The 144,179-nt window shown below is 38.4% G+C and overlaps 1 protein-coding gene across 3 annotated transcripts; it reads right to left on the bottom strand.

Annotated features, from left to right (window-relative positions):
- Nucleotides 1-37,474: 37,474 nt before the first annotated feature.
- spop (speckle type BTB/POZ protein) lies at nucleotides 37,475-127,351 on the bottom strand. 3 transcript variants are annotated; one of them, XM_052038558.1, is made up of 10 exons: nucleotides 127,171-127,351; nucleotides 83,484-83,633; nucleotides 79,953-80,074; nucleotides 71,920-72,071; nucleotides 68,705-68,832; nucleotides 56,828-57,005; nucleotides 54,876-54,931; nucleotides 53,995-54,117; nucleotides 48,060-48,202; nucleotides 37,475-39,522 (listed from the first exon to the last, which is right to left on the bottom strand). In XM_052038558.1, the coding sequence occupies exons 2-10, from the start codon at nucleotides 83,559-83,561 to the stop codon at nucleotides 39,378-39,380; spliced, it is 1,125 nt and encodes a 374-aa protein (XP_051894518.1). In that variant the 5' UTR covers nucleotides 83,562-83,633; nucleotides 127,171-127,351; the 3' UTR covers nucleotides 37,475-39,377. The 3 variants fall into 3 exon arrangements, with proteins under 3 accessions (XP_051894518.1, XP_051894519.1, XP_051894520.1); XM_052038559.1 differs by lacking the exon at nucleotides 127,171-127,351 and adding an exon at nucleotides 126,677-126,747; XM_052038560.1 differs by lacking the exon at nucleotides 127,171-127,351 and adding an exon at nucleotides 114,461-114,477.
- Nucleotides 127,352-144,179: the final 16,828 nt, after the last annotated feature.

The following is a 144,179-nucleotide window of genomic DNA, read 5'->3' as shown; positions in this document are numbered from 1 at the left end:
AAGTTGAAGTGGTGGTTCTGGTGAGAACTGGTAAAGGAGAAATAGTAGCTTTCAGGACCCAAGATGTTGGCCTGGGGTCAATATAATTTGTGGATATTTGCATAGATACAATAAAGGGCAAATTTTGAATTACTTGAGATTCATGTCATGATTTATCTAACCCAAGTTGTTAGCCAAGTTACAAGATCATTTCAATCCTAAAGCAGTGGAAAGCTACAAATCTGAAAGCAGGAATCAGAGGTTGGGCAAGGTTGTTAGAGTATATTGGACTCAGTGGATGACCTGTTGTAGCACTGAAACTTTGGACTTGTTTGGGCTATGTGCTCCAAGAAAGTTTCTTTGTGATTTAATAAACGAATGAGCAACTTCAATCCAAGTTACTAACCACACAGAATTTTACATTAAGTTTGCCTGCAAAATTATATCTACTGGGATGGCATCAAGGAATACGAAAGAATTATGCACAGCCAAAGTACAAACATGATAGCAGTTTGGTGATATAGCATCAGCAAAGGCTACAATTCCAAAGCAGAATCTTGACCACATGGGCATAAATTACCGTCATAGATATAACGAGACATCCATGTATGTGTGCAAATTCTAATGCAATAATTGCATTACTGTCAGAATAAAGGACACATATTTTTGGTGTTCAAGTCTAGAGCCAAGGTAATTTAACAAAGCAACTCCAGTTGTAGGATTTCTTGACAGAATGGCCAGTTTCAAAGCAAAAGACTGCAAGAAAAGTGTCTAGACAATATGAAGCTGGTGTGAACAATGGAGAATTTGGTGTACACTTACACTACCTGGACAAGTGGGGGGGGGTGGGGGGGGGGAAGCATAACAACTTCAAGACCAAAGTATGGTGAAATTGTCAGTGCCTCAACACAAGTAGGGATACAGTAGCAGAAAGCATATCTATGCACAGGTGATATATTGAGTAAGTTCAGCCAAGTACTGCTAGTGAAGGTTGCAGTGAACTTGGGAAACTATTCAGGAAAATTATTGAAGACTTTATGCCATATGAAGCATTTAATGAGCCACAAAGGTCAGTGAATAGAACTACCAGTGATTGGAACTGATGGCACAAATGGGCCTGCGATCTAGCTTACAGACTTGAATCTAGACTGGAAAGAGGTGTTTAACACAAATGCTTCAAAATCACAGCAACAGCTATTGGGAAAGTATGCAGAAATATTCAAGGACATCTGTGCAAATATCACAGGTTACAATCTTTTTTTCAAGCCAAGCATGAAACCAGAGTTGTACTGCAAGCCTCAATTTGTCCCAAATGCATTGGAGTGGAGGAAAAGTTTGGTAAATTACAATGAAACGGAGGTTTAGCAAAGAAAAGCCAGAGGGACTGTTCAACACCAGCTGGAGTTGTGCCTAAAGCAGAGAAGACTGTTTGACCATACAGTGATCACAAGGTGACACCAAACCAGTTTGACCAATTTATAGGAATTCTTTGAAGAAAGTGGATAAAAAGGGAAGTATTGAATCACTAAGATTTCCAAAAGACGTTTGATAAAGTCTCACAAAGGTTATGGTAAAAAGTAAAAGTTCATTGTGTAGGAGGTAACACTTGATGTGGATGGTAGATTGACCGGACAACAGGAAACAGTTGACAGAAATGGGTCTTCTTGCGGTTGGCTCGATGTATTGAACAGTGTGCTACGGGGATCAGTGATGGACCTTCTGTTTTTTTTTTTACAGCTTATATAAATGACTTGGATGAAAGCACTGGAGATATGGTTGCTCAGTTTTCTGTTGCAAAGAGAGTGGGAAGTAAACTGTGAAGAGGGCATAAGGGATTTGGATAGGTGAGTGAGTGGCAAAGATCTGACAATGGAGAATAATGGAAAAATGTGAAGTTGTCCATTCCAGCAGGATAAAAAAAAAGAAAACATTATCTGAATGGTGAGAGGTTGTGGTGCTCTGAGATGCAGAGGGATCTGAGTGATTCACTGAAGGCTAATTATTCGGGTGTAGCAACTAATAAGGAAAGCTAACAGAATGTTATTTATTGCTTGTAGAATACAATACAAACATAGCGAGATTATGTTTCAATATATTGTACAACAGTGAGACCATATCTGGAGTACTCTGTATAGTATTTGTTCTCCTTATTTAAGAGGGATGTTAATGCTTTGAAAGCAGTTCAGAGGTGGTTTACCGGACTATCACCTGGAATGGAAGGTTGTCTTATCGGAAGGGTTAGATAGACTTGGCCTGTATTCCCTGTATTTTAGAAGACAGAGTTGATTTCATGAAACGCAAGATTTGGAACGGTCTTGACAGGGTGGATGAGGGAATAATGTTTCCTTTTGTGAGAGAATTGAGAATAAAAGGATTACTATTTGAGAATAAGGGTTCATTTACTTAAGAGGGAGAGGAGGCAAAAAAAAAATTCCCCTACAGTGAATTGTCTTCCTCAAAGGGCAACAGAAGGTCATTGAATATTTTTAATGCAGAAGTAGATTGCTTCTTGATAAGAGGGTGGAATGTTACTACACAAAATGGGAATGGAGAGCTGAGGTTACGACCAGATCAGCTATGACTTTATCAAATGGTGGAGCACGCTGAAGGACCCTGCACCTAACTCTTATATTTGTGCTCCACAGGATGTGGAGTTGGCAGGAGCCAAAAATCACCAAACATGCATTGATCAGCTGATGTAGATGAGGAAATTCAACAATATTTGGCAATCATTGTTCCCACACATTTCATTATGGCATCAAATCAAAGTTCTTTCAAGATACAATGGATACAACACTAGAAGGTATAGCCATATATACCAAAGGAAATCTCATTATACAAATTCAGGTTCATGAACACAATATTAAAATTGAGAGAAACAAACACGCAATTGCATTCTTCCCAAAAATGGTAGCTTTATTGGATTAAAAGTAAATTTAAATGATTGCAACTGCTCAAAGTAGTAGTAGAAGGAATTGTAGAAGCAGAGAAACCCAAACACATTCCAGGACTTAGATCATTTCTGGGCATTGTGCAGTGCTATGCAAAATTTTTTGCCAGGTCTTTCAGCAATACTGTTGCTATCACTTCAGTTATTAAAGACAAAAATATAACTGGGTGGTAGAGAACTACATATGCCTGGAGTCTGTCTGCTCAGTGGATTTTTATTGGTTCACTATGATATAACACATGCTTTGCACATGATGCAGGTGGAAGACTTTTAATTAGACACATATTGATGATGGTTATGAAAAGCCAATGACTTTCACATCACAAACATTAACAAAGAATGAGAGAAACTCTGCTCAAGTTAAGAAACACATCAGGAAGTTTCTTTGGAGTGAAAAGTTTCATCAATTCTTTCTGTTGGATCATTTATTTTTATCAAAGCCTAAAATGCTCTTAGTAATCCTTGGTCAGCACCCTGAAAATGACTGTGTTGAGAATGCATTCATTTATTTCAATATGATTACATGCTCGAATATAGAATTTCAAACAAAAATGCAATCGCAGATGTGTTGCTGTATTGTCAGTGTTACCATTTGAGAATTCAGAGACAGAGTGAAAGCATGTCCTCACATTGAAACCAGATGATGATTTTTGGGTTACCTCAATAGAAGTAGCCAAGAAAACACAAAAAGTTGTCAAAAAAGAACTTTCGAAGAACGGTCTGAATAAAACAATGTCCGAATGAACCCAAAACTATTCCGATGAAACAAATGGCTGAGAAGGCAAAAATTAAATGGAACACAGAGTCATTTTGCTCATCTGGTGTGGGCAAGGAGATCACGCAAAAGGTCTTTAGTCTTACGCACCTCGTGTTGTGAAATCACCACTAAAGATCTTTCAAGCTATAAGGAATAAAATTCCAGATTCACACCAATCATTCTGATGTTGTGCACATGAAAGCAAGAGTTTTGTTTATTGACCATATTTGGACAAATCTATTGAAGAGTTTGTAAACAAGTGCCTGATCGATCAAGAATGCAGAGCCAGTCCAGTGAAGACACTATTACAAAGTTGGAATTGCCCAAAACCTTTCCAAGATGTACTCATTGAGAAGGGGATTAAGAACTTCTTAGTACTCATGGGCAATCACTCAAAATGGATTGAAGCAAAACATATTGGGTTCCTTACCACAAAAGAATGCATTATCAAAGGATCAAAATCTTGGAGTTTATCAGAATATTTTGTCTTGTATGATAGCCTCATGTTTTGTTCACTTCCATTTGAGTGTTTTATGAAACAAAATAGTTTGAGCACACATCTATTTCACCACATCATCCAACATCAGATAATCAGGCAGAGTGGTCAATGAGAATTGAAGAAAAAAATATTACCAGGGAGCTCAAGTTTAACAATGTGATGTTGATTAATAACATATTTGGTACAGAACACCATATTCCACAACAGTTTATACTTCTGCTGACTTACTACAATATGGAAGATTCAGAACACGATTGAGCTTCACTCAGCCAATTTTTATGGGAAGAGTCATCAACGAGCAGCCGAGACAGAAAAAAGTTCAAACGTGTGTGGAGTCTGCCAGCTAATGAATCTAACTCAGGGAAGCTGGTGTAGCAGCTGAAGTCTGTGGTATATCTTGTAAGATGAGACTAACAAGCATAAATTACTTGATTCTAGTGAGGGGCAGACAAGAGAACATTGAAGAGTTGCATAATCATGTATATTCCTGGAGTTGATCCATTGAAGGATCAACCCATGACATCTTTGAGTTGACAAGTGGATACAAGACCAACTCATTCCTTTCAGATCAAAGATTTACAAAATCAGTGAATAGATCGAATTGTAAATAATGTGAATGTGTGAATCACTGCTGCCACTTCACCCCCAAGCTAAAGGGGAGTGTGTAGTGTATGTAATCTTGTGATGCATGACATATTCATGTGCAGTGTAGTTGGAGTGGAATAAGATGTATATATTCCAGCAGCTCTCCTGGATTCTCAATATTACCGGCACAATTCACAGTTAGAATAAGTGTGTGCAAATGCACGTAGCCAAACCGAACCAGAATCACTAAGGGAAAAGCAAGAAAATGTATTTAATCCATCGGCATGTTTGTGTGACAGCTCCACTTCTCCATGGATGCTGTCTGACCTGCTGAGTGTTGCTGGCATTTTCTGAATTTGTTTCCTAATTTCAGCATCTGCCATTTTTTGCTTCAATTGCAGTTTTGCTTTTGTTTCGTTCTCCTGGTCCAAGACTTCCGAGGTCCATCTTTCTTTTGAATTAGCCATTAAAACTAAGGCCCTGCACACTCTGTTGGGTGAACATAAATACCATGAAGTCATTTAAGTGCAGGGCAGTTATCCAATATTAATTCCACTAAAGCAGATGATCTGATTGTTATCACATGGTTTTCGTGCAGGTTTTGTGTGCTCACATTGGTTGTCACACTTTCCACATTACAACAGGGGCCACACTTCATTATGGAAGCAAAATGCAAAATTTTGGGCCATAAAAGGTGCTATAGAAATGCAAGTGTCTTTCCAAATTGTGGTGCAAGAGTCAAGTTCAAATTTATTCCATTTCCTTTTGTCTCAGTCCCTTTTGGGATTAGCTGTTCTGATCTAGTTCAACTGAAACCAGATGATCAGCCTGACACAAACATCAACTCTCTTTGTACAACGTGGCAGAAAATTTAACATCAAAAGTTTATGTCAACATGATCCAGAAGCTCTCCCCCTGGAACCCAGCCAACTTCAATGTCAAGGCAATAGCAGCAAACAATTTCATACCATTTACAGGACACATTAGCTAACTTCTGACAGTTCTGTACAATTCACCTCCATGTCATACAGAAGTATGCTGGAAACTAAGACATATGGACACCAGGACTGAGAAACAGATATCGGATAACAAGACAAATTGCACTGGTGATCGCAAAGCTGCAATTTATTTGTCTTGGCTTTCAGATGTGTGTAGTATTCTCTCATGCAAATAGTGTGCCCATTAAGATCCACACATAGAGGAACAGGATTTGCATACGAGTATTTCCTCAAATTCATCATGCGCACACTCAATTTCAAATGTATTGCAATTCACATTAAAATTGAATAATTTAAGATAAGATTTCTTTATTCGTCACATGTACATCGAAACACACAGTGAAATGCATCTTTTGCGTAGAGTGTTCTGGGGGCAGCCTGCAAGTGTCGCCACGCTTCCGGCGCCAACGTAGCATGCCCACAACTTCCTAACCCCTATGTCTTTGGAATGTGGGAGGAAACCGGAGCACCCAGAGGAAATCCACGCAGTCACAGGGAGAACGTACAAACTCCTTACAGGCAGTGGCCGGAATTGAACTTGGGTCGCTGGTGCTGTAATAGTGTTACGCTAACCGCTACACTACTGTGCTTGCAATAAAATGATTGAGAAAACTAGCGCCCAACATGGGGCTCGAACCTACAACCCTGGGATTAAGAGTCCCATGCTTTACCGACAATTTGCAAAGTCAAAAGGGTTAAGAGTCACAAACATTGAATTTTGCAATAACATTCACCTGGTTTTATGAAGTTAAACAGAAACTAAATAACTTCTGGCAATACAATTTTAGTTTTCTTAAAGACCCTGGGATTGAACAGATCTTTACATAAATATCAGTTGTTTGAAATCAACCTCAGGCTAATGATAAAGGTAACACTGGGTCACCTGACTTTAATACTTTAATTTAAATTCAACAGATAAATCTGAACCAAAGCCAGTTAATTTGGCTCCTGTACAGATGCTCCACACAGGAACACTGAACTTTGCTCTATATGTTTCATCAAATCGTGCTCACCACTGCCCTGTGGACCTGAAGTGGATTGCTAGAAACATCTTCCTCATGGGTTAGTTTTCCCTATGCATTGAAATAAGACTGGCAGAACAGAGATTGTGGTCCGATGTCAACGCATTCGCTCATTCCGCCCCTGGGCTCAGCACAAACAAACATCCTGAGGTGAGGGGCAGGGAGCATAACCAAGGAATGCAGAAATTTCTTCTTGCAGAGTATGGAGAATCTCTGGTGTCATCTACCCAGAGGGTTGTGGAGGCAAGAACAACAGATGTATTTAAAGTGGAGGTAGAGACATCAGGGGATTGAGGGCTATGGGGATCTGGCGCAGGAGCTCAAAGGTCCTTGGCAGTTGACGAATGGCTATTTAAAGTGGAGGTAGAGACATCAGGGGATTGAGGGCTATGGGGATCTGGCGCAGGAGCTCAAAGGTCCTTGGCAGTTGACGAATGGCTATCAGGGTGGTCCAGGGGCACAGCCTCAGGATCTGTCACCTGAGGCCTGGCCCTGCTTTGCTTCATGGGACTGTTGCAGTTGTCAAGACTTAAGGATGATTGCTACTGCAAAATTAGAGAAATACCACTTTTCCAGCTTTCTGAGAAGTGACCCAAACTAGGAATGAGATTAGATTTTTTGGTAAAGTCTGTTACTTTTACACACCAACTTCTTTCCTACATATACTTTGGAGCATCTGTGACAAAAATAACAATTCTAACATTATTGGATGTCTTGCTAGTGGAGCAGTGAATTTTAAATAGCATTACATACTCACACTATGGATTGTTTTTCAAATCACTTATAAGAAATTACTGATCTCCTCAAACTTGCTGATGGATCCATCCTCCAATGAAAATGAATGAGATTAGAGACACAGCTGAAAGAGATGAAACAACAAACACAGAAAGCTTCATTGAACAGGATCACAGGTTGCATTGCCCATTCACTGATTGGAATTCAACTCTGAATAATGATGTAATAATCTCCTCTTTCTAATACCTGGAAGAATATTAAATAAAATGAGTTTGAATAGTTTCATTACAGTTCTTATTGGATACATATCATCATTTTAGTGGATCTAATTGTTATTTAGCTAATGTTTTATTACAGAGAAGGTGGAACTTGGTGTAATGTGGAAAACTGAAAAGCTAAACATAGGGACAGAATGGAGAATTCTTCAATGAATAAAATGAATTAATAGGGTTGAGTAGAAGGCAAGACAAGCAGGAGCGTCAATGTCTGCTCTGCTAAATTGCTTTCCGCATTGCCTGGACATACGAGTGTTTCAAACATCTGAAAACTGAGCTCAAAAGACACATCATTACTTAAAGAAACCAGTAAAAAAAAGATAGCTGAAAATGAAGCCGTTGTTACAATGAAGCATGTTGAAGTGGTATTATTTGTTAAGTCCTGCTGCTGATGTCAACTAACTGTATATTTTACTCATGAAGTACGCTCAGAATAATCTAACACAGAGCCAATTTTTTTAACGTGTAGGGCAATGGGAGAACATTCTACACAACAAGTAGTGCAAGGTAACCTTCAACTTTTATCTGAACAGGTCCAATGTCTGATAAGTTGGTGACAGAAATAATGCAAGACTATTATTATGCCAAGCTGTGTCAACTGTGAACATCAGTGGTTGTAATAGTGTTCTAATGACTGATTAAAAAAATAAATACATCTCTTTACATTTTACTACATTTAAATTAAAAGAACAGATTTTCTTTTAAAGCTGAATTGAATAAGTCACAATTGCCCAGAAATCCATCCATGATCAGTGATACTAAGCATCCACATAGTCATGTTGTAATCTGAAATTCATTCCATTGAGACAGAATACAAGGCACTAGTGCAGGTAGTACATTGAGTGCTACTGCCCAAGGTTGAATGTAATTAACTTCTTAACTAAAATTAATTATCTAACTTAAATTGTTTCTAAGAGTTTTCTAAAGCAGCCATTTAACCCATTGTATTCTCATCACCCTGAACAAATTTTATTGCAGATATTTATTGAAAGTTTTAACAGTTAACTTCTAAGGAAGTTCTTCTAGGTTTGCATTGGGAATCCATTCAATTGCATTTCTTTTGTAACCACAACACACCAGCATTCAATGTAGAATGCCTTGGGAAAGGTTGCTTTTGTGTCGGCAGTAACTGGCAGGTTTGAATCATTCACTTAGCGGAACTAAGAGATCTCAAGCAATGGTCCTCAAGCACAGAGAAAAGAGACTTGCTCCTAAAAACTATGTGGCAATAATGTCAGCTAAACCCTGCAAGGCTCTTACAATTTTGATTCACCAGCCTCCTGTTAATCTCTATGTAACTATTAGGCATTTAACTGAAAAGTCAGTAAAGTATTTCAAAGTAAGATGAGTCAGAAGCAAACAAATGATTATTGGAGTTAAATTTCATTTCAACGTGGTACTTTCAATTCTGAAAACCACATCATTTTAAACACACCTTTGTGTATGTCTAATATTTTAAACCTAATCTTAAATAACTTTAATCAGGTGCACAGGCAAGTGATTTGCAATATTTCTATTTTAACCTGTGTAAACTTGATACAATGATTAGTGTAGGATGATTAATAATACTGACGCAGGACTGCAAGTACAAAAGCTCTGATCTTGTGAAAGTATCAACACCTCATCCCACAAGCAACTCAAAATCTTTGGCATTGACCTCAGCCTTTCTCCTCAATTTTTCCTCCAAAGTTTTGGCAGAAAACATTAGCATGCACCCTTTTACCCATTCATGTCACACACCAGATACATTTTTCAAAGAGCCACTTCTTGCCAACAAAGTCCAATGCTCTTTGGAAAGCTACTGGCTGCCTTTAAGCAGCATTAGTTGCTCAGAATGCTGGTTGCCCACTGAGGCACAGAGCCAATAAACAATACAGTCAAAAGTGTCTCGTTCAAATATCCATAGTCTGAAAATAGTTGAAATCCAAATGCTTGTGGATTTACAATTTCTGCTGAAATGAATCCCGAGTTTATAGATTATTAGTTTTCAAACACTGCCATTCTCAGATTACCACAATAAGTAATTTTTTATATATTAGATGTTTTATATACTATATATTTACATATAAACCACAGTATTATATAACCATGTTTAATTTTTATAACCTGTTACAGGTTGGTTTCTGTTAGCTGAATATATCCATACTTCAAAAGGTACTAGATCCCAAGGAGTTTGAACTGCAGTTCTTCAGCTGTACCAGAGGCACTGGCTACATTCAGAAGTTATTTAAAATCAACAGGAAGCCTCAATTTAACTTTGCTCCTCTAGTGTAGTGAGTGGTGAGGGTTAAAAATACACTAAGATTCAAAATGCACTATTGTTGTTAAATAATTAAACCCTCAGAGTATCCAGCCATTCATTAATGACTGTATATAGAAACAATCATTAAAATTAGTTAGTGAACAGAACTACCTGCATCTAGATTGAATCCACAGAACACACACAATATCTTATAGCTTATAGACACATGTAACAGAACAACATAACATGATGCAGAATTTTCAAATAATACTGTAATAATCTACAATTGCATCTCATTTCAAACTATTATAGCTTAGAAGAGGTTACCTTATTTGTAATGCAAGATCAGGGCCATTTTCATCACAGACTAGGTAGATCCACACCATTATTTACACTCCAGGCAGTACAGTGTTTTAGTCCTTCTGAATAATTTATAGCATCAATAGTTGATTTCCTCAGCATCCCATCATGACTTTTCCACAAAATAATATGCATAATTTTAAAAGAAATTCTTGGAAGCTACCTTACATTGTCACAAGATCCCAGCCAATAACAAACTTTCATACTCTGTTAACACTGACGTTAGACAACAGAGATGCCTTCAGTCATGATTACATTAACTGTATGAAACACTGAAATATTCCCAGTCTGGCTGCTTGTTAGGGCACCTAAGATCATTTAAAATAAGGATATGGCTTGAAAGCGTTAGATACAAGCATGGTATTAAATATATTACAATTTTCAGGAATTGGAAATACATTTGAGACATGTCTGTTATGCATTTGTTCACTCCTGATTCACTTCATTCTGAAATACTTCATTCCTCTTTCAGTTAAGCACTTACAAGTTACATAGAGAATAACAGATGGCTGATGAATTCGAAGGCTGTAAATGACTCACGGGATTTGAATGACATCATAAAACTTCTGGAATGAAGCTTCAATATTTTATGAATACCACAGGAGCCCTCGGGAATATATCACTGCTTCTATGTGTGCAGTTTCCACTTACCCCTTGCCTTTATTTCATATCAGGTTCACATTAACAGCAACTGTTGCAACCAGCTACCATTATGCTATTCAAATTCCCATATATCTTGGCAGTGAGGATACAAAGATTATGAGGGCAGTTGAGCATTTGGTAGGAAGAAAGTGATGTGCCTGAAAGCAGTGACCGAGAAGATGTGGTGCATCAAACAAGCACACTGTACGGCCATTGCATGGCACCCCAATGATTGTTTTGATCATGCGACAGCTGCTGCAAGCTATTGTACCAGTAACACACTTTTCCCTGTGGGTGCTGTAAAGCACACAAAGGAACATACATTGTCTGGCACAGTGGTCAAGACAGGGGGTCAGAGGGGAGGGGGGCTAGCACTCGGATGCTGGACTTGAGGGGGTAGGAGGAGGGATGTGGTTCTGGTTAACAGGACAATTGGTATCTCGAGGGAAGGGAGTGAAGGGAGGGATGAATGCAGAGTCAAGACCTCAAGGGATGGGATGATCCATCCAGTGCCACAGAGGTAGAAAGTGGGGTCCATGGGACCAGAAGGCAAGTGATGGTCCCAGTCCAGCACAGCCCTAGTAACATATTGTTCTGGGAGTGGCCCCTCCCTAGAATGATGTGGTCAAATTTCCTCAAGTGCTACCAAATGCACAGGAGATGGAATCACAGTCTGCGTCCGATATGGGATTCAGACTAACACTGGGAAACACTCCACTGAATTTCTGGACTAATGCAAAATGAGCCTAAAATGGTTATCATCAGGTATCATTCAAAGATAAGTACATTTTTAACCATGCTGCTCTGAAATCTCGCTACGTTATAACCCAGCAAGAGATTTTCAGTCACAGTCTCTTACTGGGTTATAACATTGCTACATTTAAAATCATAAGGGGAAAGATCACTTTTGGAGATTTGTGGACAGAAATCATAGATGGTTTTGCTACATAAAGCAGCAGATTCTGTTCTTCCCCCATATTCATTATTTGTTTCTCACACTAACATTGGGATTGCTTAAATTATAATGGATCGCACATGATGCTGGAATACAAGAGTAAAGTAACAAAGAAAAAAGACAGGAATATTGACAGGAGTATGAAAAAAAATAAAAAAAACTAAGGTAAATGTTGGTCCCTTGGGGTATGAGACTTGGGAATTAATAATGGGAAATGGAGAATTAGCAGATACTGTAATTATCTTGGATCAGTCTTCATGGTAGAAGACATTAAAAACATCCCATAGTAATAGAGAAAAGGACTTACGGAAGGGGGAAATTTAAAACAATTTCTATCACGAGAGAAAAATTACCATGCAAAGTAAGAGGGCTAAAGACCGACAAGTCTCCTGGACCTGATGGCCTACAACTCAGGGCCTTTACACAAGTGGCTGCAGAAATCATGGATGTGTTGGTTGTAATCTACATAAATCCCCTGGATTCTGGAGAGAAGCCAGAGAATTGAAGATCCACAAATATAACAAGAGGTGGAAGAAGCAGGGAACTATAGGCCAGTAAGCCTAATGTCTATCATTAGGAAAATGCTGGAATCCATTAATAAGGATTTAATTGGAGGACTTTTGCAAAATCATAAGGCAATCAATCAGGGACAGCACGGTGGCACAAGAAGAGCTGCAACCTCACAGCTACCTCAACCCAAGGGCAATCCTGACCTCCGCTGCTGTGTGGAGTTTGCGCTTTTATCCTGTAACATGGATTTCCCCACATGCTCCAGTTTTCTCCCATATCCCAAATGTAGTTGGGGTGGTAGGTTAATTGGCCACTAAAATACCCCCAGTGTTGGTGAGTGGCAGAATCTTGGGGGGGGGGGGGGCAAGCACCTGCACTTTTTTGCTTTTCAACTCCTGCTTGTTCACACGGCAACTCATCTCACTTCCTGTCAGCAGCTTGTCCCATTTGCCCAACATCCTTGTTCTCACCAACATCCTTTGCACCCTAATTCAAAATGTTCCACCTTATCCAGGACTATAAATAATGTTTTATCGAAGCTTGCGGATGTCCTTGGCCCTCCCGTACTTCCTACCCTCTTGGTGTTCTTCACCTACAAACATTAAAATGGACGAGAACAGCAGCTCAGAAAAGACTAGCTGGTGTGTGGTGACCAGAGCATCAGGACTAATCCCCATACCATTAACCTTCCAGATGGGCAGAAACAGCCAAAACAAGATCAATTAGTGCCTGAAAATCACTTCTATCTTCTTCTCTCAAACTCCCGACAAAAACTTCAACCTTCCAAATTTCTCACCCACTTTTAGGAACTTCTTTAGTATCTATCGTATGAACCATGCCTGCAGTCAAATTCCTGCTGCTGCACATTATGAAATATCTCAAGGCACTTCTTATACAGGGACACAATTTAGTTCCTTGATATTGATATCAAGACAGATCATTTTTTGCTCCACAACCCCAGCGTGCCGTGCCGTGCCTAAGATTATGCTTATACAACGTTCAGGATGCCAAGAGTGAATGACATTGGTTCTTTGGAAGTGGAAATATTCAAGTACTAAACTTTAATCAGCTTAATCAAACATTGACTGAATCAGAATCGACAGAAGTGCTGAATGTTGACAATAACAGGAGGGATTTAGAAACAGAAGATGACTGATTACTCTGGCCATCAAGCTATCAAAGCAGTGGCAAGAAGAATAGTTTTGGTAAGAGTACAGGACTGTTAGTGTGAGAGATTCACATGCTCAACATCCAGATGATTATTGTTGGTCACATCAATGGAAATCTCAACAAGGTGAAATGGATAAACAAATGCAGTTAAACTCAAGTTAATTAGGAAGAGTTAGGTAGGCACGAGGCCAAACATTGCCAAGAGCCGATGGCTCGAGGGGGAAACATCTGCTACTCAGCATACTTTTCACTTCTGAGCATGCTTGGCTAAACACAGCAGTGTGAAACAAGCTGGGGATCAGAGACCTCCCAGTCCACTAGTGGACTCACCAATGGTAGATCACCACTGTGCTGTGGGGAGTGGGCGCAGGGCGAGTCACGGGACCAATACAGGAATGAACAGGTTTGGCAATCCTGTGGAGAAAGATTAGTACTCCTTTTAAAAACTTTCTTTCAATTGGCTGTCAGTATTTAATGTTTGAGACATTTAAAAACAGTTCAAATGCCCTGGAAAGCATCAGAGCATTTTGGGAGTGGGTCTCTGTGGCCGATTCCTACCCTGCCCTGTGGGTCACCTCTTTGGTGCAGTGGGGTCAGGTCATTCTGCCCTTCACATCCGGAAAATGCAAGGGAATATGGGCACCATTTGTGGCAGCGAGCATGTTGTAAAGGAAGTGGCTTTTGACCTATCTTGGACTAATTCACCAGTCCCATTTCTCCAACTTATTTCTCTGCAACTTGTTCTCTCTCATATGCCCACCAACTCCCCCACTAATTCTCCTACTATCCACATACACCAGCGAATTACCCTACCAACCAGAACATCTTTGGGATGCGGGAGGGAACTGAAACATTCGGAGGAAACTCACGCAGTCACAGGGAGAACGTGCAAACTCCACGTAGACAGCACCGGAGGTCAGGATCAAACCAGGTCAAGGGAGCTGCAAGGCTACTGATGTTTGAAATTTGATAAACGTTGTTGGAGACAAAATGACACAGGATTTGCTGCAAACTTTAATTTCTCCAAATATCACAGGGACTTCAAGACAAGCAGCAAAGGTGGGTGACTTACATATTGGATATAAAGAAAGCATTGCTTCAGGTGGTTCATTTGTTTTATTTATGTGAGGGTTCCTCCCAGTGACCCAACCTAATTCTGAAGGTCTGCCCATTTAAACTCTGCCATCTAGAGAGATTGCAATATGCGCTTAAACTACCAACAAAATTCAAATCAAAAACAAGAAATTAAGTGGATACAATCTTCAATTACAGCTGCATCCTGGGAAGAACTGGCATGTTTTCAACTCCTGGGATTAAACATCTGATCGATTGCAGTACTTGGCAGGCATTGTACAATGCTTGATTATATTCTTGACTCCAGCTGCTGAAAATAGACTAGCTGATGAAGAATGTATAGTTCAGTGTTGGAAAAAACTGTCAGTTCACCTCTGGGGTCTGCAATATAATCCATCTCAAAAGGATGGGTTAAAGATGTGGAGGACAGCACAGTAGTGCTGCCATACAGCTCCAGTAATGGTGGCTCAATCCTGACCTCAGGTGCTGTCTGTGTGGAGTTTGGGTTTTCCCAGGTGCACCAGATTGTTCCCATATTTCAAAGATACGCTAGTTGGTGGGTTAATTGGCTGCTGTAAATTGTCCCTAATATAGGTAGATGTCAGGGGAATCCAGATGGAGCAGCCTGGGGAGGTGAGACAAAGTTACCAGGATGAACAGGAGCGACAAGAATGCTTTGAGAGCCTCAACAACTCAATGGGCCACCTCCTGCGTATGAGAAGATCTGAGAAAAGGTTCCCCTCAAAATTAAAATGCATTTGGAAAATACGAACTCAGTTGCTTATGGGCACAAGATCATAAAAATACCATTCATTGGCCGTGACTCTGTAACTTCATTCAATTAAGAAAACAGAACTGTCATGTTATTGCCTGGAGGAGATACTGCAGTCAAATCACATTGGGCAGCTTGCGCCTGATCCAGGAGCATCTGACGTGGACAGGGAGTGAAAAAAAATACTTAAGTAGCACCTCACAGGTAGCTTTCGACTAAGAGCAACAGCTCAAAACATTGTATTTTTCATAATGCAACTATATTATTTGTTTAAAACTGCACCATAAATTCGCTTTTTTAAATAAAATGAGGCTAGACTAGCTTTGCACAGTCAGACCTTGAAAGTGTCAGAAAATCTGAAAATGGATGATTTTTAATAGGCTTCAAACATTTCCCAAGTAAGTAAATAACTTCACAAACCTATGGATTTCATTTACTCTGTACGTGGGTACGTTTAGAGTAAATACATCCTAACTACATGAACCAAATAAAGTACGACATGAAACAGCACTTCCCACCTCAGGGAGCCGCTGACATTTTCATTTGTCATCCATCTTGGTTCGCAGTGAGGATGCTGTAAGGGGAACAAAGGCAGCAGTGTCTTTGTCATTTTAATTGTTTTTTTCCCTCCCTATACAAGAACAGCACAAGCTCTACACAACCAAGTCTGGCCATAAATAATGCATTTAGATTAGGTGCTATAGAAGTATATTATACTAATATCTTTTAAGAAGTGTTTTTACTAAACACCACTCCCCTCCCATCCTATTCAGGTGCTATCCCTTGTTGCAGTGAATTCCATAGCTTCCCATGACTCTTTGGTATCCATTTCCAGTCAATCTTCATATTACCTGCATCAGTTCAAGGACATCAATACACAACCATACATACTCTACCACTGCAAACTATGCACCAGTGGGGACTAGAAACAGTCCTATTTGATGTATTGATATAGAAGTGAATGATATAATGGTGAATGCATCAGTAAGACTCCCAAATCAGCCTCAGTACTCCAGCTACCTTTGATGCCCCATATCATTGCCCCATTCATTCACTGCAAGGCAGCAACCCTGAGGATTAAGAGCAAATGTTGCCCCAGTCAGCAAGACATCAGCAGTGCCTCTCATCACCGAATATGAAAGCCCTTGTGAGCTTGCACTTTACCTTCATCAACCCTAAAGCAGCTTGGGGCTCCAGTTTTCCAAGAAATCACAACAAATTGTGATAGATCCTACACAGCAGGCTTCTGACTTTGATCTTCAGTAACACACAGCAAATCTAAACTGTATCCACACAAACTATGAGAGATGAAAATGCTTGAGGTAAAAAGAGAAAATCAAACAGTCCCTGGTGCATGACTGTGGTCATCCAGGACAAACCACAGATCATAAAACATAATGCATGATCCACAAAGGTAGAGGCATCACACTGATACACACTGTTACTGATATGATAATTGGCTGGCTCAACCAGCTAGCTATAAAACTGTGGCTGCCATTCTACATAAGCCACATGAATAGATACATAAATGTAAGCTGTGAACATACGTACATGGAGAGTATTGTAAATGAGCCTCAACCCATCTGTAAGCATGCACATCACAGCAAAGGTGCAAAGAATTACTGCAACACAATAAGCTAGCATCGTTAGTTGCCACTGTGTGGCTGCTTAGCTTTGGGGCTCAGCTTGACTTGAGTACATTTACTTTTCCCATGGAGTCAGACATCACAGGTTCAAGCTGCACTCTTTAGCTTGTGCACTCATAAACATAGGATTACACAAAAGTATTGAAGGAGCCATAGGATTCACATTCAGGTGAGTGTTAAAGCAAGAGGTTAAGCAGGATTGTGAAGATATCTTAACATGATGCAAAGAAATGTAGAGAGTCCTCTGGGTATCCTATGATTCTCAAAAAAAATTCAAAGCAGGTCAACAGGTCACTCATCTCTCATTACCTGGTACAAAACAGCTTCTGCATTTGCATGAAAAATCTAATTACATTTCAAAAGTACTCACCCAAAACTGAAATGCATTGGGACATCTCCAAAAGGCAGTGAAATGCCAATAAATGCAAGTCTTTTGCCCTGACCCAGGAATCTAACTGAACTATTCTTTCTCAGCATAACAAGAGGGTTCTATATGCCTCGAATACTTTGTGCCTTAACCTTCTGGACCAACCTATCATGTGGGACCTTGTCAAAAGACTTACTAAAGTCTATGTAGACAACATCTACTGCCCTGCCTTCATCAATCTCCTTGGTTACCTCCTCAAGAAACTCAAATTTTTTAGACATGATCTCCCCTCACAAAACCTTGTGGACTCCTTCTAATCAGTCCCTGCCTTTCCAAGTGAATGCAAATTCTGTCCCTCAGAACCTTTTCCAACAAGTTCCCTACCATTTCTCACTGGTCTGTAGTTTCCACACTCTTCCCTACTGCCCTTTTTGAACAAGGGGACAACATTAGCTATCCTCCAGTCTTCTGGTACCTCACCTGTGGCCAATGAAGACACAAAAATCTCCAGAGGTCCAGCAATCTCCTCCCTTGCTTCTCTTAGCATCCTGGGATAGATTCCATCTGGCCTGGGATTTATCCACCCTAATGTGCTCCAATATTTTTAGCACTTCCTCCTTCCTGATGCAGATGTGTTCCAGAACATCAACATACCCCTCCTCAACTCTCCAGCCTCCACATCCTTTTCCCTGGTGAATACCGATGAGAAGCATTCATTTAGGATCTCACTCATATCTCCTGACTCCATGCATATATTGTCCCTTTGTTCCATGAGGGGATCTTTTACTTCCTTAGCTACCCTCTTGCTTCTACTATACTTATAAAAGGTTAATCCAACTTGGCAAGGTTAGTTCATGGCCCATTTTACCCTTCTAATTTCTTTAAGTGTTCTCCTACAAACTTTGTGGCTTATTTGATAACAATTCCCTACACCGGCTATACGCCTTCTTCTTTTCCCCGATTAAACCTTCAATATCCTTTATTAACCGAGGTTCCTCAAACTTACCATCTTTGCCTCTTACCCTTGCTGACTCTGAACTCTTACTATCTTGCGTTTAAATGCCTCCAGCTCATGAGATGTTGTTTCCCCCTAGCCACTGCTCCCAATCCACCTCTCCCAGGTTCTGTCTTACACCATTGAAATCCATCTTTCCCTAACTCGAGGACCAACTTTAACTTTTTCCATGACCACCTTGAAGTTGACTGAACAGTGGTCACTGTTTCCAAAGGGCTTCTCGTTCCTCCAAGATCAAGTACAGCCCCCTCTTTAGTTGAGCTTTCTACATACTGCTTCAGAAATCACTCTTGAATGCATTTTACAAATCCCTCCCCATTTAAACCCCTTGCACCAAGCAACCCCAGTGAATATTGGGAAAGCTAAACTCCCCTATTGCGACTGCCCTATTGCTTTTACACCCTTCTACAATCTGCCTCCATATCTGTTTTTCCAATTCCTGCTGACTATTGGGAGGCCTACAGTATTACCCCATCAAAAGAACCACCCCTCTCTTATTCCTAAGTTCTGCCCATATAGCCTCATTGACCGATCCCTCCGGGATATCCTCCTAAATACTGTCATAATGCTCTTCCTGATCAGCAGTGCAACATCCCCTCCTCCTCTTACAGCTGAAACTTCTGTATCCAAGAACAAAGGTCCTGCCTTTCCCTCAACTACTTTTCTGTCAGTGCAACAATATCACAATCTGATTAGCTGATTCCTGTTCTCAGATCTTACCTTACCTGAGGCTCCTTGCATTAAAGTCAATGCAGTTAAGTCTACCGGCCCTCTCATGCTTCCCATTCCATCTCTGCCTCCTCTTCCCACTGGACTTGCCTCTTCTATATTCTACATAGAAGTCATCCTCTCTCCCTGCTGCACTGTCATTCTGGGTCCCACCCTCTGCCTCTTGTTTAAGCTCTCTTGCAAGGATATTGGTCCCCCTCGAGTTCTGGTGCAACTAGTCCTCCTTGTACAGGTCACCCCTGCTCCAGAAGAGATCCAGGATATCTAAAGACCTGACCCCACCACCACCACCCACCTCCCCAGCTCTTTAGGGACACATTCATCCTATTTCTACACTCACTAGCACATGAAGTAATCCTGAGATTACAAGCCGAGAAGTGCTGCTTTTCAACTTTCTACCCAACTCCCTAGATTTAGAAGTTATATAGTAGGGAAGGACAACAGAGGAGGCCATGGTGCCACGGATTTGGCTGCTGTTGCTTTCCTGAGGCTATCTCCTCAAACAACATTTAAAACAGTTATACACATTAGAGAGGAAATAGCCATAGGAAACTTGTGCACCCACCTAAACTGTGGCTGAACCTGTAGTGTTACCACCTCCCTGAAGCTCCTGACTATGACACCTTCTGCTTCCTGTATGCCCCTCAGTGAGTCCACTCCAATCCAATCCATCCATGTGATCTGAGAGAAGCTGCAGCTGGACTCACTTCTGCAAACATGGTCGTCAGGGACACTTGACCTCTCACATTTTATAGGAGCAGCATACCACATTTTTACCCCAGTTACTACTGGCTTAAAACAAAAGACCTTGCATCAACTCACGTTGTCACCACTCAGCCTTCTCACCGAAGCCTCCCTCATCAAAGCCTCTGTACTTAGATGTCAAGCCCAACACTCTGACCTCAAAACAGCCACTCGCAAGGAGAATCCACAAATCTACTGGTGGATTTGTATGGCTAAGCATTCAGCACAGGGTTATTAGTCTGACCCTCATCTTTAAACTTTGTTTCAATGATAGTGGTGCAGTGGCCAAAAAATATTCCACAATGGGGAGTGAGTGCATATATATATATACTCAGGTTGCACAGCTCGAAGTTTCTGATCTCTGTCACAATATTGTCAGGAGCACAGGCCGCAATACTGGTCAGCAGCTCTCACCATCCTCTTAGTAACTGGTCAAATACTCATCCTCTTGGTCACACACAGCAACCATCGAGATCCATGAGGAGATCAATGGGACAAAGTTTAGAAAGTTATAAAAACATACAATGTGATTGGACTTCAAATATTGATTACAAATTTGAATCCTGAGCCAAATTCCTCCGCATTAAGATGGAAACAATCCTGATTACAGGGAGGATGTTGGCTGTGAACCATCCTTTAGGCTTCTTCACACATCTTGGTATGCTGCCGGCATTGAAAACACTGCCTAGAAATTTGGTATCAACTATGAAAAGCACTTTAAACTGTCCCTACAATGAGGTTTATATCAATCCTTTGACAGAAGCATACGAGACAAAGGTTACTTGATAAAAAGTATTGTTATTGCAGAGGCTATGAGGGAAGTCAGGTAGAGCATGGTTAATGGAAGGAGGGAGGAAGTTGAGAGGGATAAAGATGGGATACACAAGAAAGGGAGGAGACAACCATCCAACCCTTTAAGCCTGCTCCACCATCCATCCAGATCATGACTGATCTTCCACCTCCACACCATTTTCCAGCACTATCCCTATACTCCTTGATTTCTTTAATGGCTGGAAATCTTTCAGTCTCCGTTTTGAATGAACACAATGACTGATCTTCCACATCCATGAGGTACCGAATTCCAGAGGTTCACCATCCTTTGAGGGAAGAAATTTCTCCTCATCTCAGTCCTAAACTGGCCATCCCTTATTCTCAAACTGTGTTGCTGGTCCAAGATTCCTCAATCAGAAGAGACTTCCTCCTGCATCTGACCTGTCAGACCCCTTAAGAATTTTGTTTTGATGATCTCTCTTATTCTTTTAAACCTTAGGGAATACAGTCCCAATCTACTCAGTCTCTCATCCAACAGAAAATCTGACATTCCTGGAACCAGCCGAGTGAATCTTTGCTGCATTCCCTCTGTAGCAAGCGTATCACCAAATGCTCCAAGTGCATTCTCACAAAAGCCCCCTGTAACTGCAATAAGGCTTCCTTACTCCTGTAATCTTCTAATAAAGACCAAGATACCATTTGCCTTCATAATTATTTTCTGTATCTGCAAATTGACCTTCAGTGATGTATGTACAAGCACACCTCAATTCATTTGAACTGTTCGATCTTTCCTTTAACAAATATCTGCTTTTCTGTAATGTGAGCAACATATTTTTCCACATCAGTCATGCTCTCATCCATTCACTCAGTTTGTCCCTGTTCTCTTCAAGCCTCTTTACACCCTCCTCTACTAACAATCCCACTTTGTTTAGGATCGAGAAGGAAGAGATGGACCCAGAGTCACATGAGGGGGTATAGTCATCAAGAAAAAGACAACTTTGAGGGAGAGGGACTTTAAGGGTTGGACAAGTAATTGGGAGCCTGAAAATAAGGAGAGAACACCTGCTTCCCAGTAAGTCAATAATTAGGACTGCCAAACTAGAATAGAGGTAAGTATGGTCCCCTTTAGCCAATGCAGTAGAAGCCCCAAAATCTCCAGTTAAAGATCTGTTCCTGTACAACTGACCTGCACTGTTCTTAGGTCGCAAGTGCACAAATTAATGTTCCAAAAGTGACAAAGTCAACATTGCATCTTATTTGATGACACTGTGCATTGGTAGTATTTAGCAATCAGCTTTTACATGGCATAACAAATTGTCAAAAGAACTTTAAGCCCAATATATTAATGCAAATTTTTTTTCTGGCTGTGCACCTATCAGTCCAGGGAAGTGATGAGTTTAGAATGTAGTGAGCCAAGGACAAATTGCTGACAAAATCCGATCACACAGCCCAGATGGTTTGACCGCTGTTGCAGTTGCTAGCTTTTGGCAAATCTAAGAGTGCATAAAACCATGGTACAAGTTCTATTGTTTCTATGCTTGGCAAAAGGAAGCTTTTAATGGTTGCCATTTGCGCATAGAGCTGCTAACTATGCATTTCACACCAGCAGACCTGCCAGTGATAGGGCTCAGAAATCAGCATTTTACACCTCTGCCTTGGAGTTTTGTTAACATGCAAATGTTGACTTGTGCCAAACTCAGCACACATATTGATTTGTTGCCATTGGGATATACAGTCTCTATGGATTTATAAATCAACTAAGTTTTAACAGTTAGGAGCACTGATAATAACGGGTTGCCTTCTTTTGTGAATTAATTTTGTATTTTTGCTTAAAGTTATTTGTTAACAGGAGTGAGAGGTTTAGAAAGGGAGAATTGAGCAACAATACAAGATGATGTAGCACATAACCCTTTTAACAAAAATCCATTTTTTACACTTCATTGATGCTGGCCTTGCTTTAATGCAGTAAACTTGAGGTAAGTTGCCAACTCAAGTCAATTGCAATCTGCATAGTCATATCAATTTTTTAAATATCACTCTACCATTAAACATGCAAGTTCCAAAAGACATCCAATTGTTTAAAAAGTTTAATTTGTGCCATTTCGTTCTTGTGAAGTGTGCTTGTGCCAAAACATTTGCTTTAGTTTTTTTTTAAAATGTAAACCCAGTACTGTTGCAATCCATTAAACAGAAACATTTCTCAATTTTTTTCACAAATCATATTTTTTTTTGAAAATTTAGTCAAATCTATATTCAAAACTTCCACAAGGATGGCAGAGAGCAAATTTTGAAGGACGAGCAAGTGTGATAGAGCCTAGGCTATTTGAAAACTGGATATATTAGCATCTTGTGTTTTTGCACTGGCTTGTTGATAAGACCATAAGATATAGGAGCAAAATTAGGCTACTTGGCACATCAAGCTTGCTCCATCATTCAATTATGACTAATTTTTTTCTCACCCCCATTCTCCCACCTTGTCCCCATAACCCTTAACCCCCTTACCAATCAACAACCTATCAATCTCTGTCTCAAGTACACCCAATGGCTTGGCCTCCACAGCCGTCTGTGACAACAAATTCCACAGATTCACCATCCTTTGGCTGAAGAAATTCCTCATCTCAGTTCTAAAGGGACGTCCCTTTCTTCCAAAGCTGTGTCCTTGGGATCCTCGACTTTCGTACTAATGGAAACATCCTCTCCATGTCCATTCCATCCAGGCCTTTCAGTATTTGATAGATTTCAGTGAGACCCCCCCCCCCCTCATCCTTCTGAACTCCATTGAGTACAGGCCTGGAGGATTGATGGTGCAGAGGATCCAGAGGTAATTTTTGGATAATTGATAGTTTGGCAAGTTGGATAAAAAGGGTAGTGCCACTTTTATTAATCTATTAATGTGAGCTGTAAAAATAGAAGGCACCGCACTTAAAGCAAGTCTATTCTGGGTTTATATCTTTGAAATTCAGGATTATATCATCAGCAGTTTGATTTCTAGTATTCAACCTTTCATATTAGTTTTATTTTTAAACAGTTAAAGGAATATATACATTCAATGACTTCACTTAGAGCTCATGTAACTATTCATTTTCACATTAGACCTATTTTCTATTGTATAGACACTTTAGAGTTTGTGTTTCCTTAAGTTTTTGTTCACTTTCATGATCAGCACCCATCTTGCACATCATGTGGCACACATACAATATAAAGAATTTCTCTATTTAAAATGTAATTGTTGAGCTCTAAATTTTCATTCAGAAGTTGCTGGACAGTATGCTCAGTAAACATCGTGGCATCCCATTCCAGACAGATGATGAGTCTACTTACTGCTGGGAAAATTAGTGTGTACAGCAAAGGAAGACCAGGAAACCAATACAAAATAAACTTGCTCGAGAAACAAAGACTGCAAGGGAACCAATTGCACTAACCTTGACTTTCATATTTCCTAAGGGAAATCAACTGTCTCACCATTCACAGATGAAACAAAGGTGACATCCTCTCCTTCCTCAGGTGGCTAAAGAAATTTGGCATGTCCTCTTTGACCCTCACCAATTTTTATTGATGCACCACAGAAAGCATCTTATCCAGATGCATCACAGCTTGGTATTGCAACTGCTCTGCCTGTGACCGCAAGAAATTGCAGAGAGTTGTGGACACAGCTCAGCACATCATGGAAACCAGCCTCCCCTCCATGGACTCTGTCTACACTTCTCCTTACCTTGATAAAGCAGCCAGCAAAATCAAAGACCCCACCCATCCCAGACATTCTCTCTTCTCATCCTCCTATAGGGCAGAAGATACAAAAGCCTGAAAGCATACGCCACCAGTGTCAAGGACAGCTTCTATCCTGCTGTTATAAGACTATTGAATGGTCCTTTAGTACAATAAACTGGACTCTTTACCTCACAATCTACCTCGTTATAGCCTTGCACCTAATTATCTACCTGCACTGCACTCTCTAACTGTGATGCTTTATTCTGCATTCTGTTATTGTTTTCCCTTGTACTACCTCAGTGCACTGTTGTCATAGAGCATAGAGCACGGATACAGGCCCTTCAGCCCAATGAGTCCATGTCTACCATGGTACCCACCCAGCTAGTCCCAATTTCCTATGTTCGGCCCGTATTACTCTAAGCCCCGTCCCTCCGTGTACCTATCTAAGTGTTTCTTAAATGATACTATTGTACCTGCCTCAACCGCTTCCTCTGGCAGCTCGTTCCATATACTCACCACCCTCTGTGTGAAAAAGTTGCCCCTCAGGTCCCTTTTAAATCTTTCCCCTCTCACTTAATACATCATAGTTTTGGACTCCCCTACCCTGGGGAAAAGACTGTTACTGTCCACCTTATCTATGCCTCTCATAATTTTAAACATTTCTATTAGGTCACCCCTCATTCCCCTACATTCCAAGGAATAAAGACCTAGCCTGGTCAACCTCTCCCTATAACTAAGGTCCTCTAGTCCTGGCAACATCCTCGTAAATCTTTTCTGCACTTTCTCCATTTTAACCACGTCTTTCCTGTAACAGGGTGACAAAACTGTCCACAGTACTGCAAGTGCAGCCTCACCAACATCTTATACAGCTGCAACATTATGTCCCAACTCCTATACTCAATGCCCTGACTGAAGGCCAGCATGCTAAATACCTTTTTCACCACCTTGCTTACCCGTGACGCTGCTTTCAATGGACAATGCACTTGTACTCGAGTCCTTCTGTTGAATTACACTCCCTGGTGCCATACCATTCATAGTAATGTCCTACGCAAACACCTACAGACATCTAGCTATTGAACCATGACAGGCATAACATACAGACATTGCAACACTCCTTCCTCCCTCTTGCTGGAGAAGGTTACACTCAACACTTATCCTCATTAGCAGACTGGCACAGGCCCTTCAGTGCCCAGAAGTTATTTAACTGCAGGAAGAGGCATTGGCACTCATGATGAAGCCAAGAACCACTTCTGTTAAGGAAGTCTTACACAAAGACGACATTTGGCCAACCTACAGATGAAGGCTAAAAGACATGCATACTGAGATACTTGGGGAGTTGTTCAACCTGCCAGAAAGCTTCTGTGGGATGTTTATAAGCAAGGGAAAGTCCAGTTTCTTCTCTCAGAAGATTATGAATCTTTGTAATTAATGATCCCTATGGACAGCAAGCAAAACAAGGTTCTTCACTGTACCTCAGTATATGTGACAATAATAAACCAATTTACCAATTTGTCCAAAATCTAAAATTGGATGTCTCAGCTGAATTCAGATTCTGGGCAATAAAGAGTCCAACTAGTTTCTGCCCTTTCAAAACAAAGGGAATGGAATGTCACATCAGAATATAGCAATGTGGTTGAGCTTAGGTACAGGCTGCAGGAAGGCATCCATGGGCAGGTTAAGTGGCCATAGAAGTAGCAGATGATATTCAATCCAAGGAAGTGTTAGGTAATGCAAGCCAAGTGCAAACACAATAAAAGATAGATGCTAAGTGGTGAACAGAAACATGGGAATCTTGGAGTCCATTTCCACAGAGACCTGAAAGCAGCACCAACATTAGACAAGGTAATTTACATGGTATACAAAAGTCAAGGCACAGAATTAGGTCAGACTAGAACTGCATAAGACTCCAGTTGTGCTATGCTGAGAGTAAAGTACACAGTTCTGGAGGCCATTCTACAAGGATATTATGACACTTGAAGGTGCAGAGATTTATGAGAAGCTTGCTCCAACAACAGAATTTTATTACAAGAGATTAGCTGAACTGGGTGTTTGCTTTTGAACATGAGAATTACTAAGGATTTAATTGAGATGTTAAAGAAAAGCCAGGGTGAATAGAGTGGATCCATTTTCCTAGAGTGAGAGAGAGAAAGAGAGAGAGAGAGAGAGAGAGAGAGAGAGAGAGAGAGAGAGAGAGAGAGAGAGAGAGAGAGAGAGAGAGAGAGAGAGAGAGAGAGAGAGAGAGAGAGAGAGAGAGAGAGAGAGAGAGAGAGAGAGAGAGAGAGAGAGAGAGAGAGAGAGAGAGAGAGAGAGAGAGATCAATCATTGGAGAGCATACTTTAAGTTAATTGGGTGAATTAAAGGGTACTTGAGCAAAGAGGATAGTGGTGTTGTAGGATGAGGGAGGCAGAACCACTCAATATTTAAAAATAAAAGATCTGATCACTTTAAACTGTAATCTTCATGTGTATACATAGAGATGGGATGTAGGATTAATCTAACTAACTCTTTAATTGTCCAACCTGGGTATCATAGGCTAAGTGGCCTCCGTTCTGTACTGCTAATTTCTTTGATTTTCTGGTACAAGCCTGGAAGCCAGAAGCCATACAGACTCAGGCTTTCAGTACTTTTAATGATGGGAGGATGTCAAGAACACAAGGGGAGAAAGGGCTTTACATGAAGAGAAAATGGATCCCACTAGATCACTCTGCAAAGCACACTGCATCATCTCAGTTGTCTCAGTGTTCACAGCAGCCTCGGGACTGACCAGCTTTAAGTTCCAAGCTCTGCTCACATAATCATAAACCACAATGCAAGAACAATGAAGTTGTGTTAATGTACTTCAAAACTATTGGCTGATGGTACTGTAGTGACAATCCCAAAATTTTGAATTCAAATCCTGCAACAATAAATCACGAAAGAGTTATATAAATCTGGCAATGCTAGGGAGAACGTCGAGCATGAACTATGAAAGCTCTAGAGAGTCTTTGACAATAAACATTGTTTAACCTGTTTGTGCCTCCATCCCTTTTTAGCATTTATGGATTTTAATGCCCTCTGAAGTGCCTAGCAAGTGACCCAGCTGCAACCTTTTACTGCAAACGAAGGTCCATTGGAAGTGCAGGAAAGAACTGAAACAATTTCAGGTCTGTCAATCTGAGTGCTGACGTCCAGGGTCAGAGAGCTGTTGTTTCTCAGATTAGACCAGCAGCACCATGATGCATTTATACTCTTTGAATCGCATTAAACCATCAAAATCCTATCACAAACTTCCACAATGAATATACATTCTGGATTTACTGATCCAGTTTCATAGGATCAAAGACTGCAGCAATTCAAGACAACCTTCCACTTGTTTTTTTCAGGATTAGCAAAGATGGATGATAAATTCAGCCCTATATTGCCCCAAATCCAAAGAACAAAAAGAAAAAAGTTGTCTTAATATACCCTTAATACAACTTAATATACTAAAATTAAGTGGTCTTAATTTTAGTATACATCTATCAACGTGAATGAAATCTCCAGTATCTATAAATCTCTGACGATAATTCTAATAAATGTCTCTATTCAGTATGCCTCACTTTCATTCAATTCTCCCCACCTAATGCTGTTTTCATATCCATGCAACTTTAAGAGGTATTGAAATAAACCAAAGATCGGCTATCCATCAGGTGCATCCAAGACCTTACAGAAAACCAGAGCCAAACTATTATTCCTGAACTAAAGTAAACCTTGTATTAAATTTTTCCAGTAGGATTTGCTGCTGTACTGAACACCCATGTTACTCTCACAGCTGTACTTATGGCCCCAAGTCAAGCTCAAGGTATTGTTGGTCCAATCATTCTGCAAGGTTCTGTCTGTGAATGGTTACTGGGCCTCAGGCAGTAGATTCCAAGGCCATACATCCCCACCACCCTGATGGCTTTTTGACATCTATTTGGCAATATTTGTTGACCACACCTTTGAATTGCTGTTGAACGTCTATGATCACAGATTTGAACATTCATTAAAGATATCTAGAAATAAATTAAAAATATTAAAAACCATACTCAAAAATACCCGCAAGTGCCAAATATTAATACAAAAATATCAGAGTGAAAATTAAACTGCTTTTCAAATGATTGGGGTCACATTACACACCCAACAACTTTGGTGTAAAACTGAAGTGCTGGATGTAAAGTACATCATTTGTGCTCCATCCTTGATCTGTACGGAGACCAGTGGTGGAGGGCGAACTCAGATGGGCCTAAAGTTTGTTCGACTTCTGTCTTGCAATGTCAGAGACAAGCTGACCTGAGTACTGCAGCTAGTTGTCATTTCTATATGGAACTGCTGGTTGAAGAGCCACACAACCCAGCCCATTATCTTTCATAAAGGAACAGTGATAAAACACCTTACGTACTGGCAACATCTTATTTCTACAACCATTGCATTCCACAGCCAGTGCTTCACTTTTTGAATTCTTAGGTTATTAAAAGGTTGAGTTTTATGTAACAGGATTCAAATATTAACAACAAACTTTTAGTGACAACCACCAACTCAATTAAGTTTATAAAAATAACCAGTGGCTATGCATAATGAGATATCAGAGTGTACAAAGATTATGACCCTGATAAGGATAGTTAAATATAATCATCAACCACAATCAAAAGATGTGGAAATCTTATTAGTCTGTCATAGAAATAATACATACTTTAGTGACACCTTAACTCCAGACAGAGACATAACATGGGGCCAGATACTGTTTATAATAAAATCTGTATCCATGGACCACATGATAAACCAGGTTATAAAATCTGCAGAAGAGCAAGGCATCCTGGTTTCACATTCAGCCTGTAGCTATATTGACACTGTTAACTTTGGCGCAAATGGGCAGGGAATTAAAATAACAAATAGTAATTATTGCTTGCTATTCAGCCTCTGATGGAAAGCACAAGCTTGAGCCTATCCCAGGGCAGGAGCAGTCCTGATAGAAAGGCAGCTGACTCAAATGTCTCATATTGGAGGAACAGCCAATCAGCTGGAACCTGTAAAAAAAAATTATCTTAGCAAGTCTGGATCCACAAATTAGGGGCAAACCATGGGGGAAAAGATAATGTTATTCAGTAGAACCTACCAAATTAAATTAAGATTTAATATAATTTTTACCTTGTTTATGAGAACTTGTAATTGTATGGCTCTGGCAGATTTCTGTACCGTTCTGCACCTGACTAACCAACAGTTTTGATTTATTTCAGTCCTCTTAAATAATTTTAAGTTATTGAAATGAAAACAGTATTAAATGGAGGCAATAACATGACATGAATGAGCCAGGCATATGAAATAGGGACATGTATTGGCATTATAGCCATGTGAGGTTTATAGGCACTGGAGGTTTAATTAATTTGAGTTGATTAATATATTCTAAACTATTCATACAAGTCTTATCTTTTTTCCAGCACAGACTAATCCCTTGAACTTAAATTTAAATAGTGCTAATTATATTCAAATTAATTCTACAATCCTACTGAATTTTTTCATAAAAATGAACAGGAATTTCAATAAGATCACCATGGACTTCAGCACCACTGATAATGTTTTCATTTGCCAGCCTTTTTTAAAAATTTATTCTTTTCAAAATGTGTCCCTAAATGAGAGGAGTTGTAAATGTACTGATTACAGAGTTTGCTTCTCAGCACTTTGGTTCGCTTACCACTTTAAATACTCCCAAGGAACTAAGCATGCAAACTAAATGACATTAGGGCTCTTCTAAAGATAATGGGCTGTAATTTGATGTAGAAATAGGCATAATTCAGACAGCAACCTCTGGTGACTGCAGATGTGCAATTAAACATGGGAGCTTGCTGTCAGAGTTGCTCTCCTTCTCCAGAAGTTGTGCATTGCCAGAACAGATTCCAAGAAACTCGCTGTTCAAATACATGCGGCACCATGAAATATCTACACTTAAACATTTAAAGTCCTACTAAACTCAGTAGTAAATGTTGGAGCTGGTCCATTCTGGTGAAAATAAAATTTCAAATAATGTCTTAAGTCTTAATTACCACGAAACAACACTGCTGGCATAAAAAATCTTTACCAAGCATGGAGCTTCATTACTTCAGAGTTTAATTATTATTGGGCATTTTATGAGTGCCTGTTACCACTCTTGCTTAATCCACATGTACTTCAGATGACAGTGCATTTACAGCTGCTTAATCCTTGGTTTGGAGTGGCTCACATGCAGTGAATCATTCATCTACCATGAAAACTATTAGCCCAATATAGACTCAAATCCCCTCTCACAGTTTGAAAAGATCCAATTGTAACCCGAAATTAGTATCACAAATCATCATGCTTAACAAAGTGACTGCAATACTTTGCTGGCCATTAAGGGCCCTATGCAAATAGAAGAAATGGCAGAAATAAGTTGGCACAGGTGTTGGTCATAGCACTCTTTGTAATTTGGTGCTAATTAGCAACCCTACTTGAAGGCAAACAGCTAGGTACAGAATAAAGTTTAGCTCTAATGATGCCAAACTTGGCCTGAGAGTATGATGTTAACACTAGAGAAGAAATTCTGTCCTTGTCACTTTTTTTTATCCTTGTTGCCTAGCTCAAGAATGAGAATACAAGAGCCAAAGAAATTGTAGCATCAATAGGCATTTGGCCTCACACATCTGCTCCACCATTCAAGATCATGGCTGATCACCAACCTTAGCACAGCTTTCCTGGAATAATCTCATTTCCCTTAACATGTGTCTTGAATATATACTCAGCTGAGCCTCCATAGCCCTCTTAAGTAGCGAAGTCCAAAGATATGCCAATTTTCCTCCCATCTCAGTTCTGAATGGCTGACACCATATTTTAAGACTGTGACTCACCGTTTTTGACAACTTAGCTGGTAGAAACATAATCCTTGCAACTACTGTCAAGCCTGGTAAGAATATTTTATGCTTCAAGATATCACATCTCATTCTTTGAAATGTGTAACACAACATAGCCAGTCTGCTTAATTTCTGCTCGAAGGACTACTTCCCCATCTAGGAATTTATCTGATCAACGTTCTTTGGATTGCAAGCATATCCTTCCTTTGTTGGGGAGACCAGATCTGCATACAGTATTCCAGGTGCAGCTTCATCAGGCTCTATATATCTGTAATAAGACATGTTTACTCTTGTACTCAAATCCTCTTGCAATGAAGGGCAAGATACCATTTGCCTGCCTGCTTGTTTGCTGTGCCTACGTCAACTTTCAATGATTTGTGGCAAGGGCACCAGTTATCTGTGAAAACCAACACTTTAGTCTCTTGACATCTATAATAATATTCAACTTTACTCTTTTTGTCTACCAAGTGGATGATTTCACATTTTTCCACATTACGTTCCATCCGCCGTGTCCTCGTGTCTTCTTCCATTCACTTAGAGGCTTCAAGGGAATAAAAGCAAGCTAAATCCCCTCTGTAGTCTTGTCGTGACTCTCACTGCAACCAGATTGCATGATGGATCCTTTGCTATTGAGAAGAAATATGAAATTGGAGAAGAGACAGGGTGGTATTGCAAGGTTGGCTATTAGCAGAGTAAAGCATTCACAATACTGCTCAAAGTTGTGAAATTTGCATATTTGCTGTGGTGGATAAAGGACTATGAATTACAAAGGCACTCTTCTGAACTGAGCTGCTGGCCTTGCCTTACCAACTTTCATGGCTTTTCCTGGACCATGAAGAGCCAAAGCATGGCCCCTTCCTTCCCTGGTCAATGCTCTATATCTAGAGTGTGACAAAGGCTAAATACTGGAGATGCCAAAATTCTAATATGAAAATAGGAGTTGCTAGAAATATTTTATTCCTCTTTCCAGAGATGCTGAATAAACAAAGATGACAGTTGAGATCACTAAATTTTCACAGGAATTGGGACAAGTTGCAGAGAAAGGGCAGAGAGACGGGAGAGAGAACAAAAGAAAAGGTCTAAGATAGGATGGCCACCAGGAGAAATTGAATGATAGGTGGTGGTGGTGAAGGCATAATCTTGGAGAGGGTGCAGAGCTTTGTTTGGAAAAAGGGAGGTAGAGACGTGGCTAATGATGCAAGAGATTTGAAACACGAGGGGGGAGAAACCCTGAATGCTGGAGATGTGGAATGGCAGATCTAAAACTGTTCAGTGTCATGTTGAGTTGTTAATGTGCCAAGTCAGATGAGGTACTGTTCGTCAAGCTTGCATTGACCCTCATTGGAACAGCCAAAGAGGGATCAGATGAGAGTTGGGTAATTAAAGTGACCAGCAACTTGCTCAGCTTCATCCCTGGAGGTGACTGTGTTTAGTTTTGCCAATATAAAGTCAATCACACTGTGAGCACTAAATGCAGAACACTAGATTAGAACTGTAAGTCGTTGCTTCAGCTGGAAGTATTCAAGCCCCTTGACAATAAGATAGAAGGACAGCTGTTGCATCTCCTCTGGTCCCTAGGGAAGTTACCATGCAAAAGGAAGTGAAAATTGGTGGAGACGTGTGAACCAGAGTATCGCAAAGGTAATGGCCCCACTGGAATACTGAACGGGAAAGTATGTCTGGTGGTGCAATCTGATTGGAGAGGTCAGAAATTACATGAGGTTACCCATTGAACATAAAGGCTAGTATAGAGAAGGGCATGGACAAGAGTAATTTTATCATTGCGCTGAGTGGGGAGAAGAGGGAGGAACATTGACTTTGAACCATATCTGTCCATTTCAGCTATGAAGAAAGAGAACCATGACTGAGGAGGAAGACTGATGTGAACGTTGGCACTGTCGGAATGGATACATTAGAGGAAGATGTGGCGAAATGGATGGAGCTGTCAGGGTTACTGGTTGGTAACCTGTCCCTTTGAATGGACAGAAAAGTTGAGGAAGGCAGTGTCATGATGAAAGTCAGAAGTGTAAAGTATTGGCAAATGCAACCTTAATGCACAAGAGCAGGAGGCACAGTTGATAATACCAGAAAAACTGAGGAAAGGGGCCAAGTAGGACTGAAACAGGAATACTCCATGTATACTTAAAGGGACAGATGCAGCTTGGATCCATACAGGTTCCCATAGCTACACCTTTTACATTGAAAATGGGTGGAATTAAAAGTGAAATACTATAGTGCAGAAAGTTCAGCCATGCAAACAGTGCTAGTGACAGGGGTGGGACAGGAAGCTGGCTAGGTCCCTATTCAAGGAAGCAGCAATGGGCTTGTGAGGGATGGAGTTGTGGAGAGACTGGATATCCATAGTGAAAATAAGGCAGTTGGGACCAGAAAACTTAAGCTGGCAAAAGGATCCTGAGGGCCATGATCTAAGCAAGAGATCAAGACAGGGGAGAAAGAGTACAGTTAGGATGGGAATAACATGTGGCATAAGAACATGCTGAGACAATGGGTCTACTGGGCAGTCTTTACGAAGAGTATAGTAGGGAGACTATGGCTTTGAAGATCCAGAGTCTCAGTGACTTCCTGAGAAACAATGGCCTGATGTGCTGTGGTGGGATCATGGTCCAGAATGAGGTACGAAGTCATACCAGAAAGCCGGCATTCCTAAATGTTCATTTTCTTGGCCAAGTCTTTGCCCCAGAATGAGGGCGCTTTTGCCTCCACTTCAGAGTTCTCAATCCACCTTCCTCTGGCCTCTTACCCTCTCCATATTCATTACAAACTGCTGGCGTGGCACCACTTATTGGCTCTAACCCAGCCACCCTGCTGAATGTGCAGCATGCCACCTACTGGCCATGCAGTATAGATGTCTGGCAAACTGACTTCTACCTTGCAGAGGCTGAATGGCAGCTCTCTACCACCACCTCTTGCCTTCCTCTGGACCATGACCCCATCACAGAACATCAGCATGGACAGGTGATGAATGTAAAGACACAAACAGAATCTGAAGGAGTGCTGAAAAGGAACAACTGATAGGATATTATAATTCTGGTGTGAAGAGTCAATTGGAATGTCTATGTGGTGTGTTTGCAATTGAATGAAGAATGTGATGGGAGAAAATTATGGAGTGGTAGAGAGACAGTGAAAGGAACAGTGGCAGATGTTGCATGATAAAGAGCTATACTCCCCTTTCAAGCTTGTAAGATGTTTGAACCTTTCAGGAAACCTGGGACTAATAATGTTGTTGCTAACAGTAACCCCTTCAGTAACCTGTACACAAACTTGTTGGATTCAGACCCTGATTATGTTCACATTGGTCCTTTACAAGCTTCCCTTTGCTGTAACCTTCACAATATGCTTCAAGGAGGCATCAACAACTCTCTAAGTACTTGGTTTTCTCAGGGCAAGGCTAGAACATTTATCTTAAGGGACCAATGATAAATTCCACCAGTGCCTCTGGGGCACCAGCACAACCTTTGATTATCTGAGAAAAAGAGCACTCGATCAGGAAGTGAAAGCCAACACCAGGACCTGGTCTACTAAACAGTAATTCCTACCCTGCTTACATGCTGTGGAAAAGTGGAAAACCTACACTAGGCACCTCAAAACACAAATACCAATCCTGACTCCTCAAAATCCTCCAAATTCTCTCCCATTTAAACTGTCCCAGCATCATGGCTCTGATCACATAACCAGCTGTCAGGTAGGCTACGTGGTCAACACACTTGATATCAGATACACAAAACAGGCATGCTGCTCCAAGCTTCTTCACAGCAGAGTTTCCGGAAGGACAAAGTGAATGCTTCAATGACATTCTCAAAACCTCCTTGAAAACAAATAAATATCCTCACTGTCATGAAACCTCTGGCCTGAGACTGCTTAGATTGCTGGGAAAGCTTTCTGAAGGCACCAAGTCGTCCAAGTCTCTCTGGCATGAGTACTTGGAGCCCAAATGCAAGCAGCAGACATATCACATAAGAATCCAAGGAACTATCTTAGAAGCAAATCTTTCACAACCTTTAAGAACAGCTCAATATTTTAAAGGAATGGCGTGTTACACCACCAATGGTCCCCTGAAATCTGCAATTCCAGCTTACTATTTGTGAATGCAACTCAACAAACCAGACTGCAGGTTACAACTCAGCACAAAGCTAAGCAAAATTGCCTATTTTCTTCCTCTCCAATTCTCCTTTGGATTGGCCCTTGGGAAAGGGTGCTACACCTTTCAGTATCTGCTCCAAGGGGTTTCACTTCAGGAGTGGGCCAAGTAAACCTTGGGAAATTATGTGATGTGTAATTAATCCACCCAAATCAATCCCATATTTGACATCTGAAATCCTAGTAGGGGCAAATGGATGCTAATCAAAGGCTGATTTACTACATCTATCCTATCTTGGGTACAGACAGCAACATACCAAGTAAACATGTAACTGAATTCAGGAACCTAACTGCTTTCCAATTGTTTGCTTGCTGAGCAAAATTTCACTGGTACTCCCATCCTCACACCTGCTAACAGTGCAAACCTTGGTGCAATGTAATGCTGTAGATGGCAGCTAACTTCCATTACCTGGCCAATAAGGTCATGCTTTGAAAGGTGAGATTTCTTGGTTGCAGGCTACATATATTTAATTACACGGAAAGTAAAAGTATTAATATACAAAAAAAATTGCAGAGGAATCATAACTATATCAGTTGCTCCAGTTATTAACCAATGGCACATGAGCTTTAACTGTACACTTCCATTCATATCTTACATGGTTTAATAATGTCTGCAAGCTTCTTTAACAAGGTCAGTCATCAGTGTGCCGATCTTGAACAATACCTTTCACATCAAAGATAAAATCCCACAAGATAAAATAAAAAGAATGTTGACGTTTCAACTTTAAAAACTACCCGAAACTTGCTTTATAAAACTGAATGTGACATTTATATCTGCAGTAAACAAATGTGATAATCGTGTATGGTCTTAACACCACTGTGCATCAAGGAATAAACCCAACAGCCTTTTATTACAGCATGGAATTCAGCTTGACATTTAGCTGTGGATTGAAGTTTGATTCAGTTTCCTTAGGCAAACTATGTGCAATAAGTGGATTTGTGGTTTCATTCCTTTGAAAATATTTTGATAAAACAGGCTCAATACCATTCCAAAGTTATAAAAAGGACTGCTCCTGCCAAGAATGTTGCGAATAAATTTTGAAGTGCTAGCCCTTATAATTGCAAAAGTGACATTGCCCTCTTAGGCCTACTGGATATGCAAATGCCCATATCAACTTCCATCCTGTGTCTTTTAATACCCAGAACACGAGTGCAATAATTGCAACTGTAATATTTTTAACAGCAGTATACAAATTTGGTTAACATGTTAAAATGCCATACACCTTTTAACAATTCAGTTCTTTGCAGAATTTCATTTTTAAAGATGGAAATTGTGAGAAAAAAAACAAAAGCTGCAGAATTATGACTAATGTGAGAATATCAATAAAATATGGGCGAGCCAGAACAAAATCACTAAGAGTGGATGAAGTAGAAAACGAGTACCTCCTCGGCCTAAATTTGAAAAAAACTTGCCAATTAATTTTATTCTGAGCATTTTTCTAAATTTTTCTGTTCTCTGCATAAAAGTTCTTTTAAATCCATATATGGCTGAGAACTGATTGCCAATTGGATGTTATAAATATTTAGCTACCTGAAGAATATAAGGTTTGTGTTTTAATCAAAACCTATTAATGAGACAAAAGTTAAATATCCTTCCTTTGATAATTTTTCACGGTTATACTATAATATTTCAGAAATAAAGACTTCCTGTCCAGGCCTGCTTTTAGATTCTAAGTGCCTACTAGAAGTATCTTCAGGTTATAACTCAAATGTATCTAAAAAATTCACAGTAAGAGACCAATTTAATCCAGCAATTTCCTGGATAGAGTTTTTGTTTATGACTATTGAATGAGATGCTCCACAGTCTAAACAATTCTAGTTCACATTGTACTGCAGACTAAAGCTCTATCAAGTGTTTGAGACAGATGGAAAGTTCTAAAGAAGCAATAATGGAAATGCACCAGTGTGGTATGATGGAATGGAGAATAAGCTGGTAGATAGAAGGACAAAATACACAGGTGGCATTCTTTAATACATAAGCCTATCATTTCATTTTTTTTTCTTATGTTCACATGAGCAATGAAAGCAGACCACACAGTTTATAGTTTCAGGAATGTAAAGCTACGCTGCCATCAGCTGTGGTATACAGAGTACAGCTGAACTTTAAAACAAAGTAATAAAGTACCACAATGCAAACTCAACCATAAGTTCCCAGTCCGATCTGTATTTTTGTTTAAACTTTGCACCACCCAGGCTTACTTTGGAGGGGAAAAAAGAGACAAAGAGCAGGACTGGTAGAGAACTGCTCAAACTCTTTGAAAGGGATAACATAAACCGAGCAGTATTCAAGCAGAGAAAATGAAAACAGGTAAAAAGAAAACTAACTATTGATAGCTTAGCCATGTTTCACTGAAACTATGCCTGAATTCCATAACCAATGAATGCAAGGATTGTTTGTTGAATCAATACTCAAAAGCATTTGCAAAATTAGGACATCAACCTTAATAAGAGGACAAAACAAGAACGATTTTAATCACTACCTTAAAGGATCAGCCTTTTCAAATAAGTTTGAGGTGTTCTCAAAGCATAACATTACAAACTCTACCAAACCAAATCAAAATAGCATACTTCGCTCTAATAAATAAGTTTGGAAAACAGATTCAAAACAAATTATTTTTAAGCAAGTAACTCTTCAGAAATGATACCTGCACAAAATTTATTCACTAAATAAAAGTTGAACTTACTGTCAAATCCATACAATATTACACAATATTATTTCTGGGGAAAGGATTTCCTCAGTAGAGGAAATACACAAAAGGCATTTCAATACAAAATAGTATTTTATTTATATCTTCCAAAGAAAGACTGGAGATTAAATTTTGTTTTTGTTCCCCCACTTCTGAACAGCAGTGAATCAAAGGAGACAATACAACCTTGGGACAGGTTGTTGCAAATTAACCATTTCCTTCTAGGACAGAAACAGTTGAGACGGAAGCTTAACTTCTAGGTCTGAAGTAGAACTGTTTTGTTTCCACTGAACAAGAAAACATGTTCATTAACTCTTGTTTCATTTGCTAAGCCATCTGAGAAAAATGCCAATACATTTTTCCACACATTCTACACATGTAACCTCTGTAATCTTTAGAAAACACATTTACACAGCCATAGCTCTTTTTTTTATCTAAACACTGTTTAGCTTAGAATGCTAGGAGCACAAGGGTAAAATCTAAACTGAACGGTTTCTTCCCACTTTTTTAAAACTTGATCCAAATCTGTGTGGCTTTAATTTCCTCATAAAAATGTTTTTTTTTATTATTATAATGATAATGCAAGTGCTAATTAGACAGTTCTCTTTTGACTTGTTGCAAATGTACACACTTTGGGTCAGATGTGGCTAAAGACACCAAGATAGTTACGTTTTCACTGAAAGGACAAAAGAAGCCCAGTCGTATCAATCCACAGCCTGGGTGCTCTTCACCCCCTTCATGTTGAGGCTGTCCTTTTGACTCTAGATGGCCCATCCATTTTCTTGTGCTGACAGAAGCTGGCTTCAAGTTCAAGAAATGAAGTAGATAAAGTAGTGCAAGTTAAACGGCTACTCTTTTCTCTCCCCTCCCAATCCATTCCCTCCCCATACTGAAAGCTTCTGGGCCAACATCTAAAAACCTGTATCTGTGTAAAAAAAAACAGCAGGAATCCGTTCAGCCAAGTCTAGGGGACACAAGACAATGCAGCAAAAGTTTTTGTGTTTTGTTTTTCTCCCCAAAGTGCTTAGTGCAGAAAGGTCATTAGCACACCAAGCACGGTCTTTCCCACGGCAGGAAGCACGTCAGAAAGCTTCATACATTGCATTGTGCAACATTGTGATCGGGTCAGTGCTGTTAAAATGATTTGCTCCATTTTCAAATGTCACTTTAGGACTGCTTAAGCCGCTTGCGGGGAGGACCAAGGAAAGGGCATTGTGCTGATGCTAGTGACCGGTAAGCTTCAGCCACCAGATGAGGGTGGGACAAGACCATAGACTTCCAACCAGATGTTTCCATTACGTCAGATGCATGGCTATAAAAGTGAAAGAGAAATAAATCAATTGTATGCATGCACACATTCATAACAGTTCAATATATTCATTTCTATTATACACTATTTTACTCCAACTTTGCAAGTTTTTATTTTAACCTCAACTTATTCATAGGGATGAAAAACTTACCAAGCATGCACATTTGTGTAAAATAATTATAATTAAGTAGTACTTTTGGGTTACAGCATTTTCACTTTCAAAATGGAACTATTTAGTAGTTTGGTCAAATGCAATTACCTCTCATATTGAAAGAGGGAAAACAGATACATACCCGCAAAGAGGGTGGCAACTATTCTATTCTACAAGAACAAGCTTAAGAGATCACATAATTGATTACTGGCTTATAAACAAGAATCCTAGAACATCCTTCATGTGATTAAGAGGAAAAGAAATAGGAATATAGTAAGAGTTTATAAGCATTTATGACAAACACCGCAAAATAAATTTCTTCATTTGTAGTATTTTGGAAGTGACAAATCCCTTTTGTTTGGTTACAGCTATAACCAGAGAGAGGTTGGGGTGTGCATGTGTATGAATGTTTGAAAGTGGCATGGCATGTTTAGATGGCAATTAGTAAAGCTTAAGGATGTTTGGGCTTAGAAATATAGCAAGAAGCATAAAAGCAGTGAAGTTACATTGAACCTATATAAAACCTATACCCCAGTTAGGCTATATCTGGAGTATTGGGTCCAATTTCAGGCATCATGCTTCAGGAAGGATACAAAGGTTAGTAGAGGGTGCAGCAGAAATTTACTAGAAAGAGTTACAAAGTTAAACTAGAGGTGCTGGTGGATATTCTCCTTGAAAGAAGAAAGATTGAAAAGAGATTTGATAGAGGTGTACAAGATCATGATGGATTTGGAAGGCTCCAGGAATTAAAGTGAAGGGCAGAAGATACAGGGAGAAGGGGGCTGAGGGCAATTTTTAAAAGGTGCAAGGTAACAATGATGGGGAGCTCAGTACCTACAAGATTGTGGAAGTATGGCTTAAAAAGGAGACTGGACAGTCATTTGAGGGAAAATAAACCAGGGCAGAGAGAAACAGGGTATTGGAATGGATTAGATTGCTTGACAGGGAGCGGACTTGGCTTTTGGGCTGAATAGCCTCCTTTTGTGCTGTAATTTTATAATTCCGAGGCTACAATTCGTTAAAATGATCGATTATAAAGTTTTATGAAAAAGTGTAAAACCCTACTGACCACAAATCTGCTCTAGTTGACTTGACAGATTTAGAAAACGCAGTAAGGTGCAGGATTTCATCTTTCATTTTAAAAAACTAGAGCACAGAAGGTGACTATTTGTCCCATCGAGTCTGTCTGCTCTGTAATAAGCAATCACCTTGGCCTCACTATCCCACATTTCTGTTTTAACAGCCCTGCAAATGTGTTGCATTCAAAAACTTATCCAATTTCCTTCTGAAAGCCATAAATAATTCTGGAATTTAGCACAATTACCACAAGGCTATGCTGCAAAAATTACCATATTATCCTGAAAACATCCACTGACGTGAATATCTAATGACGTTCCATTGGAAATTCAGAGATCAATAAACAAGGCGAATAACAGTCATCAAATTCATCATGAGATATCAATTTGACTCGGTTGCTTCCATATGTCACTAAACCAAGCCTCAACCCATTTGAGTTGGTCATTCTAATAGACATTAAAAGTTCTATCACTCTGTTGGTAGAACATATAGTCCTAGATATCTTTATTAGTCACATGTACATCGAAACACACAGTGAAATACATCTTTTGCGTAGAGTGTTCTGGGGGCAGCCCGCAAGTGTTGCCACACTCCCGATGCCAACATAGCATGCCCGCAACTTCCTAACCCGTATGTCTTTGGAATGTGGGAGGAAACCCATGCAGACACGGGGAGAAAGTACAAACTCCTTACAGACGGCAGCTGGAGTTGAACCCGGGTCGCTGGCGCTGTAATAGCGTTACGCTAACCGCTACACTACCGTGCCTGCCAGTAAGCATTCCAATTTCAAGCAAAACCGATAGCCTAACTATTCATCTCGTTGCTTCTGTGGGATCCTGGAGTGAGTCAAACAAAATAATGTGTGTGGGGTATTTCGAACACTAACTTGCATGGGTTTCTCTTACAGAGGACATTGTTTTGTGGCTCAATCTGGTTTCATAGATTTATTCTTTTTTTTTATTTTTCCATATTTACAGGTCTCTGACCTTATGAGACCAGCAGTAACTGAAGATTTTTAGCAGAATATGCATATTTTAAAAAGTTGCTTGCTAATTATCCAACATTATTACTCAGTATTTAAATAGGGCAACTTATAACATTTAAAAATACCAAAGAACTGATGTTGAGGTGTGGAAGGGATTCAGGTAGAAAGGATACCATCTGCACATATTCTGCTCAGCTAACCTATATAGTAACCCATAAAATCAGTTTTGCAATAGCAATAGCCAGTTCTGCAATCCTAGATTGTTGCTCACTGCCTATTGGAAAAGACTTCTTACAACGTACTTCAACCCCAAACTAGATGAATATCAAGGAATTTGAGGAATGTTTGAAGATTCACTCAAAATAAATTGTATCCCCAAAGCAGAATAACTCACCTACTTAGTCAGTATGAGAGTCAATAACTTCAATCAACATGACCAAGAATATGTAAGCTCTTCTTAGCTGTCCAAAGTGTCATCAATTCCCAGAAATTAAGACCATAGGGGCTGCCTTAGACACAAAACCGACACTGCTCCCAGCACAAGAGATTTGGATAAATTGATGCACTTTTGGACATGCATGTGAAATCAAACTGTACAAAAGCTTCTAAAAATATGAATGCATTTTTTATTTGCATCACATTCTCAGAAAGGTCAGAATTATAACCACTTCAATACTTCACAAATATGCTATATACTTTCATGCAAATCACTTAACGATTATTTAACAAAAACGACTCACTTACAGTGAGCTCCTGACTACCATTCTATTTAAAATTCAAAGAAAATTCCACATTGTACATTCAGTCTGGTCAGCCTCGGGCAGAATCCTGTGTGGGATATTGTGTTGAGTAGGCAGACTATCTTTTAACATCTTGTAATTTTGAAGTATAGATACCAACTGGCTATTTGAAGAGGGAGGATACAACAGAAACCTAAATGATATCCTCCCCACCTCCCTTCCACAGGAGCTATAGGGACTAGCAGCCTTGAACATCTTGCCTGGATCATTGTTTTTTTTAATAAGAGCCTTTGCAGTGAGCATCATTAGATTCATTCATGAAAGTATTATATGAAAGCCAATTATTTTAATTGTCCATACATTTGTAGAAGGAATGACTGGAAATGATTAGGAAGTCAGAACCTTGTCTATTTTCTTTCCTTCCCAGTAGATAGAAGTAAAGAGTCCACAATGGCATTCTGGTTGAAATCAAATACACCAGGAAAGAAACTGCCAGCATGGCTTAATATTCAACCAGATTACATCTACCATCAGTCCAATGGGTGGCAATACAAATAAATGCTCATTTTAAAATATTCGGAACTAAATGCTATATTTGAAAACTAAAAATATCAATAATCTTTCAGAAGCTCTCCATAAACCATTCAACAAAAAGATATCTATTCTAGCTAACAAGAAAAAAAATCATAAATTTCAGTTAGAAGAACATTCAATTCTTAATTTGTTGAAAAAGTAAAAGCAGCACTCAGGTTCTTCTGAGGGGCCTCTGCAGTGTTCCTCAAATAGTAGAAGGAAAGAGAGAGCAAAAAGAACAGAACACATGTACAAAGCCTACCCTGGGCAGGTTAGTGGTAGGGATTTAAAGATTAATGCATTCAAAATCTTAAATTTTTACTTCCCATTTTCATTCAATCCTTCGAGACATTAAAATTGAATTTCTAGGTTTTTCATTTTCTGCAGCTTGCTTGCACTTGGATTTACAACCTAGGATCTCTTTCCAAAGGGGAAACCTTACAAAATACCAATCAGAAAAGCAAAAGTAGTTTTCTTAAATCTTTTACCCCAATGTACTTCGTAGTTTTCTTTGAGCTGAAAGTTCTCTTTTGAAAACTAGGATGGAACTTGGCCTAACGTTGCTGCTGCAGAGTGCAGACATATCATGGATTAAAGACATGATCTGGAACAACGTTAATCCAGAATTGGGATATCAATAATGTAGCACACTATAAACAGCTTCAGAAGTCAGTTCTCTCACTTTTTGGTTAAAATACCTATAACCATTGTTCATCAGTAAACTTAACAGCCTTGATTAGAAAGCTTTGCAAGTGAAGTAAAGTCATCAATAGTCACACAGCCCTTTCCCATACTCAAAAAGGCTTTCTTTGGAAAGACCATACGGTGCAGAGCTGAATGCAAGGTGGATTTGGTTGCTTATTTCACTGAAACCAGGGCAGTTTTTTTTGGAGGAGTTGGGGAAAACAAAAGAGGGAAATTTAAAAGCCATAACTAAGAACTCAATACCAAAATCATCATCACAGTCCTTCCAGGAAACTACAGAGCATCATCATTAATCTGCAGAAGGGAACAAATCACATACAATAGGTTCCTTTCCCAACAGTTTACACTTCTTCAAAACAAAAGGGCCATTTTATCATTTCCCATATGAAAATTATCTCAAGTCTGGAAATAATGTGAATTTGCAGATCTGACACAATTCATAAAGGACATTAAAAATGTTTTAATTATTTCTCTCCATTACTCAAATGCTAAGTTTCCCTTAGAACCAATTTGCTAGAAGATCAAAATAGCTGGTATATTTATGTTCTCCATGCTGTACACTAAATGTCAATTCTACAATCAAATTTCTAGAAAAACATAAAAAGGTATCAAAGTATTATCTCCATGCTAAGCCCCTTATCAGGCCACAGTTGCATGACTCGCTTTTAAATTTCCCATTTGTGCATCGCAAGTAATGTCATTTTACTGAAAAAAAACATGGGAATCATAATTTAAATCATTTCTTGTTTTTTTTTCGTTAATACCAGGCACCAAACACTCGGCAATGCAATTTTTGAATATACAAAGTACCTTAATTTTATGATGCACAAGATGAAAAACCAAATAACATGAGGACCAAATAATTAGAAAGGCGATAAGTTTATAACTGAAATTAAGAACAATCCCTTGAACTAAGCAAAGCAAAGTTTCAGATTGTATTTTATACCAACCCAATAGTGGTGAAATTCATCTAATTTTTGGCTCAAAAGTTTATGTGCAAGAAAGCATTGTATGAAAAAGAAATGTACACAGGAATTTAAATAAGTTTATCTACATTTTAATTGTGGATAAATTTTTAGTTTCTATTTTTAGTCAGAGATGCTGCACGTGCTGCAAATTCACCTGGTAAGTTGCAGTATGCCCACAGATAATTGGAGCAACACTGCCTGTCTGGAGATGCCAAGTCAAGGCTGGTGCAGTCACTGCAGAGAACGCGGGCCTGCAGATCAGCCAGGAAGCAAATGTTCCAACTCCATTTAGTGTTGAGTTGCCACGATGGAAAGGTTTGCCATCCATGCACTGCCCAACACCATGAAATGAATTATTTTATTGCAATTCTTATCTGTCAAGGTGTTGCATAGTCGTCCTCCCCATTTCATTTAATGCATTCTCACCCTCATCTACCTTTGTTATTAGCAATAAACATCACACTCAATCCCATTAGACGAAGAACTCCCCTTTTTCCATTCACAATTTGTCATGATCAACAAATAGAAACAAATACAGGGGCTCCCCGGGTTATGACTAACCTAACTTTACACAAATTCTCCCATAAAATTCTTAAAGCACTATTCAAGTAATGATAATAAAGTGCTTTATGGTATTCATTAATGACTGAATATGGTGTATATTCCATTAGTTTAATTAAGGGGAATGTTAGGGTGATTATTCAATAAAGTGAAAGAACTATAGCAAGAGTATGTAGAGTAAAATGATATGGTAACTCTTGAAAATAGGCATTTCTGACTGAGAGAAATAGGCTTCCAGACAGTTCTCAGGAACAGAACCTCTACATAATCTGGGGACTGCATGTGTACATTTATCAATGAAGGTCATGTAGTTTGCTGCTTAAATCATTTTTAAAATAACTGCAAATGGCATTATTTAACACAGAAAACTCCTTTTAAAAAGTCCTTGACAATTTTCATTATATGGGATTTTTACTGAATATAATAAGCGCATTGCTGATAGTGATGAGGCTGCATTATTGGGAACCATTTTAAGATGTTCAGCAGTAAAGGGTCAGTGTGCAATGTAAGTGAACGCAAAATAAGAAAGTTAATTATAAACAGAAATAAAGTAGTTAAAAACAAAAATGAGTGCATATTTTTCAGGGACCGACAGTCATTCCTTCTTAACACCTTATTGGATTTTAGAATATTGTTATAAATATTTGGGAAAATAGCAAAATGCATTAGGATCCTTAATGCATTAGGATTCCTAATGCTCTAAATAAAGTTGTCTAAATAAACTGATTTATAATGCTCTTAATCAGTTTTATCCAATCAAAGCAACACATAATGCTGGAGGAACTCAGTAGGTCAGGCAGCATCTATGGAGGGAAATGGACAGTCAACGTTTCCAGTTGAGACCACTTAGGGTCTGTTCACTTATCCAATCACAGCTCTCTATAGTTGATGGACAGTCATCAGGCAAGCTAACAAAAAAGCTACTGCACTTACAAATTCTTCATCCAAGTGGCAAATTGCCTAACCAATCCCTTGTACCGTGTAAGGCTGTTCCCAAACTAAACCAAGAATCTACTCTTTCTTTTCCTTCATATTTGTCAACAACAGTGCTGCTACATCGCAACATCACCCAAATAGGCAGCATCAGTTTCCAACCCAACAGTGGTTGTAGGCAGTTCCAACTCACCACCACCTCTCAACGGCTCCATGATCTCTAAGTTGTCATGGTGCTTGTTCAGCATCCAGCACTGGTAAAGCCGAAGTTTCTTAGAACTAAACACTGTAAAAACTAGAGCTATCACCTTTCATCCCTTCCAAAACTTCCATTCCCTGGACACCAGTTCCATTCAGTCTCCAGCAACCAGAGGTAATATTGGTGCCATTCTTAACAGCAAGATGAGCTTCTGCCCACATATCCATGGCATTCCCAAGACCACCTATGTACAACTGCCCCACTTTGCTCCTCCCTCAGTTACTTACTGCTGAATCATTTGAATGTCCCTTTGTTTAGAATTTGATTCCAATCATCTAAAACAGGTCATTCGTAGTGCACGTCCAAAACTCCACTGTGCATCTTAATTTCCACCACTAAATTGAAAGAGCATCTATGTGGAATGCTTTCCTTTAAATAAAAGGTTTTCAACCCATGTCACTCTCAAGCAGTTAACTAATAGTGGTATATTTAAAAAAAACTCTCCAGAGTTTACCAGCTTCTTTTGTAAACCATCCAGTCAGTCAAAGACATTTCTCAGGATGTGGTAAACTGGAATTGAAATTTTAGTGGAATTACCAATCCTGAAATTGCAACTGAGACCAGTTAATGAAGGTTATAGTGCAAAACATTGTATTGAATTTGATCTAAGCAAACAGCAGATACATCATTCAATATGCTTGTTGAGCATCCATTTAAGCTACATGTTCTGGAGAAGAGGAAATAAATATATCTAAAGGGTTTTATAGGAAGTATTTACTACAAATTTATAATTCAGTTTACTTTGCATCAAATCTTTATGATCAAAGTTCGACATTTAGAATTGCAAAGCCAGCTGCCATGATTAAAAAGCTTTCAGAATAAAAAACTGGTGTTTTTAAATCTGCATTTTGTAATGTATAACCCTTCTTGGCTGTCAAATTTTGCAATAAAAATTTTCACTTTATGCCAACCCAAAAATGTATTGATACATTTTAGATACTGCAGCTTTCTCCCCTGTACTTACACATTTAAAAGTCACTCTAATAAAACAAGAGATTGGGGAGCTACCTACTTTATATACCTGGTGCTCCAATATAATTGCATTCCCATTTATGCACAAAATTGAAACTCAAGTATCTTACAAGCCACATGAGGCTTAAGACTTTCAACTCAAATCTTAAAAATCACAACTAAGATTCAAATTAGAAAATTTTCTAATAAACTGGAAAAGAATCAAAAACAGGAAAACATACAAAGTTAGTTGCGATAGGACAGTGAGAGTTAATGTACATTTTATAGGTATTTTGGGATCATGAAGATAGAAGGGTGGCAAAGGAGAACAAAGCTCTTCTATTTTGGAGATTCAGCATCAAGTATTCTTGTGCAGGATAAAGCTCTATCTTAAGCTTTATTTCAGAACAGTATCCCAAGCTGAAATACCAGATTTCATAGCAATTACAAGAAGACTTTCAAATAGTGAGCAGCTTGGTACCATTTGCCTCTAGGATTAATTCCATTTAAATCTCAAGAACATCAGATTAAAGTTGAACCAAGTTGCAGAGATACAAAGACAAAGTACTGATTCACTGGCAACCAACATGTACAATCTGATTATAGCTTTGTCATGGCATTGAACTTCAGTACTCACTAGTTTATGAAGTCTACTGCTTGAGTTTTGAGTTGATCTGCACTGTGTAGATCTGCCAGGATTAAAATTTCCGCCGCATTTTCCACAGACAAATTGCTGCAAAGAGCATCCTCACACATTACCTTCAAGCGTTCCAGAGCATACTGAAACAATAAAAGTTTGGATCATTAAAAAATACAGATAATAGGCAAATATTACATACCCAAGGTTCAATTATCGTCATTGAAACTAATTAAAATAATACTGTCTTTTCAAAAATGCAGTTATATTTGTGGGGAGGAAAGAACGCATTCACTCATGTCCATTTTTAACTCACAAACTGCATTTTTAGAAAAATCGCAGTAAATTTCTGACACAAGAGCCCATTCAGCCAGATGTCTGTGTTGATGGGGAAAGAGCTACCCAACTGAATCTGACCTTCCAGTGCTGAATCTCTGCGAGTCATGGCTCTTCATGCACATATAACAGGCATTTTTTTAAATGTAGAAAGGGTTTCTGCCTCTACAACTCTTTCAAGCAAGAACTTGCTGATGCCTACCACATGCTGGGTGAAAAAATGCTCTTTAATCCTGCTACTAATTACTTTAAATTCATGCACTTCTGACCACACCACTTTCCCCTCCACCACCTTCAGATTTTGACCACTTATCTAAGGGAAATATGCCCTTCCTATTTACTCCATTTGAGCCTCTTAAATTTAATTCTTCAATTGAGTATCCTCTCAACCAAAGAAAACACATCCAGCTCATTTAATCTTTTGTCTTGGCAAAAGTATTCCAAATCTGGCAGCATCCCTGTAAATCTCCTCTGCACTTTTCTCTAGTGCTAACACATACTTCCTGTAATGTTATGACCAAACTGTACGATATACTCAGGCCACAGCTGTATACAATTCTAGCAATAGCATCCCAGTTCTTAGAGTATATGCCTTGGCTAATAGGGGAAAGTACCCAACCTTTTCAAAAATCTACCCACTCTGCTATCTTAAATTTAATTGTTTAATTTCTGTACAGTATCATGCATGTATTCAAACCGGCATCTGCATCTTAGGACCTGGTGTTAAAAGATAAATACAATATCCAAATGCTTTGATGACTATTCAACTGCAAAATAGCTAACAACGGCCTCCAAAATGATGGGCAGAGAACCAATATAAATTAACAAAAGCAAACATTTATGAAATCAGCATTTCACAAAGAAATCTAATTATGAAGCACTAATAATATTTGAAAAATGCAATTAGACTTCATATCAGCTAATAACTCCAGTATACGTGCAATCACTCCGCATCATTTATAAAGTGCAATTTGAAGTGAATGGTCATCAATCAGCTGATGGCCGTGCATATTCTCCATGACAAGTCTGAGCCGAGTAATATTTTTTGTTAGATTGGTGACTAGCTATTTCTAAGGGACCTTGTACTTGTGCTGGTATTTTTCCAATGGGTCTTGTTATAGAATATCAGTGGGATGATGGTGACAAGTCAGTTCTATTATGGCTTCCTAGATTAACATTAAGGTGGGTTGTTGAGTGTTTTGTGAATTCTAAATCTGGGTTCACACAAACTAATTCCATTGTTTGGACAGAAGAGACCCAAGGCCACACAAGTTCAGTAACAACAATCAAGGTCAATTCCAGCACTCCCAAAAACTCTCAGTATTAAGCTTATGGGATGTGGGCAGCGGCCTTTACATGGGTATCCCCTGAACATACTGAAGCTTGAATATTGAATTGACTATTTCAAAGCCTTCAGTCTTAAGAACCTTGCCTCCTGCCTGGTTGCAAGGTTGCGGATTATACTGTTTTGCATCTTCATCTTTTCTCACTCCACAGGATTCCAAAGTAGGTGTTGAAAGTCAGGAAACAATAAAGGGTCATGCTAAGATCCTTGGGATGAATATAGTTCTGCTATCTGTAGAAGCCAATCTTGAGGTTTTGTTGGTTGTTCAATGGTTAAATAGAATGTTGAGACACTCAATGTGCTGATAGTGCAATATATTCTTAAAGTATTCTCAGACTATCAACTGATCCCAGATTACAAATGGTAGCAGCCAATTCCATTAATGGAAAATCAAATTCACCTCTGCATGTCATTATGGGTTCTAAAACCAGACTGTGGACTGCATCATAAACTTAAAATAGAAGCTTGCCAGCACTTTCATAAACACTACCAGGTAAAACCCAAGTTATAAGCTGGCTTCATAATTTGGCTTCAAAACACAGACACCTCACTTTAACAATTTCTTTGGCAGTCCCTCAGGATCAAGGATGAATTGTTTCCACTCAGGTTCTATGGCTTGAGGGGTAAATGTGGGAACTGCAAACTCTGCCACAAACAGGACAAGAAACACCCAAAAGGGCGAGTAGGGATAAAGTTAATGAAAGATACCAATGGGTTACCAAATTGGAAAAAGCTACAGTAAAAACAAAATGTACACACAATTTCCAGTATTCATTACAACAGACTAGGAACAATTGTAACTCTTCACTCTCAGTTAGTTCCTGAAAATTTCATATTGATCTTTGTACCGTCACTGTCAAAAACAGGCTTCTTGGTTCAGCTAAGGCACTGCACAAAAATTATTTAAACTGGATTAACTATTACTGTAACATTATTCGAAGATTTCTGAATACATACAAAAATGTTCTTATCATCTGTACTTACCTTCTTATTTCTGTTTTCTCCTCCTTCTCAATCAATACAACTTGTATTTCTAATAATTAACATTCCCCCACCAACAAGTAACATGAACATTTTACGTAATATAAACATTCAAGTGTCAAGACCAGAAGAGGGCAATGTGCAGTTTAATTAGTATCTTCCACAATGTAACCACAATATCCAAATTTACCCGACAGCCATAGTTAAACTCTGTTAGTATCTATGGTGATTATTGTCCATACAACAAATTAAAATTAAGATCACAAATCGTGAATCCAACATGTGGGTTTTATTTGAATTCCAAAGAGTTTCACATGATCTTGGATTCCTTAAAACTGTATCACTGAAGTGACTTGCATTATTTCACTAGATGTGATCAATAAAAACATCCATATTTTAATTGGATCTACTTTTGATTGAAGTTGCATATCTTAGTAGTAATACTAGGGCATACCATTAACATCAAGCTCAACAAAAATGGCTAAAGTAATTTTAAACTTAAAATGAAACTAATTCGCAATAATGCAATATATTTTGTTTCCATCAGAAGTCTCTTCATCTACCCATTGCCAAATTTCAGGTAAATAATATGCACTAGTCTATTAATTTTATTAAGAACTGTGGAGTACTTGTACAGTTATGGTCACCCTGTTTTAGGAAAGACGTGGTTAAACTGGAAAAGTGCAGAAAAGATTTACTAGGATGTTGCCAGGACTAAAGGGCCTGAGTGATAGGGAGAGGTTGGCCAGGCTAGGTCTTTATTCCTTGGAACAGAGGAGAATGAGGGGTGACCTAATAGAAATGTTTAAAATTATGAGAGGCATAGATAAGGTGGACAGTAACAGTCTTTTCCCCAGGGTAGGGGAGTTCAAAACTAGGAGGGCATAGATTTAAGGTGAGGGGAAAGATTTAAAAGGGACCTGAGGGGCAACTTTTTCCACACAGAGGGTGGTGAGTATATGGAACAAGCTGCCAAAGGAAGTGGTTGAGGCAGGTACAATAGTATCATTTAAGAAGCACTTGGATAGGTACATGGAGGGGCAGGGCTTAGAGGGATATGGGCTGAATGAAGGAAATTGGGACTAGCTGGGTGGGCACCGTGGTTGGCATGGACTTGTTGGGCTGAAGAGCTGGTATCCATGTGGTATTGCTCTGACTCTATAACTGCTCAACTTTAAAATAAAAAAGCTACAATACAGAAACAGAACATTGTCTCTACCAGTAAGCACCTTCCTTTATTCTCTTTGCAAGCAAAGCCTTTATCATATTTACTTCTACTTCCATTTCTTTATCTATCTAATTTAATCATTAGTACTGACATTCTCCCATCCCCCAAATTACTCACCACAAATACAAGCTAACACCCTTAAATCTGCACTGTTGTCAACGACCTACCTCCAGTCTATTTGTTAAAATGCCTCCTCTTTCCACAAATGTCCATTCTATCATGTTTCCCTAAGATTTGCTCCAGTGATCCCATTTTTCTAGTCCCTCCTTATATTTATTTCCTATCTGTCCAGTAGCATAAAACCCAAAAACTGACTGGATTAACTGTGCCTTCCTTTATAAGGACAAATACCCTGGTCTCCAGCAGGCAGCCACATACAAGATGGCCATAAGATTCTTATTTTCAGGGCCCCTGGAATTTTGTCCCTCTGGATGCTTGGATGTATTCTGTTAGGCCTTGATGCTTTTTATTTTTTATGTATACTAACATCTTTTTAACAGAAAACATTTTCTAACTGCTCATCCCTGTTCAATCCTTTGGCTTTCTGATATCCTGTTTACTGAAGACTGATGCAAGTAGTTAATCTTCAAAGTACTTGTCAATTATTTTCTATTACTAACATTTAAAATTGCTATAAAGCTTTACGTTATTAGTTTAATCACAGACAATAGCCATAAATAAAAGTAAGGATGACCTTAAACTGAACCATGGAATAGTGAATCCTTTTATGAACTGCACTTTTGCCTTACAATGGCATACTGCAATCAGCCATTGAATGCTCAATTACTAAAGCAAAGCTGAGAAAACAGCAGTGCTGAATTACACAAGTAATTGAGCACTTAAAATCAGCTGTTGTGCATAACAGATGAATTCTAGTCATGTCCAAAAATACCACAGAGAGTTAAGGACCAATCCCCATTTCTGACTGAATCTTCATTTCAGATACTGATAAAAATGATGGATAACAAAGTTATCTTCCTTTATAATATCAAAAAGAAAACTAAGCCCAAGAATGAAAATCTACCTGACCAACATGGTCCCATGAAAAAAGCTAGAAGGTATAGGATTTAATCCAGGTGAAACACAACACTACCACAATGCTGATGGACAAAAATATCTCAGAGCAAGTTAATAAGGAAATAATTAGCCTTGGGGAAAAGGTCATGCAGAAGCAGAAGCAAAAACCAAAGGCTTTAAAAGGTTTTTTTTGAAGGAAACAAGGAAGTCAAAGCAGGTACTCTGTTCCATAGCAAGGGAACCAGATGATCGAGAAAGCAGACACAAATAGCAAATGAAAGAAATGCATTCCTCAAGTTTGACAACTGAGGAACGTGTGCATGGTTTCAGAATTGAAAAGATTAAAGTAGTAAAAAAAAGGGGGGGGGGGGTGGTGGTGAGGGGTTTACTGGTGACAGCAAACATAAAAGTCTACTCTCCAGGACAACAAAAAAGGCTAAGAGATTGCTGAAGACCAGGGTGACAATGATACTTCAGATGAGGACCTGCCTCTTGCTATTTGGATGACTTACAAATAATCTATGTGGAACCCGGCAGGTAAGGGAAGCCTTAAAGTTCAAACGGTGTGAAATATGAGAAATTGAAGGTCATATATCATACTATTTAAATGTACTTTAATCAGGTTTTACACGTCGAGTTATTGCAACTATTAAGCAAATCATTCAGTAATATAATACTGGGTGAGGTACAAATCATGGAAATGGTGTGAACAAATAATTCTACTAGTATTGTAACTGGAATACTGAGAATCATGAACTGACACTAAAGTGTAAGCTGCTCCAGCAGATGCTGGACACACACCAAACAAGTTTTTGCTGGATTTGAAAACTCTGGAGCTCCAATTCCATGTCTGGTAATGTGATTAACAACTCCAAATCCATCTCCAATGATAAATAAAGTTAGAACTATAAACTCTACATTTGTTTGGGGACTAGTGGCATGTAACTAGCCCAACTTCAACAACATTTAAAACCATTTTGTTCACTTGTACAAGCCAGCTATTTACTCTTCCCATTCTCCTGTCTCACCTTATCAGCAGCTGCAAGCAAATCATCTGCCATTTTGTCAAGATTTGGCGCCTTCCCCGTATAAATAAAGCACATCATCTCCTTAAATACTTCAGGCTCCACGTCATTAATTTCCACTCGGTTCTATAACAAAATTAGTGGAAAAGAGGAATTTTGAATTAAATCCATCGTCAACTGCCCAGTGTCCACATTTCATGCAAAAGAAATAAAAAAATTAAATACTGTATCAACTCAGATTTTATAATTACACAATTGCAGCTTTTATATGACAATTACTGTACAAAAATATTTTGCTGTTCCATAACTTTTCCTAATTGCACTTTATTACACCAACACATGAAAATATGCTGGATAAAATATTTTTTTCCACATAAAAAACTGGTAAGGCCAATAAGTGTTACTAATTCCTCTCAACCTAACTCTGCATTCCAGAAGTTCTTAAAGGGATAGAAGGAGAAATACTTTGAATGCGTTCTTGTATAATCTTGGATACATGAGGATATTCAGCAAACTAGTTCCACTGTATATATCCTGGGTCTTTATAGCTTTGGATCATGTATAGGCTGATCTGATGTATCCAGATAAATCAAAGGAGTCACTCTATGGCAAAATTGTCTCTGTCACTGATGTTACTAGAGAAGCTCGGAGAGAAGACCTCTCAAATTAATCAAATCATCCTTGGGTGGGCAATCTGACATTTTCACTGGTGTCATACTTAAAAAAGGGAAACTTGGAGAGGTATTTGGAGCATTCCATCTAGATTTTCTTTCCATTGAGGTGGGGGGGGGTGGGGGGCACACAATTCATATAAAAATATTGAGTAGGTCAGAGACAAAGTACTGCCCATATTATTTCTGATTATGCATCATGTTATGCATTACCTTTTTGCTTTCTTCCATTTCATGTTCAAACATAGCACTGAAGACCGGGGAACGAGCTAAAAATAAAGAGAATTTTGCTTAAATTCTATTTAGGCTTTCATGTTCCAATTAACTACCCTAGATTTGTTCCATTAAATGTTACATTAATAAGTTAAACAATGAATGAAAGTAACAGGCAAAACACATCACTATGTAAACAAATTCATACATGCTTGTTCTGTGCAAATTTTAATTTCAGAAAACTGAAAACAGACTCAAACTGCCACCTGATATTAAATAATTCAGAATATATGCATTTCAATACAATTTTTTTAAAATCATACAGTCAATGATCAAATCATAGTGCAGCGCTGGGTCAAATTGTTAGCTTTTAGCATTAGCTCAGTCTGAAGGAAGAGTAACAGGTAAAAATCAGAGCACAGCTTTTAAGAGACTCAAGTCTTTGGCTTTCAAGGATTATAATGGATGAAAAACTTCAACCTACAAATGAAGTCACTTTGGTCGGAAATAACCAGAGCAAATTTGTTGTAATGATGTGTACCAATAACTTATCACATACACAAAAATATTTCATTTATTCACTGGTCAATTCTAGAGTAAAGGAAAAAATCCAAGTAATTTACGTAAAAAGCGTCAGTGTCTGTGCCTAACTGCAAATTCATCCATTACCAGTTTTCTCACAAAAACAGTGTGGAAATTAATGTTTTCTGGATACTAAAGTCCCCAATCAGGCTGGTAGATTTGTTACTAGATATATTAGTGCTTCCTACTGACTCCAATTCATTGAAAACTAGAATCACGCAGCTTTAAATTGCTTTTTCTTCTTCTACAGTGCAGAACGACAATCAACCTACCCAGCGTTTAAATTACTAATAAGCCAAGCACCCAGCAATAAAAAAAACACACCGAGGAACCTAGTTTAAAAAAGTGAGATTTTCTCCACAGTAGCCAAAAAAAAGGGAGAAAAAACCTGAAGGAATCTTTCAATGTATGTGTCTAAGAAAAATTTCATATAAACCAAATATCCAAAAGATGTAAAATATGCAACTTGAAAAAGAGGTGGAATAGAACACAACTGTAACTTTCCTCTTTTGCTGCCTGCATTATAAGCAACAACATTACATCCCCAATTTGTGAGAATAAGGCTAGTGGGTACATCTTATTGCATGTTCTCAACTGTTCCACTTATAACAGCCTGCAAAACCACTTCAGACGGTTTACAGACTTCAGGTATATTTCCACTTCTAACAATTCTTTCATTTGCAAGAGCAAGTTTCATGGTCAAGTTGAGGTGCTGCTTATTACCACCACCATAATCCAACACGAATGAAAATCTGTTTAAAACTCAAAAACAATACCAGCCAGAGAAATAAATTAAGCTCCATCAAATTACTACATCCAGAGGCTGAGACTCATCAAAACCATCTAGAAAACAATAAGCGTAGCTTCATTTACATGCATAAAAGATTTAATGTTCCTTGATTTACGCAATGTTATTCTAAATATTATCAAGTACCTCTCCTGCAATAAAGAAAATATTTGGCAACAACAGACTGAATATGACATTTACTCACGAGTTAAGACCCCTCAACTCATTTGTAACTTTAGCACTTCATTACAGTTTCTGGATCCCAGCTCATCAAGTATGAAACTCCAATAAATGGTAACGTTACTCCAAAAAGGAGATGTGACAAACTGCCACACCTGAAATAGTAACTCATCTTGTCCGATATTGACCAATGCTCTGAAAATGATGACACGGAGCTTCTTTTATTTTTGACTTCTTTTTTTGCTTTACCTAGTGGAAAACCATGAGAATGGTTGCAGACAGAAACATATTCTACGTTGGTAGATTCTGTCTTTTAAAAAAAAATCAATGTTAACATGAAACCATACAATCTTGAGATGCACACGTAGGATAATATTGATGCAGGCGTAAGAATGTTCCAAACCTGCGAGAATTGCTTTATGTGCTTGAAATTCTTGGCCTGCTACACAAAGGCAACAGTCTGTAAACCTAGAGTTTTCCCATAATCCTCCAAGCTCGTCTGCTAACCGACATTCAGGAACTTTCACCATATTCATGGTGTTCTGGCCTGAGATATTCACCGAATCCTGGACCACACTAACCTAGAGTGCAAAAGAAACACATAATAGTTTAACACCATTATTGCACTTAATTCCTAATGTTCCAATCAGCATTATTTAAAATAAATGCAACATCACCAATATTAAAATAATGCCACTTGGAAATCCAGGCTTAAAGTCTTTTTGTGCATAAACTTTGTACAAAACTATTGTAGTCAGGTTGCATAAGCATAATACAGGTTAAAAGGTCACAGGGAAAATCATTACAGTGCATTTTCTACTTTGATAATCTATTGATTTGTTGAAATGCCACTTTCCTTATAAAATTAAATGTCAATAAATGAGTATGCCTCAAAGCACAACAAACAGTCTAAAACGTATTCAACTTTGGAAGGAAGTGAAACAACAATTTGTGAATTAAAATAACTGTATAATTTTTCAAAGTCAGTTCCAATTAACATCTTTGTAGTAGCTTTTATTGCCTTTACTAAAATATTTGTCTCTTTCACAATTGTCTACAGCAGTTTCTGGCAGATTTCCTAATGCTTAATACAAGTTTAAACATCCGGTGAATAAGTAATGGCAACTTTAACAGAACAATGAACACAAAATATACAAAATAAACAAAATAACTTGGGAATACAGAGCAATGAATTTTATTCTGGCCTTCCTCACCTACTAATGGGAATTGCATGATATACACTAATATACACCAATATATGCTGCTACAAAACAACAAATTTCACAACATACAAGTCAGTGATAATAAACCTAATTCTGATCTTTAGATTCTATACACATTTATTTGCCAATCCATAAGACTTAAAGTATCGAGTTCCAAATATGTTAAGCAATCCAACTGTATAAAAATAAATTTTTGCCTTAATGACACCCATGAACACTTAGACACATACATTATAAAATGTTAATCACATTGTTTAATGAATATATAAAGCTTAATTCAACAGAGCCCTTGAGAGATATAAATTTTACATTGTAAACTAATATTGTTGAAAACTCAGTGGGCAAATAACCAACAATGAATTTGAAGTCACAAGCCAAGTTGCAGAATTTAGAAAAGCATGGCCACAGTAATACAGTGAAACTTATTCCACTTCAATATAACCATAGTGCTGGACTTTTGTTTCTTTGAATGCGGAAGAATATAGTCTTGGTTACATCCCCAAATCTAGTTCAATCTGATCCCACACAGAAGTGTGAATGTTATAACTTACTCTTAAAAATGAATGGAGATTATTTTGTTGCTTTATAACTGGCTTACAAAAACAAAAATAAAATAAATGCAAGAATGAACCCGTATCAGTATTAACAGGTCACTAGATTGTGAAAGAGGCTATTTTGAAGAATATTAATTATTGAGAACTTCAGTGACCATTTATACATTTATAACTGCCATGTCAAAAGTGGTTAATCATGATAAGTTCAAGTGATCAACGAGAAAGCAGGTAAAAATATTGAAATATGGATTTCATTGCACATTTTTTCTAACAAAGTTCAAAACTCATTATTCACCTGGGCCTGTGCTTTTGTTCACCTAATATCAGCAGTTTTTATATGCATACCCACAGGTGGCAATAATGAGTAAAGATTTCCATTGAGTGACATATACTGTAAAATGCTAATATAAGAATTTAACTAAGTTGCCAACATCTCTTCCCAATCCACATTGTCAAGTCATCTGCCAACCATCCAGATCGCTCAACTAAACATTCCAAAGCCTGAAACTAATTCTGTATATCTAAGAACTCGAATTCAAAAATGCAATTCATCTGACTAAATCAAAAACATTGTTCACACACACATGGGATTGCTGAAGCAATATTTTACAAAGCCAAGTTTTAAACTGAGTAGCTCGTCACCATTTTTCCCCCAAGTACCGATGAAACAATGCCCACTATTTAAAACAAAATCCTGATCAGGATCAGCTGTCTTCATATCTGCCTTACATTTTTATCAACCACATTTGGAGTACACTCAAGGAAATCAGGAGGGGAAAAAAAAAGGACATGAAAGAGATTCTAAAAGTATAAGAGTAGAATAGGTCCCCATAAGGATCAGTATGGTCATCTACATGTGAAGCCACAGGAGATGGGCAAGGTCTTAAATGAATACCCATCTGTATTTAATGTGGAGAAGCTCATGGAAGCTAGGGAATTCAGGGAAGAGAACAGTGATCTCCTAAAACATATCGCTATTACAAAAGAGGTGTTGTTGACAGTCTCTAGGTGCATAAATCTCCGAAGCCTAACCAAGTGTACCCTAGGACATTGTGGGAAGCATGGAAAGAAATTGCTGGGGCCCCAGCTGAGATTTTTTGTACCTTCCTTAGTCACGGGAGAGGTACCAGAAGATTGGAAGATGGCTAATATTGTGCATTTAAGAGGGGCTGTAAGGACAAGCCAGGGAACTACAGGCCAGTGAGACTAACATCAGTGGTGGACAATTTACTGGAGAGGATTCTGAGAAACAGGATCTATCTTCATTTGGAAAGGCAAGGACTGATTATGGATAGTCAGTATGGCTGTATGTATGGGAAATAGTTTCTCACAAATTTAACCAAGTTTGTTAAAGAGGTAAACAAAAGAAATGATGAGGGCAGGGCGATAGATTTTGTCTATGTGGACTTTAGCAAGGCTTTTGACAAGGTCCCACATGGTAGACTTGTTCGGAAGATCACAGAGTCAGAGTTATACAGCACAGAAACAAGCCTTCCCTACCCTGGGAAAAAGACTGACCATTCGCCTTATCCATGCCCTCCATGAAAATGTCCCAGCCTATCCAGCCTCTCCTTATAACTCAAGCCCTCCAGTCAAGGCAACATCTTTGTGAATCTTTCCTGCACCCTTTCCAGCCTAATGACATCCATTCTAGAGCAGGGCAACAAGAACTACGCACAATATTCCAAGTGTGGTCTCAGTTGTAACACGGTATCCCAAATCTTGTATTCATTTTCCTGCCCGAAGGCGGCAAGCATGCCAAACACCTTCACTGCCCTGTCAATCTGCATCTCCACTCTCAAGGAACAATGTACCTGTGCTTCTAGGTCTCTCTGTTCTACAACATTCTCCAGAGCCCTATCATTTACTGTGCAAGTCCTGCCCTGGTTTAACTTACCAAAGTGCAATACCTGGCACTTGTCAGAGTTATATTTCATGTGCTACTCTTTGATCTGCAAACTTACTAACCATATTCTCATCCAAATTTTTAATATAGATGACAAATAATCCCTGCTGGTCACAGGCCTCCAATCTGAAAAACAACCCTCCACCACCACCCTCTGACACCTTCCACCAAGCCAATTATATAGCCAATTGGCTAGTTCACCCTGCATCCCATGTGATCTAATCTTCAAGACTAACCTACCATGCGGGACCTTGTCAAAAGACTTGCAAAAGTCCATGTAGACAACATCCACCAGCCTGTCCTCGTCAATCCTCTTGGTCACCTCTTCAAAAAGCTATCACATTTGTGAGAGACAATTTCACATGCACAAATCTATGCTTTCCCTAATCAGTTCTTACCATTCCAAATGCTGGTAGATCCTGCCCCTCAGCATCCCAAGTAACTTTCCCACCATTGATATGAGGCTCACCGGCCTATGGTTCCCTGCTTGTCCTTGCAGCCCTTTTTAAATAAGGGCACATTTGCCACTTTCCAGTCTTGAGGTACCTCGCCCATGGCTAATGATGCAAATAGTTCTGCCAGACCCCTGCAATTTCTTTCCTAGCTTTCCATACTGTCCTAGGATGCACTTGGTCAAGCTCCATTTATCCATCTTAATATGCTGGAGAGGGTGCAGGAAAGATTCACAAGGATGGTGCTGGGACTGGAGGGCTTGAGTTAGGTGGTTTCCGGACCCTATGGCTCGTTCCTTTGAACTATTAAAAGATTTGTATCTCAGCTTCTTGATGCTCCTTTACAACAGCCCACAAATGCTTTGGTCCAGTCAAGGCAGTATAATAAATGACCTGTTCATCGCACTTTCCTGTAACACTTTTTGAAAGGACAGTCTTAATTTGATTTTGATAATTGGCATTAATGACTTGACTAGCCTCTAGGAATAGTGATATTTGAAAAATGGCTACTAATAGATATGTCATAACCATCATTTCCATTAAACATTTTCTGAAGGTCTCAAAACTCATTCAAGCTTTCCATACAGATTTTCAAAGGCCTCAGTTACACAAGTACTACTTCTAATACATGATACAATATACAGCAAGGATTAAAAAGAAATCCAGTTTTGTCTGACTTGCAATCAGATGATCCTTTTGGGAATAATACTTGGGTCACTGCCCTTTTGAAACATATCATGCCATTGACAATGGCATAATCCTCCACTTTGCATAATCACAAGATTAATGATACAGACTTAAAAATCATCAATTGGCTAAACTCCTAAAATGGACTGCATTAAATCTTTCGACAACTGGACTAAAAGCAAAGTAACATTGTTTGAAATGAATTGTCAGTCAAGGAGACCAGGCTCCCCCATCCCCATTATCACTCCTCCTGGTGTCGACCAAAGATAGGTAGAGGGAGGAACTAGACTCAAGTCACTCATTCATCAGCATGACAATTGAAAAAGAACCACCATACCCCTGTAGGTCACAATAATGACAATGACATACCCATTTATTATGTCACGAAATTGCTGGCCTTTCTGGCAGACCAATTCTGTCATTACTGCCAATTGTTGTAGTCAAGTCGTTTTTAGGCTGTTCTTTAAAAAAGCTCAAAAGTAATACGGTTGAAAGATCATCCATAATATCACTTTAAGACCGGACCAGAATAACAGCAGCCTGTTTAAAACCTTAGTAATGCCATCATCAATGTTTTCAAATGATAATTGCCCAAAATCTGTCCAAAATAAAATTCTCCTACTCATCTAATTACGAAATAATCTGAATCGAATGTTCCATTGAGTTCAGTTCGCAAAAGCTTTAGATCTGATGTGTTAAAGCACAAGATTGACTAAATTCTGGTTTATATACCACACCAGTGCAATAATCCTCCCTCATGCTATAATGCATTTTATTCCTGAAACATTCCTAAATCTTCTACAAAGCTGTTTACATCTTATACATCAGAAATCTCTCTAATTTTCTGGCCCTGATGGGTTTTGCATCCTCAGTAATATCTGACTGAGAGGAAAAGATACCTTATCCTCATTTCCAGCTCATCCTCTACATGCAAAAACAAACTGCTGGAGGAACTCAGCTGGTCAAGCAGCATCTGTGGAGGCAAAGGCGTTGAGACCCTGCATCAGGACTGGTCATTTTAAACACCTTCTGTTCAGCCTGAACACAATTGTATGCACCCAGCTGAGATAAGTGGTAGTATTAATCTATGGGATCATTGATTACATAATATTTATGGAATGGTCTGGTGCCGACATGCCAATGAGTTGATAGGTATGTGGCATTAATATGAAACAGTATGTTCCCTCACAGGAATACAATGTTTTTACCCCCTCTGTTGAAGGCATTGACTCCTTGCTGTTGTAGTTTTACAGGCATTAGTTCCTCTATAGCACCTGAATTCCCATGGCCCTAGCAGTCAATTTTCATGAGGACATCTAATTAAGTGCTAAAAAACTATTTAACTACAAGGATCATCAAAATTAAACATACTGCTCTCATCCAACATATACATTGATACAACTAATTACCTATTGCAACACCAGAAGCCATTGTCCCATTGGGTCCGTAATGATGATCAGCAGAGCAACTCCATCAGTCCGATTTCCCCCACTCCTCGTTTTCCTGCAGCCATGCAACTCTCTCTCTTATGCTCATCAACTCCTCTTTGATTCTCTAGCCACTTGCCTGCACTAAGTGGTAAATTTACAGTAGCCAATTAACCTACAGTACAACTTCGGGATGGGGAGGAAACTGGAGTAGTGGAAATGCAGGTGGTCACATGGAGAATGTGCAACCCCCACACAGACAGTACCAGAAACCCAGGTTCCTGAAGCTGCAAAGCAGCAGTAACTGCTGCACCACCATACAACCCTCCAGGCCTTCACATAATATCAAGCAAAATGTCAGCTTTCGTCCCCCAAACTAGGGTTTCAAAGCAGAACTGTCACAATCCAAAAAGCAGTTATTAGCCAGGCACCTGGGGTTGTCTATGTGTCTTGCAGCTGAAAAAACAGCTTACAATAAGGTACTTAGCATAATTAAACACAACTAATCATGCAACTGGCAGCAAAAAAATAGGTGAAATAAAGGATCTGAAAGAAATATGTAAAAAAATATGTAGAAGCAGACTGAAGTTTCATACCAAAGTTGTTTGGATGTAACATTCAGAATCAGGTTTATTATTATTGACATGTCGTGAAATTTGTTGTATTGTGACAGCAGTACAGTACAGGACAAAGACCTAAAAATTACTACAAATTACAAAAAATAAATAAATAGTGCAAAAGAGGAATAATGAGGTAGTGTTCATGGACCATTCAGAAATCTGATGGCAGAGGGGAAGAAGCTGTTCCTGAAACATTGAGTGTGGGTCTTCAGGCTCCAGTACCTCCTCCCCAGTGGTAGTAATGTGAAGAGGACATTCTAGCAGGAGTCTGCTCTAACATGTTAACTCTATGCAAGAGGTATCTATTGAGTATAAATAGTGAAGAATTTTAACAACTGACAGTTGCAAGCTCCAATCAATACTCCAGGAGGCTAAATTTAACTGTGGTTCTTTAAATTTACAAAAAGAGATCATGAGGGTTTTAGAGAACTTTTCACTAGTTCTATGCCAGAAGACTGCTGCAGACAACAGTGCATGGTTAGAACCATGTAAAAGATGAGCAATTTCAACAATAAATCACCTGCAACTTCACAAGGAAGAGCATAATATACTTAACCGTTAATGCCAATGGTCACATTACGATCAAGTTATGGTTAATGAAGCAGTTCAAGTTTAAACAAATCTTTTAAATAGCATAACAGGTTTCTGAAACAGTTACTTATATAATTGATGCCTCCTTATTGCCACATCACATCTCAAAGCTATTTCTTTCTTTTACTCATCTGTGCTCAGATTGAGAGATGAAACAGTTGATGCTAGAATGGCAGATGTTCTGAACTGCTGGATATTACCACACAAATACATCTGAATGCACTTTTTTAAAAATATGTTATACAGTAGCACAATAGACTTTTCAGTGAACCAGGTGGGTTCAAAGGGAGTGTCGGAACAGGGCCCTGGGATTATACTCGGATTAATTCTGAAAGATCAAAGGACAAAGAGACGAAAGAACTACCAAACTCATGGTCATACCACAGTTATCATCAAGATTGGGCAAAGTGACTAGCAGAGCACTGACCACTTGGTCAAACCACAGAACAGTACACCACAGGAACAGGCCCTTTGGCCCACAATGCAACCATGCTAATCTAACTAATCTCATCTGCCTGCACAAGGTCAGTATCCCTCTACACCCATGACAATTGGTTTTAAATATATTATTGGACTGCATTTCAGGTTTTTTTTAATTTACTGATCTGTCAACAATTTCACCAAATATTTAACATGATCATTTTAATTGTTTAAATCACATTTTCAGAACTGCTCATTTTTGCAATTATTTGCAATACAAGCCAAACAGGGTGATGTTGCATTCCAGTTCACGAATCAAAAGGAAAAACTGAGTCAGAACCATCAATTGAAAAAAGGATTAAAATGGCCTGTATCAGTGATCCTGAATAAACCTGTGCATCAACCCAATTCATTACACTTATTGATCACTGTTTATTCACAAGTGACCCAACAAAGGCATGTAAGCATCAAACTCAATAGTCCCCTTTTTCAAGACATTTTTGGTTAAGAATAATCAAGTATTCAACCCTTGAGTGAGAATGCAAAAAGACAGGCAGGTGAGCAGAGGGGGTGGGGTGGCTCTGTTGGTAAAAAAAAAATGAAATCAAATCCTTATCCAGAAGTGAAACTGGATCAAAAGATGTAGAATCCTTGTGGGTAGAGTTAAGAAACTGCAAGGATAAAAAGACCCTGATGGGAGTTACATAGAGACCTCCAAATAGTAGCCAGGATGTGGGGTACAAATTAAAAAAGGAGATAGAAAAGACATGTAAGAAAGGCAATGTTATAGTGGTCATAGGGGACTTCAATGTGTAGGTACATTGGGAAAAATCAGGTTAGCACGGGATCCCAAGAGAAGGAATTTGTAGAATGCCTACAGCTTTTTAGAGCTGCTTGTGGTTGAGCCCACTAGGGAAAAGGCAATTCCAGATTTGGTGTTGTGCAATGAACCAGATTTGATTAGGGAGCTTAAGGTAAAGGAACCCTTAGGATGCAATAATCATAATATGATAGAATTCACCCTGCACTTTGAGAGGGAGAAGCTAAAATTGGATGGATCAGTATTACAGTTGAGTAAAGGTAACTGCAGAGGCACGAGAGAGGATCTGGCCAGAGTTGATTGGAAGGGGACCCTAGCAGGGATGACGGCAGAGCAGCAATGGCAGGAGTTTCTGGGAGTAATTCGGAAGATGTAGGATCAGTTCATCCCAAAGAATTGGAGCATTCTAAAGGGAGGGTGAGGCAACTGTGGCTGACAAGGGAAGTCAAATACAGCATAAAAGCAAAAGAGAGGGCATACAATATTCCAAAAATTAGTGGAAAGCTGGAGGATTAGGACACTTTTAAAAGCAAACACAAGGCAACTAAAAAAGCAATGAGGGGAGAAAAGATGAAATCTGAAGGTAAGCTAGCTAATAATATAAAAGAGGATACTAAAAGATTTTTCAGATATATAAAGAGTAAAAGAGAGGCAAGAATGGACATCAGACAGCTGGAAAATGATGCTGGAGAAGTAGTAATGGGGAATAAAGAAATGGCAGATGAATTGAATTAGTATTTTGCGTCAATCTTCACTGTGGAAGACACCAGCAACATGCCAGAGATTTAAGAGAATTGGGGACAGAAGTGAGTATAGTCACTACTACAAGGGAGAACGTGCTTGGGAAGCTGAAAAGTCTGAAGATGGATAAGTCACCTGGACTGGATGGACTACACCCCAGGATTCTGAAAGAGGTAGCTGAAGAGATTGTGGAGGCATTAATAGTGACCTTTCAAGAATCATTAGAGTCAGGAAAGGTTCCAGAGGACTGGAAAATCACAAATGTCACTCCATTCTAAGAAGGGAGGGAGGCAAAAGACAGGAAATTTCAAGCTGGTTAGCCTTACTTCAGTGGTTGGTAAGATTTTAAAGTCCATTATTAAGGATAAGGTTTTGGGGTACTTGGAAGCACATGATAAAATAGGTCAAAGTCAGCATGGTTTCCCTTCAGGGGAGATCTTACCTGATAAAACTGTTGGAATTATTTGAAGTAGTAACAAGCAGAATAGACAAAGAAGAGTCAGTGGATGTTGTTTACTTGGATCTTAAGAAGGTTTTTGACAAGGTGCCGCACATGAGGCTGCTAATCCAAGTAGGAGCCTGTGATATTACAGGAAAGGTACCAGCATGGATAGAAAATTGGCTGACTGGCAGAAGGCAAAGAGGGAATAAAGGGGGCCTTTTCTGGTTGGCTGCCGGTGACTAGTGGTGTTCCGCAGGGGTCCACTACTTTTCATGATACATGTTAATGATCTGGATGATGGAATTGATGGCAATGTGGCCAAGTTTGCAGATGATACAAGGATAGGTAAGATGAGCAGATAGTGTTGAGGAAGCAGGGAGTCTGGTCATGCACTTTGGTAGAAGGAATAAAGGCAGAGACTATTTTCTAAATGGGGAGAGAATTCAGAAATCGGAGGTGCAAAGGGACTTGGGAGTCCTAGTGCAGGATTCCCTAAAGATTAACTTTCAGGTTGAGTCAGTAGTAAGGAAGGCAAATGCAATGTAATGTTAGCATTAATTTCGAGAGGACTAGAATATAAAATCAAGGATGTAATGCTGAGGCTTTATAAGGTGTTGGTCAGACCCCATTTGGATTATTGAAAGCAGTTTTGGGCCCCACATCTAAGGAAGGATGTGCTGGCGTTGGAGAGGGTCCAGAGGAGGTTTATGAGAATGATCCCAGGGATGAAAGAGGAGTGCTTGATGGCTCTGGGCCTGTACTCGCTGGAGTTTAGAAAGATGAAAGGGGATCTCATTGAAACCTACCGAATATTGAAAGGCCTGGATAGAGTGGATGTGGAGACTCTAGGAAGAGGGCACAGCCTCAGAATAAAAGGGCATCCCTTTAGAACAGAGATGAGGAGGAATTTCTTTAGCCACAGGGTGGCGAATCTGTGGAATTCATTGCCAGAGGCGGCTGTAGAGGCCAAGTCATTAGGTAGATTTAAAGCACAGGTTGATAGGTTCTTGATTAGTAAGGGCATCAAATGTTATGGGGGAAAAGGCAGGAGAATCGGGTGAGGGAAAAAAAATCAGCCATGATCGAATGACAGAGCAGACTCGATAGGCCGAATGGCCTAATTCTGCTCCTATGTCTTACGGTCTAATGCACAACCCAATTATTTTGTCAGCCACTGAACCCAGGAAAAGTTTAGCAGCCTATCAATGATATTAATACTTATAACAATACAAGTTTGTTTTATCATACCTTAACAGCATCAGGCTAAAGGTACCTAAATTTTAGAATGCAACAGAAAGCCGACACGTGACAAACACAAATGCAGATTAAAAGATAAAACTCAGTAGTTCCTGTGAAATCTTTGAGCTCCACCAGTTGTAAAATTTAACGCTGGTTAAAAATCAAGGGTTAATTGCAACAGCTACAGATGCACCTGTTAGCTAACCAGAAAGCAATTAATATATAAAGAACAAAAATAATCTCAATTTAATTGTGCAAATCAATAAAAAGTCAGCATATCTAGCTGGTAATTGGGCTCGGTAGTTTAGATTTATATAGACCAGCATCTTAATATTGTTTTAAGTTTGTGCTACAATTCCAAATTAGATTACTTAACATAGCACTGTGTGGAAATCATGAGATTGTTATTCTTCTGCAATGAAGTCAAGAGTTTCTGAAATACTGAATCCAGAGTCCAGATGCAGTATAAATTCAGGTTTACAATATTCCGTAACATAATTACAGGAGTTTAATATTGTAATTTAATTTTAGCCAAACAGATTTTCTCCAAACTGCATGAGGTAACCTTATGATTTACAACATCTACACTTTGCTAATTGATGATAATGCAGCTCAAAACTATTGAATGTTCTGCAGTGTACACTATTTAGTTAGGTCCATCCAAGGCACATGGTTGCTTTATTCAGCGTAATACATGAGGATTTTGTTTTGGAGAAATTACTGAAATTTTGATCAATTTTCCATGACTGATCATTTTGTAACAATATACTGAAGAGACAGGTGTATGTTCTGTATAGAATTTAACCGAACAACTTTTTAGCAGCTCAAACTGTCTGAAAAAAGTCATGGGCTCCAATGCAGCATGGTTCCAACAATCATAGACTGATTTCAACCAGATGAATGAGAACAGTGCAATTGTTAACATATAAACAAGGAGTAATCAGATAGTAGTTGAAAATATTTAAGATATTTACCATTATTATGCACAGTAATTCACAGAATACTTTGTAATTCTCAAAGTACATTGTCTGGAGACCAGTACCACATTCACCCTTCAGTACCAACACTTTGTTATCAGCCTATTACTTTGTGGGACAAATTTCTGCTAGTTACAGAAAAGATAGCATGATAAGGCATTTCTGCATCTTAAGAACTTACTTCACAGAACAATGTGAGCTTGTCATCAGGAAGGAGTCCATTAGCCTCATCCAAAAGGAAATCTCTTCGAATAAATTTCTTAAAACCCCAGTCTTTTCCTTGCACAAATCGATATGCCCTTTGGCTTTCTGCAAAACAAAATTGGATCCATTCTACTTAGGCCAAAGTGTAGCATTGTAAGGTTACAACCGTAGATAGAGATAGTGAACTTTCTACTATTCACATCAACTTGCATTTCAACAGAATAGTTTTAGCTATCCATATAAATATCCTGTATATGGATTTTAGCTGATGACTAGATGGATAGACTCCAAAGACATCAATGAATTACACTTAAGCCGACAAAACTTAAATGTTTTAACATTAAAGATTTAATTCTAATGTCTTGGGCATCAGTAAACCTAACTATGCAAGACCTTAGTGGATGGCTGTTCCAGATTTCTGGAAAGATAATTTCAGCTGAAGTTGAACATACTGTAACTTGTTAACAAAGCAATGCAAATCTAATGCTATAAATACCAAACTTAAATTTTTAATGTCCACAGCTTTTAAAATTGCAGTATTTAACAGCTTGTTAAGTTATAACTTCAACTTCCAATTAAGAGTTTAACTTCTGAGCTGGCCTCCTCAAAGTATTCAAATTAAATATTAAACCAATCCTGCAATTTGAATAATTAAATCTGTGGGATAATCAAAGTAATTATTTTACTTATCAAGTGATTGAATATGATTCACAGTCAATGATGATCTATAGAGTTTGTTAATTGTAGCAAAATAATGAATATTGCTTTCCTAAAGAATCAGGAATGGAGTGACATCAAAAGTTAACAAAAAAGCCTTCCACTTCTGGAATCTAATTTCAAGTTCACACTCAAGTTACAGAAAGCCACTGTTACTACTGGTCATAAAATCCAATGTGAAATGAATCAAGGTAGTCTCAATCCAATCCTCAGTGCCAGTGCAAAATTGTCATACTTTAGTATTAGCATTGCCTGAAATAATATAGCTGGTGTAAGTCTCAAAGGCGGGTGACATCTTCTAAAGCAAAAATGAGGTATACTGTATGTTTAAAAACAAACTTAAGTGGATTCTTTCTATCTACTGTCAGAGCTGGGAGTGCTTGACAGCAATATTAAATGTCCCAAATCGTTCAGTATTCCACTTCTTAGTCCAAATATATTTATCCTTAATGTAAAAAATGCATTCATTTTCTTCAAAATCTGAGATTTCTAGGGGAGAGAAATGAAGGCTCTTCAAGTTTTCTTAAAATATTGATCAACATGCATTGTGTAAATTATTGTGCAAAAAAAACAATGAATTCTATTCCACAAGCCTCAAAGAAGCATTTAGACTTGTATTGCAGTATTATAGAAATGAAGTTCATGCAAACTTTGCAGAGTGTAAAAAGCAACTTCAAGGGTGAATGTTTGCAGAGTATTTAAACTGCAGAAATAGCATGCAAAATAAAATTGACTGTTGAATGCATCAGTAATTTATGTATGCACACAAATCAATCTATATAGAATCGCAAAATCTCTGTGGATGAATACAAGTTTAAGACTTCATACAAGAATGGCACTTCACCCAACATTAAATCTCTTTTAAAATGTCAGTTTCATAGTGCAACTGCCCTATAGCTAAAATGCCAACCGCCCCCTTTCAGATACAAAAGTGATTGAAGTCAAATAAAACATGTTGAAAATTTATAAGCCCTTCAATATCTGAGGAAAAATAATGTCTAATGAAGCATTTTTGTTAGTTCTCAACCTAAAATGCTAATTCACCTTCTCTTTATTCATGTAGTTATAATTCCACCATATATTTTTACAGCATTATCTATTAAAAGGTTAGAGCCGCTTAACTTTGAGGATTGCCAATCAAAGTGAACAAATGTGCAATTTTTATTGGGCTCTTGTCTCATACAAACCAAATCATCTTGTGAAAATTAGGTGTTCTAAAATGAAACTATTCATTTCAATCCTGCAGCCTGCAAGCCAACTGCAAATCCAGTATGAATCAAATTGAGATTTCTCCTGCTCTTCTGGGTTGACTACCTTTTTAACTTCTTACTCAAAAGTAAACTTCAAAAGATGAGTAATACCCATATTTACTGCCTCCTCAAAATCAATGGCTAGCTCTAAAACTATTTTTAATCTCATTCAAAATGTAAAGCACAACCCCACTACATTTCTTTTACCTTAGTTTCCATTTCCCACAACAGGTGAAAATCCTTCTCTAATGTCCCTCCCTTCTAATCTCTACATTTGGTTGAAGTATTCTGCCTTCAGCTTGACTGGCCAAGCAGCATTGCAGACATGTAATTGACCAAATGTTTTGCTGTGTCACACACAATACAAAATTCAGATGTGGCTCCAAGTACCACCAAACTTGCAGCTACATCTGCAATATCAGAGCTGAAGCTGGAGGTTTAGTCAGACAGTGATAGCTCCTTTCTTCATTTTTTTTTGGTTTAAAGAGCCTACAGTACATACTACCAGTAGTAATTCATTATTCAGTTGGTGATTTCTTCTCCTAATGACCAAATCTATGTAGGAATCCTCATTAATATGTCCTTCAGCTAAGGCCACATTTCCTGGCTCAGCAATTTTTATACTGTTACAGAGCGAAGGTTAATGGAGTGTTGCGGCTTGTCTTTTTATTGCAGTTGTGAGCTCTGTGTGTTTGCTATACCTTCCATTACTCAAGTATTTTCACTTGCATACAAATGTATAATTCCTGTAAATCTAATTTAAAATAGGAAGTATTTCAGATGACTGAAAGCAATTTCTCAAATTTTGGTGGTGGGTGGGAGAAAGGGGAGAGAGTGTTGGTATTGGGGTGCATATTTTTCCATTGGCAGCAAATGCACACACAGAAAACATCTTTGAATGAGGTATTATTTAAAGTAATTACGTCCGATCAGAATAAGCAAATTCCAAATTGTTATGCTTTTTGTTTTAAACAAATTGTAGACCAATGATTTGGCAAACCTTCTTTGTCCAAGGACTCTGGTCTCAAACAGAAGATAATTAGACAATCTATAAATTCTGGAAAATAGTTCTTTTATTTAAAGAAAGGACTGGCCAGTGAGCCAGGAAAACACAAGGCAGGGGACACGTCATTAATTGTTGTTACCTTAGACCAGCTTGCACAAATAAATAGAACCGCATTTAAATGCTAAACCTGTATCTGAAGCATACTGTCACTTCACTTACCCATTGCCTTAGTTTCTTCACCTTTTGCGTTCAGAATGGAGAATTTAAATTTTGCTCTGACTTCACTTTTTGGACAGCTGACTAGCAGCAGGTAGAGTGATAGGTAATCTTTACTTTCCTCATCTAAACCCTTAGGGTTCACTCGGAGGCACCTTAAATATACATAAAAAATGAAATATGTTAAAAAGAAAATGAATGAATCACATACAGGCTAAAAAAAATTGAAAAAGCATTTAGATGCAGGTTTGGCCTGCCTCAATTTTCCTCTTCAGCTTGTCTTCACCATAACTATACCTAACTGGTATATAAGAAATTACAGCTCATTTTGAAAAATGATCTCTCTGTCTAAATAATTCTATTGTTCAACAATTCTGTCTTGTACTTTAGGCCATAACTTGGGTACCACCTTTTAACTACACTTTCAAATCAATTGTAATGCAGCAATTGTCCCCTGCAAAGTTACTAAAATAGGACAGGTCAACAAATACTATGTCTAAACTCATATTTAAATATATTTCGCATCTCCAGTTTTTTTCTCTCCTCAACTTATACAATACCTTGAAATGAACTTGCTGCACTTACCATTTCCCTCTGTAATTATTGTGCAGCACTTGGAGATGTGGAACACTGTATCAATTTGGATGAGGCAAGATGCTTTTCAGCTCTGATGAACTGAGAAGCATGCCAACTCTTCCTTGGAGAGCATTTTTATCCAATTTGACCCTGAAGCTCTGCAGCTAAACTCCAATTACATTTTCCTTCCTAATACCAATCACTTCATTTTCTTTCTGACACTGTTCCAGTTCAATATTACAAAGCAGATTATGCTGTGGTTAAATATTCAGATGCTATTCTTAGTTGCACGTGAAAAGCTTAATGAGTGAATTCAAAGAAAAAAAATGTTTGCCAGGTGCAAACTTTAAATAAAAAAAATTGGTAAGCACTTTAATGCCATGAAAACAGAACTAGTCACAATACTGATCTTTGTGCCTCTAGTAGCCTTAATTATGGTCACTTGAATTACCAGAAAGTATGAATACTTAAATATATACAGTAAGCAAAGTTAAGAATATCCACATCACTATTTTGCAAACATCTCAAAGTGAAATACTTTAAAGCAATTATGGAATACAGCTCATTCTCAAAAATATACCAGTCGCAGTGCTGTTGTAGAACATGTAAAGCTTTACAACATCTCAAGTGAGTTCTCATAGTTTCATTGAACAGTTAATATGTTGAATAGAACAGTTGGAAATTCTTAAGTAGCGAGTATAGGGTCTGAGTATAATATTTGTGTCAATTTATGTTTTCACTTGACAGGTTTCACACAGACAATGAATAACCTGTTATGGTCCAGTTTCTTCCAATTAGCCACCGGTCCATTTTATTAGAACCTTCGACTGTTTTGAATTAAAACATTAATTGTCGCAACTATGTTACATGAAGCAACAAACCGTCAGTGCTGGAAATCTGAAACAACAGAAATGCCACAAGCTCTCAGTAGGTCGGGCAGCATCTGCAGAAAGAGAAGCGGACTCAACATTTCACCTCAATAGCCCTTTATAAAAACTGGCGAGTGTTTCTGGCATATTCTGTTTTTAATTAAAGTGCACCACTGGAGGTCACTTTAGTAGCATCTTCTGAATGAATAATCTCCAACTCCAAATATCACAAAACTGGTCAAACTGGACAATACGTTTCTTGCCAGCTATCTTCAGCTGTTTCTTTGATGACATCATAGGATCAGAAGTGGGGATATCCACAAATGATTGTACCACTTAGTTCCATTCACAACATTCCAATAATGCCTGCATGCAACAAACCATGTATAATAATCAAGCCAATAATTGTTGACTGACACATTTATGGCATACAAATGATAGTGTGCGGACTAATAGTCTCCAGTAATTTTAACCGCCTCCCCTTGTACACAACAACATTTTCATCATGGAAACCAGCATGGTCCATCTCTTGTGGATCACTACTGATCAGAAACTGAATACAATTACATAACTTTCAAAGCTACATGAACAAACTCAAAGGTTGGACATGCTCTGGCAAATCCATGCCCTAATTTGCTCAGAACATTTCCACAATCTACAGGGCATATCAGAGGCATTGTGAAGTAATCTCCATCAGCCTGGGTGAGTGCAGGTCCAAAAGCATGCAAGAAGCTTGACACACTCTCCATTCACTTCCCTGTACATTCATTCCCCTCAACACCAGCATCACTAATGCACTGCGAACCAAGTGCTTCTTCAAAGACACCTCTCAAACCTGCAGCAGATGACAGAAATGGGAGATCACCTCTCCAAGCTACTTGGCATCCTGACACAGAAGTATGCCATTGTTCCTTCATCCTCACCTGGTTAAAATTTCAGAACTTGTTGGCCAACAACAGTGGGAGTATCACAATGACTCTACAAGTTCAAGCAGGTAGTTCACCACCACTTTCTCAACATTAGTGATGGGTTAAAGTACAGAACTTGTTAGTAAACATCCTGCGAAAGGATGACGACAGCTTGGTCCTAAACTGCACAGAAACAATATTCATGTACCTGGACCTTCAATGTGTCAATTATTGGTAAAAGCTTACAAAGATAGCTATTTTAATGCACTTCAGATTAAAGGTAACAGACTATGCCTATTCATTCACTTGCACTTCATCTCTCTTTTGTATGTAGCACACGGAAAGTGGTTAATTTGAACACAGTATCAGGCCTGATGCAAAAAATGGATTAAGCCAAAAATATAGTTCAGGGATATACTGGACTAATTCCTGTATCATAACTGAAAAAATTTAACAGGTGAGAATTCATTTGCCTTGTTCAACAAGGGCACAACACTCCATCCCATTATGATTTTACTGAAAAAATTGCTGGACAAAACCTCATGCGGTTGGGGGGGGGGGGGCAAGAAAATTAGGGGCGGAATTGATGGGCATGAGAATGAGTAGAGGTTACGGGAAACCGGACTGCTGAGAATGCTCAGAGCTCACATAAACACGATTGACTGAGCAACCTCCTTTGTCAGGAGGAAACTTGAAAAATATGAGAAAACAAATGTGATATTTTCAAAAACATGTTGACAGAAACAAAAGGGGGAATAAAGATAATGCCTAATTTATTAAATGACCTCAACGCCAGCAAGAGATCACATTTCATGAGTAGAATTTTGTTTAAAAAAAAAATCAAACAAAGTTGCAGATGTTCTTCACAATTCTTTATAATTTTTATATGCAGGCCATGGTATAATTTATGGTGTAAATTTAAAAGAATAAGTAATAAGTATGATTCATATTTATTCTATTATCTCACAGGATTTAGTAACCTCTCCATCTAAAATCTACACCAACTTTCTTAAATAGAGCCAAATTGACAAAGCTAAATTAACTCCCTGTAGCCATTCCTTTGCAAGTGCAGGAAAAATGCTATTTCCAAATTCTGAAAATACACTGCAAGGATCAAGTACAGATGTTGCAATTAATTTTTGAACTCAATACATGCAAATCCAAAATCAGCAAAATTCTATTCTTTTATACTCAAAACTTTTCATAATTTGAGCACCCAGAATTATTACACTCTAGTATAAAATGTAGCAATTTCATCAAATTATTACTTTGCACTTTAAATATAAGAGATTACCACATGAAAGCATTCTCAATAAAAGAAGTGCTCTCATTATATTAAAAGGAAGGAAAAAAACTTTTATGATGTGGCACGGTAGCGTAGCGATTAGCACGACGCTATTACAGCGCCAACGATCGGGGTTCGATTCCCGTCGCTGTCTGTAAGAAGCTTGTACGGTCTCCCGTGTCTGCGTGGGTTTCCTCTGGGTGCTCCGGTTTCCTTCCACATTGCAAAGACATACGGGTAGGTTAATTTGGGTTTAAAATGGGCGGCGCGGACTCGTTGGGCTGGAAGGGCCTGTTACCACGCTGCATTTAAAATTTAAAATTTAAATTTATTCCCATGGCCTGGGAATCCCAGCTGTAAATGTCAAAAAGAGTTAAAATGGAGACTCATGGCCTCAAAGACTTTAATAACCAACTAACTAGCTTTAAATTCATCACTCCAACCAACGCTGTTAAAAACTGATATGGGAGAGTTAAACTGAATTTCCTATTTTTAAAAAACATCATCTCCTACCGCCCCACCCAAAGCACACAAACAAACCTGTAACTGGCCAAGGTTGAAATTAACCTTGCAGAATTTGTTATGATGGTGATGACGTACTACAATTGCTCTAAATGTCCTTTAACTAGAAAACGGAAACAGAACCCTTCCCACTTTGATCATAATCTAACAGCTCCAAAGAGCATATGAAAACCAGATCATTGTGCCAACGCATCAAAATGGATACACCAAAACTGTTTTTCAGCCAGGATACAATCTGACATCTTTATCACATATGTTGTCTGCCTTACTCCAGGAATATATTGTAAAAATATAATTTTAGTAACTATCCATTTGCAGAGGAAATAATGTTTTGACACCTTAAAGCTTCAGAATTATTAAGCAATCAAAGGGTTGCATTTCTGTAATCTAGCAGGAAGTTCTGAGTATCTTTTTCCAAAGTGTTACTATTTTCAAATGGATAGTTGAATAAAATAATTAAAATCTAAACCACCTTCTGCTTTCTTAGATAAAAACTTCTGATGAACTGTCATCAATGTGAAACATTAACTTTGCTTCTCTCTTCACAAAGGCTGTCTGACCTACTAAGCACCTTCAGCCTAGCGTTTTCTAACTTCAGATTTTCAGCATCTGCAGACTTTTGCTTTTTGGTGCCTCACCAGGTCCCTGGAACAGCTCCAAGACTGCTCTTGTCTGTTAGCTCAGTACCAGACTTTGCCAACTTGAACCAGTTTTACTAAAAGAATTTGCCCATGGGCTGATCATCAATGTCCTTTAAGTGATTTCCAGCTATACTTAATGTACAATACCATAAACCACTAATCTTAAAGATTGGGAAGAGAAAGAATAAGTAGAATCAATTAATTTACCTCCAGCAATATTTTCCCTACACAAGATGGAGAACAAGAGAAAAATATATTAAGAGCACCAGAACTTCCTGCTAGATTACAGAAATGCAACCCTGATTGCTTAATTATTCTTAAGCTTTAAGGTGTCAAAACATTATTTCCTCTGCAAATGGATAGTTACTAAAATCATATTTTTACAATATATTCCTGGAGTAAGGCAGACAACATATGTGATAAAGAAGTTAGGATCAATTCCCAGGATTGTTTTTTTTTACATACAACCAGACTGTAAATGATGGACAGAACACGGAAAAAAATTGTGTGAAAACTAATGCGAAAAGAGAACAGAGAAAACAAGAAAAAAATCAATGCAGACTCTTATTAGACAGGCTTGCCTTCTACAAAGACAAGGTTAACAGTCTTCCCACTGTTGTTAGATTATCCAAACACAAAAAGTTATCTTCCAGGAATGTATAATAAATAAACAGAAGTAGTTTCTTTACCCTATTTCCAGGTTTCACTAAAACAAAAGTATAAATATTGAAAAGAATTCTTGTTTCATGTGAAGAGGTTAACATTGAAGCCTAGTCTAAATCACAACATGTTTTCTTATGCAGCAAGTCTTCTGAATCATATTGATGAGGCAGGACATAGTATACTTTACTGCACATTTAACAGTACCGTCATCTGAACCAGCTGTGTTAGATTCCAACACTGGGAGAACAATAATGAAAAATCTTAATGTCAATATCCATTCTTATCAAAAATTTTTTTGAAATACATGTTTTAAAAAAAGGATGCTGGTTTAGACTAAATTCCATCATTTTTAGAGAAAGAGCAAACATTACAAAATCTCACAAATTAGGTATACTCCATATGCATTACATTTATATTTCACTCACAGATACTTGGACAGTTCAGTAACTTAGATTATATTCTTTATAGTATATATTGCAATACTATAGCTTGGTAAATTAATGCACAATATTATTTGAATTTATAGTAAAATGTATACTAATAAAAGCATTGCAACATCTGCTGATGCTGTTTCTATAACATGAGAGCTAACTAAGTTCAGCTTTCTAACATCATAGTTCAAGACTGCATAAACTTCAAGAATTCTCAAAATTGTAATTAAAGATTCTGGACAAACAAACACAAGCACAAAGCTGCGCTGAAGATTTTTGATAATGGAAAATGCCAAATTAGCAACTTCTCTCTTGAACCCATCATCCACTTTTCATCACCACAACCCCTCTTATTACCTCACATTTAAACTAAATCCAATGTGCTTATCAATAGAAACCTAACTGATCAGAAATATTTAGTGCTTCTGAATTGTCCAGATCATTTACCAATTTATTAACTATTTGGTGATCTGGACATCTCAAGTGAAATACTTCCATTAAATATTTCCAAAAACTGGAGTCTAAGCACCTATTGTTTACTTTCAATGATGTTACCACTGCCAAATCATCCATTATCAACACTGAGAATGACCACTGAGCAAAAACCAACTGCATCAGTTGCAAATACTGCAGCTGTATCAACAGGATAATGTCTGGCTTTTCTACAGTGAGTACCTCTCCTCCACAATTCACAAAGTCTGCCCCCCCCCTCCCGTTTACAAGATGCAAGTCATGAGTGTAACTATTCCCCACTTCTCCAAATGATTGCACCTCCAATTCTCAAACAGCTCGAGAAAAAAGCAACTTTTTGATCAGCACTGCATCCACCATCCTAACATTCATTCTTCCCCACTGACTGCACAGCACAACCCATGATCAATAAAATGCATGGAATCAAGTTGCCGACCTTTACCACTATCGCCAGCACCTAGATGTATAAGTGCAGCAGTGGCCTTTCAGTTCTCCCTCCTCCCTGCCAAGTCATAAACAAAACAATTTAAAAATGACTGTCTCTTCATTGTTGCTGAATCAAAGTTTCAGATTTCTTACTAAACAATATTTGGGAGTCCTTCACAACGACTACATCGGTTCTGGTAGGATTCACCATTACCTTTTCCAAGAGCAACTCACATAGACATTATATGATGGCCTTCCCAATGATATACATCGCAAGAGAAATTAAAGATCTATAGTCAATCTTGGAACCAAATTCATTCCTCTCTTATTGCAGAGCTGCAGAATGAGGGAAAGCAATGAATAACTGCTTCTACAAATCTCAAAGTTCTGAACAAACGGCAAGAAGAGGGGAAGAAAACAAATACCAACAGCATCTTTATACCTAAACTGACATTGGAAAGAAAAATAAATGAAACATTTACAGAACTTAGACATTGGATATTTTAGATGTTTGATCTAAACAAGAGGACCTGTCCACCATTTCATGCACTCTTACTGTCAGGCAGCTGAATTCCAATTAATATTCCGTCAGAAACTTTTCATTAGAGACCTTTAAAAACATTCCCAGTATATGTGGGCTACATTTTTAGCACAAATTACAAGGGGAAAATACCAGTGTTTTAACACTCAGTTTCAATGTTGCATCCTAGGTAATTAACTGCGCACAGTCAGTCATCGAACACAAATCTTGAGGATAGCACAAATGCTATCCTTATTGCATAAAGAATTGAGTGGCCAGCTTGAAGCCACAAGACAGCAGAAACATGCTTGCAGATATGTAGCAAACCAGTCTAATACTGAGCCACTTTGTTGTGTGTCTGACCTCAATTCTAATTCCAAAACAAAAATATTAATTTGCTTTAAAGAGTTGCAGGATATGCAGGGTTGTTAGGAGATTATGCACAAGGGTTCAAAGAAGATTATAAAATATGGGTTAAGCAGTGCACCTGAACTATTGCACAGAATTTTAAATTAAGGACTGAGGCTTCCATGGCCTTGGAAAGGTATTTCTGGTTCTTGGGCAATATGATGCCCAAATTTATCAGATGACAACATAAATCAATATCACTGTGCACTTCAAGAATTTCCAATAATTATTTTGTCTTTTGCCAAAGTACTCTTAAGCAATTACTTATTTGAACCCCTGCTTATAATTAAAAGATATTACTGAGTTCTACACTTACCATTTCAATTTATCATTTGCTCCAGATGAGAAAGTTGAGCTCTTGATAACTTCTCCCATTTCCTCCCGGCAAAAACTGAAATTGTTGATCGTCCACATATAGGAGAACTTCACGACTTTTATCTAGCAAAAGGAAAAAGAAATTGGAAAGGCAAATATTACAAGAAAAAGCTGCAATTATAAAACAAAAAATAGTTGATCCTCGCTGAATTACAAACATGTATACCTAATAATGTAAAGACCAGCTTGTCCTTCAAGCTAAATTTCTTAATGACAATGTACCTCTGAAAAGGTTAACAAATTAGCATACTATTCATAAATTCCAACATAATGGCAAAATATACTTAAACAATGAGCTCCTTCATGAAATAACAATTCAATAAATCTAGATCAAAGTTGTTGTTTACTTCTGAGCTCGCTAGCGAACACAATTTCATGGCTTTGCATCCCGAATTGAGCTAAACTCCAAAGCAAGCTATTTCAAATAAATCTAGAGGCAACAGTTTGTATCAGTCGACAGCTCCAACTACTGATTGCAGTGATTTGAGATTTCTACATTATCGGAAATGCTGAGCTTCAGGCCTGCTAGCTTCAATGATTCAATTGAAGGTTAATGACTTCTTTTGTAATCCAAGCTAACATTCATTTCTCAATCAACACCATCAAAAGCAAACTAAAAGGTCATCTACCATCTCACTGTCTTGAATAATGCTGCTGATGCGCAAAGGGTAATACAACTGTTTCTATAAGTTACTGCACTTAAATGCATGAAACATCTAGAAATACAATGTCATGTTACTCAACAGTACAAGGTGTTTGCTTCAGGTGCCTCTTAGCTGTTCAGCAAATTGGAGTTCTAAATTGTAAATACCTTCAATGAATATGCAATTTCTCATTTTTCTCAGGAAGCACACTGAAAATATTGTTGTCACTGGGTCCCTCACACAGAACATGCTACACTTGGTAATTCACCAATATTGCAGTATATTCCTGTTTTAGTTGTATGACTTATACTCCTCAGAAATTCTGCAGACTGAAAAAGCCTTGAGGAAATTCAATTGATACAAGGTCAAATTTCAAAAATAAAAGCGAATGAAATTTAGCTCAACTATATATTTTTTTGTAAATCTGCAAATATTGAAAAACTAGGTTATCTGGTCAATGAGTGAATGGGAGCATGTAGTCCACTTTCAGAGAGAAAAAAAATAAGCTGAGCCATTATCACAGATGGACAGCAGATACAGACAGAGAAATCAAGTTAGCATTTCCCATGCCACTGCTCTCATCCCTCTCCTCCAGGACAGAACAAGATTAAAGTTCCCCTAGTTCTCACCTTCCACCCCACCAGCGTCCATATTCAACAGATCATTCTCCACAATTTCTACCACCTTCAAAGAGATTCCAGACTCATCTTCCCTTCTCTTCCCCTTTCACAGGTACCATTCCTTTTGGAACTTCTTGATCTACTCTTCCATTCCCACAAACCACCCCTCTTCTTACAGCACATTCCCTTGCAGCAGCAGGCAATGCAACACTTGTCCTTTCATCTCTTCCCTTCCCACCATCCAGGGATGCAAACAATCTCTCCTGATGAAGCAGTGATTCACTTGCACTCCTTCCAATCTGGTGTTCACAATGTCATCTCCTCTACACTGGAGAAACCAAACGCAGATTGGATGACTGCTTTGCAAATGCTACATTCAGTCCACGGGGCAATCCTGTGTAAACTGCAGCTTCCTGTATTGTTACAATGAGGCCCAATGCAAGCTTGAGCAACAGCACCTCATTTTCTGTCTGGGCACAGTCCAGCCTTTTGAACTCATTACTAAATACTCCAACTTCAGGTAACTTGATTTCTCTGTCTGTATCTGTGACATTGGCACAGTTTTGCTTTCCCCCTTTTGGAAGTGCAGGATGTGCCCAGCCTGTGCTGTTGGACAGGTTTTCCTGCTCTGCATCACACAACTCCAATATTCTTCTATGTTCTCACTCTCTTCTTGCTTCCACTCACTCCAACCATATAAAGACACAAAGTGTCTTTGAGCTGCGTTGTTAACTGTCTCGTCTCACAGATGCACTCTGACCTGCTGAGCACTTCCAGCATTTTGTGATTTTATTTTATATATGTGTGTGTGACCAAAGCTGCTTGAGAAATAGCAAAATTTACATTTGAGGTTGTTTTGGCATTAACATTGCCTGTATACACAATCCATCCCCTGAAAGCTGCAGGGCATTCCCACAGAAGGAATAACACTGTTGTTTGACAGCAAGCTACTGAGTCGGATATTACAGGTTTGAGATTGCATTTTGGGCTGGATTATCAATATAATGATTAAAGATTTGTGTCGTTATCAGAAAAACTGAGCTCAAGATCAGGATTTGTCCAAGGGGAGTTCTAATTTATAGATAATGTAACAATGCTCAAATTCTACAATTACTAAATATTATACCATCAGCAACTTTCTTTGAATATCACCACTATGTAATTTAGTTGATTCAATCATTTTCTGAGGGAAAATTCTGATCAAAGGGAACTTTAGATATTGGCTTCACAAAGTTGACTCTGCCTCTGCCTCTCGACTTCAATTGAATTTTTTTTAAACCTCTTCAATAAACCACCTGGCTCAGAAATGACATGATCACCTGAACAGGGGCAATAGCTCCGAGCCCTAAAGATGCAGTCAAATAAGCTGACGCAGTTTGCAGCTATTAGCCCTTCTTTCTAATTTTCTGTTCTATAAATTTTTTAATGCTCAATATTTTTAAAGGGATGTAAGGATCATGCTTGGCTAAGCGGTAATTCTAAATTAGCAACTAAAGACATCAAAAATAGCATAGTTTTACACTTCAAATCTATCCTTCATGGGTCTGTGATTATACAGTTAACAAAAACAAAATGTTTGAAAAATCTGCAGTAGATTAAAATTTGGATCCCTTTCACCAACTGCCATGGCTATATTATCAAAAATGATCAACCTCCGAACTTCAGAGTGCTTGTCTGGGCACAACACAAGCAGAAATTGAAATGCTGTCTCTAGGATGATACAATACAGTTTAAAGAGTCAAAGAACTAAAGTGCAAATGTACATTATATGATAGGAAATGTCACGCAGAGCAGAAGATCCTAGATAAAGTCTTTAATTAGCTATATTATCTAAACCATATCTATCAACTTGTTACTCAAGTCAGCTAGGCTCAAACAATGATTATACTACTTGCGTTCACAATGCTTACAAGCCATGCATTCATTTGTCGACTCATGAAGAATAATAACCTAATAACCTCCTGCATGGTTGCTAGTGATGAACCTATCCACCATGCACAAATCAACCCAAGAACCAAGTGAGAGATAGGAAAAAAGACTGCTCAACATTAAGAAGTAATTTGCTAAACAGCACAATCACATTCAATTTACAGATCAAACAAGCATGTCCAAAAATGGCCATAGGAAACTGAGTGGCTAAGTGTATGTTGGAACTATCTTTCACACCCAAAAAACACGGGAATGGACTGTTCAAAAGTACCAGCGTACCTGGGTATAGCACCAGCTCTCTGCCACAGGCCCACTTGACATTTCAGCCGGAGGTGGAGGACTCGGTACCCTTGACATCGCCAGTTTGACTATTCTGCAGGTATTCACAAGGCAGATGAAAGTAATCTCAGTAGAAATCTTTTTCTGTTACTGTGGAAAGGTTAACACAAATTAGTTGAAAGAGTATTTTTTTGGCTATTTTGCAAATTATAATCAAAATAGTTTTAAATTCAATTTAGATGAAAAAATGTATTGCCTAACTCTCTGCAATATTAACCACTTAATCACAAAATTCCAGTAATTGCATCTTGCAAGAAAAAAAAGATACTTGGTCCCTTAGACCAACTGAGAAATCACATGATATTCTATAATCCACTACAGGTTAACAGGCAACAAGAATTAGACCAACCCATTGGAAGTGAGCTCAAATTACCTTTTATACCAAACTAGTCCACTTATTTTCCATAAGTGGATTTGAACCAGAGCTTTTAACTATTGGATGCTTAAGCCAGAGCAGGCATAGTTAGAGCTAAGAGCAGACCTAAACAGGATTTACCAATATAACTTTGGAATTGTAATGGAAGGATAAGCAGGATAAAATTACAAACCCATAACTGCACTGGTCATTTAAGTAGTAAATAAATCATTTAATTAGAACACATCCACAGACTTTCAACGTTCTTTTGAAATTAGCAATCAATATTTACTTTTTCTTTTGCAATGTTTGCTGTTCAGAAAAACTACTTTATACCAACAATTTTAATAGTAAAACACATTTGGCAATAAAGTACAAGAAAGTACACTCCTGAGGCACCATTAGGCAAGGGGAGGAGTGCAGGAGAGGAGAAAGGGTCACTGAGCTGGGGAGAAAAATGAAGAAACCACCACTGGGGTGAGACAGGCTGGGGAAAGTCAGAAAAGAGTAAAGAATTTCTTTCTTGTTGCTGGTTTCTCAAAGCATCTGGTGCTTTGTAGCTGGAACCCTGCTGAAACAATCCCTCTGGTGGAGAAGACTAGAACTTCCAATAGCTTTATGAAAATTATGTCAAAACTTTTAGGATACAGTTCTTGATTGTTCAATTCTGAGGCACATGTTTTAGGAATGAGCAGCTTAGACAAGGCTCAAGAAGGTTGATTAGAATGGTTCCAAGAATGAGGAAATAGAGGGAGGAAGAATTGAGAGGTGTTCTCACCAGAGATGTTGAAGTATTCAAAATAGTATAGGATCTAGCCAAAGTAAATAACTAGCCTAGGCAAAGTAGTTAAAGAGAAATAGTTCATATAGTCATAAAGGTTGAAAACTAAAGACACACAGATTTCAAAATTTTAGCAACAGATGCCAAGGAGATCATAACCACTCATGACACTTTCACATGTTATGAGTGGTTATGATCAAGAAAGAAATGCTCATGTTTGGAAGCAAATTCAATGCTAGCTTTCAAACAAAAGAGGATCTGAATGTCTAAAGAAAGAAACTTTGCAGGATCACAGGAAAGTGAGCCAAGGAATTCGACTAACTGCTTAGTGCTTACAAAACAATGGTCTGAATGGCCTTTTATAGCTGAGCTCTGCCTCCAAGTGCCTAGCACTAACAGGTTTTATTGGGCTATACAGAACATATTGAATACATCAAATCTATTACCTCTTCAGCCAATATAAAGCTACCTGATGTGTTACTGCACAAACACCTGTCATTAAATGCCTGGAGAGGTACACTGAACCAGAACATACTGTGTAAATGGAGGCATCCCAGCTGGTGCAAGTGGAGCAATTTTATTTAATCTGTTGGAATATAATATTTAATCACAAATAAATGCATAATTAGTGTGTGAAATCTGGACTGGTATTTCAGTTCGAATATGATACTAAAATTGCACTGATTGCTTTCTCCTATCCCCAATTCCTTGTGGCAATGATATCACCAACAACAGGAATTCTGGACATCTTTGTTTCTCACCCTATTATCCACACAAAGGCCTCAACAACATTGGCAGATTAAAGAACATCATAAGCCCACTTCTGTCACTGGGTTACAATAGTAGGATACAGATCATGTTTGAGGCTTAAACATTCTGATTGTGCAGGGTTCAGGCACTCAAAAGTTAAACTTCCAGGTATTGCTTGGGAGTGCCTCTTTACAAGTTCAGGCAGGAAAAACCAGTTCTGACGGCTCTATTGCAAATCACCATGTTAGTTACATAGCATTATGATAGCTGCAATCAATCGTGCAGCATGAATATTTGCTATATGGTTTTAGAACATTTAAGTTTCAGATAGAACACCACTCTTTATTAGGCTTACTAGTGTTAATAAAGATGGCTGTTTTGGAAGAAGTTTAAACACCAGTGCCTTTTAAAATAAATTTTCTTGTGGCTACATAAGGTGCTAAGTAATATTGGAAGAGTGCACGGAAATCAAGAATTTCTAAAGGATGCTTCAAAAGTGGCAAAAAATAAGGTTATGACCAGGAGGGTGTTCTAAGTTTGACAGTTTTAAACTACACATGCTGTAGTAATGCAGAATTTGATGTAATGACACAAGGTTTCATTAGCTCAAATTCTGCACAACTACAGCTTGGTATTTCAGACAATTCTTGGTACATCCTGTTTACTATAAATTTCTTGTAAATCTTGAAAAGTGGCAAAATACCAAAATGCTGTAGACTGTTACGTAGCAAGAGCAAGAAAAATATGAATCAAAGTTGACTGCAGAAATCTGTCTTATATTCACAGAAACTGAGGAACCAAAATACATGATAATCTAAGCTGTAGAATTCATTCTCTGGAACCTTGCATTAAACTAAGCTTTAACATTTGAAGAGACTTCTAAACCAAGTCAGTTCATGGCTGCTTAAAAGATATCTCATAATGATCACAGTGGGTAGCATATGGCACATTCATGAAAACCCTCCAAATCAAATGCAAAATGTTAAAAGGAACAAACATGAAAATATATGGACATTAAAGCACAAAATTGGTAATTGGTTTATTATTGTCACATGTACCAAGATACAGTGAAATGCTTTTGCTTGCATGCTCTCTGATACATTTTAAAGCACCTTACAGGGTGTGGTGACCAATTCAACTGCCATAAACTAACCAAATCTTTTTAAATGCGCATTCAATGCTAATTTAGAGTACCAGCTAACAGTTATCAGAAAGTTTGATTTCTAAACTGGCAGACTGCTGCAAAGGATTTTTTTTACAAACTACAAGACCAAGGACCTTTACTAAATGTAATCCTCCAAAACATTTCCAGTAAATAGGAAAATAACAAGGCTATCAAGGTTTATATGTTCAAAAAATAGTCAGTTAACACAACAATGCCAACAACTGTGGAACTTTACTCAAGAACACATTACCGCCTGCAAAGTAGGTGAGATTAAAATGTCAGATGTAACATTTGAGTCAGAATGCTCATACCCAAAATGGCAGTCAACATCCATTTAAAAAAATATATAAACACCCTTACACAATAAGTGATCACAAAGTAACCAACTTAAGAATTATAAACATTTCATGTTTTAGATAAGAACAGTATGGAGAAAAACAGGTTACAAATTATTAGAATTCAAAAAAAAATCACTGCCAATTAGAAAATACATCTATCTATAAAGTTTGGCAAATCTAAACATTTTACAAAGGAATGGAGTGCACACTCTCAAGCACAGGAACAACAGTCCCTCGAGCCTGTTCCATTATTCTTGACTCATCAGTAGCAGGTACAGATCGCCTGCTTTATCACATATTCCCAAATCCCCTCACCCAATATATCCAACTACAAATATAACAACTCATCCAAGAGTCAACTGCTATTTCCAGAGAGTGTTTGAAATTTACACTACTTTCTTTGTGGAAATCCATTTCCCAACTTCACTCCCAAAAACTAGGATAGTTCTGATGATCAAGGATAACATTAAGTCCAGATCATGGATCAGAAGATCAGAATGTAGACTTATTTTGGGTAGATGAAAAGAACAAGGTGCAGAAAGCACAAGTGGAGATATTCTGTTCTGGAAATCAATTAAGGGAGCTTACAACAATGGCAATGCAATAATCAACGGAAATTTTAATCTTCATATAGACAACCTTTGCCAGTTTGATTCACCTAGTCTTCAGTACGAGTTCATGGAATCCATTCAAGATAAGTTCTTTCAATAGTACAATGTGGACCCAACTAGGGAACTTGCTTTCTCTTCCACAGATACTGCTTGACCTGTTGCATATTTCCACTTTGGTTTCATTTCAGTTTCAGAATTACATTAGGGCATCTACTATGTCCTCACCTACTTCTCTTTAGTACCACTATTTAACATGTTAGTTTTAATGAGTCCTAGATTCAATAGTTATATTCTTGCTCTACCCTGAATTTCTAAGCAATTCTTCAACATGTCTACTATTTTCTCCATCAGACTTACAACAATATCTATTCTTAAGGGATGAACTTTGCTTCATTGCATGTAATTCAACCTGACAAAGTTAGATCTTAGTAGCTTATTCTTATTTCTCCCTTTCTTTGACTGCTGTTAACCAACACCAGCTTGTTGCTCAATACAAAATCTGATATGGCGTGCTCCATTGTTGGTTCTAGGACATATTGCTGCAGAATGCTATTCTGTACACGTTCCAAAAGTTTATAACTTTTCATACAAACTATTCTATTTATTACAATCTATATAGTTAAAATCCTTCATTAAAACCACTCTCTCTTCACTACATGCTATTATCTGCACCAGCTTTTTCCACACCTGCATGAGCCAACTGCCACTGAAGAAGCAACATACCCCTAATAGACTCCTAGCTCTTCTTTTAATGTATCCATGGGTTTCACTGCCTGCTTAGTTTTCTCTCTTCCATGACCTAGATTTATTATATCTGTTGGATAGGATCAGTTTCTACAAATGCACACTCCCTTTTTCATTTTGGTTTCCTTAACTCTGTACATTATTGGTCTCATCAACCTCATGCAAATCTCTGCGATAGGTGACCAGGGTTTAGAGCAAAGTGCCCTGGTGCTATATTTATCCCATGAGTTTCAACTCACTCTAGCTCAATGACTCTGAGCAGGAGATATACAAGCAGTTACGTATCCACTCAGGACAGTCTGCTCACAAACTCCCACATTCTGCAGTTCACACATAAACTTGCACTGCAAAGCTCAATGTATAATTTATAAACTATTTGAATCTATTATGGAAGATTTCTTTAAATTAAATACAATTGTCACTATTCTTAAAACAACACAGCATTTTAAATACTTGCCACCCAGTTAACCAAAGCACTGCAAATCTACAAATGGCAGTATCGCCTATGTTCTGCATCCGATTTTCATTTAAAATGAATTCCCAGTCTCTCACCCATTTAATAAGCATTTCAACTAAGACTATGCGGCATCCTCAATAATATCTCCGTGAAGGGAATGAACTCCACAGTACGTTGAGAACCAGACAAATTGTGTCCTTTCCATGAAAAAAAGCACTTCCACACCAAAGATCACAAATAGTGCTATGTAAAAGATGTGGTCATGAATTAATATGCACCTCAGATCCTGCTGCTTTACAATACGTTACTATTTCCACAACCACTTAGTTATTCCAATGGAAAGAAGTCTTTATCAGTCAAAAACCCCCAAACAGAACAAAACAAAGCAGTATAATCAGGATAATCTTGAGGTAGAATCAGTTAAAACTACAAAATACAAGTCAACAATAGGAGTGTTTAAATTCTCCAAAAAAAACAGTATGGGTAGTATTCCAAATATGGAGTAATCATCTAAAATTTAACTCAGAAATTTAGAAAGTGACAAGTTGCATTAGAATTAGAAATTTCAATTAAATGAACTGCATTCAGTTTTCTCTTCGGCCAATTGGCTCCATCAACTGTTTTCCAATGGAGCACCTAATCTTGAACAAGTAAGTGATTTAGGTCATGAAATTTCTTTGAACAACCTTGAAGTACCGGCCATTCAAAGGAAGTGCACAAATGCAATAAAAGCTTCATTCCTAAATATTTTGACTGTGATTGAATGATAAGATTACGTTATCACTTGTAGCTGTGTACACTCAGACTGTTGGACCCCATTTGCAGATAAAGTCTTTGACTGATCACATGGCACCATGTCACATTTGGAAATTTAAAGGAAAACATGATTATCAAAACAAAATGCTTTGGAAGGATTACAGCACTAAGGATGTGCTGCATATAGGCCAATGCCTCCCCTGGAGCAAATCAAATATGACGTGGTAGTGTAGCGGTTAACGTGACGCTACTTCAGCGCCAGCGATCAGGATTCAATTCTTGCTGCTGGCTTGTATGTTCTCTCCATGTCTGCGTGGGTTTCCTCCGGGTGCTCTGGTTTCCTCCCACATTCCAAAGACATATGGATAGGTTAACATGGGTTTAAATAGGGCAGCACAGACTCATTGGGCCACAAGGGCCTGTTACCGTGCTGTATAAATGAAGTTTTAAAAAAATCTCACTTTCCTGTTATTTAATAACCAATTGCCATTTCCAAGAATTTAGCAAATTAATCTAACTGAATGCAGTTCTATCATTCGGATATGAAATAGAAAGCACAGGAAATGTTTAGGAGAGGCAACATCTGTGCAGTTAAAACAAAGTTAATGTTTCATCAGAACAACTGAAATTTAAAAATTAACATTGCTGAGAGGCAGTAGAGAGAACAAAAAGGGAAGGTCTGCCAAAAAGAACCTATTCAAAGGACAGACAAAAAGGATAATCAATAAAATTCTTGGGGAGGTGGAAATAGGAGACAACAAATTAAATCAGAAGTTACCAAGGGAAGATAAAACCAATGCTGGATGGACTGTTTATTTGAAATCATTGAGCCTTGGGTTTGAAAATTCAGATGAGTAGGCACCAAGCCCCTTAAGCCTGCCCTGCCATTCACTACTATGACTGATCTATGCTAGCCTCAACTCCTCTTCTGTGCCCATTCCCCATACTGATCACTAACTCATCATCTGAAATAGAGGTTGAAAAGGGGAAGCATGAGTACTGCAAGCCTAAAGATTTCCACAGCTACGTTGACTATCCTTCATCCCAATCAGTTTCTCATACAGACTATTCCACACTCTTCTCTCACATCTATGCTGCCTTAAACACAAGTGCTTCTGATCCATTTCTTTCCTCAATCATGATTCTTCCTCCACCATGGATAACAAGGCTCTCAGCTGTGTCTCTTCCACATCATATTTCTCATTCTCTCACCTCCCACTCAAAACTGCCCTTGTCCTCACCTTTCACCCACTTGCATCCACACTTAATACATTAATCTCTCATCATTTTCAACATCTCCAAAGTGATGCCACTGCCACCACCATCTCCTCCCCTTCGCACTGACCACTCACTCTGGAACACCCCACTTCAATATCTTCACTAAAATCCATTCCCCTTCTTACTGCACCTCCCCATGAAATCGCAGAAGGAACACCTGCCCTTCTCTGTCCAGGACCCCAAACACGCATCCCTGGTGAAGTAGCGATTTAGAGAGACACAAGCGACTGCAGATGCTGGAAATCTGGAGCAACACACAAAGGGGCTGGAGGAACTCAACGGGTCAGGCAGCATCTATTGGGGGTTGGGGGGCACCAAATGCAGATCGAGGACTGTTTTGCAGTCCTCCCTTCAATCTGAAAATCAAACCAAGCTTCCAGGTGCTTGCCACTCAAATTCTCCATTCCACTTTGACCCCCACTTTCAAAATTCAATACTATTCCATTGAACTTGACAGAAGCACAAAGAATAGCGCCTCATCCTCTGCCCTGGCACCACGCAGCTTTCCAGAATCAACAACAAATTCACAATTTCAGAAAATCAGCCATTCCAGCTCTGTATCACATATTTTAGGTTTTTTCCCCTCCTCTAGCAATTTTACATTTCAGATCTCATTTACCTCTTCCCATTCACAATTCCATCAGACATACATTGTATTATTCACGATTCTACACCACCTTCATTCATCCAGCTTCTTCACTACTCATCATTCAATCTCTCTTGTATTCCATAGGTCTTCTCTTTTGTTCTCTCTGCCTCTCCTTCCTTTCTCTGCAACTTAAAGCTTGTCTGACCTTAACTTTTCCCCGTTCTGATGAAAGACCATTGATTTGAAACATTAACTCTGTTTCTCTATCAACGAATGCTGCCTGACCCGAGAATTACCAGCACTGTTTTATTTCAGATTTGCAGCAAGTGCATTATTTTACTTTTGTTCTATTATACTGTTCAACCACTTCCTCTATTCAGGCCTGCTTCAACATTTCAGACTATATTTAAATAAACTCGAGGGCAAAAAGCATCTTTCATTGTGCCATGTACAGCAAGGCCAATTCCTGCAAAATGACAATCAACAATTTAATGAAATTTGCATACTACATATTAATCTACTTGTTTTATCTCAAAATTCAATTATCAACTCATCTTGAGTAACCATCAGTACCTGTCCTCTACCAAATGACTCTGGGATTGTGTTTGTCCCATGATTTATCATCACTGGTAAACTCCCAAAAAAAAGCTCACGGTTAACCTTGTGCAGTTCTCCCATTCAAAGTTGCAGTCTTGAACAGGCTCCTTCAGCTTTGGCAGGACCTCGAGGGTTAGCAGGACCTTGCACCATCTAACTCCATAGTGCACACCCAACCCACAAACATTGAAAAAAAAATTACAAATACTAGTAAGGGTAAGAGCAAGTGAAGCAGGCTTTTGAAGTTATTTTATAACAGAAAACATTAAGTTCCTTTTAATTAAATCCGTACTAATCATTGAACTTCTGTGGAAGGGCTTAAACCCAGCATAATCACTTCTTGAATCTATACTGATTATGCACAAATGCAACATCAAAACAATGTTGCCGCAAAACATAAGCAAATAAATACATGTTTGTCCAGAGACTTGCTTATCCCATCTAAAGTGGAACCATGTATTAATTGATCCTGTTATGGAAACTGTTGACTTTGAAAGGCGACACAGAGGGCAATAAAATTATTCATCCCAATGACCAAGGATCAATGAATATTTTCACTGCAGCAACAGGTAGTTTACACAACTCTTGCTAAAGACATGTACAGCTAGTAAAGTCCTAAAACATCTGCTTGAGGTCACCACACGAAGCAGCAGTTGTTTGTGGATTCAAGCTCATAAAATAAAGGTTGAATGTATAATTTAACATAGAATTCTGATCTTTCGTAATTTAAGTAAAAGAAATCAAAGAATGGTATTTTAGAAATGGCTAGATCAGGGATAGGCAAATGCCAGTGTGTGCCAGCCAACTCTTGGTATGGCACCACCATTAAAGGAGAAGCTCATCATCTTCAACACAAAGGCCCAGGAAGAGATGAGCACAAGGTGCAGTTTGAAGGCTTTGACCGGTGGGGAGAGGAGGACAGGTTGGGGGAGGAGTCTTCGAGTGTGCTCCACATGCATGGTAAAATTTTGTGCAATTGAAATGAAGCAAGTGTTGTCTTCTGACTGATATCACTACCCAAGTCCAGCAGTATCACAGGAAGTCAGGCTGGAAATGAAATTATTACTTGGGAGATTATGATGCCGTGGAGGGATGATCTCCAGGGGAAGGAAGTTCAGTAGTTATTTGGAAAATAATTGTCTGATGCTGTGACAGGGCATGGCCCAGAGAGAGGTGTGGCATCACAGAGACGTGGCATCAGAGAGAAGGCACAAGTTAGTCAAAAATTTCAGTCCCAGTCTTCTGCTCTGACCAGACAAATGGACCACTTCCTATCCCAAAGGTTTAGGCACCCGTGAACAAAATGGACTGTGATTACTATAAAAACTTGAAATTTTATTTTGATCATAATTAGCAACAAAATTAGCCATCAAGTGTTTCAACTTTATTCTACCATTCAATTAAACCAAGGTTGACCCATCACTAAGATAATTACCTTCACACCTTTTGACTTCCTCACCTTTCAATCCAACTTGAAAGTTCCCATTTTCTAAAATTCACTGCCTTCTGGGAAAGAATTTGGTTTACTTTTACCACCTTTTTAAATGGAAAAAAAATCTTCCCAATTTCATTTTAAAATTGTAAACGCTATAAATTTAAGGTTATATTCAGTACCTAATTCAATATTTCACAAATGCTAAAAATCAGAAAAATAAAAAAGATTGCTGGAAATACTCAGCATCCATGGAGTGAAAAAGACAGCATTTCAAGTTAATGACCCTTCAGAACTTCTTTTTCTACTTCAGGGCAAGAACAGAAAAGCAGCACCATTATAGTCAGCAATATACCAGAAAAAGCAAAGTTAGCAAGGGAACCCACCAGGTCAATAACAAAGAATGTTCCTCAAAGCCCGCAAAAAGTACAAGGGGGTAAAAAAAAATAGGGTCAAAACAGGAAAAAAGTGAACTCTGTTGCTCAAGGATGCAACAAAAGGCCTGTTCTGACAATCCTGAGGAAGAAAGAAGCATGGAATGTGTAACTGGGAAACTATGATGCTGTGGAAGGATGATCACAGAGGAAGTGAGTTCAGCAATTATATGAAAACTGATTGTCTGATGCTGTGACGGGGCCATAGCCCAGACACGTGATGTGTCAGACAGAAGGCACAAGTTAGAAGTTAATCCACCAAAAAAGAATGCTGATCTTGACAGCAGGTTTAATGATAATGGTAGGGTTGGACTTCCATGAATGGAATGCTTCAATTTAAAGTGACTTAATCAATATCATTCCAGCAATTTGCAATGGGGAGGGCAAGAGGCCAGAGTGAAGACTCTACAAGGATCATGTATTCTGAAGATGAGAGAAAATGGTTCATTGTGCAGGAAGTGAAAATGAAGGCAGCAGAAAAACTCTCATCATGTTGAGCCTGAAATTATATTGAGGTGGGGCCACAAGAGGACAAAGCTAAGGCCACTTCTAAGGATCAGTTATTCAGGTTAGAGAGGAAGGGACAGAAATTATTCCAAAATCATTGCAAAAGTTCTCTATGAAACCTTTCTCTGAATATTTGAAACAAATAATTTCAACCCAAGTATTATTTTCTCTAAGTATTACAACTTCTAATTTTGTTATTTTTAAGTCCTTTTTCAAAAATGTGCAGCTTACACACAACTCTAAGGACAATTTTTTTGTCCACTTCCTTTCAAGTTATTTATGGAAAGATAGAAAAAATAAATTACAGGTCTGAAAGGGTCTTCAAGATGATCCTCAGTAAAAGAGCTGGCTCACAAATCCCACAACAGTCAAGCCAAGTTAGTGAAGATTTCTTTTTGTAATTCAAGGTATGGAAAATTTTGGACAAACAAAATTATACACATTTCTCCTCCCTTCCCCCATCTGGTTCCAATTCCATCACCTCTCCCCATCACCTTTCTTACTTATCGGCACTTACAACCTTTGTGCTCCTACTTATCCTCCAGCAGCTATCACCTCCTTCACCCTCCATTCCACACCCCCACCCAGCTCTATCTGCTTTTTTTTGTTTGCCTCCATCTATCATCCACCCGCCTCTGTCTCCCAATTCCCCCTCTCTGACCTGGCTTGATCCACTTTTCACCACCCCCACCTCCCCCTCTCCTCTTTATACTGGGCATCTCACCTCTCTACTCTTTGTCCTGATGCAGGGCTTCAACCCGAAACATCAACAATTCCTTTACCCCCACAGATAAATTGCAAACAAGGAAATCAAAAACCAGCTACTTTTCCAAAATTAGACGCTGGAAGTTGAGACCCAACCGAATTATATGTCTTGAATTTATGCACGACATGAACAGAGTAATATACAAAACTGGCTCAACATCTATTTTTTTCTTCAATAACAAAGCCATGGAAGTTATTATACATTTTTCATAAGCTGAACAACTCATGACTCCAAGTTTGTACTAATGTGACCAAATGTTTTCCATCAAGCACACTAATTACAAGCATGTTTTCTGCACAGTCGCCAATACAGCAAATTTACCACAGATTTTACATTTAAGATCACAGTTCCTTATTCTCTCAAGAATAACAATAGAATTAACTTTATACATGGTCAAATCACAAAGCACCTCATCGTAAATATGGCAATGTTGTTAAGTGCCATTATAAATATGTACTCCACAAACATTCTTTCTTTGCATTCACCTCTTTGTTTTTGAATTATTTTCAAAAACATCAACAGATTGGCAAAGTAGTACAGATCAACAACCCAAGGTTTAAAATTGTCACACAAACAAAAGAATAGCAGTATGCCATTCAGCTCCTTGAGTTTGAGGCCACTGACAGCCATGCCTTCAGCTGCCAAGACCCCATGCTCTGGAATTCTCTCCTGAAACCTTTCCATATCTCTGCTTTCCTCTTTTAAGACTGTCCCCCCAACCTATGCTTGATCAAACTTTTGGTCATCTGTCTTAACTCCTCATTATGGGACTCAGTGTCATATTTTACTTATTTTCCAACAACAGGTTGTACCCTTAGTCATCTTAAAAAAAATAAGACCACAATGTTCTTAACACCAATTTACAACCAAAATTGGTGCCACTGGAATATTCCAAGACCATCTGCACAGTTTAAAAATTATAATTCTATAAAGGGGAGATAATAATTTTACTTGGACAGGAAAAAGTACATATTGATTAAAACCAAAGTAGGATAGTTGCAAAAATATAGAGACAACCCACACGTATCTTCCTGAAGGCTCAGGAAAATCATCTAATAAACATGAGGGGATTCAGGCTGTGATCAGGATTGAGGATGAAATAAAAATTTACAGTTTAAAGCACATTTACATTATTTTTCATGAGCTATTATCATCATTTTCAACCAATAGGATGATAACTCTCAGTTATCACTCTCTTTGGGGATAATCTACCATGCTAATCATGAAAATGTTCTTTTACAGTTTCATTAAATACTGGCCCTCACATTGAACAAACAACCACAGAGAGGAGGAAGTCTAAAACAATGATGTAGGCGGAAATCCTTATCATAATTATAAAGTACCAAGATGAGTATTTGAAGTCCATGATGCAGACTACAGGATAAATGGCCCCAACCTGCTCTTAAAATTTTCATGATTCTAAGGAGCAGATGGTTTCCAGCCTTGATGCTGCACTTGACTCAGAATTGGTAAATAACTCACAACTTGTTCTATCAGTCTTCTGTTTAAACAATAACTCATTTCTAGCTGATAAAAAATTCTGTGAGAAAGAATGGAGGGCCTTTGTCGCACTTCGAGTAGGAAAACAAAAATCACAGCTGGGTGTTGCAATCCAACTGCTACAGAAGTAGTTAGGATTGGTTTAATGAGTACGTTTCAGATTTTTGTTTTTCCCCATTTGTTACTTATCATGACTTTTACTTCAATTTCCACAACACAGTCCTGTAACAATGGCCACAATGGAACCTGCCTCTACCATACTTGCAGGTAATGCATTTCATGAACCTCAGCTACTTGTCTTAGAACACAGAACAGTACAGCACAAGAACATGCCCTTTGGCCCACAATGTCTGTGCCGAACATGATGCCAAATTAAACTAATTCTCTTCTCTCTGATATGATCCATGTCTCTCCATTCCCTACACCTATCTGAAGGCCTCTTAAACGCCACTATCAAATCTGCTTCCACCACTACCCGAGAGCCTGTTTAAGACACATATCACTGTGTCGAAAAAAAAACTTGGCCCACATGTCTCCTTTAAACTTTCCCCCTCATACATTAAATGTATGTCCTCTAGTATTTGGTATTTCTACCCTAGGAGAAAGATTATGACCGCCTACCCCATCTATGGCCCTAGTCTTATTTCCTTTGGAACAAAGAACAACAACTCCAGCTTAAGCTATACATCCTTCATAAGTAAAAGTAGCAAACCACTGCATTGATATCTTCCTGCCATCTCCAAACTTCCTCATCATCAATCACACTGTTTTTATCAGCAAACTTCATCACGGCTTCTACGTTTATGCAATTTCTGATCTATATCCACACACACACACACACAAAAATACAAGGGACCTAAAACTGAACATCACAGAACCCCAGTGCACAAGGCCTTAAATTACTAAAAATCCCATACACTATTACATTTAACTTTCTGCCACTAAGCCAGTTTTGGATCCAATTGTCACTTTCCCTTGAACCCTATGGGTTTTTTCCTTCCTGGTCAATGTATCTTATATCATTTTGTTAAACTCAATGCTAAATTCCATGTAGACAACATTAAATGTGCAAGCCTCAACAACTTTCCTTATCACCTTCTCAAAATTATTAGTAAAACAAGACCTTCCCATTGTAAATCCAAGCTGCCAGTCCACAACTTTTATTTTAAAATGACTTATCCCATCCTTCAGATTTTTTTCCAATTATCTGCCCACCATGAATGCTAGATTGAACAGCCTGTAATTACTTGGTCTATTCTTTTAACTTTCCTAAACAATGGCATCAATCCAGTTTTGCAGCATCACACTTTTAATCAAAGACGTTTCAAATGGTAAAACCCTTTATGTAAAATTTCCAAGCTTGCTTTATTTAAAAGCCAGGGTAACATTTCATACACCTAAAGATACTAGATTCCTCTCTTCCCATTTTGTTTTGTCCAAAACTTCATACTCTTTCTCCTTGAATGCAACGTCCCTTTTGCATAATCAGACATTTGTAACCAAGCCATGTCTTCTACCCCCATTCAAGGAGTACCTTCCATATCTCTAACAATCCCTACCCTTTCTCTGTATTCCCCTTTCCTTATACACATTTAAAGACCTGTGATTTAACCTGCCAATATTTTTGATGCACCCTCTTTGCCGTCACAATTTCCTTTGCAAGTTCATTCCTGCAATGTTGCAAGTCCATTCCTGCAAATCTGCAATGATGATGATATAGCTTTACTGGTCACATGTACATCGAAACACACAGTGAAATGCACCTTTTGCGTAGTGTTCTGGAGTCAGCCCGCAAGTGTCGCCACGCTTCCAGCGCCAACATAGCGTGCCCACAACTTCCTAACCCATACGTCTTTGGAATGTGGGAGGAAACTGGAGCACCTGGAGGAAACCCATGCAGACACGGGGAGAACATACAAACTCCTTACAGACAGCAGCGGGAATTGAACCCGGGTCACTGGCGCTGTAATAGCATTACGCTAACCACTACAATGTTGAGCTCACAATAATGGTCACAATTTTCCTTTACAAGTCTATTCCCTATGCACTCACTAACATCCAGAAAGGTTTCAAATTGGGAAACCTGCTGGGTCATGTAATTGATGTTGGTTTTAACTCTCATACTTTTGTCTTGTAATGTCTCCCTGATATTTACCTCCAAGTTGCTTCCAGTCCACTTTTGCTAAATCATGCTTCAGCCTAGAAAAACTGGCTTCATCCCAAATTTAAGGTTTTACTCCTGGTTCAGTTTCACATAATTGTTGGGGGATGGAAAAGAAATGAGTTGGTGGCTGGGGACCAGAGTTCGTAATGGGAACTGAAGACAAATTACTTTGTTTCTCATGACATTTAGTTGCAAGAAATTTCTGCTTACCCAGTATTGGCAAACACATATTGTGTCAATTAAATGTGCAAGTTACCTCTAAACAGTGGGTGATTTTTCCTGTGCAACCAGGGACAATGGGGTGCCATCCACAGAAGTCTGGGATATTGGGAAAACTGCACTTTGATGTTGGGCGCCCAAAGCAATAGAACAAGCAAACATCTCAGTTGTAACACGTATTGTCCATATATACACTTGGTACAAGTCCTAGAATGGGCATTAAACCTTGCAGAAGGCCTGCTGGTAAGATTAGGAGACTTCGACATCCAAGACATTACAGGATTTTTACATTTATTCACAAGTAAGTTAAATCAGCACTAAGATTTTCTACATTTCAACAATCTTCAAAGACCTGGACACATGAATTTCTGATGAAGGTTAGCTCTTAAAACACAAAATGTAATTTTTCCTTTTAAGTAGTAACTTGCACATTAATGCTCTTTCATTTCAGAAAAATATAAACTTTGAAATCAGACACAGGCCTTCATAACTTACAGTATTCCTTCAGCTATCTTTTTTTAACTCAATAAAATATTTGTTTACCTGTGCTGAAACTCATACAGGAAACAATAACTTCTGTAAAAAACAAAAATCCCTGACATGCAATTTCCTCTAGTCTTCAGGTAACTTGCATATCACACCTCAAGATCAGTTTATAAATGTGTTTTCTATCACTTACCCTCTGCAGCCTATCAGCTAGAAACAGAACAGGATGTTTATAGATCAAGAGGTAGGACTCGTTTCAAGTTTTAAGCCAATCTTACGCAAATTAATCTTTCTGGCATCAATAAACTAATGGTCAAATGCTGATATAATAAGATCACTTGTTTCACTGATAAATTGTAATCAGAGCTCGTGAATGTGTTTCTCATACAATTGCATGATAGAACATAGAAAAACTACAGCACAATTCAGGCCCTTCGGCCCACAAAGCTGTGCCAAACATGTCCCTACCCTAGAAATTACTAGGCTTACCCATAACCCTCTATTTTACTCAGCTCCATGTACCTATCTAACAGTATCTTGAAAGACCCTATCATATCAGCCTCCACCACAGTTTCCGGCAGCCCATTCCACGCACTCACCACTCTGAGTAAAAAAAACTTACCCCTGACATCTCCTCTATATCTACTCCCCAGCACCTTAAACCTATGTCCTCTTGTGGCCACCAATTCAGCCCTGGGAAAAAGCCTCTGACTACCTACCCTATCAATACCCCTCATCATCTTATACACCTCTATCAGGTCTCCCCTCATCCTCCGTCTCTCCAAGGAGAAAAGGCAGAGTTCCCTCAACCTGCTTTCATAAAGCATGCTCCACATTCCAGGCAGCATCGTAAATCTCCTCTGCACCCTCTCTATGGCTTCCACATCTTTCCTGTAGAGAGGTGACCAGAAGTGAGCACAATACTCCAAGTGAGGTCTGACCAGGGACCTATATAAGCTGGAACAATACCTTACAGTTCCTAAGTTCAATTCCCCTATGCTTCTTAACCACAGAGTCAACCTGCGCAGCCGCTTTGAGTGTCCGATGGACTCAGACCCCAAGATCCCTCTGATCCTCCACACCGCTAAGAGTCCTACCATTAATACTATATTCTGCCAACATATTTGACCTAGCAAAATGAACCACTTCACACTTATCTGGGTTGAACTGCATCTGCCACTTCTCAGCCCAACTCTGCATCTTATCTATGTCCCTCTGTAACCTCTGACAGCCCTCCAAACTATCCACAACACCCCCAACCTTGTGTCATCCGCAAACTTACTAACCCACCCCTCCACTTCCTCATCCAGGTCGTTTAAAAAAATCACAAAGAGTAAGGGTTCCAGTACAGAGTGGAGGTCGGTACACCACTGGTCACCGACCTCCACTCAGAATACGACCCTTCAACAACCACTCTTTGCCTTCAGTGGGCCAGCCAGTTCTGGATCCACACTGCAATGTCCCCTTGGATCCCATGTCTCCACCTTCTCCATAAGCCTCGGATGGGGTACCTTATCAAATGCCTTGCTGAAATCCATATACACTACATCTGCTGCTCTCCCTTCATCGATGTGGTTAGTCACATCCTCAAAAAAATTCAAACAGGCTTGTAAGGCAGGACCTGCCCTTGACAAAGCCATGCTGACTATTCCTAATCATATTATACCTCTCCAAATATTCATAAATCCTGCCTCTCAGGATCTTCTCCATCAGCTTACCAACCACTGAGGTAAGACTCACTGGTCTATAATTTCCTGGGCTACCTCTACTCCCCTCCTTGAATAAGGGGACAACATCCGCAACCCTCCAATCTTCCGGAACCTCTCCCGTCTCCATGGACGACGCAAAGATCATCATCAGAGGCTCCGCAATCTCCTCCCTCGCCTCCCACAGCAACCTGGGGTACATCTCATCCAGTCTCGGCAACTTATCTAACTTGATGCTTTCCAAAAGTTTCAGCACCACCTCTTTTCTAATATCTACATGCTCAAGCTTTTCAGGCTGCTGCAAGTCCCCACTACAATCCCCCAGATCTTTTTCCATGGTGAATACTGACGTAAAGTATTCATTAAGTACCTCCGCTATTTCTTCTGGATCCATACACACTTTCCTACTGCTGCACTTGATAGGCCCTATCCTTTCGCACCTCATCCTCTTACTCTTCATGTACATGATCTTGAAAGTGACCTCAGCAACAGTCTAATGGGGTCCAGTGGCAATTCACTAAAATAGTTAGGAGAGAGGTATGAGGAAATATTCTCTTACCCAAAGATTTGGCAGTTAATTAAAATGATAGGGGTATATCAAGAAAACTGAAATTAGAAATGGAACAACTGTACCTTTCAGAATAGCAATAAAGAAAATGGTATCATAAAATCACATTTAAATTGCTCAAAAATAGATCTACCTGAGACTTGAAAATGACTGCAAGTATGTTAGAAATTGTCCAGAAGGCAATGGATACAAGGGAAATGGAATGTCACCACTCGCCCCAACAGCCTCTACTGTACTCAGTCACTGTAGCAAGAGTCAGATCACTCTTACAGAGAGCGAACCCGTGGAAAGCAGCTGGCCCAGATGGCGTCCCCCGCCGTGTCCTTAGATCCTGCACAGATCAGCTGGCGAGGGTATTTGCAGACATTCTTAATCTCTCCCTGCATCAATCTGAGGTTCCCACCTGCTCTAAGACCACTATCATCCCAGTACCAAAGAAAAATAAGGTAATGTGTCTTAATGACTATCACCTCGTAGCTTTGACATCTACCATCAAGAAATGCTTTGAGAGGTTGGTCATGGCACATATCAACTCCAGCCTCACAGGCAACCTCAACCCACCACAATTCACCTACTGCCAAAATAGAGTACTATTTATTGACTACAACTTCACCTTCAAAACCATAATTCCAAGCAAACTGCTAGACCCAGGACTCAATATCTCCCTTTGCAAATGGGTCCTTAACTTCCTGACCAACAGATCGCAATCAGTAAGGATAAGCCTCAACACCTCCGCCATGATTATCCTCAACACCCACAAGGCTGCTTCCTCAACCCCCTACTTTACTCCCTATACACCCATGACTGTGTGGCCAGATTCTGGTCTGACTCCATCTACAAGTTTGCAGATGACACCACTATAGTGGGCCAAATCTCAAATAACAATGACTTAGAGTACAGGAAGGAGACAAAGAGTCAATGGCATGGTATCATGACAACAACCTTTCCCTCAATGTCAGCAAAACAAAAGAGCTGGTCATTGACTTCAGGAAGCAAAGTGGTGCACATGCTCCTGTTTACATCAATGGTGCTGAGGTGGAGGTGGTTGAGAGCTTCAAGTTCCTCAGAGTGAACATCAACAATAGCCTGTCCTGGCCCGACCACATAGACGCCATGGCCAAGAAAGCGTACCAGCACCTCTACTTCCTCAGGAGGCTAAAGAAATTGGGTTTGTCCCCATTGACCCTCCCTATTTTTATAGATGCACCACAGAAAGCATCCTATCTGATGCATCACAGCTTGGTGTGGCAACTGCTCTGCCTGAGGCAGCAAGAAACGGCAGGGTTGTGCTGAGCTGTGTCCACATCACAAAAACCAGCATGGATGCTGTCTACACCTCGCTGCCTTGGTAAAGCAGCCAACATAATCAAAGACCACTCCCACCCTGGACATTCTCTTTTCTTTCTCCCCCACCCCCCCCACCCCACCAAGCCCCCGGCAAATCAGGCAGAAGATACAAAAGCCTGAAAACACATACCACCAGGCTCAAGGACAGCTTCTATCCCGCTGTTATAAGACAATTGAATGGACCTTTTGTATGATAAGATGAAATCTTGACCTCACAGTCTACCTTGTCATGGCCTTGAACCTTATTGTGTATCTACATTGCACTCTTTCTGTAACTGTAACACTTTATCCTGCATTCTGTTATTGCTTTTCCCTTGTACTACCTTGATGTACTGATGTGATGAAATGATCTGTATGGATGACATTCAAAACAAAGTTTTTCACTACACTTCGGTACATATGACAATAATAAACCAATTTATTAAGCTGGTTACAAAGGAGATTAATATACTTAATTAAATATTTAAGAATTACTGGGAAGAAAAAGGCAAGGAAATACAATTAAAAAGGATAGATCCACAACAACAAGGTCAATGTTCTAAATGGTCTACCACTGTTCTTTTCTTCAATTACAAATCATTTTTGAAAAAACATTGTGCCTTAAGCAGAAACATTGATAAGTCCCACTGACAACCTAGTCTGCCATTCTGGGCCAGTAATAAATCAGACAAGATTATCAAAAACAATACTTTCAAAGGAAGTACAGTCAAAAATGGTGGTAACTCACTAATGTTTAAATAAAAAAAAACTGCAGTACCCTGAATTACTGCTTAATTAACTATGCAAACACTGCAACTGAGCAAAAAAAGTTTATTTAGATTAACTTAACTTAAAGCTCAATTGCTTAAAGATCCTTATTGTCAGTCTAAATGGTTAAAATCTGAGATTTAACCTTAGCAAGAACTAAAACATACACCCAAATATAAATTTCACAGCCACCAAGATCCATACATAACCTATAATAATTTAGACCACAGAGGGTCCCCTCAAATATTGAAGTTTCATATTTCAGTCCAATGTGAGCTCAAGTACAAATCGCTCTAAACTGTGATATGATTGCCAGTTTGCAGGACAGGGAAGTGGACACATGCTTACTCAGTTTGTATCAGAAGATCTAAGAGAAAATATCACATGCACACTATAGATACGTTCTCCATAATGGGATTTGGAGGAAATCTGCAATTAGGCAAGATCACCCTACGAAGATAGTAGTAGTAGAGCCTAAATTAATAGTAAGATTGCCCATGAAATCTAGGTAATTACTACTGTCTCCTGCATCGTGTGTGTGTCTCAGCATCCAGTCTTTGGCAGAAGCCATCAGGGAGAATGCAGATACAAGAGGGTTGACCACCTCAGGTAAAAGAGGCACACGGACAAAAGACTCCCTGCTTATGGTAATGCCACTATCTGCCTGGTTGCACTGTTAGTCTGTGGATGGAAGAGCATCTGCAACCAGTTCCAACTGGCCTTAGAAACCAGAACAAATAAAAGCAAAAGGCCATTTTCTTTGGCAATCTGTCTGAAAAATCCTTTGTTCCCTTTACTGTCAGGACTTGAAGGTTTCAGAGACAAGGTTTGCAGGAACCAGTGGTATGCACCAAGATTTAGGCACAGCATAAAGCCCAGGTGAAGCAAAAAGCAGGATAGTGGGAAAGAACTGGTTTTCAGGCATGAGGTGCTCAGTGTTGCTATATGTGTCAAAGTTGTGGCCCACACTCAAATCCTGTGTTCCGGCAGACATCAGAAACATCTTCCATTTTACCTGAAAATTGAAAGTGAATCCTCCCTGACATCCAATGTAGAAATCTCCAGAGAAAAATGAGAAAAATATACCCAACATGGCCATAATCCTGATGGCTACTTTTATGTATGGCTGCATCAAGCTGTGCATAGATCCTGGGCACACAAAAACTAATTGTAACTATGTGACGAGGCTCTGGCTGTCCTCTTTATTGCAAAGCATGGACTTTATATCACTGCAGAATGTTCCATTCAGTTGGACCATGACATTCCAGCTGTCCCTCAGAATAATTGTGCAGAAGAACACCTTTGGCCACAAGTCAATCAGGCAGCATCCTGCACAGAATATTTGAGGCCATATGGGTAAAGGAGATGGTGTATCCCCAAGCTGACAGTAAGTTGGCAGATAGCTTCATCATCAGAACCTTCAAACGAACACCAAGACTTTGGCTGATGATAAGAGGGTCCTCCCTGTCAAATCCTTCATGCACAGCCAGAGTCTCAACACTACCACATGCTGGTCTCGAGTAGGTTGCAGTGGGGAGTAGCATTGTCAATGGTTTGCCAAGATCTTAAGAGATCTGTAGTCTTGCTCAAGGCGCACCCCGAGCAGCACAGCAAGGATTCTGTGCTTCATGGGTTGATCCCAGGCATGTACACCGAGACAAATATCAACTCATTGAAAGTTGCACTTCAGTCTGCTCAACAGTGCAGAGTTGCCCACAGCTGCGTGTTGCAAACTGATACATTCCAAGGCTTAGAACTACGTGCTCAGTAAAGGCCAGAATTTAAAGCCCCCACAACCTCAAATGGACTGAAACCGATATAAAAGCTCGTCAGACTTATTGTGCATGGAATGTATATGGAAAAAAAATTAATGTCATATTAATAAAATGCAAATCTTGTAAACAAATCTGAATGATGATTTGAATGAATTGTGTATTACATTTGCAAATTTTATGATTAAAATATACTTTCAAAATAATAAATTGAATTAAATAAGCCTCACATCCTGTCTCATCGGATTAACTTCCTACAAAATAAATTCATTGTTTCTCTCATTTTTATGCAACAATATAACTAAACAATTCTAATGAGAACCTATCATGAGACAATGCTAATCTGATAACTACTTTAAACTTAATAGAACAGAACTTCCGCCAGTACCATCCCAGATCTTCCAACAGATTAACCGAGTATCCAACAGATTAACTGAGTATTCAACAGGGTTGGTAAAATCTGCCTGTCAAATGTGTCAAGTCTAATTGTCCCACTGAAATCAATGAAAAAAATGCAGCTGCCAAGAGAATAAGGTAAAGGTAACAGAATCACAGAATGGTTAGAGCATTGAAAGGGGGCACGTGGCTCACTGAATCCATACTAGCTATGCAAGAGCAATTCAGCTAGCCTAACAGTCCAGCCCTCTCCCCATAGCCCTGCGAGTTCAAATTCTTTTCAAGCTCCCTTTTGCACACTACATTGAATCTTTCTACTTGTAACTTCCTTTTATAAAGGAGACACAGTAGTGCAGCAATTAGTGTTGCTACCACCTCACAGGTCCAGGGACCCAGGTTTATCCTTCGTGGAGTCTGGACATTCTCCATGTGACCATGAGTTTCACTGGGGACTTAGGTTTTCTCCCACATGTCCCAAATATGTGCTGGCAGGTTAATTAGATACCATATAATTAACCCTTAATGTGGGTAAATGACAAAAGAATCGAAAGGTGCATTAATGGGCACGTGAGAGAACAAGTAACAGGGAAATGGGACTACTTGCTGGAAGCGGCCTTGGATTCAGTGGGTTGAATGGCATCCCTCTATTCCATGTGAGGTAAACACAAATTCCAGCTCCTCAAATCTCAAGACTTTCATTCCTGTAATCATATTAAGAAATCAATTCCACGCTACCTCTGAAGCTTTTGCATCCTTCCTAAAATGTGGTACCCAGGAATGGACACAAAACTGCAGATGTAGCTGAACCAGTGTTTTATCATGACTTCTTACACTGTACTCTATGCCTCCAATTATAAAGCCATGACCTGTTTGCTTTTCAAACCACTTTCAATGAACTATGCAGGTGTATCCCCTTATCTCCATGCCATTTTTAAAATTGTGCCATTCAGTTTCCATCACCTCTTCTCATTCATCTTACCACCAGAGTATAACACTTCACATCTCTCTGCATTGAATTATATCCTCCCATTCCACCATATCTCTTTGGAACCTAATAATACCTTCCACACAGATCAATAAGCATTCAACTTGTGTACCATCTGGATATTGTGTTCTGTACACATAAATCTAGTTCATTAAAAACAATGGCCTTATTACTAACCCGTCAGAAATTCCTCTTGTAGAACTCATTTCCCCAACATAAAACAACCCTTCATTACCCATTACTTATCCAATGTTCTCCACGATGTTGATGACATGTCTGATATGTGGCTCTACCAAATGCCTTTTATCATGCTCAATTCCCACATTGATTCTTTTACCATACTAAAAAGCATGCTGTCCCCGATTGCTTCTAGAACTTACTCCACCAGAGATGCTAAATTGACTGGCTTGTGGTTACTGGGTTTATCCTTGCACCACTTTTCTGAACAAGAGTGTAACATTTGCAATTTTAAAACCCTGGGAAACCCATGAACCTATCAATGTCTGCAAAATTATGATCAAGAGCTCTGAAATTTCTTCTCTTACTTTCCTCAGCAACCTGAGATGCATCTCATCTGGATAAGGTGATTTATCTACTTTAAGTGCAACTAATCTTTCTACATCCACCTCCTATCTATTTTTAACCCAGACAAAATCTGAAACTACATCTTCCTTTGCTGAGACTCCAACAGCATCATCTTCTTTGGTAAAGACTGATGTGAAGTACTCACCAAGTACTTACTTTAACCACACACTCCTGCCTCCATAAATAGATTTCCCATCTTGTTTCAGTGCAGCCTCTGCTCCTTTGTTTCCTGCCAGACTTTTTCATGCTACTTGCCTTATTTCCTTTTTCACGCTACTTGCCTTATTTCCTTTTTCACTTCCCCTTTGAATTCTGTAATCCAGCTAGCGTTTGTCATATTCTTTCTTCTGCTCTATTTTACTCTTTTTGGTCATCCAAAGAGCATTGGCTTCAATTTTCCCATCTCTGAGGCAAATGTACCAACACTTGGTCAAATATCTCCAGTTTAAAGATCATCTTGTGTAAGCATTTTATTTAAATTAATTAAAAGCAAATAAATACTTACAATACTTTAAGAGTATGTGAATTTAGTAATTATATTTTTTTAAATAGTTTTACCATTTAACTTCTATTTTCCCTTAAGTTCAAATGATTTTGAATGTTTATGACAGACATTCAGCTTCGAATGCTGTTGAGCCTGGGGACTGAAACTTACTAGATATCAAAGCTGATCCATCTGCACATCTGGCCACTTACACTTGGAGTCCAAGGTTATCTATCTGTAATACTAATTCAGTTTGTCACTCTCCACAGCCTCATCTGCTGGGCACTTCCAGCATTCTTTTTGCTTTCAGGTCTCAGAAACAGCTCTGAGCTGCATTTCATAATTTTAACAAATGTCTTTTTTGCTTCCTTGCCTTTTACCTGCCTTCTTTAATCTATCAACCAAATGACTCCATAAACAATGGAATTATCTCAGTAGCCTTGGCCTCACCTGTCAGAGATATTCTCTTTGTTTTAACCATCCCCCACCTCCACCTTTTCTGCAACTTAAAGTGAAATTATTTTCTCACCTCCCCTAACTCAGGAGAAGGATCTATAATTCAGTTTCTCTTTACAAAGATGCTGCATGACTGTTGAGTGTTTCCAGCTATTTCAAATCTTTGCTTCAGATGTCCACCAACTTAATAAATTGTAGGTGCGATAAATTGTACATGAAATAATACAGTAATGACTATTGAAAGTAATTGCCAATAGTAATATGGTTAAGATATAGTAGATGGAGTCAGAATAGCTGTAACACGTTAGGAGCAGATGGTATCTTTGGTATGAAAGATCAAGAAATATTTGGAATAAGATATCTTAAAAGATCTTAAAAACTTTCCAAAAGAAAAACATGAAACCAAAGATCTATAATGCCCCTACAAAATAATTATTTAAAAAAATAATCACAGGCTTTAAACCTTTAATAACATGCCTCTTATGTGGCATCATAGCAAAGCACCTTTGAGATTGAATAAACAAAATACCTATCCAAGCAGGGTCGATCATTAGCTGCATTGCTGAGTCATGACGTTGGAAATAAGGAACGTGCAGCTCATCAGTAGTTCAGTGCAGTAACATTATGCAGCACTGAACTGCACAAATAAGAAATCTTTGGCTCTGATGCTGATCCACCAAATGGTACCAAGCTGCTTTTCCATTAGTGTTCATTTAAATTACATTTTGGTCATATTCATAAGCCAGGTTATTTCACTTCAGCTGCAAAATCCTGCACCCTTCACCAATGGAAGACTGACTTACCCAGAAGATTGATTTCATATGGTAAACATTGGGTTACCATTTATTCACATCAGCATGCTAGGATTCTAATATACGCAAGGTGAATATAGCATCAACTTTATTTCATCCTAGCCAGGGTGACAACAGGAACATCTCAATCAGCTTCAATATCTTGAGAGAGAAAGGGTTGCTTGGATTTCCCCTCGCAATAATGATCCAACAATCCCATACCATTGTAGTTAAGGATTTCAATTGCCAAAAATGACATACAGCAAAATACTTCATTGCAGAAACAAATTTAATTGGAAATATATATTACAAATGCAGACCAAATCTTTTTAGCACCACAAAGTTTAACATTACAAAAATATTCACTGGAATATACATTGAAGCACTGAATCTTAAAATCCTGAGGTGCAGCAAATAATTTATGAATTAACAGAGGTTTTCACAATTCATTGGCAGATTTTAGAGCCAGATCAGGAATACAAATCCACCACAGTAGTACATTCGGAGATTAACATGTACAGCCAACTACCACCAGTTTTAACTACTGCTCACGCCAATCAATAGAACATTGCTTCGAACATTCTTTGAACTGAGCTACAAATAATATAATAAGCTACTCAGCATGTCAGGTAACTATCAGGATAAAATTTGCAGACAAGCTGACTATAGTGAGGAAAGAGATTTGCACTTCATCATAAAATGCAAAATATGCCTTCATATCAAAATAATTTATACGAGTGAGATGGAAAGAACTCAGAAACCTTTTCCACTTTGGCCGAGAACCACAGAAATAATTTACGCGTTCATTGCTGCTTAGCTCCCATTTCTGCCCTGAACTTCAGCATAAAGGTACAATACAATGTCAGCACCCAACATGAAAATAAAAGACACAATGAAAGAGTGGGGAATGATTTTAGGCTTCAGACAGACAGACTTGTGAACTGAAAAGACGAAAAAAGTCAGATTAAATTTAATAAAGGGAGTTGTAAAAACTTCAGTAACAAGTTTAAGATGATAATATGTTAAAAATGTTGGAGTTTAATCAAGGATGCAGGAGTCTATGCACACAAATCTCTGTAGATGGCAAGCTAAGCTGAGAAGAGTCTATGTTTGGCTTTTTTTTAATTTTGAGGAAGGCAGTAAAAAGCCAGGAAATTATTCTAAACCTTTACAAATTATTGGACAGAACTGGATATTTGATAGAAAATAGCTCTCAGGTGGAGTGCTGTGCTTAATTCAAGACACCATACTTAGAAAGGATGTCCGTCTTAGAGAAAGTGCAGAAGTGACATACTAGAATGGGGGAGGGGGTAGGTGCTAGGACTGGCAAGCTTCAACTTGACAAAATATTTGAGAAGCATTTAAGAGCTGAAAAGGTAATGAAGAATGACAGGATGGAGGGCTCAAAATCATTAAGTTTTACCAGAGTAAATATGGCAAACTGTTTCCTGTGAGAAGAATACAGATTTAAGTTGACAATAAAAAAAATGCAGCAAGTTGTTGAGATCTGGAATGCAACAACTATAAGGCTGGTAGAAGCACCTTGAAGGAGGTGTAGTGAATTGAATAGTTCTGCCAAAATCTTCATCACTAATGTGATCATTTGATCCTTTATGTCAGTGTAAACTCTTTGCCAAAACATTCCAGAACAACACCAGTTCACTACATTGTGCTTGTATACCTCCGTCTGGTTCAAACAACTAACAACACTTGCTTTAAAAGATACACTAGTCCATGGTCTAACTATTCTGCCCTCTGGCAGAATATTTCATGTTTTAACAACAATGAAGTGGTATGGTGTGATTCTGCAGATGTCTGCCAGCAATAACATGAATAGAATACGTCTTCATTTGACAATAGCACTGAGTTCAAATCAGGTCATCTTTATCCTCTTCGCCCCAAGCACACTAGAGCTTCCGTGGTTGAGTTGAGGCAGGGCAAGGCAACACAGCCACCAGATCAAATTTTGTAACTTCATGGTACATTTTTACCAAATTTGGATGCATTTAGCCAATAAATAATCATCAAGATAGTGTTATCTTAACTTTGAAGTACAAAAATCATGAAAGGCAGACAATTACTGAAAGCAGGAAGACAAATCATATGGGACCATTTCTTAGCTAGTTCAATACTGTTCATTCATCCTGCTCAGCACAGCAATAGTGTGAATGGTCCATAAAGCACAAACTAACCTAATCAGAAGTGTAGCTGCCTTTGTAAAGTAACCAATTCTGAGCTGGCTTTCAATATTCAAATTCAAATGTAGATTAGGAAATAATTATGGTTAAAGGGGAAGGAATAAAATTATTACAAAGATTCAGACACTCAATCATTTCAATTGAAATGAGCACTATTTACCAATGCAACATAACACACAGAAGCATTTAAACAGTCCAAAGATGCAGTTGCAAGTGAGCACTTGACATTTCAGTGTAATTTGCCTTGTTTCATGCATGGTCCAGGGGCAATAAAATGCACTTTAGAATCTTGGAAATTTTTTGTTGGGGGGGGGGGGGGGGAATAAGGGAAGGCTTCTGGAAGTGGAAAAACATTTTTAGGAGAGTCAAAATATATGCTGTGGAGAAAATATAGCAGTCTGATCTGGCATGAATAAACAACTGAATGAATTTAAATATATTCAAATTTTTGTGACAGCAGAAACAGTTTTGAATTGCTCACTGAGTCTCAAGGTCAAAGCAAATAAAAGAAAATCATTGAGACTGTGTTCTCAAATTTTTCTTTTGTTAAAGGTATTTAAACTTGGAGCTTTTGAAGTTTATGGTAACGTCTACCACCTCAGATGGGATGAGTTAACTCCTGTTGGCCAACACGGGCTCAAGCTGCCAGCGAGCGCATTACGTGTACAACAGTTTCCATACATACCCTACAATTCGACTCTTAAACCTTGAACAACTTGCCTAATTTTCAAATGTTTGCCACTCCAGTACTGGATCTCCATAACAGTATCTTTTCCCTTGTTACCATCAATATTTTTTGGTTTGGCGAATGGTAATGGTTCTTGGTCCTCACACAAGCATTTTTGTTGTCATTAGTAATCACAATGCTGCCACATTGTTAATTTAGAACTAGAGTCCACAGGAATGGAACTTATGGCATAACAAGAAACCCATTTTTGATTGTAAAGGGGATGCAGTGCCCAGCAAGGGAGGAGGATAAAACTATATTTTTTATTTTCATAATTGAAATGAATCCAATGCAGATTCCAAGTTGAAACACTCTAGTCTGGCACCGGATTGGTGCCGAACCACAGAAATTGCCTCAGTTCATCTTCACGTTAAAAAACAGGAAGTTTCAGTAAATTGGACACTCTGTCAGCTGAGATCACAAAAATTGCACTCTTAGGTTAATTAGGGACAGATTAGTGCAGTTCTTAGTTAATTTTAGATCTTAATTAGATCTTAGTTAGAATTAGTTAAATAGTACAGATCTCTACTACAGATCCAAAACATGCCAGACAACAGGAGTTGCCAGACCACAGAATGCCAGAGTTTCAACATGTACTATTAAACTAAAGCATTTGGTCTCATGCTTCCCAAATTTCAAGATGAATAGATGTGTTAAAACAAAATGTACAGAACCAGACCATCAGACTAGATTGGGATTTATTTAGGAACAAAAGTCTGAGAGACCAGGTATCAATTAAGCTGGATTTTTTTAAAAACTGTACAGGAATAAAATGGGCTTCATTGTTAATTTGAGTTAATATCAACCCAGAAGATAAATAAACAAATAACATAGACGGTATGAATTACAGTGGTTCGCAACAATCTTTCCATTCAGATATCTAATGATGGCTCAAACCCCTGTAAACCCAGCACTCCTGCTCTAAAATTACAATTTCAATCAGTATGTTTCCCAATATGATTGAGGGGAAAAAAAAATAGGAGTATAAATTTGGACTTTCGTCTCTTCACTCTGGACCAAAACAAATCAACATTCCTTCTAAAGGATCCAAATATTAAAATGTACTTAATTCAGTTATATTAGGAGAAACCATACCAATTTCAAACCAGCAACACCACTGCAGGGTAAAGGAAATCTAGAGTCAATTAAAGCAAAAATTACACTTCCAAATGGAAAGAGACCCCTGCTGCTCATATTTTGATATCACTCTCCAATGTCAAAAGCTTCCTAACACCTTGGTTGCTTATTTTTTGGATTTGGGCCACCTCAAAAATGTAGATCCCAAAATAAGAAACGCCTACAAGTTCCATCCAAATTGCAGCAGAGAGAAGAAAATATCTATGCTCCTTACTCACTCTTTTTTCCATTCCCTGAACATTTCTCTGCATTATAAACCAACAACTGTTAAATGACAGAAACCAAAGAAACTCATTTCTCCTAAATGACGAACTTTTAAACATTAGTCCCAAGTGCCACAAGAAACTAAACAAAGAAAGAAATAACTGAATGAATCACTTCATTCTGGCCACAGTTTATTTTGGTCATTTACAATATGGTCAAAACAGTTACAAGCCCCTTGTCCTTAGCATTGAATAATAAATTTGATTTTCTGCATTGCCTGCAAATCAATCCATTTGTACATTCAGTGGTCACTAGAGTTAATCCTTCCCCTGGTTACACACTATTTGAGATTTTAAAAGTCACTGCTGCAACCAAATAAGAAACACTTAAAAGAACATTTGTACTGCAACTAGCAGTGGGTGCTCCCCAGATAGATCCTAGTTTATACTGGCTGGTTCCTGCCTGGCAAGAATTCAAACGCACTCTTTCAGAAAGTTTGTGTATGCCTGAATATCATATGCAGAGCTTTCTTCAAACAGTTGGAAATTCATGTTTAAGGGACGGAGTTGAGAGAAGCCCTGATCTCTAAACACACAAGTAGAGATACAATGCCCAGTGGGTTCAACAAATGCTTGTCACTAGCTACAATAGCATTAAATTTAAATTTGATTGGTATATCAAATGAAGTGATGGGAAATAACATCCATCATATTGTTAATACTACTTTTAATAAATGGCCCATATTCAGAAAACAACTGGAAAGTATTCTGAAGTAAAGGCAACAAAGGAGAGTATGTCTACATCCAAACAAGTGGGACCCTGGAAAACAAAATGTTGCATTATCACTCATAGCAAGCATAATTTGTCTTGATTAATAATGGCTACCTCTGTCCTTGGAAAGCTCTCCTCTACCTCACCTCCTGCGTGCTTTGAAGACCTGGACTACATTCAGCAGGCACTCACTATGCTGGAGAGGTTCCACCAACATCATCTCTACAACGTTCTGCAAATCTATTGGCAGAGTAAACAAATCAACATCAGCATCCTATCAAGGGCCTGAATCCCCAGCATCAAGACCTGTATTACCAGCTCCAATGAACCCACCCAAATTATCTGCATAATCAAAACCAGACTCCCAAAACAGAAGTTTATTCTGAGCTCTGCCACAGAGATTTCCACGAGGACAGAGAAAATGTTTCAAGGATGCTCTCAAAGTCTCTTTGGGGAAAAAAAAGTGTAACATTATCTATTCATGGGAATCCCTGACTCACGAAATGGTGAAGGACATCCTTAAAGGTACAGGGGTCATCAATTCTCTTTCATCGGAGTATGTGGAGACCAAATGAAAATAGTGCAAGATGCATAGAACTTCCCAAGCAACTCACCCACCTGCCCCTTCAATCACCTCCTCTCTAATCTGTAGCACCATCTGTAGATCCCATACTAACTCACCACCACTTCAGAACCCATAAACTGAAGTGGAAGCATGTCATTCTCAAAGTTAAGGGACCACCAAAGGAGAATGCAGATTATTGTTGTAGCTCACATTTCCTGACTGTTTATTCATGTTCCAAATTATCAACAACATGATGTGAAGGCTGTTCTTGTTTCCAGAGATCATCTTGCAACTGAAAAAAATTTAAGCAGCAAAATAAACATCCCTTCACCTCCACTCAGGTCAAATGTGAAAAACTAAACCACAAATACAAGAAATCTCCACAGAAAAAGATAATATGTCTTGTAAAGGAACAAAAAACAGAAAAATTACTAATTGCCACCCAAAAGTAATACCCATTAAGGACAGAACTTTGACTGTCAAGTTATAGCTTTCCTTTCACTTACAGCAGAAACATGGATAAAGATTACAATAATTACTTCCATTTCGTTAGCAGATTTAACATAACAAAAAAAATCTGAAGACCTTTCACAGAATATTACCAAGATAGATTCTAAAAGCAATTGTTTTAATTGGTTATTATTTGGCTTTGATTCACAAAGTATAGTGCAGAACTACAAATTTCACTCTATTGCAATTATACACAATTCATTTGCAGCAAAAAGACAAACACTCCATAGTCAAAGAATGCCATTAAGCCAATGAACACAGAAGAGGGACATTGTACACACTAGGACTGATTTACAATTCCACAACCTCAAGACTTCCTAAAATTGCTTTTGGGCAATACCGAACTTTAAAAATGCTGCCTCTGTTGCAATAGAAGTAATCAGAATATAACATACTGGTAGTGTACAGGAAGTTGCTTTGGAGTAATCCATCTGAAGGGTTGGTATGTGTGATATTGGTATACTTGATATACTAAATTTCTACTTTTACCATCCTATGTCAATTTGTTTGCATCATGTGAAAAGCTTGATTTGCTATACCTATACAAAATAGATATAATGCAGTATTTCACCCAATTATAACCAGAAATAAAAGTAGTATTTTGAACATTTATGTCGATTTTTATTCATGTGTTCCACAGCACTTCATTCAATATGCTTAATAACACCTTACTACCTAGAGCTTGGAAGTTATGAATCTACTCCCAGATATTAGTCTCCATATAATTCACAGAAAATATATACCCCATATTTTTGAGCTCTAATACTTTTAAATTTCAGATCCTGAATAATTAAAAATTAGCTTGAAAGATAGAAATGTGACAGAATCAGTACCTCTAGTTCAAAGATTACTTTACCCTGACCAGCAGACCCTATTTTCAAATCAGAATTACCTCGGCAGGGATAGACATTTTTCCTTTGGAATTCCAAAGCAAAGAGCTTTATTATAAGTAGTTCAAAAAATTAGTTAACTTCCAAAAGGACAGCTTGACATATAAAATTCTCAAAATCATTGTAATTGAAAGCTCAATATAACTACAAATTAGCTAGATAATAACTTCTAAATAAAGCTGGCCAATGTGCATTGTATAATTATTTTTATTAATTCTCAATAGTTACCCCCCCCCCCCCCCCCCCCCCCGTAGCATACAATGGATCATTTTTCTAATTTACGTTTCTCATCAGTGCCCTGTTTTTTTTTAATTACTAAAATTGAGTTAACAGTTCCTATTTTTAAATCAGATGACAGTACAGGTAAATACTTATTCAGCAATACATAATCACTAGTTATTTTCAGGACACATATGGATCACAGCACATCAGTATAATTTCCGATTTAGTTCAACTGCTACAGCACAATGGCCAAATGCACTTAAAGAATCTTGCATTTTGCAATAATATTTGTACATAATACATTTAGAAAAATTGCTGCCACATCTTGACTCTACTACATTTCATAGATTTAAACTGCAGTAGCAGTTGAGGGTGCTGCATGAAAACATCAGAAATGAACTTGAAACATGAATACAAGAATATTAAAGATTCTTTTTGACTACTAGGACATTCAGTTGCATTATAAACCACAGGGATGAAACTGGTTTAATATTTTAACCAAGATAATTCCATCAAATTTTCTAATGCACACCAAACCATCTGTTAAACATGCATATTTTCTTTTAAGGTAATGATTTCTTCCATTGTGTACACAGTTGCAATTTATAAGGCTTATCACAGTGAAAAGGATGTGATCATTCATCATAACACTATTACTGGAAGACAGCCTAAGGAATGTTATCTCTGGCATTATGAACTTTTCAAGTCATGCATCAACTCAAATAGGACATCTTTCACTGTTCTTTCATTATAGGTATTAAAGTCCTGGAACTCCCAGAAAACATAATTGTAGGAATACCTTCACCACAAGGGCTGTAGCTATTCAAGAACCAACTAGGGAATGGAAATTATTGATGGTCTCAACAAGTGATTACATTACAACAAAACATTTTAAAAATGTAATATCTTGTGAATACAATTGAACAGTGTACCAGCAACTAAGTTTCATTTCATTATTTGAACATAATTTTCTCCATTCAAGGTTTTCTTTCTTCCCCTTGAAAAATGGTATTTTAAGTAACAAAAATTAACAGTTTTTCATAAGTTCCCAATCTTAAAAGTTATTCTGTTGTCTTTGTTTGTGACACTTGTGGGCTGCCCCTCACAGAACTCTAGCAATAAGATGTATTTCACTGTGTGTTTCAAATAACAATATCTTATCTTGTCTACTCTGATGGCCAAGTCTCAGAGCACAACGTTAGCATATGATGATGCTCCCACCAATGCCCATTTGAAGCTCGTTAATACACAATCCTAACAAGGGCAATGAGGCTGCATTCGTCAAAGTGACAACACCAATAATGTACACCAATAATACAATACCATTGCCATAGGCTCCCAAATCTTCGTAATTAATATTAGGATCTGGATGAGCCAAAATTTCACCACTTAATGTCACTAAAACCAAAGTCAGTATCTTCCTTGCCTGCCAGCACTCTATAGTGATCCCAACTGTCATCTCAGGCTAAGTTAAGTGCTGTGGCACTTCAATAGTGCTCAATCCAAAAATCAGCTTGCGTCTCCCGTATACATGCTGTTATCAAGGTCACTTACCATTTTCCATGATATAATCACCCAAAAATCTCTCTTCCCAATGCTAGCAACTTTCATCCATACTTTTACTATCAAAGCCCAAGTTACCTTGTCTCCTAACCAAACACTAGATTAAAGCACTTTCAGAACACCAAGTCTTCAACAGCACCCCCATCAAAATCCCAAACACAGATTATTTTCCCACTTAGCAAGTTCCATTTCCTCCACATACTCAAAATCAACCTACGTATTTTTCCCACATCATTACATCCACCTTCCAAACTGTCTTTCATGCTTCTGCCAACCTGTTAGGAATTTATGCAGATGAAACAAAGTTAAGGATTCAGAAGAATCAAATTAGGTTTGAGATAAGAGTTACTTTCTTTGCAGGAAAGCCAGGAGTTTTTTTTTCTCCATGAAAAGTCATTCAAAGACTTCCAGGACAACTAACCCATGGCAATATTGAGAGATAACCATTCACGGAGATGGAGAACTTTAATGCTCCAGTTCTAATAGTGCTGTGATGACTTGTATCTATCTGAAGGAACAGACAGTATTTAACAACTCTGCAAAACAGCATCTCTGACAAATGACCAATCCATCAGTAGCACAATAAATAACAAAGATTATGTTTCCTAAAGTCAAAATCAGATTTGACTCCACAACCTCCTACTTCAGAAGCAGCAGTGCTACAACTGCATCAAATTGACATTTTGAGGCATTCGTCAGGCACAGGCAACCATCCTGCCCAGCCCTGGCAATGGGCTGCAATTCCTTCCAACTACAGAAAAATGCACAAGCAAAAGCACCAATTATAATTAAGCCAGTGAATGACCAGCTCAATATACTCAATGCTTATGACTATTCCCCCAGACAGAATGTTCACAAAATGCTTTGTTGACAATGCATTATTGGAGAACTCTTAATCCTGAAGAAGTGGCTCCACTTCTGTCCATCACTCAAACATTAGCAAAAGTGTGAACAAATAAAATTGCCAATTTTAAAAGTCACTTAACCAAGGACCTCATCCAGGGACTACAGAAACGCAGAGCTTCAATGATAAAACTTTTTTCAGGTCACATGAGCATTATGTCTATCTCTGACAACAAATCTGACTCTTTCACCCCCCCTCCCCCCCATAAGAAACCAATATGATGCATTCTGGAGCAATAAAAAAACTAGAGAACATCAGACATGACATCTTTTTTCTGCAGTTTATAAGCAAATTTGAAAATAGTATCAGCAGGAAACTTTGCATTTAAATATTCCATGAAGGCATAATGCACTAAATGTTTCAAATTTCTCCAAGTTTATAATTAAAAGGCCCCCACCCTATTAACCTTCCTCAACAAAACTCGAGTATCCAAAATAAATTAATTACCACTGTTAAAGTTATGCTAAATAGTATACAGGAGTAACTTCCGTCCCAATAGAAAGTATTTGATTTTCATTAAACAGAAATAAACCCCAGGTGCAAAAAATGGACACCTCAGATTGGAACAAGGTAACTAAGAGCAAAATATTAAAAAGGTACAACCTGCTGGCTTTTGAGACTTGCACACAAAAGGTTCAGTAACATATTGCAAAAGGAGCACTGCAGTGCTTTAAATGAAAACATTTCTTCCACAGCCAACAAAAGCATTACTGCAACCATCCAGCCATGTTCACACACACAGAATAAAGTAACGGACTGACATGATAATCGCAAGTGAAAATAAAATGCTTTAAGCCACAGTATTGATCGTAGCAATGGTAAATCAAGACTTCCACATTCAAGATGGAGAATTCCAAGAGTTCCTTTTCATGGCACAGGAGATAACATAAACGTTGAAAACAGGGGAAGTGTCTGAAGACAACAAGTCTGAAAGTTCTGCAAAGGGAAATCATGCAAAGCAGCGGACAGGAGAGAGACAATGCACCTCAAGGCTCCAACCTGGAGTGGCAGACCATGTCGTGCAGGACATAACATTTTTGCATGAGGGCCCAGTTTACAATCCAAATCACAAAGGCTACTCAGAAGAAACAGGTTTTATTCTGTCCATTCAAAGAAAAACAAAATAGGAAAACAGGTAGTTTATTCACCTTTTTCTCAAGACAAACATATCCCACTCCCCTAATTCAAGAAGTTAGACATTTACTTCCTGTCCACCCACAATAACCACAGTACTTCACATTCAAGTAAACTCCATCAAGAGAAAAATCTACAGGAGCCATGGCAGAGATAGTAACCAAAAGAATCTCACAGCCCACTAAAGCAGCAGCAGCTCCTTAAAACAGCATTTTGAAATTGCAGTTAGTGTCAGCAAGAAACCCATGACCATCAGCATTATTCTGTCATATTTTCTTTTATTTGTTCAAAGAATGCCTCTGAAAATGGCATTAATTATCAATCCCAAATTGCCATTGAACTGAGGAGACAGATAAGAATCAACCACATTTCGGGTCTGGAGTCACATCTAGACCAGACTTGGTAAGGAGAGCAAATTTCCTTCCCTGAATGACATTAGTGAAGCAATGGGTTTTTACAACAATCCAGTAGTTTCGTAATTGATACGAGTTTCTTTTATATTGTAAATTTATTAAATAAACTTGAATTTCAATTCCCCAGCTGCCATGGAGGAATGTGAACTGGACTCTGAATCAATGGTCCAAAATTCTGGCAACTAGTCCAGTTGTACAGTACCAGTCTCCACCAGTATTGTACCCTTTATACTGAGTTAGATCTGCGCCCACCAGCACAGTACACCTGCTGTAGGTGATAGATATAGAGCTGGACCCAGACCTGAGCCCAAAAGTTTATTTCTCCCTCAGATCTTCAGCCACAAAACTCCTCCCACGTTGGCCATAGAAGACAGAGGGCAGTGATGATGGTGGGGGGTTGCTATTGTGACTGGAGGTCTGTGACCACTGATGTTTTCAAGGGTCAGTGCGAGGAGCTCCATGGCTAAAAATGTAGGTGGACCGATGAGCAAGTTTGCAAAGGACACAAAAATCGTAGTGGATAGTGAGGAAGTTTCAAGGGATTCAGCAGGATAAAGATCAGTTGGAAATGTGGGCAGAGCAATGGTAGATGAAGTTTAATCTGGACAAGTGCATGGTGTTACACTTTGAGAGGTCAAATGCAAGAGGAAAGTATATCGTAAATGGCAGGACCCTTGGGAGCAATGATGTATCTTGGGGTGCAAGTCCATAGCTCCCTAAAAGTGGCAGCACAAGTGGATAGGGTGGTAAATAAGGTGTACGGCACACTTGATTTCATCAGTCAGGGTGTTGAGCATACAAGTCAGGAAGTCATACTGCAGTTGCATAAAACTTTGGTTAAGCCATATTTGGAGTACCATGTGAACCTCTGGTTGCCACATTGCAGGAAGAACGTGGAGGGTTTGGATGCTGCAGAAGATGCTCACCAGGATGTTGCTTGAATTAGAAAGTATTACCACAGAGAGAGGTTGGACAAACTTGGATTGTTTACTCTAGAGTGTCAGAGACTGAGGGGCAATGTGATAGAAATATCTAAAATAATGAAGGCATGGATAGGGTACAGAGCCAGAAGTCTTTTTAGCCCAGAATGGAAATGTCAAATACTAGAGGGTACAGCTTTAAGGTAAGAGGGAGAAAGTTTAAAGGAGATTTATGAGGCAAGTTTTTTTTTAGACAGGGTGTGGTAGGTGCCTGGAACATGCTGCCAGAAGTAGTGGAAGCGGATACAGTAGCAATGTTTGAGAGGCATTTAGACAGGCACATGAACAGGCAAGGAATGGAGGGATGTAGACCACGTGCAGGCAGATGGGATTAGTTGAGATTGGCATCATGGTCGGCACAGACATCATGAGCCAGAGGGCCTGTTCCTATGCTGTGCTGTTCTATGTAGCACACCGCAACCATAATGGCTGACCAGGGAGTAAGAAATCTATTTGCAATGGTGGAATTTAACAACTAACATGCTGGAATTCTGTCACAGTCAGAAATTCCTCATATCCTTTATTTCAGAATTTTCAAAGATATCACATGACATGAAACCATGTGCATAAAGGAAAAAAAATCACTCATTAGTGAAATAAGTACAAATTAGATTTTATTGGACAGAAATTTTCACAAGATTTGATATTTCTTTAGCCCTTTGTCAATTTTCTTCAACATTTAACCAATATTTTTATTTCAGCTTTGAATCCAAATGCAGAATACTAAGCCACACTGTAAGGTTGGACAGGTGCCATCATGTGATTAAGCACACAATGCTTCAGGTCCCTATGTCAGGAAACTGATGAACAGCATTTAACCCACTGCACACAGCATAGCTTTAACTTTCAACTGCATTGAAATGCCACCAGGAATAGACTGCATTATGGTGGTCAAAAAAAACAACAAAATTTAAGAAGGTACAGGAACTTCAAGTAAACTAACGACACTGATCAAATTCAGAAGATTCAGCTGACACTTCTGTGGTTCTGGAAATCATAAAACCTCAGTTAGATTATTTCATAATATATACAGAGCAATATTACTTCTCCATGATCCACAATGGATTTAATTCTTATATTATCAAAAATGTATTGCACCAAATGTGTCAATCTGAAAAGTTGGACGGAATTTTATAAATCACTCCCATTTTGTAATATACAACTTATTCAGAATTTGTCATCAGGCAACTGGCTACAAGTACAGATTACTGCAGGTATTGGGATCCATGCAGTATACAGTAACAGACAGCAGCTCACATTACAACTGCAAAAACAAAGCATCAAATTCTTTTGCAGAATGCAACATTTAAAAATCACTATAGACAAACCACAAGCATGTCACATTAAAAATAATCCCCATCACCAAGTCCAAGCGACCAATTAAATATCTGCTTTTATTTTTGTTTATTTTCTACTTCCTATTCAAAGAACTCGAAAGCCTTTAGAAATTATTTGGTTCAGTTCCTTTTGCATCTCACACAATATTCTGACAGGTTAAATGTTCAAGAGCACTACCAGCATCATGTGTCTTTCATATATACACATGAACAATACACTGAGTATTTCTGTAATTGTAAAAGATGGCCAAGATTGGTTTTTGAAAGCATCCTTGACAATAGAGAATTTGAATTTAAGAACACTTCTACCTTCCACAAACTGTAGAAGAGCCAACAACTGGCCAAACAAAAACCCTCAATCATTACTATCTAACCTGATCACTTCGTAACGGACAAGGTATACATTAATTAGCCAAATTATTCTTGTGCTTACCACTGAAATACTTAGTCATTTAGGAGTTTATATCAATGCCTCTAAGTTATACTAGTTCTTGATAAAAGTAGAGCTTAAACTAACTTGTACAATTTTTAAGAAACAATGAGCACTGATATCATGTATATGTGGACTATCTTGGAGCAAATACTGAGCGCAGTTATTAAAATTCAAATATTGAAAAGTGACCAGTTTGATTGATAATATTTTCATTCACTCAAGGACTTTTCCCAAAAGTAAAAACAAAACATATTAAAGCCAATGATTACAAACATTTAAGAGTTAAATTTGGTATGGTTAAGATTTTAGTACATTAAGTTTCTAGTATTGATTCCCCCCCCACCCCCACCCCAAGAGCAGAACCCAATTTCCTCCACACAACTCATTAAGGCACTGAACAATTTTAAACTAATTAGTCCAAATTTATCACAAGCTACCAATAAATGCCCAAAAAATGGTTTGCATCAAAGTTCATTTAGCAACAAAAAAATGGTAGAAACCCTTAATTCTGATGAAAGGTCTTTGACCTGAAACATTAATTCTGTTTCGCTTTCCACAGATACTGTCTGACATACTGAGTGTTTCCAGCTTTTTGTGTTTACTTCAGATTTCTTGCATCTACCATTTTTAACTTTTCTTTTATCAACAACAGCCTTGTTTTACTCCTTGGCCTTGGAGTTTTATGAGTCCTTGTGAGAAGTGCCCATATGTAACATCAGACAAGGAAAGCAAATTTTCCTCAAAGAACATTCAAGCACATCCTCATCTGACACCACAACAATTGAATATTTATGGTCATATGAAAATATAGTGGTCTTCAGGCCATTAGAGAAGGATCAAAACAAATTAGCACCAAATGTATCAACTTCAATAAAGGTTACACAGAGCTCAAAGTTACACTCTCTGAAATCAATGCATTTAATAACTTCTAATTGCTGAGAGTCCAGTTGCCTCTAACTTTATTTACCACCCCACTCCCACCCTGACCTGTCTGTGGCCTTCTGCACTGCAATGCAGCTCATCTCCCATCTGGGCATACTGCAGTGCCCTGCACTCAATAATCAAATTTACTGTTCATGAAACAAGAACTTTTACATGAAAAATTAAACCAGATTACGAGTAACCAAAATTTCTGTGACATATTCTTTGCATTGATTACCTCAAGTTATTTTTAAGATATTATTCATGGAAGTGATGTTAAGATCGGGGTATGTCATGAAGGAGGGAAATTTCTTTTACATATTGGTTACATGCAGAGATCAAGTTTGCTTACGTTTATATTTTGGTATTCAGTACATCGGTGCTTACTTAGTGGAAGTGATTAAATCACGGTTCTCTGAAATGGAAAGTAGTTTGGCTTCATACCACTATTTCTTGTAAATTTCATCAACAATCCTGGCACTGGCAATGCTAAATATCTGCTTAAAATGATTCCATCTAAATGAATGTAGAGTCATGGATTGACAGTATATTCAAAAGGCAGCTGGATATTGAGTAACAACAATTTATGAGGAACGAGGATTAATGGAATAAATAAATCATTGACTGAGAAATTAATATATGAAAACCTGTTTTGAGTCAAAAATGGATAAAAGATGCATGTTTTGAAAGAGGTAGATTATTAACAAGGTCTTGTTTCTTTGAATTTCTATGTCTGAAGCCACTTCACAATATAGTCTAGTCCCTTTTCTCAACAAAGTCACTTGTATAAACCCCATTTGAAGCTTGGGTACTCATTGGTTGGTATGTCCCCTCCAGAAATAATATTTTCAAAATGTTTTGTAATAATCAATACAGAGGATGGAAAATTTAGGTACACTCATCTGGTTCACTTTTTGACCAGAAAAGTTTAAGTTATGAATGGAGAATTTCCCCAAAATGAATGACACAACACTCAATCTTGAGAAGATCCACCATTCATCACAACACCCAGCTCACAATCTCAAAGCATTAAGGACAAAAGCACCACCTTGCACAATATACATTCAGGGCTCCAAGTAAGGACAGTACAAAGTATACTTCAGCATGAAGACTTCCACAAGTTGTGTAGTGTTTTCTACAAGTTGAATTTCAAAGTGAAGCAGACCTCTTTAACTGAGCAGTTTTGTACATATGGAGTAAGATAACAGCAGCATTGGTGGGGTACAGAAAATAAATCTACACATAGATCCTAAAAATAAAATTAATTTTACAGATACTATATGACAAGAATTGTTATATTTATAGCAACATTTTAGTTTGAATTCCTGTCTCAAGTCTTCTTGGCAGAAGGTGCCTACAAGTTGCAAAGGGCTCAAGTTCTAAACCTTAAAGGACACCAATTTTCCATAAATCAACGACTGAAGTTACAAAATCAACCCCAAACCAAAAACATTCTTTGTTGTCTGCAAAAAAATCTATAAAATAAAAATCACCACTCTATTTGCTTCAATATTGCAGGCCAAAAGCTGGCTTGTACTTCTCCCCTATCCTGAAGCTTGCCCCGTCTGTTTGCCAAAGCCTATCGCTAGTCTATCATCACTCTCCTTTTTGCTGCTGCTTCAATTCTTTAGTTTGCCTTTCTTCCTTCCCAAAAATGTTTTAACAATAACTTCAAAAAAGGTCTTAAGTAGTTTACTACCAGTGATGTCACACATATACTGGGCAGGGATATAGGAAGTGTGGGAAAGTGGTGTTGAGGCCAAGATCTTACTGAATGACAGAACGGGCTCAAGGGGCCAGTTGGCCTACTCCTGCTACTTATATTACATCAACATGGGAATTTTCAGTACTCAAGATAGATCAACGGATATTTGGATAGCTTAACAAAACAGCAAGGAAGGTGTAGGTGGGGTCAAAGACCATACACATCCATGGTACAGCAAGCTGGAAGGGACAAATGACCTGCGTTTTTGTACCATAAGCGCAAATCCATCAAAATCCTCATCCTCACTTAGTCCATTACCATTGGCTCAAAGTCTTGTAATCAAAAAGGTAACAAGATACAGTTACATGGCTGCTGCTGACCAATAAGGCTGCCGGAGAGCAATACATAACAGTAATTTCGAGCTACTGGACATACAGAAAGCAGCAATCCACTCAGGATTATCACTGATAATGGAGGGACTAAAAAATGCCACTCACCCGGATTTTCTGTTGAAAGGTAAAGAGTCATCACTGTATTCCAACAGTTGAAATCAACTGGAATTGTGATGCTCTGATGGCAGTTACACTACTTTTGCCTGATCTACAGAGAACTGGTGTGACATCACAGGAGCCGGTGACCTCAGGAGTCACAAGGAAGAATTCACTCACCATCCCCCAATTCTAGTACAATCGGTGACAAAAACACTGAAATCCAGCAACGGCGAGAAAAACAAGGTAACTTTTTTTTATTTACCACACAAAACTTTGCACCAACACTTCAGGCACAAAAAGCCCTCGCTTCTGCCAATGTGCAAGGAACAATTAATGCAGCCCCAAAGGCTAATAGGCTGACTTCCATCTTAATTGAGGAGGTAAATAAACCCACAAGTCACCTTTAAAAGTGGGGGGGGGGGGGGGAGTTATTGGAGGTGAAGGAGCGCTGGTACACTGCAGGTCCCACCAGCACCCAACCTCGGCCTCCGATCGGCCCGGGACCAGAGGGGGTTGGTGGGTGTGGGGAGAGGAAGTTTGGGAGGGGGGCAACGGCTGGCGGAAAGTTTCATCGGTGGTGAAGCCTGCCTACGCGGCCTGCGGGACTGCAGCGGCCTGGAGAACGGGGAGGGGGGGGTAGCGGGGGGTGGCCGGGGGGGGTGGTGGTGGGGGAGACCCGGCTCGGCTGCGACCCCCAGCCCCAATCGGCCCGCCCTCGCCCGCCCACCCCCGGCCCGCCCTCGCCGACATACTCACAGACTCATGTGCGTCTGCTGCGGTCTTCCCCGGCTGTAGCCACCCCTCCCTTCCCGTCCTGCCGGCCGCCGCGCCGCGCCGCTTCCGACCCGGCACCTCACGGGTTAACAGAAGCCTCGGCTCCCATCCCGTCCGGGGCCCCGCACTGCCCGACTGGAAGTGACGTCCCTGGCAGCTGCGCAAGCGCAAGCGCAGGCGGGCAGCCAATATGCGCCGGGGCGTGGTTATCTTCACGCATGCCCAATGCCTTCATTGTGTCACTTTGAAGACGGAGGTTGCCATCATTGATCAGGGCAAGGTGCAAAGCTGCAACTCAACGTGGAGACAGATGTGATGCATTTCACAGATTGTCGGATTGTAAATTTGTTTAAATAAAGGCATAGTTAGCAACGTAGGTGATTTAGAACAGACATAAGAACGGAAAAAATGCAGGTTAATTATTTCGGAAGCCAAAATATCGCAGATCCTGAAAACCTGAGACAAAAACAGAAGTTGCAAAAGATGTAGGTCTGACGGCAATTTTGAAGAGGAAGCAAGATAATATTTCAGGCAGCGGCCGAATAAAGTTCTGTTGAAATGTTATCAACCTAAAATGTTGATTCTGTTTCTCTCCTTGCAGACGCTGTCTGACCTACTCATTGTTTCCATCAGTTTCTGTAGTTTACTCTTCCTGATGTTGCATTGATACATGCCCCTGGATCATTTTGGTTTTTGTGATCTGTTTCAGCACTTTAATTTGGCATTTTGGGACTTACTGTAAATCTGACTGAATTGTAGTATTCAAAAAGTAAAAACAAAAGACTACAGATGCTTGAACTATGAAATGAAATATGGGATGCTGGAAACACCCAACAAGTCAGGCAGCATCTGTAGAGAAAGAAACAGTTAACAATTCAGCTCTATGATTTTATGAGGATTAGAAAAATCTGTTTTAAATTGGCAGAGGGAGTAAAAGGAATGTTTGTGATGTCTGTAAACTCAATAATGAATGGAATAATTTCAGATAACCAGCCTTTCCTGTTTGTGCAAGAACTGGCCAGTTATGACAGAGGTTAACTATTTCTAACATTAACTATGTGTTTTTTCCCTTTGGGCTGTCTGATCTGCTAATCATTCCCAGTATTCTCTTTTATTTCAGATTTCCAGCAGCTACTGTGTTCTGCATCTCACAACTCGAGTGATTCTTTTTCTCACTGTTCTCATTAATCTCCTGCTAATTATACACATCCAGATGAATCAGCTGTGGTTAACAGGCATTCATCACCCCCTCTTGGATGGCATCAACAGTATTTGTGCCATCCAGATAACTATGATCTCCACCTATCACAGACATTCCCTTGTTCACTCCACCCCTCCCACTCTCCACAATCCAATACACTCTTGTTTTCTCATTTTTCCAGTTCTGATGAAATGTCACTGACCTGAAACATAACTTTTTTTTCCACAGATGGTGCCTGACCAGCTGAGTATCCCCATCATTTTTTTGTTTTTTATTGCACTTAGGAATGTTAGAATTAAAATGCTCCAACTGGATTATTTATTTCCTCGCAGAAAATCTACATGATCTAGAGACAAACAATTGAAACAAATAAAATTATTATCATTTCAAGCACAAAATAAACAAATTTATAAATAGGCCTCTGAGGAATCATTTCACTTTTATGCAGATTCAAGTAGAAAGTAGGTTCTGATGGACTGGAGGAGAGATCTAAAACCAATCTGGATGACAGGTTCCAGACCAAAACCCTCATATTGATAGTCTTCAATGCCTATCAAAAATGCTGATTATTTTAAATTAGTGACAAGTTGATAGTCCACATTGCCAGTTTCTAAGTCTGATAGTACACATTCATTGAATGATATCAGGGTAAATCAACTGAGGCGTTCATTTAATAAAACCGAAACTTACTTTTTGAAACTGATCACCATTTTGAAGGAGACATTATAGGAAATGCTAAATGTTCATGCTTCTTTGTGTGTACAAAAGTAGAAAATCCAAGGCAAGAGCATAGCTCAGGAGATTCCACTCTAAAATTCCACTTTTGCATGAACTTATATGCATGAACATAAGTTTTACATGAAATTGTAAGCACAGACATTTGGCCATACTGACCATTGAATTCAAACCCCTGCTCATTAAGTAGCTGCAACAACTACTTAAAGTAACCTGGGGTCAAATAACTAAAAGGAACAGGCTTTCTGTCCAACAGAATGACCCTGCTATTACATGGCACATCTGTGGATGGAACCACCAAAATATTAATGCAAAGGACGATTGTTCTGACATGAATGGCCTCTCTTGGCTCACAGTAATCATCAAAAATATATAGCTAAAAATACCCGACAAGGTGATTGATTCCTCTAAAAGTGAAGTAAACTGACTGCAAGTATACAGCAAAACTATATGCGCAAGGAAAGATATCAAGGAAATTATTCTAAATAGTTTCCTATAGAAAATAACTGCCAGATAACAAGTTGTCAAGCTTAAAGCGTATACAAGGCCATACATTAACATGGCACACATACAAGCTGATACCTGCATTTGAAGTCATATAGCAATGAAATCTTTAATCACTTTGTATATTTGACAGAAAAATTCAGGTAAATCTGTATTAATGTATTGCTATTAATTCAGCCCAGCAGGGGTTGTATCCATACAGTTCACAAACTACCAGCAAATGCACTTTGAACACAATGACCGGAAAATGATAAAACAATAGCAGTTTTGTGTGAAGCCCTCTGGCAGCCGTTTTTTTATTTTGCACGATATGATAAACAGGATGGGTTGAGAGAGGACTTGAGTGGATTGGGCATGGAGTCAGGTGGGTGCTTCCAGGGTATCAGTAAATGGATCAACATCATGGGCTGGACCATCAAGAACAGAGCAGCTTCAGGGATGTGGCATCAGGGTCAGGGTATTTAGTATGTGTTTGGGTAGTGGCAGGATGAGTGGACATATGATTGTGTGGTGATGGGAGTGGGCATTCATTCAGTCTTATGGGAGGCGAATAGGGTGGTCAGTCACAAAATCAGGGTAGTTTAAGGATGAGATCAGACCAGGGACTGGGAGCAAGTCAGAAACATAAGCAAGAGCTTGAAAAGCATCAGGGATGCAAACACCACATAATTAAAGGTGGCCCTCTCTCCATGTTGGTTTGACAACATATCTGATAAACTTGGTCCTCTTCAACATTGCCACTCCAGGGCCGTAAACGGATTTGGGAGTTGAGGCTGTGACATCATTCACGTATGGTTTGACATCACTGTGAGTACCCAGTGCAGACCAGGGTCAAATTTCCTAAAGTACACGATGTATACACATTGGATGCAACTACATTTAGCAAATGAGTTCTTAGATTAACATAGTACACAAAAACACTGCCCTCCTGAAAACAATTTCCAGAGCAGTACCTGTCAGAAGAGTGTTTTGAACGTACAGTATAAGTTTAAACCAATGTGTGTTTGCTAAGGTATGACTTTATGTTGAAATTGCATTATATTCAGCAGAGCTCAGGAATGGCTGCCAGGAATCAACCCAAAGGATGATGGTAACAGATGTAATTAGTATATCAGATGGTTATTCCAAGACATGTAGAGCTAAGGGAACAGTCAACGATCATCAATCCAACTTCCTAAAGGAGAACCATGTGTGTGGAATTATACAACACACTACACAGAATGCAGCATTTCATTGTTACAGATCATGCTATTTTATGAGTAGATACTGTGTAGTAAAAGAAGCTAGTGACACTGAACCCAAGAGAATATCTTGTACAGACCTGAAACTTGTAACAAAGGACTTCAGATAGCAAATCCTTCCAACAAACTCCAGCAGCATAAAGGCTAAAAAAAAAGTTACTAATACACAAAATGAATGCCATGTAGGAAAATATCTGATACTGCTTACTACAATAGCTAGAGACTACTGCTTTGTTTCCAGAACATGATAATACATAAAGAAGTGAAAAGACAACAAAATGAGTGCCCTGAAATCACCTACCCCTGATTCCTTGTGAGGAAGGTACTCTTGATGTTATGCTGAAACTTGTGTTGATAGAATAGTGGAGAGATAAAGCCTGCAGACTGTTGTCACTCTGATCTAATTATGATTTACCCATGCCCACATATTCCATCCTGCTTTCCTATTAGTGCACAGGCAAAAAAATGTTGCACACATTTATGGTAGTGCAGGCACTATTTGAATTGTTGGAGGCAGCAGTATAACAGATATAAAGGCAGCTTCTTTATTCCTTCATTTGAATCAAATCTGAATGCCCAATGAAGTCCTTGCACTTTCTGTACAAAATGAACAAGGCCATTATTCAACTAGGTTCATAGATTTGTGCAATATACAAAGCAGGTAGGAATTGCAATGATTTCATGTTATAATATTAAGGTATTCTTTTTGTCCACGTCCATGGGTAAAAGCACTTTCATCAGTAGGAATGCATACTCTGGGAAGTGTTTTTGCATTTAATATCTAAAAGTAATATCTTTCGCATTTAATTTTGTTTAAAAGTTTCTGATTCCTATGTTGCATTAGGATGGCCCACAATTGGTTCAATTTGAAAGGAAAATTTACAACTTTTATTCCCAAAATACTGATGAAATTTTGGAATAAAATGGAATTCAATCACTACAGTCACTGTGAATTGAGAATTTGGCAGAGCCTCCAAAATTATAATACATTTGAGGAATCATTTAACTATATTGAAAATTATAGGCATACTACTTTTTCTGAAACTAAATATAGTAAAATATAGTAGAGAAAAGTGAATGGTTTTGCAGGAATATAATCTTTCTGGTCTACTAAGAAAAAGGGGGAAAGGGCAATACTGTTGCCAATATTGGAATCTAAAGACCACATTGTTTACTTTTGAGCGAAAGTCATCTCTGCAAGACATCAACTTTGTATTGCACTTGAGCCTAAACAATTTCCAAAGTCTATGGTTTCATCTGGATCATGAATTTACTGAATTGAGCAAGTTTTGTCAACACATTCAACCTATTGAATGGATAATGATTAAAGAAATACAAACAAGTGGTAGAAATACGAAAGAAATGTTGGAAATATACAACAGCTCTTTACACATCTGTGCCAAATATCAAGCTTAAAAGTAACCCTGTACAAAAATAATTAATTTGTATTGTAGTTTATTTCACAATAATTTCCATAGAAAGGTTAAAGGTATGGCTGACAATGTAATTAATAATCAGCTCCAGAGGTCGGAAGAAGCTTGTTTTGGATCAGGTCACACAGTGCTTACATTTAGAGATTATGTTATCTGTAAATAACCATAAGAACACATTCTATGACTCATTAAACTAATTCCAGCCTGTTAGTCTTGGAATCATGAATGCCAAAAAGAAGCTTTAAATGATAGCAAGTGAAAGAGCCAAAATATCTTGGAAGCAAACTGATAGGGAATGTAGTGATAGCAGGAAAAAGATTGTGGAATGTAGATACCTGTGGAATAGTACAGCTGCACATGGGATAAATCAGATGCAATCAGGACCATAAATTAGAATAAAGAACAAAGGAAGAGAGAGAGAGAAAAATGTGTGCAGTCATTTTGAAATGGGTTCTTTCTTCTATGACAAAACCTCTCTTGTAATTTCTGTGCAGGCTGTACATTCATTTTCATTCAACGTTTAATGAAAAGTTGTGACCCAGATTTTTCTGAATGAAGCTACCATCCACCCAAGATTAAGCAAGGTTGATTGCACATTTTCATTGTCCTCATCTAGAAAGGTCATCTTGCTGGTTAAAGCCACCCTGGAGTTGAGTGTGAAGCCCTGAGCTGCACAATTAAATATAAATTGTTTGCATAAAATCAATCTTTCACTGTAAATAAAGCATGTGAGGTCAGCATGTTCTTAACCTCTTACAAGGTACATTGCAGAGTGTGCAGACATGAAACATGAGGAACTCAAAATGTAGGTAGTTTAAGAGTTCTTTCCAGACAGGGCCAGTAACACTGCTGCAACACCAGGAGCAGTTAGTTACATGACACATCCTTAACAAGGTGACAACCTTACTATTGTTCACAAGAGATATTCCTAATATTACATTCATTTAGAGAAACATAGTCCAAAACTCAATTGACAGTGGAGTTATCCAATCATCTCTATCCTATCTGTGAAAAGTATGGTCACTACATGCAGTCACTTATTCACTATTGTACTGATTTTCTTGATGTCTTGGATTCTGAGAATTGTAAGGCATATGTGATATCTCAGTTCACCATGGCATTTCTGGTAATAAAATATAATTTTAAAAAATATGTGGTCATTGCAATGCTGTTTGTGTAACAGGGCCTTTCTATAGTTTTCTGGTAAAACTCTGTGTTAAATGCTCTACATCCACAATCACCATGTAAAATTGCATTTCTGGTTTTCACAGAGTTCTTCTTTTCTCTTCTGAACTATATAACATAACTATATAATTGCTCCCCGGATCAATTGTGCATATATTCCCCTCATAATGGTATATCTTTTTTGTTAACATTAGCAACTATCAAACCAAAGTCCCGGTTTGCACAACTACCAGGAAAAATGAAGAACTGCAGGAAAAACTTTGACTTTGACTTTGACAATGCCTTGATGAACTGTTACTCTTATAATATTACTCCATACCCATGTTGTTTGAATTACAAATTTAATGACTGGAAATGTTTGATTTTGTTTATAAGGCATTAATTCATAAGGTAATATCCCATCTTTTCTCAGCATGAGACTTGCTACTTGTTTTTTTCACAACAGTGGTGATCAAGGAACATTGCAACAGGTGGACTATCCAGCCACTTGTGTCTGTAGTGTCATTCAGTCAAAGTTGATATGTGTGTCAGCTCCATTTCCCCTGCCTTTAATCCATCTTCTTTGATATCACAAACTAAGGAAATTCCAGGGGTACAGAGGCAATTACTGCAGATGAATCTGATTGGTAAGCCAACAAATGAAATAATGTTAAACTGTTTGTTTGTTTCTGTCATATGTTTGTCTCCTAATCTAAAGGGAGGAATCACATTTGGAATACTACAGCAGTCATGTGATACACTCCGCCATCCATCAAATTTAGAAAGCTGTGGCGATGAACATTTTTTCTCCATTTCACAGCAGGTTGCTTCCTGCTTACATTATCCTGGGCCCACATTCAGTTTTACTGCTGTTATGCCTGTTTATTCCTTCAAATAGTGTTGCAGATCATTAGAAAAAAAACACTTTTACTATGGGTACTTTCTGAGATTTAATTTAAATAAATGGGTTCCTAATTGAGAATGGAATGATTTGTTGCAATGTTCTCTGGTCTATTTGATGATTCCTAAAACAGCACAATGGATATGTTTTTTTTGTACCAGATTATCCGGGTTCAATGGAGCTGTTGCATAACATGAGGTGGAAGATCATTTGCTTTCAATCAGTTACAAGACATTGCATGTATAGTGCCAATTACTGCTGTAGGATCTTTGAATTCCTGAGATGATGTGTTATTTTAACGTCATGCAGATAGGCATACAGAAGAAAAGTTTTAAAACAATAGGAGCAGGTAGCAAGTGACAGTAAACCAGCTACAAAATGAAAAAAATAAAATGACATCACTTAAACTCAAATGGCCAAGCCTCAACAACAACGGTTTCACGCCTCTTTGCAGAAATTATAATTGGTATTTGCTTTAATACTTTCTCACTAAAAAAAGCCCAGAATATCTTTTGAACACAGATAGAAAGTTGGTTGCAGAATACATTTGAACATTGTCCTTTGCATCTCCGAGAGGCAGTCCGGCACAGACAGATGGGATGAAGTTATTCGGTATCCAACAGCTGTTACAAGTCCTTATTCAGCTCAGTCAGGACAGTTTTTATCCAATTCCCAAAAGACAAAATTATGCAGTGGAAAAAAAGCAACCATAAATTTGGCACAAATTAGGAATTTAACATATGCATTTTGGCAGGCACTTCTACAAATTTGTATACGTGGTGCCAACTGTAACTCTATACACTGGCCAGGGAACAGCAACATGATTAACAACCTGAAGAATAAGGCATGTGGATGCACACAACACTCAAATACCGATGCTTATCCTTCATGTATCACTAATTTTAACAGTATCACTCAGCTTTATGAACAAATAGAATAGTGAATTATGTGTCACACTGGACTAATCAGAGAAAGGGATGCAACACACACTTCAGAGAGAAGTTTATTGTCAGACTCTCCAGATGAAAGTACTTGCAGTGCATGTGATAATGGCATACCCCATCTGGGAGATCCTAATGCTATCAGCAAACAGAAAGTGAAAAGCTCTTTGTCCAACAATATCACCTACCCCTCTGAAAGAAGTTGAGCAAATTATAAATTACTGGGTTGAACTATACACAAGCTTACAAGCATTGAGTCCTAAATCAGTGGACTTGATGTGCATCAAACCTGTAATTATGCCTCAGACCATTTGACTTGAGCACTTATAGCCTGTAAGGAGCAGAAAGATAATTTGATTTTGCTCAGAGCAAATTAAGAATGTGCTCAACCCTTTCTTTAAATAGGTAGAAATTCTATTTTGTTTCTTAATGGAATTACTGTCCTTTATTAACATCTTTTCATTCTTCAATCTTCCTACACTGCATCCAACCTCAGATGAGATAAATGGCAATCTGGGCCTTGATCCACAGCAATTATATTCTATAAAGCGGCAAGATATGTGCAGCATAATTCTCTAACTATGGAGGGCTGCTTGGCCTCGTCTTTAATTACCTCAGATTTCAATGGTGGGATCACTTAAAGAATTTCCATCCCACAGTTTCATAGCGTATCCAATCAATACATTTTTCCCAGACATCCTTCCCTTTTTATAAGTTGGATATTATTATTTTTATGTGCATTGTCTTTCATGGTTCAGAATGTCATGAAAAATGTTCCACTCAGTAGTATTGAAACCATTCTTTTATTGATCATGGCACTTACTGCAAAATATAAAACATGGAAGAGCTTCACAAATTTGGAAAATATTAATCCATAACTATGCCATTTATTATTTACAAAGTTAAATCATTTGGAAGTACAATTTTCTGTATGAATGCAATAAAAATTCTACTTTCGTTAGTAATATCTATAATTTTGATTTTCTCTTGAAAGAAAGATAGGCACTTTATACATCATTGTTTTCAAACTGTCTTATGCAATGAGGTACATTGACATGTAAATATTGCCTTTAATATGTAAGTGTTGCACCCAATTTGCGCGCAGCCAGGTCCCACAAGTTCCAACGTGCTTATGACTGGGTAATCTGTTTTTTAAAAGGTTGAGGGGAAGGGCATGTGTAGGAGTTTAAATTTGTGCACTAAGAGCATGTACTTTTTTACCTATTTGCATACATATGGATCATGTATTGGTATTGGTTTATTATTGCGAGTTACAGTGAAAAACTTGTCTTGCATACCGATCGTACAAGGCAATTCATTACACAGTGCAGTTACATTGGGTTAGTACAGAGTGCATTGATGTAGTACAGGTAAAAACAATAACAGTACAGAGTAAAGTGTCACAGCTACAGAGAAAGTGTAGTGCAATAAGGTCCAAGGTCACAACAAGGTAGATCGTGAGGTCATAGTCCATCTTATCGTATAAGGGAACCATTCAATGGTCTTATCACGGTGGGGTAGAAGCTGTCCTTAGGTCTGGTGGTACGTGCCCTCAGGCTCCTGTATCTTCTACCCGATGGAAGAGGAGAGAAGGGAGAATGATCCGGGTGGTGTAGTGTAAAAGGTCATGGCTGTCATGTGACCATGACAACACTGACCCCTCTGGCTGGGATGACACCATTGAGCACATGGCCGAAAGCGACATCATTGTCAATCAAGGTTTGGCTCCACCCCATTAGGTAAACACCTTTGTCCTTGCTGGACCACTTGGATTGGTCTTTGCGAGCACCTTTGTCCTGGGCACACCTACCCACTGGCCCGTTTAAAACACCTTTGTCCTTGCTGGACCACCCAGTCCCCCAGAACTATAAAAGTGCTGCATGTTTGGTTCTCTCCCTCTCTGTCTCCGAGGATGTTGAGGTAAGTTGTGCACTACTTCAGGGCAGTTAGTTAAGGACTCCCGAGACTAAAGAGCCAATGTTTGTCCAGAATCAGGGTGTTCAAACATTGTATTGTTTATTCCTTGATCATTTGTAACCAGTTATTTTGTGTGTGTGTGTGTGTGTGTGTGTGTGTGTGTGTGTGTGTGTGTGTGTGTGTGTGTGTGTGTGTGTGTGTGTGTGTGTGTGTGTGTGTGTGTGTGTGTGCACCTCACCCCCTGTTGCAATTCCCTTCACATTCGCGATCTCCTGCTTGAGAGTGTGCGAATGTGCATATGTTCCTTTCCATTCTGTTCCTGTGTCTGTCTTTGTAAATAAAAATTCTCCTTTTTGAAGTACAAAGACTGTGTGTCCAGATCTCTATCTTTAAGATCCAAAAGAACCTTTCTCACAACAGGTGAGTGGGGTCTTTGATTATGCATTTCTACTGTATAAATATAGGTACAAATATACATGTCCTGAACCTGCTTAATGATCATTGGGAAGCCCATACCCCCTGCTGGACCCCCCTATGCAATACCTGGTTAAGGGACACATTTTGGTTAGAGTATCAAAAGAACTCCTGTCATTGTGTCTTGCACTTTGTGTCCAGTGGAAGCATAAAACTTACATAGTGTTGAAGGCACTTAACGTAACCTATTGGCAAGCAACATGACAACAGCAGGAATCATTCATTCACTTTGAAGGTATACTTAACCTGTATTAACAGTATAGAAGTTTACACAGTTACCTACTACTGACTGTTGATGGAAATTGCCCATCACCACTGGAAGTTTATTATTTTTTCTAAACAACCATGTTGTGAGGTCAAGTGAGCATTACATGTCATTCTTGAACCAAAGTAAAAGAAATATGTGCCCAGCATGAGGGGAACCTGAACAGAAAGTACTGCACTCATATGGAGAACATCAAGAGTAACAGGATAAACAGACCAGCCAGGGACAGCTGATGATTCAAGATGAAAACTACCTTAGCAAATCAAATCAAAATTCAATAAATTTGGCGAGCCATAGAAAATAATTAATAGCACCAGCAAACACAGAAAAAGAGGCAGTGCACAAACAAAGACATGAATTTGGAAGTGGGGGAGGTTTCTGGTTCAGACACTGCAATAACACTGCAAAGGAATTATTTAAAGTAGCACTGTCATTATTTTTAGGAAGAAAAAATCTTGAGTGCTCAGCAAAGTTTTCATCAGGACCAAATATGAATGACACAAAAATGTTTAGCAGTAATAAAATGGTTTTGAAATATAGTGCTAAAACAATAAAAATATTCATAATTAAATCAATCTAACTACCTTCCTAGGAAAGTTGACAATTCTAATTCTGTAAAAGAAATTTAATTTGTTACAACATTATAGCATAATTGTAACAACAACTTTTGACTGAAAGAGAACAATTTACTGAAAATAAGGTAAATTTACTGAGTTACAGAGAATATGGTTATTCAGGAACAATTAATAGCAGCAGGCTTCAAATTGAGTCTTAAACTTCGAGATCACGTTGAACAGCTTATAATCACCGATTGAAGCAAAAAACATCAATCTTCTATTTCAGTGAGTCAGTTTGTTTTAAGAGTAAGCTGAGTTGTTGTGGAAGAGATCTTCGTTTATGCTTGGACCTTTTTGATTTAGTGACAGTGTGTCGTGGCTCCACGCAGCTGTTACAGTGGAGACCCCAGATCCAAGGGTTCACCATTGTCCATTTATGGAGAACTGACTACTGGTAAATACTTAACTGAGAAACACAAGAACTCAGGGAGAGAAGTAACTAAGGACACCAACAAGAAGAAAGTAAATACAAGTTAAATCAAGATGCAGTGCTTAGGTGATTCTAATATACATATTTTTTAATCATCATAGAAATAATTCAGGGAGGTGGGAAGAACAACAGCTGAGATCCTGGGAAAAACTGAGATCCTGAGAAAGTCAAGTTAGAATAAGAGAGTTACAATGAACCATAATTTCAATGAGGTGGAGATGCAGATAGGATGATATAGTCATGGAATAATTCACTGAGAATATAGAGAGTTAAATGCCCTCAATCAAGGCAATTATAGTTTTCCACAAGAAACTATCTACCATAAGTGTGAACAGTAATTGTGCACTGATATAGTGAAACATGCTCAAAATTCATCTCTTAGTGCTTTGAAAGATCCAACATTTTGAAATATCCATGAACTACCTCACATGAAATTAATTAAGCCTGGAGGGAGTGGTATGATTAGATATGATGATTGTTCCATGATCTTAATCATTTATATCATTGTTCTCATCACCAAACCTCCCTACGATGTAAGGAAAATGATATATCAATGGAAATACTAGACAGTTTCTTTGAAGAGCAAAATGCAAAACAATGAAAATGTTTATTTTAGTTTGACTCATAGAAGTTTAAAGGATAAGATTAGCGATTAGTAAAATGTAGAGCTATTAATGCTACTATATGTTATATGTTGATTGCATTTTAGTTTATATTATCTGTACTCCAGATGTTTAAAATCTTATTGCCTACCTTCTCCCTTTCCAAAATTTGTATTGGATTTTCAGTTTGGCAGTTAGGAATTCATTTAATTACGTCTGTTAACATAAAAATAATGAAGGATTTAATGATTTGATTACAGCCTTCCAAAGGGCACATTTACTTTGGCAAGAATTAAAAATATGATATGATAACCATTAGGCCTACTTTCAAACAAGCTGATCTAAAGAAGGAAATTTAGCATCACTCTGTAATAATGCCTATAGTTTGTTCCATTATAAAGAGCATCATTTTCTTTCTAATGCATCCAATTGGAAGATAGTAGCAAGGAGTTTTTGTTGGGTTCAACTTCAAGAAAACTAATACATCTTAGTGCTACAGTGTTGCCATGTTAATTTATTTATTGTTGTAGTGTAATTGGACACACATTGGCCTATGTAGATGTGTCACAATGAGGTGGAATAACTGTAGCAGTGGGCTAATGCTTTGTGACTTGTCAGCTTGAATTAATAGTATAGTGGTTTACTACCAAATGCTGCAATTGAATGGCACAGTAGGCTGATTGTGAGTGTAGCGGGCCTAGTACTGAGTGGGCTGGAACTACACTTCATGTACGGAAACTGCACATAGAAAAAGGCAACAAAAATAGAGCATTTAAGTGCAAATGCAACGTGGATTGATGTTGCAACACACACCATTAATGTTGGTATCGTAGTTATCTGCATTAAATAAGTTCTATGATATATGTCTGGACAACAACTTGAAAGAGACATTTATTTCTTAGGGAAGATAGATATCTCTGAAGATATGAATCTTCCATGAAACAATTTTGGGCAGTCTTACTCTGATCTTTGTTGGGTTCATTCCAATTCTTATTGAGCTGTCAACTCACAGTAAGACTGTCCACAATCGACAAGAAGAATTTTGTGTAATAAGAGCACATGTTGCCCTTCTAAATCTGGGGAACAATGCACTTGATTTTCAACCCATAAAAATTTCAATCCATTATATTTAATGAAAAATTATCCTGGGCACAATAACATCTTTGATAGAATCACAGAATCCTTTAGCACAATCCATTCAGCCTATCACAACTGCACTGGCTTCCTGAATACAACTTAATTTTCCTTCCCATTCCTCTATCTACCTTTAATCTTTACTTTCCATATGGTCCAATATCAAAAAACTGATTACATGCTAAGTTGAATATATCTCCTCTGAAATTAGCAATCTCACTCAGAAAAGCCACTTGATAATTGGCGTGTGAAATTGAGAAATCTTTTAGTGTGGAGGTTTCTTTCTGAGATCTGAATTCAAGTCTAATGCAATTGATTTGTGTTTTATGTAACTAGCATTCGTGTTTTCCATTAATCCCGATCAATTGTGAGATAACACCTACATTCTGACCATGAGATTAGAAATGGAATGAAACAATTCATGGTAATGGATTAAACAGAATCTAGGAACCTGAAAAAGACAGAAAAAAACAACTTGAACTGTAGCATAAAATATAGCTTCAGTTTGGTCGGTGCAGTGAAGAGAAAAGTGTTTTTGTGGGAGGAAGTGTTCTACTTCAGGAGGCCAAAAATGTGTTCTCAAATTCCAAAGTTAAATAAACAAGCTTGGTGCAAAAGTATTGGTTGCTTTCCTGAAAAACTAACATAGTTCCCACACTCATCTATCATAGCATTTTTTTTTGTGTTAAAAGAGGCCTTATGTTGGTCTGTACACAAGTTTACTAGCTAATTACAGTTGAGGAATGCTAATAACTCATCTTATTTCATCCACCCGCTATGTTGTTAATGCTGCCCAGAGAAGTGAGTGTTGGGCAGGTAGATGGTGGAGGTCCAGCAGTAGCATGCCCCAGCCCCCTAATAATCGTTAAGCACATTAAGGACAGCTGTATATGCATGTCTGGGTACAAGATGTGTCCATATGAAGTGGTCCTTTGTGCCCTTCCAACCTTCTCTTAAAAGGTTCCATTAACCGGTGTGATAATCTGTTCCACATGTTTGTCACTGCTAAATTTTATTAGCTTGATGTTGTGTCCGAGTATGAATTTAATAGGAGTGCATCATCTGGGAATGCTTTCATCTCTTTAATTCCCTTATGTGGCCTTTGTGAGATTAAGTTTCCTGGGTAAAAACAAGTATTGCCAGCCTTCATCATTCCAATCAGTGCCATTAGCAGTCAGCTTTGTGAACCTTTTCTGCGCATCTTTCAGTGAATAAATAGCCTATTTCTTGCTGACTAGAACAAGACACAAAAATCAAGCTGCATTCAAACCAGAGCACTTCTACACCAGAGTTTGAACATCACTACTATTAGTTCCAGCAAGAAAATGTGACATATTACATCAGAAAAGTCTTTTAAGTGAGCGATAACAACAAACCTAAAATACTTCAGACTAGGCCAAACATGAGTGGCCTAGTCACTTCATAAAATTCCTTGGCTTTAGGTTTGGACTTGCTGCTCATACCCTGTATAAAACACCATTCAAGTGATTTAAGTGGCAGATTTTTGCTTGACTCATACTCTTATATGGACCTATCACATAAAAAAACAATTTAATATTCAATCTATTAATTTATTCAAGGCAATCTATTACAGAAAGGAACTGTGGAACAACAATGGAGACATATTAACACTAAATGGAGATATTGTGGTTGAAAATGAACTTGCCTGCACAGAAACTTTCACTTAAGTGCTCCCTTCAAGCCATTGACCTATCTCTTAACCCTGGATGGATTTTACCTTCTAAAACTTATGAGATTCTATCAGTTCAGGTCCATTGAAATGCAATATAAAATAAATAATACAGTCTGTTCTGAAATAGTTTGTTTTCTTTCCAATTATCATTGAGTCTCTCTCAATATGCTGAAACACATTGAACTATTTTAATAGAAAACCATATAATGCCAGAACCAAGAGCATGAATACAAAACTGTTTTGTGGGACTAATGATTTAACTCACACATTGGGTTAAATGGAATCCATCCAATGATAATTTGACAAACCTGCAATTCAAGCATATCAAATAAAACATTGAAGAGAGAGAATACTATTTTTCTTCCATTGTTATATACCAAAGAAAATTGTCCAAAAGGTACCTGACAGGTTTGTAAAATGTCTAATGAAAACTTAGCTTGAAAGCTGAATTCATGAAATAGACTTCAGCTACTGAATCAAATGCTGGTGAAAAGCTTTTAGCTAACACAAATTCTCTTCTGATAAGCCTAATACGAAGGTCAAAAATTAATTTTGGTTAATTGCCTTAGAAAGGACAAACTTAATGCAATGGATATTTCTCCCTAGTGAAAGAAGCCATTATTCCAAGCCAAACCACTTAAGCACTTAATCAGAACCTAATTCAACATTACAATGTCCATAACAATTTTCCTATTTAAGCAGAAGATAAAGTTCTTTCAAAAAGCAGAATTAAAGAGGAAAGGATTGTAAAAATCATAGTTTGAGCAAAGCCATTTTCTGATGATTCAGTATTAGTCATAGGCCTCCATATGTACCAGATCTTATAGACAAAAAGGGAAAGCAGAGGAGAGTTAGCCTAGCACTCATATAACTCACATGTTTAATTGATCCTCCCTCTGAAACTGAAGTATAAAAATAAAGTGTTTGACACTCTCAATCAATTAGGAGTAGAGGGTCAGTAATAATATTTGCCAAGAAGCAGTCACCAATATGATTTCTCATTGTCTTTGAAGAAGTAGTTGTCTCTGTTATTTCCTTTGGTACACAGAGTGGTTAATTTACTGATGTAGTGTACTAAGAACAAAGGGTAAAATAATACCCTCAGCTTGTTGGTCTGAACTAGCAAACTGCAAATAAATAAGAAAGTATAATTTAATTCTATAAGTAACCCAGACCAGTACAGACAGACATTTTAAGTCATACAGATGAGGATAATGAAAAATGTCAGAGAAAGATGTCAGTGAAGCGAGATCAGCCATCCTTGCTCATACAGAAGTTGGATTTAGTTAGATCAGAACATTCAAATAGAACAGATAACTCAATTATCATTTTGAAGCTCTGGAAGCAACTGCCTGCAACCCAGATAAGGGAGGAGATGTCTCAACCCTACTGTTCTAAAGAAAGACGTTCATTGATACGGCATCTTCCACAATCTCAGAATGTCCCAAACATTTTACAGCCAGTGAAGTGCTTTTGAAACATAGTCATTTGTAAAGCAGGAAGGTATTATTCAGAATACTAAATAATTGATGACATCTATTCATAACTATTAAACATTCATGTACCCATTATTTAACAAATAATCTATCTTACACCTTGATGATTTGGAAAGAAAGAGTTAAATTATCCTCAGTAACCACAGGGTATCCAGGTTGAAAAGTGACGTAAGTTTAATCAAAGGTAGCTGGGGGTGAGTCAGCAACCAAGACACCAGTTGCCTCTAGGATTATGCTAGCAGG

The sequence above is a fragment of the Pristis pectinata genome, chromosome 25, assembly GCF_009764475.1.
Source record: "Pristis pectinata isolate sPriPec2 chromosome 25, sPriPec2.1.pri, whole genome shotgun sequence".
Classification (NCBI taxonomy): Eukaryota; Metazoa; Chordata; class Chondrichthyes; order Rhinopristiformes; family Pristidae; genus Pristis; species Pristis pectinata.
This window is presented reverse-complemented; position numbering and strand designations above follow the sequence as displayed.

Coding starts and splice junctions, on each gene's coding strand:
- spop (XM_052038558.1), bottom strand. CDS start 83,561: ATGTCAAGGGTACCGAGTCCTCCACCTCCGGCTGAAATGTCAAGTGGG. Junction 80,075..83,483: donor AGAGCTGGTGCTATACCCAG/GTACGCTGGTAC, acceptor TCCTTTTGCTAG/ATAAAAGTCGTGAAGTTCTC. Junction 68,833..71,919: donor TGAAGAAACTAAGGCAATGG/GTAAGTGAAGTG, acceptor TTTGTTTTGCAG/AAAGCCAAAGGGCATATCGA.